General features: G+C 43.6%; 4 protein-coding genes across 11 annotated transcripts; 3 read left to right on the top strand and 1 right to left on the bottom strand.

Moving 5' to 3' along the window:
* Positions 1-5,820: 5,820 nt before the first annotated feature.
* Positions 5,821-14,736, bottom strand: Rmi1 (RecQ mediated genome instability 1). Of its 3 annotated transcripts, none has more exons than XM_075969432.1 (3): positions 14,604-14,736; positions 10,109-10,195; positions 5,821-7,850 (listed from the first exon to the last, which is right to left on the bottom strand). In XM_075969432.1, the coding sequence occupies exon 3, from the start codon at positions 7,820-7,822 to the stop codon at positions 5,966-5,968; it is 1,857 nt and encodes a 618-aa protein (XP_075825547.1). In that variant the 5' UTR covers positions 7,823-7,850; positions 10,109-10,195; positions 14,604-14,736; the 3' UTR covers positions 5,821-5,965. The 3 variants fall into 3 exon arrangements, with proteins under 3 accessions (XP_075825547.1, XP_075825546.1, XP_075825548.1); XM_075969431.1 differs by having other exon boundaries at positions 14,483-14,620; XM_075969433.1 differs by lacking the exon at positions 14,604-14,736 and adding an exon at positions 13,821-13,928.
* Positions 14,733-26,042, top strand: Hnrnpk (heterogeneous nuclear ribonucleoprotein K). Of its 6 annotated transcripts, none has more exons than XM_075969434.1 (16): positions 14,733-14,870; positions 16,824-16,908; positions 17,252-17,349; positions 18,030-18,086; positions 19,445-19,488; positions 20,346-20,418; positions 21,054-21,125; positions 21,625-21,738; positions 22,027-22,155; positions 22,504-22,811; positions 22,909-22,963; positions 23,081-23,164; positions 23,438-23,453; positions 23,532-23,614; positions 23,944-24,113; positions 24,827-26,042. In XM_075969434.1, the coding sequence occupies exons 2-16, from the start codon at positions 16,851-16,853 to the stop codon at positions 24,858-24,860; spliced, it is 1,395 nt and encodes a 464-aa protein (XP_075825549.1). In that variant the 5' UTR covers positions 14,733-14,870; positions 16,824-16,850; the 3' UTR covers positions 24,861-26,042. The 6 variants fall into 6 exon arrangements, with proteins under 6 accessions (XP_075825549.1, XP_075825551.1, XP_075825552.1 ...); XM_075969436.1 differs by having other exon boundaries at positions 24,887-26,042; XM_075969435.1 differs by lacking the exon at positions 14,733-14,870 and adding an exon at positions 15,113-15,222.
* Positions 26,043-30,111: 4,069 nt separating this feature from the next.
* On the top strand, positions 30,112-39,130 carry Qng1 (Q-nucleotide N-glycosylase 1). Its single transcript, XM_075969441.1, has 4 exons — positions 30,112-30,508; positions 31,353-31,612; positions 35,200-35,395; positions 37,535-39,130. Exons 1-4 carry the CDS (start codon positions 30,178-30,180, stop codon positions 37,765-37,767), a joined length of 1,020 nt encoding a protein of 339 aa, XP_075825556.1. The 5' UTR covers positions 30,112-30,177; the 3' UTR covers positions 37,768-39,130.
* Positions 39,131-47,715: 8,585 nt separating this feature from the next.
* Kif27 (kinesin family member 27) lies at positions 47,716-114,271 on the top strand. The gene is made up of 17 exons (XM_075969442.1): positions 47,716-48,062; positions 54,412-54,612; positions 55,490-56,448; positions 59,054-59,197; positions 68,465-68,671; positions 71,508-71,677; positions 72,849-72,952; positions 77,410-77,565; positions 80,753-80,958; positions 85,185-85,382; positions 96,647-96,760; positions 98,474-98,650; positions 100,542-100,757; positions 106,217-106,423; positions 107,869-108,067; positions 109,779-109,943; positions 112,975-114,271. The coding sequence occupies exons 1-17, from the start codon at positions 47,765-47,767 to the stop codon at positions 113,433-113,435; spliced, it is 4,182 nt and encodes a 1,393-aa protein (XP_075825557.1). The 5' UTR covers positions 47,716-47,764; the 3' UTR covers positions 113,436-114,271.
* The last annotated feature ends 14,447 nt before the right edge of the window (positions 114,272-128,718 follow it).

The following is a 128,718-nucleotide window of genomic DNA, read 5'->3' on the forward strand; positions in this document are numbered from 1 at the left end:
CCGCTGAGCCATCTCTCCAGCCCCCCAATAAGTATTTTCTCATCAGCTAACAATATCTTGCGTCTTCATATGCTCCTTCACTGAGTGTACATGTCTTGCCTTGAAATGTCATTTTGTTCCCTAAATCATTTTATCACAGTACCAAGAAAAACAAATAAGACAGGTATTGAGCCGGGGGTAGACTATTGGTCTGATGAAACCATCAGTGCATTTACACAGGCCAATTGCTCAGCCCCACAGCTCAAGCAGCTTATGTCCCAGCAAGCACCAGCACTTAAATGGGGATATTTTCCCTAGGACATACTTAGCAATATCACAACTAGAAGGAAGCTGAGGGTCTTCCTACAGCAGGAGGAACATACCTGTACAGATTTGGACAACTACAAACAATCTGGGGCAAACTCAGGACGGGAACAAAGGGGTAAGTTGATACAAAAAAGGCAGTCAGACTAGATCACTAATTGGGTAAGGAGTTCAGACATTACCTTGTATTTAAGAGGATAGTGAGAGATTGATATTAAAGGTGAAGGAGGAGAAAACAAGTAGAAAACTAGAAAGATAGTTACCAAGTGGCAACCAAAAAGCCATCTTCCAGACAGCAGAGCTGATCATGTATGAACTCACTGAAGACTGTGGCAGCACACACAAGATTTGCACAGGTTCAAACGGTACAATCTCAGCACAAGGAAGGGAAAGTGAACACAAAGTCCCATCTCTAGCCAAGAAGCTATTTACAATTGATACCTGCTGGGAAAGGGAACTGTTTTCTCCAACTGAGCATCAAACACACTGCAGGGTAGGCTCTACGCCCAAAAGTTGTTGGCCAACATGAAATGGACACCATGGGGTTTTTTTACGTTTGTTTGATTTTGGTGTGTATGTTGTTTATCTTTTTGGAGAGAGACAACGGGTAGGTATGGAGGTGGGTAGGATCTGAGGAAATGGGGGCAGAAAAATATTGTCAAATATATTATAAGAAAAAATTAATAGAAGAGATTAGTTGGGTGGTGGTGGCACACACCTTTAATTCCAGCATTTGGGAGGCAGAGGCAGGCAAATCTTTGCAAATTCGAGGCCAGTCTGGTCTATAAAGTGAGTTCCAGGACAGTCAGGGATACACAGAGATACCCTGTCTCAGGAAGGGAAAAAAAGGACACTCTTGCAACCCTACAAAGAATGGTTTGACAACAAAATAAAGACAAACTAATAAACCACTGAACACAATCCAAAACAGTTTAGACTACAAACCAAATCACAGTAATCTTGTTTGCCAAGTGACTGGGTCTAGAAGCAAATAAAAGACACACCTCTGGGCGGGTCTGTAATGGTATTTCCTGGAAGGACTGAGGGAAGCCCCTCCCCCAGACAGAAAGCTTTCCCAAGGCTGCTGCCACCATCCTTAGCTGACGTAGGAACCCATCTTTTGTGACCTTCCAACACAAGACTAGTAGCTCTTCAGGAATTCTTCAGGTTTTTAGCATCAGACAGGGACAGCTGGGGCATCAAGCCTCTTCAAGCCAGACTGACCCTGGTGCCCATTTTCCCTGGTATGCAGATGACCACTAATGGACTACCCTGCCAACATGGTTTAATCCAATTGCATAAATTCTTTGTGTAATATATATTCATTCTATTGGTTCTGATCCTCTAAAGAGCCCCAATTCAAACACCAAAAATGAATATAGAACAATGGACTCGTACTTCTATTCAGTGATGCAATATGAAGATCTATTTTTATGCACCATCCATGTATTAATCAGGGTTCTCTAGAGTACAGAACTCACAGAATGAGTTTCTCTCTATATAAAGGAGGCTTATTGAATCATTTATAGGCTGTACTCCAGCAAATCCAACAATGGCTTTCTGTGAACATTAAGTCCAAAGCTCCAGTAGTTGATCGGTCCATAAGGCTGAATGTTTTGCCTGGCTTTCAGTATAAGCTGGAATCCCAAAGAAGTAGGCTCCAATGCCAGTGAAGAAATGGATGTTAATAAGGCAAAGGCAGCCGGGCGGTGGTGGCGCACGCCTTTAATCCCAGCACTCGGGAGGCAGAGGCAGGCGGATCTCTGTGAGTTCGAGACCAGCCTGGTCTACAAGAGCTAGTTCCAGGACAGGCTCCAAAACCACAGAGAAACCCTGTCTCGAAAAACCAAAAAAAAAAAAAAAAAAAGGCAAGGGCAAATCAACAAAAAGCAAAGGCTTCCTTCTTCCCTGTCCTTATATAGACTTGTAGCAGAAGGCGTGGCCCAGATTAAAGGCGTGTCTTCCCATCTCAAAATCTGGATCAAAGGTCTAAGTATTCCTACCAGACTAGAAGTGGTTTCACCCACTTCAAACTAAGCAAACCATTTCTGGATTGCAGTTCGTTTCAGATGTAGTCAAGTTGACACCCAAGAATAGCCATCACAATCCACAGTTATTTAAAAGAAAATGCCACACACACACACTACTTAGATCTCATAAAGATACTTAAGTATACAGACGAGTACTATGAGAGTATGTATCAACAGTATCTGGTATTCTTGGAACTGGAGAGAAAGCTCAGTGGTTAAGAGTACTTGCTGTTCTTCCAGAGGACCTAAATTCAGTTCCAGGCACCCACACTGGGCAGCTCACAGACACCTACAACTCCAGCTCCAGGTGATTTGATTCCCTTTTCAGGTCTCTGTATGCACATAAACACATGGAAGACACACGTGTTAAAAATACTTACTGTAGCATGATTAATAAAAACCCAAAGACAGATATTGGGGTTCAATCTGAAGGTCAGGAAAGCAAAACAGCCAGCCACTGGCTCTTACCTTTACCTCAGTCTGAAATGGTGATCCTGCCTCCAGGAATCTCAGAATGAGACTGTGAGACCTGTCTCCTCCCATTTTATAATCCTCTCTAGGGCTGGGATTAAAGGCATGCACCACTATTGCCTGGTTTGTAAAGTAAACTAGTGTGGCTACTGGGACTAAAGGTGTATGTTATTGTGGCCTGGTCTGTAAGGCTGACTAGGGCAACTGTTTTACTCTCTGATCCTCAGGCAAACTTTATTAAAATACAAATGAAATATCACAACTTATTATTTGTATTCTTGTGCTTTGAACTGTTTTTTTTTCAATGAAAAACATTTTTACATCTTTTTATTCAATTTTTTTTAGGTAAGTCTCATGTGGTCCAAGCAGGCCTCTATGTAGCCAAGAATAACCAACTTTTGATCCTTGATCCTCTTACTTCGTTTTTCTCAATTATGAAATCAGGCATGGTGGCACACACCTTTAATCCCAGAGGCAGGTGAATCTCCAAGTTTGAGGCCAGCCTAGTCTACAGAGCAAGTTCTAGGATAGCCAGGACTACACAGAGAAATCGTCTCAAAATTTTTTAAAATTATGTGTGTGTATCCACTATGCACACAGCCACACCTGGGGAAGCCAGAATAGAGTGTCAAATCCACTGGAGATGGGTTTACTAGTATTATGCCCAAATCTGCCAAGTCCCAGCAAAAGCCAACAAGGAGACCAAGTCCCCTATGTAAAAGCAAAAAGCCTTTATTTTAATCAAGTTTGCAAGCCGGGCTGTGGTGGTGCATGCCTTTAATCCCAGCTGTGAGTTCGAGACCAGCCTGGTCTACAAGAGCTAGTTCCAGGACAGGCTCCAAAACCACAGAGAAACCCTGTCTCGAAAAAACCAAAAAAAAAAAAAAAAAAGTTTGCAAACTGGGTCTCTCCACATATTCAATGTATTGGAATAAACAGAGAGTCCTGAGCTCAGTTAGAATTGGTTTTTTATAGTAGTCAAGGTGGAAGTGATGGGTTTCTGAGGTTTAGGAAACCTGATTGGCTGACACTTGGTGGGGTGATCCTATCTACAGCAGTTGGAATGCTAAGCATTTACTTTGAATGGTCTGTTCTTGGGTGGAGGTGGGTAATCTCAGTTTATGGTTCCTCCTGCAACCAGGCATAGCCTCAGGGTAAACTACTGAGACTCAGGCCTCCATTTAAATTCATCGATGCCTAGAGGTGATAATGGTTGGAAGTAAAGAACTTCCTTTGGGTGACCTGCCCATACTTAGCTTATGGCTGGCCCCCAAACTAGCAGGTCAGCAGTCCATCTTGGGACCCAAACTTGGGTTTTCTAGAAGGGCAGCAGTCAGTTCTTAACCACTAAGAAATCTCTCCAGCACCCCATTTATAATTTTAAGAGAGAAGATTAAAATAACTTCACCTCCCAAACATAATCTTGTAATAGCAAAGTGAGTGTGGTCTTTTTCAAACAGCCATAATAAAATGAAACAACTTATATGCACAGCTAGTTCAGAGGACTAGAGGCCTCATGAATTTGAGACTACCCTGGGGTACACAGTGAGATGCCATCTCAAAAACCATAGGGCAGTCATATGGTCCAGTAAGAAAGTAGCTGCTGCCAAGCCTGATGACTGTTTCTACAATCTGCATGGCATGAGAAAAGCAGCTCACAGGTTGTCCTCTGAACCATACACAGACAGTGTTATGGTTTTGGTCCCTGTAAGAGACAAGCCACACCCACCCCTCCCCCATCCGCTGAGGCAGGCTGATCTTCAGCTTCCAGCCTGAGCTCACTATCTTTTCCATCTGCCTCTCTCCCCACTTCTCTGTTTTCCCCCTTCTCTTTCTCCTCTCTCTCTCTCTGTCCCCCCCTTCACCCTTCCTCCTCCATAACCCCCTGAATAAACATTCAACCTCACCCTGCATGTCATGGCTATCCATGTTTCTGTCTTCTGCCCGCCCGCCATGTGTCTCCCTGCCTGGGACCAGCCATTGCTCAGGGACCAGCAGCCGTCTCTGCCTGGGGCCCCCTGCCTGCTGCCACATGGCCCGCCACCACCGCTCTGGGATCAGCAGCCATTTCTGCCTGGGACTGGCTGCTCCCAGAGCCTGCTGCCTGCTACCACATGGCCCGCTACCATTTGGGACCTACAGTATTTCTGCTGCCTACTGCCGCAGGGATCTTGCAGCATTTTTTAAAAAAGAATATTAGACAGTAAATATAAAGACTCCTAAATAACAGCACAAACCTTTGAAATATTGAACATATTAGGGGAAAATTACTTTTACAATTTGCAACTTTCAATAATGTATCTCATTGGGGAACTTTTAATTCCTTGTGCGTATGGGGGAGGGGGCGCATGTGGAAATCAGAGGACATCTTGTGGGAGACAGTTCTTTCACCATGTAGGACCAAGAGAAGAATCAGGTCATTAGGCTCAGCAGGAACAGCCTTTACCAAGCCATTTTGTCAGCCCATCACAGTTCTTTACCCATTATCTCATATTCAACAAGTAGAAAGCCAGTTTCTCAGCAAGGATGAGTTGGCAAAGTTCTTCAACACGGGTGACTGGGGATTAGCTCAGTCAGTAGAGCATTGGACTAGCACATACAGTCATGGTTTAAACTAGTGCACCAACTGAAACCGAAGAACCATAATCCAGGCACTTGGGAGATGGAGACAAAGATCAGAAGCTTAAGATCACTCTCAGCTGTACAAGAGGCTTGAGGCCAGCCCGGGAATGTAGATCCTTTCCAGGAAAGGGGGGGGAAATTAAGGGTCTAGAGATTAGGCTTCATGATAGAGGCTTGCTTGCATTACAAGATCCTGACCCATCATTATCAAATCAAGCAAAAATACCCTTCACATTCATTTTGATTAGATATCTTTATTTTTAAATGTGATTTAGTGTATATGTGCTTTTATGTGTGCACAAGCTCTCTGCTGCATGTGTGAAGGACAGACAACAGATTTTGGGAGTTGTTTCTCTCCTTCAGCTACAAGGGACCAAGGGATCAAACTCAGGTCCTCAGTCTTGGCAGAAGCCTGTTTAACCACTCAGCCATCTCACCCATTTTTAAGTTCAAAAGCTTTTCCTTCCTTTACAGTTTCAAAAATAATACGAACAAATATTTGCATGTTTTAAAGTGTACTCCAATAGTATTTTGTCAAATTATTTATGCAGCCGCTTCTTTAGGTTCTCAAGGTGCTCCACACCAACATCTTGTAATTCAAGTACCAAGGCTTTATGTGAAGAAGGATCAAATAAAATAGTCATTAGGCAACACAAATCTATCAGATCTCGCTGACATTTTTGTAACCCTTTTAGGAAGTTTTGATATTTCAGAGGGTCTTTTTTTAATTGCTTCATTTCTGGTACTGAAAAGCCTATCATACTGGTAAGTATTTCATCTATAAAGTCCACATCTAGATAGGCGGTGCCATCAGAAACCTTTGCAGTTACACACCAGCAGCCACCGGAGCTTGAGAGATTCCCAGTCAAAGTGACAATAAATGCTTTGACTGTCACAGTGGTGACTTCCTTTGGCTTCCTGGCCATTAGAACAGACAAATAGATAAAGGGTGGAGAATGTAAGTCCATGTCAATAGAGAGATCAGTATTATTCTCAACTGATCTTGAAGACTGAGCCTGTAAAGGGGAGCCATTTTCATTAGAAACCTCTGAACTCTTTTCTGATAGACAGGTTCCTAGTTTTCTGTTTAACATTTTATTACTGGAGCAATGTTCATCTGAACTGTCAATGTTTTGCTCTGTTGTATTACTGACTTCCAAAGTCTTACTGTCATCTGTAAAATCATGGGCTAAGAGTCTCTTATGGTCTCTCGCAGATGGGCAGCTAAAAAATTTGTCTTTGTAAATTATTTGTTCAGATAATTTTTTTTCATTGCAATTGCTGTTTTCTTGTTTATTAATCAAAGGAGTATGGTTCAGAGTATTAGGTTTATGTGAAAATATCTCTACACATTTATCTGTGTTTTTCTTCAAAGTTAATGGTTGTAATGCGTTTGTTTCCATCTGTTCTTTCTGGACAGTTTCCTCTAAAAGCAAGGCCTCTTCCAGTGAGAAGTCGTCAAACTCTCCACTAGTAAAATGCACAGACTGGTTTGGCTTCTCCTTGTGCTTTGAAGAAATATTACATCCGGGCTCAAAACTAGACTGAATTATGGGAATGGGAGTTGAGGAGCTGCCTGTGCTGAAACAGCTTCCTTCCGTGGGTGATGTATCATTGCTTGTTGCAGGCTCTTCACTTTCATAGAGACTTGCTAAGAGTTCTTCATCTGAAGGTCCTGAAACAGCATCCAACCCCCCTGAAACTCTGGGCAAACTGTGATCAGAATTACTTGGTACAACTGAAACTGTAGGATCAAGTTCACCAATTAATCTTGCAAGTACTTTCTCTTGAGCATATTCTTCTGAAAGACCATCTACCTCACCCCCTAACACCTTCACATTTTCTGGTTTCAACAAGAGAACACCAAGACGGAATGAAATGCGTCCATGAACCAAAATTTTTGTACCTGGAGGAAGACCACCATGGAGAGCTGGAATAGACTGATACTCCATCCCTTGAATTTGAGTGACACCATCCGTGAGCTGTAGCATCAACATCCGGGAAGGCCTTGCTTCCCATGGTTTTGGAGTAATCTGTGTTTCAGCTGAAACTAGATCATTGGTTGTATTCTTTCCTCTCAGCTTTTGTATCTGGGAATACGCGGGCTGACTTACATCAACCAAAGAATTGATCTGTAGAGCATAAAATCCATTCAGTTCTCCCTTTGGAATTTCTAAAATGTTATCAGGTAAGAGAGGATATTCCAAGTCTCTCAGGTCAGTAAGAAGCCATTGCTCCAATACCTGTTTGTTTATTTGTGCTTGGCTCAAATTAACATTATTATTTTCTTCTTGGATCCAATTAACACAAGCTTCCAGCCACAATAGAGGCACTTTAACATGCCATGTTGCCAAAAGCCAGGTTTCAACTCTTAATACATCACTAGCTAAACTCATTTTTTAAAATAGGAGCATACACATCCACCTGAAAACATAGAAAAGAGATTCAATAAACTTAAAGTTACATTTGTTTCTTTTAAACAAGAACATCTATGTCCACTTGATTCCCTAGACTTAAATACAGCACCTCTACCTCTCAAATCCACAGGCAGGCCTAATTACTTACTACTCCCTTTACACCTTTCTCTCCAGCGCTAAAAACTACTTGACTTTCTACCCAGTCAATATGCAAACCTTACAAGTACTAAGAATGAGGAAAAACAAAATGTTTATGAGCTAGCTTTGTCAAGGTAAAGGCTACATGACCTAACGCCAGTACTTTAACTTCTCTGACTCAGTATTTTCATCAGTATCACCAACTGTCTTACACGGTTGTTCAAAGATTGATATGTGAAAGGGTAAATGTCAGATCTTTGAAAGACAGCCATTACTATATCTTATTATCTTCTCAAAATTATAATCAGATTCATTTTTTATCACTCCCTCCTCCCCCTTCCCCCCCCAAGGTCTGATCATTTATTTGTTACCCTTATAGACTTATTTTTGACTGGACTCAGACTTAGAAGTAGAAGCTTTCAGTGAGGACAGCCTTCGCCTCTTGGCAATCTGTTCCTCAATGGCAGCATGGGCCAAGAATTCTTTACGGCCTCAGGTGGCCTCACAGCCTACTCACTCACATCAGGCTGTTCCTCTCCACCCTCACATCTCCAGATCCGCCTCTCTTTACAGTGCTCAAGCTGTTCAGCTTCTTTCTTTCCCATCTCTCCACCCCATATTTGTTTTTTGTTTTTTTTTAGTTTTTCGAGACAGGGTTTCTCTGTAGCTTTGGAGCCTGTCCTGGTACTAGCTCTTGTAGACCAGGCTGGCCTCAAACTCAACAGAGATCCACTTGCCTCTGCCTCCCGAGTGAGGGGATTAAAGGCGTGCGCTACCACCACCCGGCTCCACCCTGTATTTGTACACAGTAGCGGCTTGTGCCACAGGCAAGCCTTGTTGGGTGGGGTCTTTAGGTGTGTTCCTGCCTACTCTGCATGGTGGTGGGTGGAGCCTATGTGTGTCTTCAAGTGTTTGTCCAACCCAAAGCTTCCAAAGAAAATAAATCTCTGGAAAACGTTAGACACAGCACGGCAAAACTGTAATTCAATATAGAGTTGTCCAGTCTCATAGCCGAACCACTACAACCAATGATGAGAAGTCCCAGCAGGACACGTCCAGTCAAATGGGTCTCCATTCTGCAGGCACTTCTCTTCCTCCTGGGCTAGGACATGGCTCTGGGAGTCATGGTAACTCATATGGTGGTCGGTTTTCTCAAGGGAAAACTTGCAGGCCGACTAGTGCTTGTGTCTGTCGCTGACTCTTGTGATGAGCTGTGTATTTCACCATTTCCCAAGGAACAAGCACAGCAACTGCTTTCCACACCTCCTGTGCACCTCACTTGACAGCACACATCTTTTGTGTCTCCGCCATCTATCACTTCCCACCTTGTCTCGGTGCTTTCCAGCATGCAGAATGATCCTAAGTCATGGTGCCTGCCAAGAGCTAGCACTGCTCTCACGCTGTTCCTCGCAGCCAGGTCTCACCTCACCAGGCTGCAAGGGCACCAGAGCTCTCATTCTAGGGAAAAATCAAGGCCCTGGCTGTAGCTTCAGCTGCCTCAGTCACTGCCGAGACCTGGAGCCTGATGCTCAGGTTGCAGTGGTCACTAAGGCCATCATGATTCTCCAAATAATCATACTCTATTAATTTAAATTTTACTTAAATAATGTTCACTAGGTTCTTTTGAAAGCTATAATTAACTGTGTACTTTAACAATTAAAATTTATGTATCTATGGTTGGCCACCTACCTCTCTGGGCAGATATTGAGAAGTCTTGTTTTCCTAAATATTCTCAACTGTGTTGTCAGTGATATTTAAATCTGATTTTCTCAGAGGGGTGGTGGTGGTACATACCCTTAATCCCAGCACTTGGGAGGTAGAGACAGGTGGATCTCTGTGTGTTCAAGGCCAGCCTGGTCTACAGAGTGAGTTCTAGGACAGGCTCCAAAGCCACAAAGAAACCCTGTCCCAAAAAACCAAAACACAACAAACAAAAAATAAACCTCTCAGTATAATACAATAGCAAAGTACTAAAGACAAATCTCTCTCTCTCTCTCTCTCTTTCTCTCTCTCTCTCTCTCTCTCTCCCACACACACACACAGACACACTATCTGTTCCTTCTAGAGATGAAGACACTAAAGAGACAGAACTTATTTAAGGTCTAACATGTCCATAAGAAAACTTACTTCACAGAACAGCATGAACTCTGATGACAGGATTTCAAGCTAGGTGCCCAGTGGAGTACTCAAAGCCTCTATTACAGAGAAAGGACCCTGGAAGGAAAGACAAGCAGCAGTAAGGATTCGAAAACGAATTAAAGACTCATTGTCCTATTTCCATGAATCTAAGAGTATGATTGTATAGTTCTGGGGACTCCTTAACAGTCAAGATAAAATGGAAACAATATAGACTAGAAATGAGCAGAGACTCTCTGTGAGTTCAAGGCCAGCCTGGTCTACAAAGTGAGTTCGAGAACATCCAGGACTCCACTGAGAAACACTGTGTTGCAGGGGGAAGGGAAGGGGAGAATAGGGTGAGATAAACAGAAACAAGCTGTTGAGAGAAAGTTACTCTTTTTAGACCTGTTTCCTCATTTCATTTGTAAACCCAATGGGTCGTGAAAGTACGGCAGAAGAGAATTAATAAAGTAAATTAGTGAAGTGTGTGATGAAGCGGTTCAGAGGAAACTGTAACATACTACCATCACTTGTATGTCTGGAGGGAGCACATCTATACCATGGTACCCATGCAGAAGTTTGCACAACTTGCAGGAGTTGGTTCTCTCCTACCAGGTGGGTCCTGGGGACAAAACTAGGGTTTCAAACTGGGTGGCCAGTGCCCTGATCTGCCGAGCCACCTTGAAGAAGGCAAGCATAGCAGATAGTTTAGCCCAGGACCCCACCTGCTTTTGGTAAGACACACCCCCACTCCTATAGAATTCTATTACCACAGTCACAGCAGGTAACAGCTCAGAAGGAAAGGCTAGCTAGGATGGCACAATTTCCCATTAGCTGATAGACAACAGCCGCAGAGTCTTAAGAACCCCTCAATACAGGAAGAGAAACAACTTTGGAAAAGATGTCTCTTAAACTGAACGTTAACTTGTAACACACATTCTGACTTTCCAAAACCAATATTAAAAGAACAATCAAAGCCAAACATGGTGGCACACGACTTTAATCCCAGTACTCAGAGGCAGAGGCAGGTGGATTTCTGTGTTCCAGAACAGCCAGGGCCATTACACAGAGAAACCCTGTTTCCAAAAACAAACAGGAAAACACACCCAATTAGAAATAAAGATAAAGGCAAGAACAAGATATAGCTAGCTCTGGGACCCTGGGTTCAATCTCTAGGACTTACTAAAGGGGGAAAGGGAAGACTAGAGGAAAAAGAAAAAAGATATGAGAACAATCATGTCAAAGTTCATGTTTTTATATTAGAGGGATTCTGAATGTTATCTAGAAAAAAATTGCATCATGTTCATGAAATAGAAAGTTGTGTAATCTTAGATTTTTAAAAATGTTGAGTATGCCTGGGCATATGCACGAGTGCAGGTGCCAAAGAGGCGAGGTGTCAGATCCCTGGAGTTGAGTAAACTCCAGTCCTCTGGAAGAGCATCAGATACTCTGAACCTCCGAACGCTTTCTTTTCTTTTTTTTAGACAAGGTTCTCTGTATAAGTGCCCTAGCTATTCTGGAACTCACTTTGTAGACCAGGCTGGCCTCAAACCTGGAGATCCATCTGTCTCTGCCTTCCAAATGCTGGAATTAAAGTGTGCGCCACCATACCCAGCTCTGAAGAGGTTTTTAGGGACTACTTAATGACATGAAAATATGTGTTCATGTTTTCTTAGTATAGTAGCCACATACAAAATTACAGAACTTAACCCTCCCTGCTTTTACAGTAAGAAAATATTTGCATTAACTTTTGTGCCTGATAGATTTGTATGTCCGTGCAAATCTTCATTCTAAATCCCAACTACTAGGAATGATCAGAAGAGAATAAAGCAGAAAGGTTCCATTACTTGTCACTAAGGCTTAGGCATAGCTGGCTCAATGATTAATTATCAATCAGCTTCAAATATTTTTAACAGGAAAGCAGCATCCCTAGATGGTATATGTGACTCCCAACCAATAGCTGAGATTCTAAAGCACCAACAAAAATCTACATCCACTTTACAGGTATTATTTAAAAAATAAAAGTTGGGCCAGCAAGATAAAGGTGCCTGCCACTAAGTGTAATGACTGAGCCCATTGCTACTGTCCCACACGGCGGAACAGAGAGCCAACTCCTCCACAAGGCTGCCTTCTGGCTTCCACTTCTAGTCTCTCTCTCTCTCTCTTTCTCTCACAACGTAATTAAAGCATTTACTCTTTTTTTTTTTTTTTTTTGGTTTTTCGAGACAGGGTTTCTCTGTAGCTTTTGGAGCCTGTCCTGGAACTCCCTTTGTAGACCAGGCTGGCCTCGAACTCAGAGATCCGCCTGCCTCTGCCTCCCAAGTGCTGGGATTAAAGGCGTGTGCCACCACCACCCGGCCCAAAGCATTTACTCTTTAAACCCACTTTAACTTGTTAAAGACTTCAAAGAATTTCAGAATTTTGAAAAGGTACTTCAAAAAAAATCAGGGATGAAAAATTGTTTTATTGTCTGGGTAGTGGTGGCGCACGCCTTTAACCCCAGCACTCAAGAGGCAGAGGCAAGTGGATCTCTGTGAGTTCAAGGACAGCCAGGACTTGTTACACAGAAAAACCTTGTCTGGGGTGGGGTGGGGTGCAGGATGTTATATTATGGTTGACATAAAGTAAGAATAGTAAGAGCTGTCTGTGCATCCTCCAAAACCAAATATAAGGAAACATGAAAGAAAATTCCATTTAGGAGTCTACAACCCAGCTGTTATGTGGCCTTGATATGGTTCTCATCCTCAGTACTTTTTACATTGTGTGTGTGTGTGTGTGTACATTCACGTGGAGATTAGAGACAGATTGAGAGTTGGCTCTCTCCTTCTACCACGTGCCTTCTGGTGACAGAATTTACATCATCAAGCAAGGCCTCAGCAGGAGCCACAAGCTCACTGATTCCTCTCATCCCCACCCCTGCCTCCAGGTTTTTAGTGTTTGTTTTGTTTCTTGAGACAGCCCTTAGCTGACCTCGAACTCACAAATCCACCAGTTTCTGCCTCTCAAATGCTAGGATTAAAGACAGGAACACGAAACAAAGATAACCACAATTTACTCAAAGTACTGTAATAGCATTTAACTGCCAGTACAAAGTCTGGCATTCAGTAGAGAACTCGGGATATGGTACCTATAGTATTTTAAATATTATTCCAGCTAGCTCCTGTACAGTTACAATTATATTAAATCCCAGTTAAGTAAGGGCTCTAAAACATTAGCCTATACAATTTAACCATTAACCCCTCATGTAACCGGGTGTCACTAAATGAAGAGGACTGGCACAGTGCCCAAATCCAGGGCCATGCCACCGAGCTGTATATCCAGTCCTGAGCAGGGGTTTTAATAATGAACTGAAAACGTCCAACTTCAAAGAGAAAATGAAAGATGGAGGCGAGGCAAACTTTCAGTTACGCAAAGAGGAAACCTAAAAAGACAAAACCAAATAAGTATAGCTGAGTTTAGAGAAAGTAACTTTCCATTAGCATCTACTCAAGATAGTTCCAGTAATTTCCTTTGGATTCGCACTCATCACTGGTTACAGGTTAGAAAAAAATGGAGCAATAGAAATACTAATTTTAGCTGGATGTTGTGAGCATGCCTTTAATTCCAGCCCTTGGGAGGCAGAGGCAGGAGGATCTTTATGAGTTACAGAGTGAGACCCTGTCTCAAACAAAACAAAACAAAAAACAATTAAAAATTGTGGGTCAGGTGTGGCGGCACACACCTTTAATCTCTTCATCTGAGAGGCAGGAGTATATCTGTGAGTTCGAAGACAGGCTCGTCTACGTAGTAAATTCCGTCGCAGACAGAGCTACATAGGCTATCTCAAAACCTTTCTTACGTCCACCCGCACTTCAAGCCTCACCAAATCCTCAATTCCCAGTTTTCCTCTGCCAAGTAAGTAAAAGATAACGCAACGACCATAAATAGCGATCCTTAGAAGGATGCAGGCATAGATATCCTGAGATCATTCAAGGGTCAGGACACGGGTGGACCAGCAAGGAAGCCTCACTGATTAGCTTCCAGAGACCAACATCTTGCCGTCCCAGCAAGAGTCTGGAGCAGTGGGTGAGAACCGAGGGAACTACCGAAGCCGGCTCTTCCCCAGGTCGGGCGGCCACACCGCCCGCGAGCTTCCTGCGGGGGAAGGAGTGCTGCCCCGACGCGCGGGGGCCTACGTCGTGTTCTAAGCTCGGCATTTTACGGGTCCAAGGCGAAAGTGACTTGGGTCAGTTACAGCGACCTGAAGGCCTCGCCAGGCCGGCGCCCCTCCCGGGCCGTTAGAGCAGCGGGTTTCCCGGGCCCGGCGGAGGGGCGCGCAAATCCGCGGCACTGGGAGCTAGCGAGCCGCGACGGGGAGCTGTGGAACCCCGGCCGATCACCGACCTGGCCATCCCGCCTCGTGTCGCCACAACCGTGGGCTCCCCGGCCCGGCGAGGCACCGCCGCGCGTTCCCTCTCCCGTTCGCGGGCTCTTTCCCCTCCCGCTTCCACTTCCTACCGCCCACCTCGCGGCGCGCGGCCGTCCCTCCTCCAGACCCGCAGCCACCCCTCGGGGCTCGCAAACGCCCAGGCACCGCCCCCTCCGCGGCACACGTGAGCGCCCGTGGCAAATCTCGCGAGAGCGCCGCCCCCCCCCCCTCGCGACAGAGTGCGCGAACGAGAGAGGAGGAGGGCGCTCCGGGCGACAGCGCTGCAGACGCCATTATCCTCTGTGCCTCCGCTGCACGGACGTCGCCGTCGTGCTCGCCTCCCGCTCGCCTGCGGCCCCTCACGTAGGTGTCGGAGGGGACCGGGCCGTGGGGAAGCGGCGGGTCCGGGGAACGGGCGGGCGCCGCGGGACGGCGGGCGGCTCCGGAGGGCTTCCCAGCCCGGGTGGGTTGTCCCAGGCCCCGCGGCCTGCCAGCCCGAAGGGAGTCGCCGGCGGGAGGCGGGGTTCTGGGCGCCGTCATTGACGCGGCCGGAGGCCAATCTCCGCGCGCTCGCGCCACCGCAGACGCCCGGGCAGCCAATGGGGCGCGGCGCCGAGGCGGGAGGGGGTGGGTCCTCGGCCTCTGTCTGGAGCAGGGACCGACCGTCGGAGGCGGTGCGGTGCGGCGGCCGGGAGGCAACGGCGGACTCGGCGCGGTGAGCTCCGGGGGCTGGGCGAGCGGCGCGCGCGGCGGGGAGCGGGGCCGGAGCTGTGGCGCTGCTGTCGGGAAGGGCTCGGGCCGGCGCTCGGTCCCCCGCCCGCCGGGGAACGTTTCCCGGGCTCCCCTCCCCCACGGCCGCCATTTCCCCGAGCGTGCCTCTGCAGTTGGCGTGCGCGCCGCTGCTGCCGCCGCCGAAGACTCTGGGGAGCTCGTGAGCGGAGGCCCGGGGGTCGGAGCCGAGGGGCGCCCGGGGTGGAAGCGGCGCGGGGATGCGGGAATCTCTCCTCAGCCTGGACCCCGATGGAACGGGAGCCGCCGCTTTGTCTCGAGCGGGCGGGCGGTGGGGGGAGGTGCGGGGGCTGAGCTCGCGGGCCCGCGTGCTGGGTGGGTGGGGGAGGGGGTCGCGCGCGCGGCGCCGCCTAGTCGCACGTAGTCGCCATTACGCGGGCCGCCATTTCCTGTCGGATCCGGGTGAGGAGAGAGGGAGGGAGGCGGGCGCTGCTCCGCTAGGCCACCGGCCGAGACCGGGAGGGGAGGGCCGGGGCGGACCGTGGGCAGGGGGACGGCGCGAGCTTCCGCGCGGCCGATCCCGCTCGGTTTTCGCGGACGTGGGCTCGACTCTTATCGGTCGACCCTGCTGTCGTCCGCGCCTGCATCCATTTGCGGTCGTGGCTGCAGAGCGAGCCGAGCGGCGGGTCCCCGAGCCGCCCTTAGCGACGCTAGCAGCCGGCGCTCGGGGTTGGAGGAGGCGTAAGTGGGATTCGGCCTCAGCTTTGTTGTGCTGGCTGTTCGCTTGGTACGGCCACGAGAGGACCGGATCAATTGTGTCGCTTTGGCTGTAGTCTTTAAGAGCTGTATTAGAGGTGAAATTGTTGGGAATTGTAGCCTTTTTAAAGCACCGTTTACAATCGTAGTGAGTGGTGGTGGTTGAAGGCTCCGCTGGCTTTGCTGGAGAATGGCGCTGGTTTGAGTCTGTCTGGTCAGGGCTTTAGATTGCTCCCTGTGGACGTTGAAAAGCAGCTTATATTTGCCGTTATATTTGTAAACTTGGCAAATGGCATTGAAATGGTGTTGACGTTCGCAAACAGCCACAATAATTTCAGTTACTTACTGGTCTTACAATAACACTAATTTTGTGCTACGGTGCAGTCTTTCCCAGAATTAGTTTTGTGAACAAAATCTTAGGGCAGTTGACTTTCCAGTTGTAATGATATGAAGTTGTTGAGGACGCGATTACTGAATTCCTTGGGGGAAATCCTTCATTTCATGGTAGTGAGTTGAGCTGTTGTGTTTCATTGAGACAATCCAAAAGCAATCCACCACACTTGTTCCTCGCCTGAATTTTTTAGAGTAGGAAGGAACAGCCGGTTTCCTCAAATCAGACTTTGCGACCCAATATTAGTATTGAATAATAAAAGGAAAAGCACAGTTGATTTGTGTTGGTTTTTATAGGCTGCTGCAGCTCTGCGGTGTCAGTTCAGCTCTGCAAAGCTGTGTGTTCTGGAAGCACGGTCCCTTTTAAAGATTTTAAGCAAAATAGTGTTTGCTTTTTCCTTCCAATAAGCCAAATGTACTAGCTTCTTTATTTTTCTACAGGTTGGTGTATCCATTTAATTCAAGAAAATGGAGACCGAGCAGCCAGAAGAAACCTTCCCCAACACTGAAACCAATGGTGAATTTGGTGAGAAGATATTTTAATTATAAGCAGTTTATGAATATATTGTTAGTTTCATTATGACAGTAGCTTTCTGTGTGTGCTGTGGTTACCTCTTACTATAAAATTTTGTAGTTTTGAGATTCTGTTAAATCTTGGTTTTAATGAACAAGAAGTAACCCTGTCTTGCACAGGTAACAGGTAACAGCCAGTACAAATTGTTTTCATCCAAATTTTTAATCCTTTGAAGTATTAAGATCTTTGTTGCAAAGGGGAAAAACCAGGAAAACAGGAGGGATTTTATAAAGTGTATTTTAAAATACATTTACTTGAGGATATTTCTAATTCAAAATATGAACTTAATTTCTAGGTAAACGCCCTGCAGAAGATATGGAAGAGGAGCAAGCCTTTAAAAGATCTAGAAATACTGATGAGATGGTTGAACTGCGCATTTTGCTTCAGAGCAAGGTACAAATACAACTTTTTGAATTTTGGGTGTTTAAATTTTGTCCTTAAAATTACAATATTTTATTCTAAGCCCTAATTTGAATCCCAGGAACACTTTTAGAACTTTCCACATTGAATGAAAGTTTGAAAGATTTCATTGGTGAGGCTGGCCTTAGCTCTTTATCCATTTGTCCTCTGCCCTTGATTGCTGGCAGAACAGATGGACACTAACCATGAGTTAGTTGGTTTGGCTCTTTATAAGACTTGTGAACTCTGGGTAGTGCTCGAGTTCTGAAGGTGTGAAAGCCTTATTACAGGGTCGCCACAGATGTCTTTGAAGAATGAGCAGGACTCTGGGCATTGAAAGTTTTATTTCCCCGGGGAACTAGTTTGATTTTGGTTACCTTATAACTTTGCTCAAGTTACAGTATAAAAGTTTGCTGAATAGATTTTGGCCTGGTTTTCACAAGATAGCACTGGTAAAGGTATTCTGCACTTTCTAGGAACTTTACACTCATGTTTGGTGTTATAAATATTCCAGTGATGTATTGTAAAATATCTCATACTCAGTAAATAGAATCTTGGTTTCCCTCACTCTTAAGTAGATTCCCCGTCGTGTGCAGACTTCGTTGTTAAAGTTTAAAAATACAGGTAAGAATACCAATTTTATGGAAATGCACAGTAATTTTTTTGTCTTTCAGAATGCTGGTGCAGTGATTGGGAAAGGAGGCAAGAACATTAAGGCTCTGCGTACAGACGTAAGTATTAAACTACTAAACAAACAAATTCGTTGTCTGTTTCTAGAATTTTAAAGGATCACATCTTAGAAGTCACTGTAGCTACAACCATTTGTAATAATTAATGGTCGTGTAGAGGATTCCTACTCTTTTTTTAAAAGCTCTGATGGTGGAACATATATAATTAAATCTTTTCATTTTATGGGAGGGCCCTTCAAATTAGTTCTCTTCAAATAAGACAAAACATCTTAATTAGAAATAGAGACAATGTGTGAAAACCCTTAATTGCATCATTCCTCTTGTGTGTGTGTGATAGAGAGAGGGAATCTGTATTACTCAATGCCATCATGGATGGCCGATTAAAACAATTTTTATTTTCTTTTAAAAAAAGACTTTATCTGTTCCACAGCTTGCAACATAGAGCTAACGTTAACTGATTTTTAAACATGAATAAATAATAATCTTGCCAGTCGAGCTATCTGCCTATAATTTGAGTCTTCAATAATTTATAGTGGGTTGACTCTTGTGATTAGACACATTAAAAATGTTGGCAGCACCGGAAGTGTGTGTGTATTTCTAGACCTTGATTATATCAAAATTTCCTTACTTAGTAAAATAGAGGCGAATAGCTGTGTGGAGTACCTAACAGTATTTCATTTCTCTCGGTAACGGATCTTCATGTTTCTCTTTATTGCTATAAACTTTAAATTTTGTTTTAATTTTTATAAACCTGCTTTTGAGATACAGGATTGTGTTTGACACCTCATGAAACCAAAACAGTCTTACTAGTTGGGGGTTTGGTGTGGGAATTTTTGTTTTGTCTTTGAACCTCTTTCTCCTCTTAATCCAGATGTTCTGTATAATTATCTGGGTTATTTCCCCCATTTTCCTCAAGAATTTCAGTAAACTTTTGAGTCATGACAGGTTTTGTGTCTACCCTCACGAGCCAGCCTGCTACTGAAACATTTTTTAAAAAAACAAAAACAAAACTAGAACCATCAATTTAAGGTCCTTAAATGTTAAGCCACAGTCAGGTATAGAGAAGTCCATTATTGTGTTAGTCTTCAGAACAACTTAAGCTTGTTTCATTAATTGAGAGTATGAGTATAGTTTGTATTAAATTAAAATTTATTGCTTTTCCCCCTTTTCCCTCTCCTTGTTTTTTTGGCCATATATCTCCGTTGCCCATGTACTGGATCGACTTACCCCTGCGTTGCCCACCATGACGTTGGCCCATCCGCCCCTGAACGCCCATGTGAAAACCCTGGTTGGCTATGCCCAAAAATGTGCTCGTTGCCAAACGGGTACAATACTTGACAACTTCTGATTGAATGCCCATGCCCAATGCCAACATCCACGAACGCCAATGACCAATGCAGTACAATGCCAGTGTTTCAGTCCCAGACAGCAGTGGCCCCGAGCGGTATGTCCCAACAGTTTATGCCTCACTGCCTGATTAGAAAGAGAGAAATGTATTTTATTACCTGCCTTTTATATAATTAAATAGTATCCCCTTTAGACGGTGTATTGTTTTTGAAGTTTCTGTCTTATTTTCCCCATTAAGTCCTTTTGTCACTGAACTTTTACCGTGAGTTGCCCACCCAAACGATCCACTAATTTTATTTCGATGGAAGGAGCACAGCTTCAAGTGTTGCATATTTGCTGCATTGTAAATCAAACTGTTACCCAAATAGTCTCTCGCTCTGTCTTTGTGGCCCACCTTGCTTCCCAACATTGTCTGTTCATAATGTTTTCTGATGAAACGCTAACTGGTTCACTTTCCTTCACTTCTCATTTGTATTGTCTGTTTTGTCTTGGCATTTGTATTTGTTTTCTTGCAGAGCCCATTAGTAGTCTAATTTCTAACTGGTATCCATAACCTTACTCCAGATACAATGTTCACCACTTGCATATTCCCCCACTTTACCCAAGAGAAGGTGTGCCAGTATTACCAATGTAACAGCGAGGGTGTCCTTAACTTGGTGGCGGGGAACATGAGAATTCAACTCTGCTTCAATTCTGGTCGATTATTGCCACTTAATCTGAGCCCTTCCAGCAGCCCATTCTCTCTGTCTTTCTCTTTCGAAGTCTTCTAATAATGTTATGTCTGTATTGGGCATAAAATAAAATGCATGTACAAAATTCATAAATAGGTTACTTTAAATGGGGACTATTAAGTAAATGTGATGTTACTTCTCTAAAAGATGACAAAACTGCTGATGACAAAACTCATTTTTCTTTTCCACCTTTTTGTATTATGTGGTATTTGATATTTGGCAGCATACTGAGTATCAGTGCTGATATTGAAACGATTGGAGAAATTCTGAAGAAAATCATCCCTACCTTGGAAGAGGTAGGTTTCTTTTGTTATAATAAAAAGATGTTGGGGAAAGTTGAGGGTCAGTGTTTAAGTTTTGTTGGAGTGTACACTGAGGGACAGGAGAGAAACTGAACAGTTCTGTAGCAGCAAAATCATTCATAGTATATAACGTTCTCTATTTGTCTTTAAAATTCAGGCTAGCCACTCCTGGAATAGTAAATATCTGTGGTCATGTATTATGACTTAAAGAAAGGCCTTGATTTTAGGGTCTGTTTTCTTAAACTGGCAATGTTGAAAAATAAAGGGCAGATTTGTTGTTGTTTTTTTTTTTTTTCTGTAATTCGGGAGAAAGGGTTTGTGTACAGTTCAGTTGCGGGGTCATAATCCCATCTAAGGAAGTTTCAGTTACAGAAACTTGTCGTGGCTCTTCTGTAGATAGGAAGCAATGAACCCATGGCTATGGCTCATTTTCTATATTAATATTGGCATTAAGGGTCTGAACATTTATTTACTGGGTATACATGGAGAAAAGATTTTACTGTTAAATAAGTTGTTTTCTGGATTAGTAATATATTTTAATATATGTTGTAGTAGCTTTACCAATATATGCGACAATAGCCTGATCACGCTAGACACTTAACCTATTATTCTTATTTTTCTACTTTCAGGGCCTGCAGTTGCCATCACCCACTGCAACCAGCCAGCTCCCGCTCGAATCTGATGCTGTGGAATGCTTAAATGTATGTCATAGTGCCATTGAACCCCACTGAAGTATGGAGCCTGGCCCATAGGATTGATTTATTTTTAACATAGTGTGCTTTTCCCATCTCTATAGAAAAAGGCTTAAAAATATGATATATGAATGGTCTTACAACTCACTGTTGACCCTGCTCCATGCTGCAGTGGGAATTAACTACATTTGCAAAGTGCTTTGCAGTCATTTTTATTATGGTGTTATTTGAATGTTAATAATTTTGTGGTAACAGCGACATGCTAAATGGCTGCAGTGTGGGTATGGTGTTGCAGGACCTGAAAATAAAATAGTTTTTTAAGGTGGTGCAGATTGTCCTTTTTGGGCCTGGCTATTGAGGATAATAAGCACATAACTGGTAAAGTTATTGAGATATAAATTCAGGTTGCTTACTGCAGCAGTGCATTATGTTGTGCTTAAACATAAGCTGATAGTGTGTCGGGAAGAGAGTTATAAGAAAGTAAAATTGTGTATTTCCCCCTCCACAGTACCAACACTATAAAGGAAGTGACTTTGACTGCGAATTGAGACTGTTGATTCATCAAAGTCTGGCAGGAGGAATTATTGGTGTCAAAGGTGCTAAAATTAAAGAACTTCGAGAAGTAAGGCATTATTTTGCTCTGTTTTGTTCCTTGCTGGATTTCATAATTTTCTATGCAGAGTTGGTTCTTTGGGCTATTCCCTATGATAGATAACCCCATCGCTATTTACTTAGGTCTTAAAGTAACAAAACTAAGTTTTGTTCAACTTGTATCATTTCTAGGTCTTGTATGTTTGACCACATTTTTTTATGGGAATCATTGGGTTCATATGTCTGAAGTAGGGAGCCTGGATGTTGTTTAAAGTGTTAACTTCCTCTTAAGAGTTTTCTTTCTGTGAATGTGTTACAGAACACTCAGACAACAATCAAGCTTTTCCAGGAATGCTGCCCTCACTCTACTGACAGAGTTGTTCTTATTGGAGGAAAGCCTGATAGGGTTGTAGAGTGCATCAAGATCATCCTTGACCTTATATCTGAGGTATTGTTGGGAGATTGTGTTTGCATTCAGTTTATCACACTAACAGAAATATGGCAGTATTTAATTTTGGCATTTCCGTGGGAGTTTGTGTTGCCAGCTTTAATACAGAGCCTTTGGTCGTTTATGCAAAGGTCCTTACATATAGTTCTGTATTGCCTGCTTCTTTCAGACATATCTGGGGTAATGGTCTTAGTAATTTTGAAATCCTTTCTGTCATTGCCTCTTCCTATCTCTGCCTCTATTACCTTTTGAGGCTGGTTAATTAATAATTACTAATAACTAATAATTGGAATGGGTTGATAAGACCAAGGCTCTTCAGTCTTTAAAGTGCTTTGTTTCTGTTTTTAGTCTCCCATCAAAGGACGTGCACAGCCTTATGATCCCAACTTTTATGATGAAACCTATGATTATGGTGGTTTTACAATGATGTTTGATGACCGCCGTGGACGTCCTGTGGGATTTCCCATGCGGGGAAGAGGTGGTTTTGACAGAATGCCTCCTGGTCGGGGTGGGCGTCCCATACCTCCCTCTAGAAGAGATTATGATGATATGAGCCCTCGTCGAGGACCTCCACCACCACCTCCTGGACGTGGTGGCCGGGGTGGCAGCAGAGCTCGGAATCTTCCTCTTCCTCCACCACCACCTCCCAGAGGGGGGTAAGTTTTAGCCAAACAGCAACATTAAAAGAGGCTGCGGTAATGGGGTTGTCTTGGTGCGAGGCTAAAATCGTTACAACACATGTTATGCTTGCAGAGATCTAATGGCTTACGACAGAAGAGGAAGGCCTGGAGACCGCTATGATGGCATGGTAAGAATTTTGATTTATAAGGGGGTATGTATGTGTTGTAAGAGACCTTTTAATCAAATATTCTGTGCAAGATTGTACAGCCATCTAAATAGTTTTCTATTTCTGTGTGTAATACAGGTTGGGTTCAGTGCTGATGAAACTTGGGACTCTGCAATTGACACATGGAGTCCATCAGAATGGCAGATGGCTTATGAACCACAGGTTGAGTATTAATAACGTTAATGTAGTTATCAGCAATATAATTTGCCTATTAGAAGTGGTTCGTGTCCCTGCTCCCTGATAATTTCTACCTTCTTAGAAATCTGTGCGTCTAAATCTTTAGTTTGCTTACTGGAATAGCGTGGGTGTGGGTTGATATGGGGGGAGTTATTGTTTTTTTTTTTTTTTCCTAAGCTCTGGGTTTTGTTGGCTTTTTGGGCTTTGTTTTATTTTAGGAATATTGAAATAAGTAATTTTATTTTTCTTTGTTTTTAGGGTGGTTCTGGATATGGTAAGTTTCTTCTTTTTGGAATCAGACATTGTTTTATACTTATTTTTCTAAGAACTTACTGCTCATTATTTAAATCAGATTATTCCTATGCAGGGGGTCGTGGCTCATATGGTGATCTTGGCGGACCTATTATTACCACACAAGTAACTATTCCCAAAGATGTAAGTATTTTTAATTTAGGGAACTTTCATTGTTTTTTTTTTTGTTATGATTGCTGCTCCTGTAAATTTAGCAAAGACTTTCAATTTAAGATTGAAATAATGTTTAGGATTTTTGGGAGTATGTTAAATCTAACAGCAGATGGTGCCATTAATATAGGTGGTTTTGGATTTCTTATTAGTTTGTTAAGGAAATGTTAGATTAAAACAATCTAAAATATAGTTCAGAAGTTTAAGACTGACATTCTATAAAGTTGCTCCTCTTGATCATTGATAAGGGATTAAGTTTTCCTTAAAGTTGTCATTAAGCTTGTATTTAAATATCTTTTCAGTTGGCTGGATCTATTATTGGCAAAGGTGGTCAGCGGATTAAACAAATCCGTCATGAGTCAGGAGCATCGATCAAAATTGATGAGCCTTTGGAAGGATCTGAAGATCGGATTATTACCATCACAGGAACACAGGACCAGATACAGAATGCACAGTATTTGCTGCAGAACAGGTCAGTCTGAGCTCCATTTGTGTTAGCATATGCACACTAAAATCTTTTAAAGAGCTCTTCTTCCCAATTGATTTTTCTTTTAGAAACCATGGTGTTTCCGTCACTTGGGGAATCTAACTTCTTAAACATCTTAATTAATAGCTCTGCCTTGATTTTCTTCTGTTTTCTTACTAAAAATGAAGACATTCAATACTAATCTTGCTGGAAGAAGCCCTAACCAAGCAAACTTCTCATTTCTCTGGTGAAAACTGCTGCCAAAACCACCACTTGTAATAAATTATACAGAGCCTGTAGAAAATGTAGAAGAGTCATTGGATGTTGGCCTAGTTCTGTGTGGAAGACTAGTGATTTTGTTGTTCTTAGCTAACTAAAACGACAACAAATCACAGTCTGCCATATGGCACAGGCCACCTCTGCAGGACATGATGGTGCTGGAAATCGCAGCATTTCACACCTGCCTCGCATGCCTTGTCCTTTCTACCAAGGATTAACAGCTTCTAGTCTCATCTTCTTACTCTGCACTACTTGCACTACTGTCTAACATTCTTTGAGTTAACATTGCTTTAACTTAGAGTTGCTAGTGCTCTTTAAAGTTCTTCTAAATGTAATGGACGTGTTTATCATTTTAATTTAGCATTGAAATTGTCTTAATGTTGATTAAGATGTTTCGAACAAAAATTCTAATTCGTACTTTTTTTTCTTTTCTTTTATAGTGTGAAGCAGTATGCAGATGTTGAAGGATTCTAATGCAAGATATTTTTTCTTTTTTATAGTGTGAAGCAGTATTCTGGAAAGTTTTTCTAAGACTAGTGAAGAACTGAAGGAGTCCTGCATCTTTTTTTTTATCTGCTTCTGTTTAAAAAGCCAACATTCCTCTGCTTCATAGGTGTTCTGCATTTGAGGTGTAGTGTTGACAAGATGTATAATGTTTTAGTTACTTACAGGGTTGGGGGGAGGGCATGCAAAAACAAACATTAAAAATTTGAAACCGCAGCAGAGTGAGTGAATTTAATTTTTCTTTATTGTTGGTGGTTTTAAAAAATTTCCCCCCGTGTAATTATTGTGAACACCTTGCTTTGTGGTCACTGTAACATTGGGGGGGGGTGGGACAGGGAGGAAAGTAATAGTCCACATGTCCCTGGCATTTGTTCAGAGCAGTGTGCAGAATGTAATGCTCTTTTGTAAGAAACGTTTTATGATTTTTAAAATAAATTTAGTGAATCTATTTTTGGTGGTCTTTTTTGTTTTTTTAAGGCAATTTTCAAATGGTGGTTGAACTTTCCAGCCCACCCCTAAACTAAACACTAAGTTTGATTTTCAGCTCCTCTGTTGGATATAAGTGCACGTCTTAGACATAGGCAAAACACATTGGCAATTTCGGTTTGGGTGATTTTCTTAATGGTTGGAAAGATGTGGCTTGATAAATTTCCATCACATATTCATGCTTATAATAAGCTTGGGATTTTGTTTGTTTTTGCAAATGTTTGCCACTACTTTTCAGCAGTTTTCTATGTTAATGGGGAGAACTAAGGTGGGAAACAATATTACAAGAGTTAACCATCCTAAGTATATGCCAGAAGCCTAATGGGCAGTGAGCTTTATTAATCAGAGTAACACTTGGTTATAGAAGTGGCTGACGCTGAGTAAATCCTGGTTATTTTTGTTAGGTAATTTCTCACCTATAGACAAATTGTCAACCGCTTTAGTGTCTTGTTAGTTGAACTTTGTAAAAAATATATATACTTGTTTTTTCCATTGTATGCACAATGAAAGAAAAAGGATGTACCATTTCTCTGTGTGTTGAATTATGTAGGAAATGTTTGTGAACGATTCAAAAAATGGAAAAAGTTCCTGTGGATGTTTTGTGTAGACTTGGCATCTGTATTGGTAGTTCAAAATCCACATCTTAAATAAACTTCCATGATGTTAGTTTTGATGTGTGCCCAATTTGAAAGGGGGTTGACTGATACATACAAAGTTTATTGAAGTGTTCCTCTTGTAAGGGAATACAGTAATCTTAAGTTACATGGGGATTTTTGTGTGTGTGAAATGTTCTAGCACATGGAGACATTGTGCTCAAGGGTGGCACAGGAAAACAAGTTCTTCAAAGAAGCTGCTGATACTAGTTAGACATCAGTACTCGGTAACTGCAGAGAGTAAAGAATAGCTGGCTCTGTCTATCAGAATAATTTGCTTTCAGCTCCAGTAAATTTGAGGTGAAGTCATAGCTTAAGTCTGAAAATGTTGGGATAGAGATGTGAAATGGGCAGGGTCTTTTAGCACACGTTGAGTAGTGTTTGCTTGCCAAAGGCTTTTTAGAGTGAGTTACTAGCTTAGTTTGTGGAAGGGCAAATATATGGTTTTGTTAGGAAACCATTAAATGAATCCTTTTTCAAAACCAGCAAGAAGTAACCTGAGATTTGCATCCTAGGCAAGACCTTGCCTTGGCATTTAAGTGAATTTAAGGTTTGGGATAAAGCAACCCCCCCCACCTCCGGCATGAGGAAAATCGGTACCAAATCGCTAGTCCTACTGGAGGGAAGTAGCCTTCATTTCTATGCTTTTATAACATCAGTAGAGCACATGTTCTTTTAGGTTTGCTTTTTAGCATAATTTAACAAATATATGAATACCTTAATGCCCTTGGAAAGTGACACTGATTTGAATACAGTTCTGGACAGGATAGATGTTTTACCTAGGGATTTAAGGACTAGGATGTCCGCAGGGCTAAGGGGGTGTTTAAGTTGGCGTGCTTGAGGCCTTTGGTTCTATCTTGAGTACCCTGTCAGCTAGGATTGTACATACCTGTAACCCAGGACAAAGGGGTCACAGAAGGGTTAAGCCAGCCAAAGGGTACATACTATATGAAATTGTCAGGAAGCAGTTGTCAACTGCTTTAGTGTCTTGTTAGTTGAACTTTGTAAAATATATACACATATATGAGCACAACTGGTGCATTAGTTTTCTTGAGGTTGGTATGCATGTGTCTCCCTGAAGGGATTACACATGAGGTGGGGACCCGAAGGTTTTCACCAACTCACTTTCTTCCTCCCTAGCATGATTTCCAGGCTCCTGCCTGGCTTTCTGTAGGGTTTTGGGAACCCTAACTCATGGTTGTATAGCAATCATTTTTCACCGACAACTATTTTTACCAGCCAGTCAAGAAGATGCTTTAAAAAAAAAAGATTTATTTATTATGTATACAGTGTTCTGGCATGTATGCCTGCAGGCCAGAAGAGGGCACCAGATCTCAATACAGATGGTTGTGAGCCACCATGTGGTTGCTGGGAATTGAACTCAGGACCTCTAGAAAAGCATCCAGCCCAAGAATATGCTTTTTTGAAAGACTTATGTGCCTGCGAAAATTTGGAAATAAGATTTTCAAAAATTCAGCAATGAAATCCCAAAGTTCTACTATGTTCATCAATTTGTGTGAAGAGGGGGTGTGTTTGTGTGCCGTGCATGTGTGGAGGCCCAAACAATTCAAAAGACTAGATTCCCTAACTGGAACTGGTCAGATTTGGTACCTTTAACCTATGAGCTCAAATCAACTTTTAATGTGTTCTTTTTGTTTGCTTTAAGATGGGCTTGCTGGCAGACCTTCAACCTGTGGTCCTTAAACCTCCTGAATATAGGGATAATGATCTTGTAACACCACACTGAGCCTGGCCCAGCTTCGTGGTACTGCAGAATTCCTGGAAAGCAATATTGTAATGTTTCTCATTGTATTATTAGAACCAACAAAAACACCAAGGGTACCGGTTAATTAAATCCAGGGGGCAACCAGCACTTGTCACATAAGCCTTGCGTCCTGAGTTCAATTTCCAGAGCCACAAAGTTGTCCTTCTATCTCCCCTTGCAGAGAGGTCAGAGTGCCCACCCATGTCAAAATACACAAAAATTTCAAATTGATATTAACAAAAATGTAATTTCAATGACCCATTTAAAAAGTCGGGGGTTGGGGTGGCACATTCCTTTAATCCTATCACTTGGGAAGCAGAGGCTGTGATTTTGAGGCCAGCCTGGTCTACAGAGGGAGTTCCAGAACAACTAATAGCAACAGAAAAACCCAGTCTTGTAAAACAAAGTTTTAATACAAATTCACACAGCACAGGAGAGGTTGGAACAGGAAGGAGTTCAAGACCAGCCATGGCTGCATGAGACCCTGTCAAGACAAGAAGCAAAGCAAATTAATAAGTCATACTAGTCAGCATATTCCTAGGTGTGATGGGGAAGAGTAATCTGGATTGGGTTAACTGAGTCAGGTAAGACTCATCTAAAATGGAGGTGCCATTGTGAGTGGCTAGCTGAACCTCCTGCTGCATGGTAAGACAGTCTTCAAACTTAATTAGAATTACAATCAGCATAAACAATATCAAGCAAGAAACACGATAAATGTTTCAGTAATTATCTTATCCTAATGAGTTTAACTCTTGTATATAAATAACTTGGCCAACTCATGAGAGGAAAGTAACTACAACTATCTAGTCTCCAACCCCAAAGAAGACCCGAGAAGGGAAATAATATTACTTGAGTTGCAAAAAGTGATTGCCTGGGTAGCCAGCTGTCTCTGTCATTTGTTGCACATTTTGGAAGTTGCTTGATTGCACCTCCTGCTTACTCAAGTAATATTATTTCCCTTCTCATGGACAGTGGTAAGACTGGAAGATGGTGCTGCCTAGGTGGGAAAAGTTGGCCACTTTGGGAGGAGTATGAATGCATGTATATATGCCTTCGAACTTGGTTCCTAACTAAAGATGACTTTGGTTATCCTACCTCCACCTCCCGTTAAACTGTTTCTTTTTGTTTTACTTTTTGAGATAAGGTCTCTACATAACCCTGGCTGTCCTGGAGCTCACTGTGTAGACCAGGCTGGCCTTGAAGACACAGACACCCACCTGCCTCTGCCTCCCTAGTTTTGAGAATAAAGGCTTGAGCAGGCACCACACCTGGCTTCTCAACGATTTAAGTTCTTGTCTATCATTACCGAAAATAGTAACCCCAATAGAGAAGGCCACTTACAGTTTATAGTCAATTGAAAGTCTTTATTCCAGCCAGTTGGGACCACCCGGGGAATTCAGGGACCTGGGTGTGGTCCTGAGTGTCTCCGTCGGTCCGTGGTTTTTTCGTTTGTTTTTTTGAGACAGGGTTTCTCTATAGCTTTGGGACCAGTCCTGGAACTTGCTCTGTAGACCAGGCTGGCCTCAAACTCACAGAAATCTGCTTGCCTCTGCCTCCCTAGTGCTGAAGCGTGCGCCACCACCGAGCCCAATCACCAGTTTTTTAAAGGCAGAAACCACGTCCTTTCACCTTGCTCAGCAGTTGTAGGGAAGTTTTGAAGAAGCAAGTAGTTATAACAAAATCTAAGAAAAGCAGTTGACTGGAGGGGCTTCCGCCCAATCAGGCAGTTCTCTGATGTCTGGGTCCTAGAAGAGAGAGTTGGGTAATTGTCTATGGGATTGTCCATCAAGATCAGATTCTAGATAAACCTGAAATTGTCTCAGCAAGAATACACGATAGAGGAACTTTTGCACTGTCTTACCCTATCACAGCCTAAAGGCCAGAATGATTGGCGTCTATGATTGGTTCATACTGTCTATTAAGTCTGATGGGCAAACAAAGGTATAAATTTCAGCCTTCGCTATTGCTTCAGGGTGGGGAACCTCGACATTGAGTGTGCCCCTCCCCTTTATTTGCAAACCGGGGTCACCATCACTCCTGTCACATGCAGGAAATTCAGGGTCGAGCACAAGGCTAGACATGAGGTTTAACAATACTGTTCCCTCATCTACTCCATGTTCTGACTAATCCTGAAGCTTGGGGAAGGAGGCCAGGGGTGTGCAGAAGCGGCCCGGGAGCCGGCTTGCTGGCGGCCGCCGAAGTCTGTCTCCATCTCGCCACCAGGCGGCGCGGGGCAGCAATTTGAGCCCCACGACCTGCGCGATCCCCGGAGGCCAGCCGGAAGTCTCCTGGGCGACTTCCGGACTTCGACCCGGAAGTGGGCCCGAGGGCGTGGCCGCAACCAAGGCTCCCAGCAGCGTTGGGGGGCGAGGGAGCTGGTAGCATGGAGGCTCCGCTGTTGCCGCGCGAGTCCGCGAGGTTCGTGGCCGAGAACAGTCGTGACGTGCTCGTGGACCTCGAGGGCGTGCGCAGGGCGGCCGAGCTGCTGCTGCCCGCGGCCTCGGCGTGGCGTGTGGAGCAGTGGAAGGCCCTGCACGAGCTCAACCCGCGCGGTGCCGACGAGGCGGCGCTGGACTGGGTCTTCGTGGTGGACTCGCTCAACTTCTCCTTCTGGGCGGAGCAGGAGGAGCGCAAGTGTGAGGTGCGCTACGGAGGAACAGCATACACCGGCTACTGGGCCCTGTGCGCCACGGTGAACCGGGCGCTCGACCAAGGTGGGTGTGGCCCTTCGTCGCCTGCTGCCTCGGGCGCGCGTCCGGAGGTGTCCCTCCCTCTGCCTAGAGCAAAAGCCCGACCGCAGCGCTCCGGCCACCAGCAGAGGTGACAAAGCCAGTTTTCTTTAGAAAAAAAAAAGAAGAAAAAGAAAAAGAAAAAACCAACTTTAAGTTGGTTTAAGTTGGGCATAGTGGCTCCTGTCTGCAATCCCAGCACTCCAGGCCACGGCAGGAGCTTCACTATGGTTTCTAGGCCAGCCTGAGCAACGTAGTTTTAGGCCAGTCTCATAGCGAGCAAGACCCTCTCGCAGAAAAACAAATGAAAAATAAACGCCTCCTGAAGAAGAAAAGGACAGATCATAGAACGTTTTATGCAAGGAAAATACACGCGCCACATTGAGTGGTTGAGTAAGCAGACAGCGAGGGGCGGGGTTATTTGTGCGCTTTTGATGCACTTCTGGAGCTCTCATTTGGTTACTTATTCTAGAATTATTTTTCATTTGTATGATTTTTGTTTTGGGGTTTTTTCTTTTTCTGTTTGGTTTTTGTGCACCACGTGCATGCAGTGCCCATGGAGGCCACAGAGGGCGTCGATCCCCTTGGACTGCAGTTACAGAACGCCGTGAACCACTATGTGGGTGCTGGGAATTGAACCCTAGTCCTCCGAAAGACTCACTGAGTAGCCTTGACCGGTGTAGAATTCAGACCACGCTGGCCTTAAACGCTCAGGGATCCCATTTCGAATGCTCAGGTTAGGCCAGCACCACTGCACTCCGTCTTCTTTAACACGAATTTGATTCCATGTTGTTTGCAACTTCTCCATCTCTGAATTCGGTCTTTAAAGGGATACCAGTAACCAGCGCCTCCTACTATGCCACCGTGACTCTTGATCAAGTTCGGGATATATTCCGTTCAGATACCGCCGTGCCCATGCCCTTAATAGAAGAGCGGCATCGGATTCTCAATGAAACTGGGAAGATTCTGCTGGAGAAGTTCGGCGGCTCTTTTCTTAATTGTGTACAAAAAAGTGAAAAGAGTGCACAGAGGTTAATGCACTTGGTCGTTGAACATTTTCCTTCTTACAGAGACGAGGCACAGTTTGAGGTGAGTTTGTAGCTGAGGATTTTAGAATGCGCACTAACTCCGAGTTAATGCTTTTCTTGCCAGAGCTGTTTTTAAGGCTAGCCACTTAAAATTTGAAGCTTGCTCACCTTGGACTAGAAGCAGTAACAAAATTTGCGTTTCACACCTGTCACTTTTTGTTTTCCCATCAGTTTTTAACATGTTTCAATCCTCAAAAGAATGGCATCACCTGAGGCTAAAGAAAGCAGGGTTAGTACTTTAAAAAGCTCACAGAGGGCTGGAGAGATGGCTCAGTGGTTAAGAGCATTGCCTGCTCTTCCAAAGGTCCTGAGTTCAATTCCCAGCAACCACATGGTGGCTCACAACCATCTGTAATGGGGTCTGGTGCCCTCCTCTGGCCTTCAGGCATACACACAGACAGAATATTGTATACATAATAAATAAGTAAATAAATAAATATTTTCAAAAAAAGTTCACAGAGCTGGATGGAAATCAGAGTGGAATGTATAACAGTTTTTCTCCAGGAAAAAAGCATTTCTTGAAAAGCTTGGTATATATTTTCTTTCTTCCACACTGTTCTTTTATGATATTTGTTCTAGGACACGAAACAGTTGAATGGAAGTACTTTTTAAATGATGACCGTTTGTTTTATGCTCCCACTACACACCTAGGTTTCATTTTTGTAAAATTCCTTTGAAATCCTTGCCGCTGAATATCTTTTGTTCTGATTTATTTTATGTGTATGAACTGCGAGCTGTCAGCTTCCTGTGTTGTGTGTGCCACCGGCCAGGCCCCTTGCCCCCAGACTCTCCCTCTGGAGCTCTCAGCCCAGATAAACTCTTCCTTTTCTAAACTGCTTCGGGTCGCGGTGCTTTGTCACAGCCCCAGAAGAGCAATGACATCCCCTCCCCCATCCCGAGTTTCTTCCCGTTTTTAGATATGTCTGATTTGTGTATTAATGCATTCATGTTTTGGCTTCCTGTGCATATGTGCACCGCATGTGCCATGTGTATGCCTTGTGCCTATAAAGTTCAGAAGTGACAGGTTTGGGAACGGCTGTGAGCCACCGTGTGGGTGCAGGGAACCACCTCCTCCCACCGCAAAGTCTAATGAACATTTGTTCATTTCATAAAAATAGGTCAACCTTAAGGTTGGGTAATAGGTTATTTCTCATTGTGAGGGAGTGTTTTGGAGTGTTTTTAGGTATCTTTTTTTGCTGCTTAAAATTTACTTTGGTTTTTATACTTGTGTGTGTGTGCATGTGCACACACCCAAGCCTATGTGTACACTGCATGTGTGCCGAGGCACCCATGTGGATGTCAGAGGACAACTTCTAGGAGTTGGTTTTTTACCACTGTGGCGTTCAGGAGGTTGGACTTGGTGGCAAGCTATCTTCAACAGTCCTTTCAGTGTTTTGTTTTGCTATGTTTTTGTGATATTGGGGTCAAATCAGGGCCTCCAGGATGCAGAGGAAGTCCTCTATCTCTGAGCAACACTCCCAACCCTTGTGGACTTTCTCTATGGGATTTGTCCTTAAATTAATTCCAGAGGGCGTGTGGTGGTGCACATATCCAGCCTCCACTCTTGGAAGGCAGACGAGAGGACTGAGTTCCAGGCTGGCCAGGGCGCTATCGTGTGATCTTGTCACACATAAAACTGTATTTATTTATGGTATTTGCTAATTCAGTTATTCTGAGGTGGTAGTTGTATGTTCTGAGAGCTAGTTATGGATTATTTTCAGTAGATGAGCTGCTTTAAAACACGGAGAGTATAGCCACAGGGATCAGACTAGGAATAGATTTTAATTATCAGTATTTTTTGTAGTCTATTCATTAGAGGCATTTGGGGGAGGGGCTTTATGAGAGGCTTGAGGGTGGAGAGGGGCTGTAGAAATCCAGACCCAGGTGATCTGATGTCCTCACTGGGGCTGACCTTCCTGACTCCAGGCATCATGCATGCTAGACAAGCACTCACCGAGACATAGCGCTGGTCTGTTACGTAGACTCCGTAGAGTTAAGTTATGGCCGCGACCTTATTCTGTGCTTAAATGGAATTGGCACTTTTGTTATGTAGACTCCATACTGATTTTATTAATTGCCCTGGCTGGATCCTGTCAGTTACATCTTCATCTCTAAATTAAGTGTGTGATTAAAAATCAGCGCTGTGCTTTCTGTAGCCTAGAGGTAATAATCTTCTTCACCCTCCATTATTTATATATGGTTAGTGTGAACTGCGCTCCAGTTAGATGAGCATGAGCATTCTCTTTTTTTCTACTGTGCTTGGAAGTGAACTCAGAACCAGTGCTTCACCACTGGGCCACACCCCCAACCACAGATTCACATGTTTTCAAAAACAATGCTGCCTACATATAGGAATACTAACTAGCTGAATTATAGTACACGGGCATATATTTATGAATAATATTGAGAGAGTGCTAGAGACTGGAGAGTTAGCTCAGCGGTCCAGAGCGCTCATTCTTCCAGACCAGCGTTTGGCTCCCAGCACCTATGTTGGGCAGCTCACCAATACCCGTGACTCCAACTCCAGGCTATGTGACACCTCTGGCTTCTGCAGACACCTACACAGGTGTCATATACCACCCCCTACGCATGCACATATGCAAACGATTAAGAATAAAATCTTTTTTAAAAAAGAAAAAATACTAGAATCTAGGGATATAGCTCAGTTGGTGGCTATAGCTCAGTGTGTTTATCAGTTGGTAGCTATAGCTAGTGTGCTTATCAGTTGGTGCCTATAGCTCAGTGTGCTTATCAGTTGGTAGCTATAGCTCAGTGTATTTAGCTTCTGCACATGAAGCCCTGAGTTTGATCCCTCACACTGGAGAGCAAGGGAAGGGAGGGAGAAAAGAAAAGAAAATGAGTACTGAATGCTGAATGGTGTCAAAAGTGAATATTTTGTGTACCTTGTGGTGAGGGGAACAGCCAGGCATAATAGTGCACTTAGGAGGCAGAGGCAGGCAGATCTCTGTGAGTTTGAAGTCAGCCTGGAACTCTACAGAGCAAGTTCCAGGACAGCCAGAATTACATAGTGAGACCCTGTCTCAGAAAACAAAAAGAAGTTTTAGTGAGAGTGTTAATTAGATACTTTAAAATTTTGTTTTGCTTTGATTTGAGATAGGGTCTTCTTACTGTGTAGCCCTTGCTGGTCTGGACGCTGTGTAGACCAGGCTGCCCTAAAACTCAGAGATTTGCCTGCCTCTGCTTCTTAAGCACTGGGATTAAACACGTGTTGCCACACCAGGCGAGAATTTTTCTAAACTACAAGTTTATTATGTGCTCAGGTCACGGTTGTGTGCTGTACTGCACAGTGAGTGTGGAGGTCAGAGGACAACATTTGGAAGTCGGTTTTACCATGTGGGTCCTGGGAATTGAATTCACCTCATCAGGCTTGGCAGTGCAGACCTTAGCTTGCTGAGCCATCTTGTTGTCAGGTCCTTTTATTTTCTGTAAAACGTTTATATTTATAAATCTTTATCAACAGAATAGGATCGTTGTAGACAGTCTCTCTCTGTCTCTGTCGCATGCCCTCTTTAAATAGCATACGGTAAGAATTCAGAAGCTCCAGTGATAAGTATTCTCCAATCACAGGGGAAAAGGATTGCCTTTTACAAGCGAGCCCAGATCCTTGTGGCAGACACATGGAGTGTGCTGGAAGGAAAGGGGGATGGCTGTTTTGAGGACATCTCCAGCATCACCATGTTTGCTGACTACAGACTGCCGCAGATTCTCGTTTACCTTGGAGCCCTGAAATACTCCGACAAGTTGCTGGAGAAGCTTCGCAAAGGTTTGCAGCTTTCTGTCCTTGTTTGCTGCTCTGTGGTTTGTTGCTGAGTCTGTTTGGTTTTTGTTTACAAACAACTCTCCTTTGCTTACAAAACAGAGCACTGGCTTGAGATCTATGTGCTGGGCGGAGTGGTGGCTTCCTGTACTGAGGAGACAGAAGCAAAGGGTGGGGGAGTCCCAGAGCAGCTTGGGCTACAAGGGGAGGGGAGAGAGAGCCTCTGTTCAGTGGGGCAGGGTAGCACACACACCTTTAATCCCAGCACTTAGGAGGCAGAAGCAGGCAGATCTCTGTGAAGTGGAGACCAGCCTAGTCCACAGAGTGAGTTAGTTCTTGGACAGCTAGGGATACACTGAGAAACCGCGTCTCAAAAACAAAACAAATAAACAAACAAAAAACCAAAAAAAAACATGACTAACAGAAAGGAAAGAGAGGAATAAAACATGCAAGGGTAATTGAAATGAAAACAAAATGGCTTTTCTTGTTTACACTGTGGAATGTAGACATTATTGAAAATTGTGTTTACTTGGTCTTATCATTTCAGGCCTTGATAACTGAAATCTAAACTTGTTACATAGAGATGTGTGAAATAGGTACAGTGATTAATGTGTAGTGATTGAGCTGAGTAAATTCCATTGTGATGGAGGTGGGATCAGAGAGAGGTGGCGTGCACAGGATTTAGAGAGAGCTTTCTTTCCCAGGCTTACCTATTGCCATGCTTGGGCACAGTTACAGAAGAGTAAGGCTGGGCATCTTACTCGTTGGAAAAGGCAGGGTACATTGAAAAGTTCACATGAGCGTGACTTCTTTTTATAAGAAAATGCCACTTTCGCTGGGCGGTGGTGGCGCAGCCTTTAATCCCAGCACTCGGGAGGCAGAGGCAGACGGATCTCTGTGAGTTCGAGGCCAGCCTGGTCTACAAGAGCTTGTTCCAGGGCAGGAACCAAAAAACTACAAAGAAACCCTGTCTCAAAAATCAAAAACAAAAAACAAAACAAGAAAATGCCACTTTCATGCCAATTTACCTCTCAGGTAGAGGAGTTTCTGTTACTTTATTTTTAAAACCAAGTTTTTATAATTGAATCATTTTCTCATGTGAAATAAATGTAAACAGAATTATTATCCATCTAAAGTTCACCAGGCTTTGTGCTGCCTGGAGCAGTCCTTTCTGTCTTTGTGCTTTCACTGAAAAGTAACAAGCTGTTAAATTGTAATGCTCACAGCCGATAAGTGCTTGATTATTAGATACCTTAAGTTTTATGACAGAGAAGCATGTGTGTAGGTGTGTGGGCATTCACCTAACTTCAGCTGACCTGTTTTGAGCCAAGGTCTCATGCGTAACCCAGGTGGCCTCAGATTCTCAGCCTTCTGCCACAGCTTCCCAGGTATCCAGGACAGCAGACATGCACCACCATGTCTAGCCCATTCCTGTTTTCAAATGAAGTCATGTGCACAGGTAGCAAAAGGTAGCGCTCCAATGTCGTCTTTCCAGGGAACAGAGTTTTTAACCCATTACTGGATGTCTTGTGTAACACAGGAAGCATTTACTGTCTTGCAGTTTCTGTGGTCTGGGAGTCTGGGTTCTGCATAGCTGGGCTCCTCTGGGCAAAGCTGCAGTCGGTGAGAGCAGCCATCTGATCTAGAGCTCTGCGGAGGTGGTGGCCTCTGCCTTGGGGTTACATTCGTCGTTGACTGGGCAGTTTAACCAAATGAGAGTTAAGTTTGATTAACAGAAAAGAAAGGCTTACATTTTGTGCCAGCATATGAGGCAAAGGAGGTGGAAGAAACCCCATTAGTCTGCATTCTTCCACTGGCCAAGCAACGAGGATGTTGGAGAGAGAGCAGCGTTACTTGATGTTAGAGGTTGGATGCAGCCTGTCAGGCTTCCCATCCCTCAGCTGGCCTCTGGGTACCCTGAATGGTCCTGCCTAGAGCCCAAGACCTGAACAGCACCCAGTGCTATATCTTCACCTAACAAGTTTACTTGAGGAACTAGTGTGTGCAGAGTGTAATAGTTGGTCCTGGAAGGACTGAGACCAGCAAGGCAGACACCCTCTGTCACTGTGAATTTAACTTGTAATCTTGCATTAATGCCGAGGTTTATAAAATGATTTTTTTCTTCCTCTCTTTTAATTATTGCAGGAGAAATGCTCTCAAATGGAGACAAACAAGAGGTGGAAATTAGAGGTTGCTCGATTTGGTGTGTCGAGCTCATCCGGGACTCTCTCCTGGAGCTTCTTGAAGAAAGGGGTGAAAAGCCTCAGGGTGAGATCAACTCCATTCTTCTGGATTATCACTTGTGGGACTATGCCCGCGACCACAGGGACCACATGAGAGCAGTCCCGTTTCACCGTACCCGCTGCATTTATTACTGACCCACGTGTGAACGGATCCAGGGGAAAGACTTGCACTTTTAGATCTTGCGGTCATTTGCACAATTTTGATTTGATAGAAAGACAAAAATTATAGGAATAGGTAATTGACTATCCAGTCTTTGTTTCTGTTTTTTTTTCTTGGCATATCATTGTGTATCCCCATAATCATACTGCATAATCTATAATGATAATATCCATGTCTTTAGTTGGTAGCTTTTCTCAACTTGTAGTCATTTTCTTCCTCTTCCCCTTTTTTGTGTTTTATGGCCCTGGGGATCAAGCCTATGTCTTGTGTATGCCAGGGAAGTGCTCTACCACTGAATCACGCGCCCATCTTGGCTGTTGACTATGTGTTATAGTAATTTAATATTAGATAGAGATAGTCTTTGGTATATGACTATTGCTTTTAATTTTTTTTAAATGTATGCAGCGAGTGTTCTGCCTGCAGGCCAGAAGAGGGTACCAGATCTCATTATAGATGGTTGTGAGCCACCATGTGGTTGGTGGGAATTGAACTCAGAACCTCTGGAAGAGCAGCCAGCCTTCTTAACCACTGAGCCATCTCTCTGGCCCCTAAACTATTGCTTTTTAAAAAATAACTTAGAATTTATATACATGTATTCCCAGTACTCAGAAGGTGAAAGCTGAGTTTTAGGCCATCCTGGATCATCTTAAAAATCAAAAACAAGTGCTAAAGAGACATTTACTTCTCTTGCAGAGGACATGTTTGGTTCCCAGCACCCATCCTGGGCACTAACAAGTACCAATAACTCTAGCCGAGCTCTCCTCACCACTATATTCTTACAGTAACCATGCAAACCAGAGAGAGCTGCTGCGTCAGGCACCTCACTGCCATCTGCTGGACACTTGTGGCAGCGACTGGGTGTGCAAAGGTCTGACCTGAGCAGGACACAGCTTCCACTAAGTAGCTGGTGCCTGTCCCTCCTTGTGTGATCCTATGGGATCGGAGCCTGTGGATCTGACAGGCCAGGCGATCCTGTGCCCACCCAGAGGCAAGTGTGGTAGTTTCAGTGAGTCACTGTCACCCTGTCTCCTCGCTTGTGAATCTTGGTAATGGGGATTGCAACTCTTCAGGAAGGACCCAGGGAAGTCTCTCTTCTTTGAGAGAGGGTCTGTCTGTCAAAGCATGGCAGCTGAGACAGTAGTAGCCTTTGTGTTTATTCTATTCAATGTTGGGAATGGAACCCAGGGCCTCTGGCATTCTGCAGGCAAGCTCGCTACCACAGGGCCACACCCTCCCCTATTGTAGCCAAGTTGAGGACCCAGAGCTCTGTTGTACCTGTGGTACCTGCTCTCTCTGTGAGCTTCATGCTTGAGATTAAAAACCACATTACAGTTTCAATGTTTTTTTCATTTTGTTATTTACTATATGTGTGTACATGCATGTGCTTGCCATGGCACATGTGTGGAATTGAGAACAACTTGCAAATGTTGAGTGTCTCTTAACCACCATGTGTGTCCCGGTGATCCAGCTCTTGTCATCAGGTAGCAGGCCCCTTTACCCGCTGAGCCATCAGGCCGACCCTCAGTTTGCTCTAACTTATACTCAAAGCAGCCTGATAGTTTTCAACTTAATCTTTGTACTCCTGCCCACGTTCTATGCCTCTTCTTCCGAGCCCCTCTCTCTGAGACAGGATCTCATTCAGCCCCGTAGAGAAGGCTGGCTTCAAATTCACAGAGATCCACCTGCCTCTGGCTTCTGAGTGGTGGGATTAAAGGTGTGTGCCATCATACTAGTATAAGTATTTTTTTTTAAATATTTATTTATTTATTTATTTATTATGTATACAATATTCTGTCTGTGTGTATGTCTGCAGGCCAGAAGAGGGCACCAGACCTCATTCCAGATGGTTGTGAGCCACCATGTGGTTGCCAGGAATTGAACTCAGGACCTTTGGAAGAGCAGGCAATGCTCTTAACCACTGAGCCATCTCTCCAGCCCCCTAAGTATTTTTTTTAAAGATTTAACAATTGTATGTGTGTATCGCCGGGCGGTGGTGGCGCACGCCTTTAATCCCAGCACTCGGGAGGCAGAGGCAGTCGGATCTCTGTGAGTTCGAGGCCAGCCTGGTCTAGAAAGAGCTAGTGCCAGGACAGGAACCAAAAGCTACGGAGAAACCCTGTCTCGAAAAAATCAAAAAAAAAAAAAAAAACAAAAAAGAAAAACAATTGTGTGTGTGTGCATGCACATGACTGCATGGGTTTATGTGTGCCACGTGCATGCCTGCAGAGGCCAGAGTTGTCAGACTTCCCTGTAGGTGAAGTTGCAGAGGTTATACGTTTCCTGATGAAGGTGCCCAGAACCAAACCAAGTCCTCTTAAAAAGGAGTAAGCACTCTCAACTGCTCCAGCCCTTTGCAGAAAGTAGTTTTCACTAATGCTACTACCTCTCTCTCTTCCCTCCATAATCCCATACCCTTATACGCTTCCCAGTACCTACTAAATAAGCTCTATACCCAGGCTCTCTGCATGGCGTATCTGTCTGTCTCCCATCCGCAGCGGGTCCTGCTGGGTCTCCTGCACCGCTGTGAATCTTGCATGGCTTTGCCTGCGTAGCACCACTTGCTTCTGATGTTGCTACAGTTTTCAGGCTGCTTTCCGAAACCGTTTTCTCTGTGCTGCAGATGCAGTTGTGCATTTGGAAGCCAGGCCACCGTATGTCACACTTAGGTTTCCACATTTGATATGATAGAGTTCAAAGTCTGTCAGCTGAAGAACATCTCTAGGAAGCCAGGGTGGGTCATGCCTGCAGTCTCGGAATTCTAGAGACAGAGGCAGGGGGGATGGTTGTGAGTTTGAGGCCATTGAATTTTAGTGCAATCCAGCCTGGACCATAATCCAGCCTGGACCCCGTCCAAAGAGTAACAACAAAAATCTCAGTAAGCCTTTGGGGAACAAAAAGTTTCATTTTTTAGATGCTAACTGCCAAGAGTTTCTCCAAGACATAAACTGTTAGTTTGATTTCATAATGTAAAGAACAGCGGTCAGACTTTAGTCTCCTGTTGATGGAGGAAGGTCATTGGCTAATAAAGGAACTGCCTTGGCCCATTTTATTGGTTAGGACATAGGTAGGTGGAGTAAACAGAGCAGAACGCTGGGAGGAAGAGGAAGTGAGGTCAGACTCGACAGCTCTCCTCTCCAGAGCAGACGCCTCAGAGAGACGCCATGCTCCCCGCTCCAGGGAAGATGCACGCTATGAAGCTCCGACCCAGGATGGACTTAGGCTAGAATCTTCCCGGTAAGACCGGTGCTATACAGATGATAAGAAATGGGCTAGTCCAGGTGCGAGAGTTAGCCTAGAAGAGGCTAGGTAGAAATGGGCCAAAGCAGTGTTTAAATGAATGCAGTTTGTGTGTTGTTATTTCGGGGCAAAAGCTAGCCGGGCAGGCGGCTGGGGTGTTGGGGATGCAGCCCCGCCGCCGCTCCCTATTACTACATCCTGTCTTTGTTTAAGTTGTGTAACCTGGGGCCAGGAGCTGAAGAGGTTTAAGGATGCATGTCTATGGAATGCATGAGCCTAAGATGTATATGATTTAGTAAAATCTGTTGAATACCGAGCTCTTCCTTGGGTGTTAGCCCAGCCAACAAGCACTATTCAAGAGGTTCTCCTTAATTAGTCTCCACGTTTGTGGAGTGATTTCTCACTAGGAAGATGTTGCAGGCAGAGGTAGTATAACCAAGGCTCAGTTGGTGTGACAAAAATTGTGTTTTATTATGCTGAGAGTCTTCACACAAGGTCCACACTCTTAAGTTCCTAACTGTGATCCTAAGCCTATTGCCCCATGGCTGCTCACCTGTGTGGCATGTCCTAGCAGGCAGTCAAATCTAGTCTCTAGTTCAAGGGTCAGGATCCCAGGGGACACTCTTCAGCAGCAGGACAGATAAGGTGGCATCTCTAGTCTTTAGCAGTCCTGAAAAGGTAAAGAGTGCTGTATCGCCCTTGGTCTCTGCTGATATGCTCTCGAGTGGGTGTCATTGGGTTTCTGCTCAGAGTTGTATGCCTGGTTACGTTGAGTAACCAGTGGTATCACTGGTTCTGGGTTCTGGTTATTAGGTACAGCATTGGGTGTAGTGGGGGTTCCTGGCAAGGCTATCTCTGTGCCTACTTTCTTTCTTTCTTTCTTTCTTTTTTCTTTCTTTCTTTCTTTTTTTTGGTTTTTCGAGACAGGGTTTCTCTGTAGCTTTGGAGCCTGTCCTGGAACTAGCTCTTGTAGACCAGGCTGGCCTCAAACGCACAGAGATCTGCCTCCCAAGTGCTGGGATTAAAGGTGTGCACCACCACTACCCAGCAGAAGGCATTCTATTTATCAGGGACCATTCTCCCCTTAATTTTATTTATACACTAGACTAGTGGTTCTCAACCTTCCTAATGCTACAACCCCTTTAACACAGTTCCTCATGGTGTGGTGACTCCCAACCATAAAGTTATTTTCATTGCTGCTCCATAACTGTATTTTTGCTACTGCTATAAATTGTAAACATCTGTGTTTTCAGATGGTCTTAGGTGACCCCTGTGAAGGGGCTGTGACCCACAGGTTAAAAACCACTTCTCTAGACAGATCACTGGAGATAGCATGAGCTTCGTGACTCAGCTGAGCCATCCCCAGGATCCAACTCAAGCTGTAAGAAGTCTGTTTTAAGCTGCTAATTTTCAGGGTAATTTGTTGCTCGGCACTAGGGATTAAATGCAATGGATGAGTAATGTATCAGGCATCTCTCTGTTACTAGAGCAAAGCATCTGTGCTTGTTTTATGAGATTGGCACCCACACGCTCATGTAATTGAATACTTCATACCCAATTTGTGGAACTGTTTGAGAAGGATTAGGAGGCGTGGTCTTGTTGGAAGAGGTGTCACTGGTGTGGGCTTTGAGGTTTCCAGGGCCCAAGCCAGGCCTGGAGGGGTCCCTGCAGGGTTTACAGCAAGGGGGGCAGTGATCCTGCAAAGAGACAAGGATGAAACTCGATCTAGACGAGTTTTTATTTTTTTATTTTTATTTTTATTTTTATTTTTTAGACGAGTTTTTAGACACCAGTGCTGGGCCAGGGCTTTTAGACCCTGATACCTGATCATTTACATTAGCCATAGTTAAGCACAGCACAATTTTGGAAAAAAAACTTTTCTGATAACAACTATTCCCAAGTGTACAACAAATTTAAGACATATTTACATTGAGGGTTTTTTTTGTTTTGTTTTTGTTTGTTTGTTTGTTTGTTTTTGAGGCAGGGTTTCTCTGTAGCTTTGGAGCCTGTCCTGAATCTCACTCTGTAGACTAGGCTGGCCTCAAACTCAGAGATCCACCTGCCTCTGCCTTCCAAGCGCTGGGATTCAAGGCATGTACCACCACTGTCTGGCCTCCATTGAGATTCTTCACAAAGTCTATCTGGCTTCTTTCACAAGAATAATGACTGTTGACTCAGACGTAGGGATACTGACTGAGGGTAAACAGAACGCCTGTGGGAGTCAGGATTGGCCTGCCCCAGAATAACATGAAGTTCCTTAGGCTGTTATAAATTACAAGTGACATCACTCATAAGGGTGCGTTTTATGGCCCAGAAGTAAGGTTTTAGGGGCAAGAGTCTGGGATTAGTAAACCATCAATTCTGGAATATACATACAGGGCAGAGCCTGGCTTATCAAACACCAGCTGTAGACTCCATCATTGCTTGTACTCCAGGAGGGGCAGGTTCAGCATCTCCTTCCTTTGAAGGATGCCTGTGATTTTAACCTCCCTGGCTTCTCCAGTGCTTATCTGTGTGCATAAGCACCCTTTGCCCTCCAAGGCCCCATCTCATCCTCTCTGCCTACAGTAGAGAATGATGTGTGCACTCCCAGTTGCTGCTCCGCTGCCTGCCTGCCACGGTGCTCCCTGCCATGACTAACCCTCGGAAACTGTAAGCAAGTCCCCACTTAAATGCTTTCCTCTATATATTGTCTTGGTCTTGGTGTCTGCGCACAGCAGTAGAACAGTGATGAACAAAGACAACACCTAAGATAAACAACTCACACATCCTTGGAACAGAAAGAATTTGGCTCACAGTTTTAGAGGTTTCAGTCCATGACCAATCGGTGCTACCACAGGCAAACAGCATAGCAGTGAGAGCACACTCAAGACCATGAGGCAGGGGCTGGAGAGATGGCTCAGAGGTTAAGAGCATTGCCTGCTCTTCCGAAGGTCCTGAGTTCAATTCCCAGCAACCACATGGTGGCTCACAACCATCTGTAATGGGGTCTGGTGCCCTCTTCTGGCCTTCAGGCATACACACAAGACAGCATATTGTATACATAATAAATAAATATTTTAAAAAAAAGACCATGAGGCAAAGAAGGGAAAGAAAGGGGGCTTCTCATTATTTCTTCAAGGACAGACTCCAGATGATTGAGGAACAACCGTCACTTTCCAGCAGCACATTTAAACCCAAGTGTTCCGGCTCCTTTTAATTCAGTTGGGCACAAGCTAATAGTGCGAGAAGAGGGAGCTCAGTGGAGAAAAGGCCTCCACAGATAGGTTGTAGATGGGCCTGTAGGGCATTTTCTGTGGGAGGGCAGTAAGCAGCGCCCTCCATGGCCTCTGCATCGGCTCCTGCCTCCAGGTTCCTGCTCCATTAGAGTTCTTGCCTTGGCTTCTTCCCTCAGTGGAATGGACTCAGCATATATAAGCCACACAAATGGTTTCCTTTCCTCCCCAAGTTGTCTTGGGTCAGGATGTTTCATCAGAGCAGTGTCAACCCTAGGACACCAAGGTACAGCAGTAGCTGTTATGTAGAAAATATCTTACCCATCTTCAGCTAGAGCTTCACTGAAGACCAAAATACTTTAAACTGCAGGTTGCATTCTGTTACTGAGTTTTGAAATCAGTTGTTTGAGGAAAAAACCATGGTGAATGAACACTGGGCCATGCATGTTATAAATACAAGTTCAATCACTGTACTATGTGCCAATAAAATCAATTTAGGGAGTTGTAGTCAATGTTAAAAGTTACAGGAGCCTGGAGAGATGGCTCAGTGGTTAAGAGCACTGGCTGTTCTTCCCAATCTTCCAGAAGACTTGGGTCCAATTCCCAACACCCACATAGCAGCTCACAATTGCCTATAACTCCACCTGCAGGGGACCCATACTCCACACAGACATCGTTCATATATGGCCCGGCAACGCTTAAGCACGCATGAACAACCCATTTTTGGCAGTTCTCCAGTTTTCCTATCCCAGAAAGTCCTAGGTGGCTGTGTTACTGTCATACCCAGGGTTCCACAGTCTTCCTCTATGCTGTCTGTCCAGCGTTTTTTGGGCCGTCCTTTCCGCCTTATCCCGTGCACTCCTCCAAGCTGTGCTGTCTTCGGGTATCTGCCATCATTCAGTCTCAGCGAGAGACGTAACAACAACAGCAGAATTACATCTGTCTTGAGCTGCCATCTTTCCAACTCTGAAACCTGGACAGTGAAACACTCCTCAGAACAGTGGCTGAATGTGTTCGAGGTGGCATGTCTCAGGAGGATTCTAGGCGTCACACGAAGAGACAGGCTGAGCAACATTGACATTTAGAAACACCATCTGCAGAAGGAAGTAAACTACAGGATATGGCAATGGCGCTTGAGATACTTTGGCTGTGTTATGAGAATGAATGACGGCACACAGACACACATGCAGGCAGAATGCCAATGCACATAAAATTAAAATTTCGAAAAAGTTAGAATCAGAGCAGAACTATTGTTTCATGAAACTTGTTTTCGTTTATGTACTTAAACATGTATTGTCATATGGTAATTTTTTTTCATATTGCCTCAGTATGTTGGGTTCTCAAGTTTATCTCTGTTAATGGGACGGGTCAAAGTTGAAAGCCATTGTTCCACCCTACCTTTTTTTAAAATTCCTGAGAGTCTCATTGTGTAGACCCGGCTGATGCTGAAAGTCTTCTTGCGTAGGTCTTGAGGATACTGGTGTTCTCCACTTACCAGTTTGGATCTACGATCTTGCCTAGCATGGACAAAGCCCTTGGTGTCAGTTCCCTGTACCACATAAGCAGTGTGGTGCCAGGTGCCTGGGGTCCTGCTCCCCAGAAGCAAAGGCAGGAGGTAGCCTGGGCTACAGAAGACCCCAGTCTCAAAAACAAGCTACCCGAGATAGTAGCTGGAGACTGAAACTCAACGCGGAATCCAGTGCATTCATTTTCTTTCTTTTTTCTTTTTTTTTCTTTCTTTTTTTTAATTTTCAAGACAGGGTTTCTCCGTAGCTTTTGGTTCCTGTCCTGGAACTAGCTCTTTTTTTTTTTTAACATTTAAATTTATTTATTAAAGATTTCTGCCTCTTCCCCGCCACCGCCTCCCATTTCCCTCCCCCTCCCCCAACTAAGTTCCCCCCCCCCCCCAGCCCGAAAAGCAATCAGGGTTCCCTGTCCTGTGGGAAGTCCAAGGAACCCCCACCTCCATCCAGGTCTAGACCAGTGCATTCATTTTCAAGCCTGGCTCACATCTGCCTAGTTACTGGGGATTCTCAGAGAAGGCTCCTGGGGCAGAGGCAAGCTGGGGACTCCACGGAGGGCGGGGCCTGTGGGCGGGGCCCTGTGGGCTGCTTTAGCGTGAACCTGGGCCTCCGTAGGCCGGGACACCTTGGGGCGGAGCCAGCGGGGGGCGGGGGCGCGGAGGGGCGCGGGAGGCGTGCTGTACCGTTGCCGTGAGAACTGTTGACAACAAAAGGCGTGGGCGCGGCGGGGCGGAGAAAGGCGGCTCCGTGGGGCGCCGGCCTGCAAACACCCGGGCTGTCCCGAGCCGACGGTGTGCCCGCGGACCCGAGGGGCGCGAAGCCGGCGGTACCGGTCTGCAGCGGCCCCACGGAGAGCGGCGGACGTGGCGGGCGAGCGCAAGCGAGCGGGGTCCCGAGGTAGCCGCGGGGCCGGGGCGCGGGCCGGAGGGCGGCGGGGCGCGCGCGGCTGCGGCGTGAGGCGGGCTGGCGGGCAAGTCTCGGTGCGGTGCCCGACGCCCGCCCGGGGGCTGTTTCCCCACTCACGCCGGGGTCCTTTATGCCGTCGTGAGATGCTGCGAGCTCCGTCATCTGCTGGGAACGCTTCTCTAACTTCTACACTCCCGCCACACTCCCGGAGAAGCCGGTGTTTGAAGACCCCATTCCTGGCCAATGACAAGGCACGGGCCCAGTACTTACCTTGCATTTGATCACGTTTCAAAAGTCCAGTGGGTTGTTTCTAGGTTCTGAGGTGGGCGGTCCTTGGGCTTCCCACAGGTCAGGGAACCCTGATTGCTCTTTGAGCAGATGAGGGAGGGGGACTTGATCGGGGGAGGGGGAGGGAAATGGGAGGCGGTTGCGGGGAGGAGGCAGAAATCCTTAATAAATAAATAAATTTAAAAAAAGTCCAGTGGGTGTGTCCCTAAATATTACCAGCCAGTTAGATTTCCCTGCTGTTGGTTTTTGTTTTTAGTTTATATCTAGCAGTGTATAGGTTTCCGAGGACCAAACTGAATCTGAAGAATAGCTGTTATATACAGGCTTTAAAAAACTTGACTGAATATTGTTTATGAGCCATATATGTATGCATAATTTTTAATGATTACAGTAAGTGAATTTCAACTTCATATGGCCACACTGATTCTGTCAGGATTGTCTTCACAAAAACAAATCAATGAGGTGAAAATTTCTGCATTTATCCCTTAGCTTTATAATTAACCAATTCGTGGTCCCCAGTCCCCTCAACTATTTTGAACCAAGCCTAAATGCTGAATTCTTTAATTATTAAATTAAGCACTTTGCAAGTCAGATAAACTTTGTAATTTAATTTGTACTGGTAAAGAATCTGTTCTAAAGACTTTGCTTTGAAACGTGTGGTTTTGTTTGCATAAATGGAGCCGGTAATTAAATTATATCTTTTATTTTGATATGCAGGAGTCCAGATCTTCCATAAAATGGGTGTTTCTCACATTGTTACTGAACATTAAGTAGATAATCTATTCAGTAAAGTTCAAGCTGCCATGGAAGAAATACCAGTAAAAGTCGCTGTAAGAATTAGACCTCTACTTTGCAAAGAAGTTCTTCATAAACATCAAATTTGTGTGAGGGATGTTCCCAACACCCAACAGATTATCATTGGCAGAGACAGAGTTTTTACTTTTGATTTTGTTTTTGGCAAAAATTCCACTCAGGATGAAGTTTATAATATATGCATAAAGCCCCTAGTGCTGTCACTCATCGAGGGTTATAACGCAACGGTTTTTGCGTATGGACAAACCGGATCTGGGAAGACATACACCATTGGAGGAGGCCATGTTGGTAAGACTCTCAACTCTCACTTCGCCTTTTATAGCGTGTGTGAAGAATTCATTTCGTTTGTGACTGAGCACTGTTTTATTGGGTGTGCTTTGTTTGACTTTGCCCTGCTGATGAGCCTAGGCTCGTCTCCTGTTCTTGATGCTTTAAACGCTGGTGTGTGGCCATCTGTTTGAGTCCATCATAGACCTTAAAGATTCTAAGGTCCTGGAAATAGTGCTTGGTTGCTGTGCTTGCTGGCTAAGCACCAGCTACTGAGCTAGATCCCTAAGCCTCGTTTTTACCTTTTTGGTGCAAGGGAAAGTCACTCAGTTGCCCTTAAGACTTATTCTGTAACACAAGTAGTCTTTGAAATTATGATTCCCTTGCCTCCATCTAGGCTGGTTCCATTTCTTGGCTGTTGTGAATAGTTGAGCAGTAATCAGAGATGTGCAGGTGTTTCCGTGATGTCCTAGAGTCCTTTGGGCATTAGAGTAAGGTAACCAGGGCCAGAAAGATGGCTTGGTGGATTAGAGCACTTGGTTCTGTAAGACGGAACCAGGGTTGAGTCCCAGCACCAACATGTGGCTCACAGCTATCTCAACTCTAGTGCTAGGAAACCCCGGTGCTCTCTTCAGACCTCCTCGGATACCAGGCACACTCATGGTGCACACGCATACATGTTGTCAAAACAGCCACAAATATAACATAAATAATCTAGAAAATAAAAAGCAGCTGAAATTGATACTTAGAAGATACTTAGGAATATTATAACAGCCATATGGAAGTTCTAGTTCTGGGTTTTGGGGAACTTCTGTACTGACTTTCTTTTTTGCAGCACGTCTTTTCTTTTTTTCTTTCATTTTCTAGAGGCAAGGTTTCTCTGTGTAGTCCTGACTGTCCTGGAACTCACTCTGTAGACCAGACCGGCTTCAAACTCACAGAGATCCACCTGCCTCTGCCTCCCAGTGCTGGGATTAAAGTCATGCATCACCACCACCTGGCTTTTTTTCTTTTCTTTTTTTTTTTTTGACTTTTGTTTATTTATTATTTTGTTATATATATAGTGTTCTGTCTGCATGTATCCCTGCAGGCCAGAAGAGGGCACCATATCTCATTATACATGGTTATGAGTCACCATATGGTTGCTGGGAATTGAACTCAGGACCTCTGGAAGAGCAGCCAGTGCTCTTAACCTCTGAGCCACCTCTCCAGCCCTTCTTTTCTTTTTTAATTAAATTTTTTTATTTATTTTACATACCAACCACAGTTTCTCCTCCCTCTTCTCTTCCCTTCCCTCCCCCCACCTCCCATCTATACTTCCTATCTACTCCTCCTCCTTTCAGAAGGGGCAGGCCTCCCATGGGAGTCAACAAAGCATGGCATATTACATTGATGCAGGACCAAGCTCCCAGGCATCTCTGCATAGAGAATAGGGTCCAAAAAGCAAACTTATGGGCCAGAGACAGATCCTGATCCCAGTGCTAGGGGCCCCACAAACAGACTAAGCTACATAACTGTCATCCACGTGCAGAGGGCCTAGGTCTGTCCTATGATGGCTCCCTAGCTGTTTGTCCAGAGTACAGGTCAGCTGCCTCTGTGGGTTCCCCCATCATGATCTTGACCTTCCTCCCCCTCTTGTTCATACAGTCCCTTCTCTCTCTCTCATCAACTGGACTCCAGGAGTTTGGCCCAGTGCTTGGCTGTGGATTTCTGCATCTGCTTCCATCAGTTACTGGATGAAGGCTGTCTGATAACAATTAGGGTAGTCACCAATCTGATTACTGGAGAAGGCCAGTTCAGGCATGCTCCCCGCTATTGCTAGGAGTCTCAGCTGGGGTCATCCTTGTGGATTCCTGGGAGTTTCCCTGGCACCAGGTTTCTCTCTATGTAGTAGGAGCTGCTGGCTGCGTTCCGCCACCCAGCTCCCGCCACTGGCTAGCTTTACCCGAAATAACAACACACAAATTATATTCTTTTAAACACTGCTTGGCCCATTATATCTAGCCTCTTCTCTGCTAACTCTCGCACCTGGGTTAGCCCATTTCTAATAATGTGTGTAGCACTCCAAGGTGCGCTTACCAGGAAGATTCTAGCCTATGTCCATCCTGGGTCAGAGCTTCATTACGTCTGCCCTGGGGAGCAGCGGCAGCGGCATCTGAGCTCACTTCCTCTTCCTCCCAGCATTCTGTTCTGTTTGCTCCTCCCACCTATGTTTTAACCTATGAGGCCAAGCAGTTTCTTTATTACTTAACCAATGTCCTTCCTCCATCATCTCTAACTCCCAAATGGCCCACTCTATCAAGATACCTGTTTCATTACTCTTCCTCTCTGTTTCACCCCCAAGTCGACCAACCCGATCCCTCATATTCACCTTCCCACATCCTCTCCATGTCCCTCACCCCCTGCCCCTAGCTTACCCAGGAGATCTCTTCTATTTCCCCTTCCTAGGGAAATTCATGCGCTCCTCTTAGGGTCCTCTGTGTTACATAGCTTCCCTGGGCTGTGGATTGTTGCCTGGTTATTCTTTGCTTTACAGCTAATAAAGTGGAGCTTATGAGTACATACCGTGTTTGTCCTTCTGAGTCTGGTTTACCTCACTCAGGTTGTTTTTTTCTAGTTCCATCCATCTATCTGCAAATTTCATGATGCCATTGTTTTTGCTGCTGAGTAATACTTCTTTGTGTAAATGTATCACATTTTCTTTATCCATTTTTCATTTGAGGGGCATCTAGGTTGTTTCCAGGTTCTGGATATCAGAAATAATGCTGCTGTGAACACAGCTGAGCAAGTGTTCTTGAGGTATGATCGAGCATCTTTTGGATGTGTGCCCAGGATTCATATAGCTGTGAACACAGCTGAGCAAGTGTTCTTGAGGTATGATTGAGCATCTTTTGGATGTGTGCCCAGGATTCGTATAGCTGTGAACACAGCTGAGCAAGTGTTCTTGTGGTATGATTGAGCATCCTTTGGGTGTGTGCCCAAGATTCGTATAGCTGGGTCTTGAGGTAGGTTTATTCCCAATTTTCTGAAAAACTGCCATACTGAATTCCAAAGTGGCTGTATAAGTTTATCCTCCCACCAGCAGTGGAGGAGTGTTCCCCTTACTCCGCATCCTCTCCAATATAGGCTGTTCTTAGCATTTTTGATCTTAGCCATTTTGACAAGTGTAAGATGGTATCTCAGCATTGTTTTGATTTGCATTTCCCTGATAGCTAAGGATGAACAATTTTTAAGTGTTCCTCGGTCATTTGAGATTCTACTGTTGAGAATTCTCTGTTTAAATCTGTACTCCATTTAAACATTGGATCATTTGTTTTTCTTTTTTAACAATTTATTTAGCTTTATATTGTGTGCATTGGCGTGAAGGTATCAGATCCCCTGAAACTGGGGTTGCAGACAGTTGTAAGCTGCCATGTGGGTGCCGGGAATTGAACCCAACCACTGAGTTACCTCTCCAGCCTGATTATTTGGTATTTTGATGTCTAATTTCTTGAATTCTTTATATATTTTGACGATCAGTTCTCTGCTGCCAGGTGGGGAGTTGGTGAAGATCTTTTCCCATTCCGAAAGCTGCTGTTTTGTCTTATTGACCATGTCCTTTGCCTTACAGAAGCTTTTCAGTTTCAGGAGGTCTCATTTATTGTCTGTGCTGCTGGTGTTCTCTTCAGGGAGTTGTCTCCTGTGCCAATGCATCCAAGGCTACTTCCCACTTTCTCTTCTGTCAGCTTCAGTGTAACTGGGCTTATGTTGAGGTTTTTGATCCACTTGGACTTGAATTTTGTGCAGGGTGATAAATATGGATTTATTTGCCTTCTTCTACATGCTAACATCCAGTTATGCCAGCACCATTTGTTGAAGATGCTTTCTTTTTTTCTTTTTTTTTTCTTTTTTTTTTTTGTTTTTTTTGAGACAGGGTTTCTCTGTGGTTTTGGAGCCTGTCCTGGAACTAGCTCTTGTAGACCAGGCTGGTCTCGAACTCACAAAGATCCGCCTGCCTCTGCCTCCCGAGTGCTGGGATTAAAGGCATGCGCCACCACCGCCCGGCTGCTTTCTTTTTTTTCAATTGTATAATTTTGACTTTGTGAAAAATCAGGTGGTTATAAATATGTGGATTTACATTAGAGTCTTCAGTTCGAGACCATTGATCCACCTGTCTGTTTTTATTACTGTGACTCTGTAGTAGAGCTCTAAGTCAGACATGGCGATGCCTCCAGAAGTTCTTTTATTGTACAGAATTGTTTTAGCTATCCTGTGTTTTTTGTTTTTCCATATGAAGTTGAGTATTGTTCCTTCAAGATCTGTGAAGAAATGTGTTTGAATTTTGATGGGGATTTCATCGAATCTGTAGATCTCTTTTGGTTTTTTGTTTGTTTGTTTGTTTTTCGAGACAGGGTTTCTCTGTGGCTTTGGAGCCTGTCCTAGGACTAGCTCTGTAGACCAGGATGGTCTCGAACTCACAAAGATCCGCCTGCCTCTGCCTCCCGAGTGCTGGGATTAAAGGTGTGCGCCACCACCGCCCGGCTGTAGATCTCTTTTGGTAAGATTGCCATTTTTACTATGTTAATCATAATGATCCACGTGCATGGAAGATCTTTTTATTTTCTGGTGTCTTCTTCAGTTTCTTTCTTCAAAGATTTAAAGTTCTTGTAATATAGGTCTTCTACTTGCTTGGTTAGAGGTACCCCAAGATATTTTATGTTATTTTTGGCTATTGTAAAGAATGTTGTTTCTCTGGTTTCTTTTCTCAGCTCATTTATTATTGTATATGGAGAGCTACTGATTTTTTTTTTGAGTTAATCTTGTATCCAGCCACATTACTTATGGTGTTTATCAGTTGTAGGAGTTCCCTGGTAGAATTTTTGGGGTCACTTATGTGTGCTATCAAATCATCTGCAAATAGTGAAAGCTTGACTTCTTCCTTTCTAATTTGTATCCCCTCGATCTCCTTTTATTGCCTTATTGCTCTATTTAGAATTTCGAGTACTATATTGAATCACTATGGAGAGAGCGGATAGCCCTGTCTCATTCCTGATTTTAGTGGAATCACTTGGAGTTCCTCTATTTAATTTGATGTTGGGTGTCAACTTGCTGTAAATTGCCTTTATTATGTTTAGGAATGTTCCTAGTATCCCTAATTTCTCTAAGACCTTTATCATGAATGGGTGGTGGATTTAGTTGAAGGCTTTTTCAGCATCTAATGAGATGATCATGTGTTTTTGTTTTCCTTTTAGTTTGTTTATGTGGTGGATTATATTGACAGATTTTTGTATGTTGAACCATCCCTACATCCTTGGGATGAAGCCTACTTGATCATGGTGGGTGATTTTTTTTGATGTGTTCTTTGAAGTGTGATATACCATAGGGTCTACATTTCATATACCATAGGGTCTACATTTAATATACCATAGAGTCTACAGTTGGTCTTTGTTGCTACTGCTTCTTTCTTCTCAGGGGAATCCCACAACATTAGAGAATTTTCACTTTGTTGATTGGTTGTTTCCAGGGCCCTAGAATATTGCATGATATGTAGTAGATACAAAATGCATATTTAATAAATGAATAAATTCTGCATGAGGGGTACATGTGAAAATGTTTGCCCTGAATTGTTTTATATAGGTATATGTGCATGGTATGTATACACACATGTTGTATAGTATACAACTCTATTCCCTTGATACAGGGTCTTTCACTGAACCTGGGGTTAGGCTGGTGATCACCAAACTCCAGTGATCCTCCTATCTCTGCCTGCTGGAGTTACAAACACACTTGTGCCATGCCTGACTCTTTACATGAGTGCTGGAGCTCTCAGCTCAGGTGCTTGTGCCTGTGCAGCAAGTGCTCTTATCTGACGAATCATGCCCCCGCCTTTCCCCCTGAATGTTATGGTTGTGTGGTTTAGCCCTGGCAGGCTTTTAACTTTCTATATAGACCAAGCTGTCCTTGTGTTCATTAATTCAATTAATTACTATACATTTTGAGACCGTGTCTTGCTATGTAATCCTGACTGGAACTCTGTATGTAGGCCAGCCAGGCTGTCTCTGCCTCTGGAGTGCTGGGATTAAAGGTGTGAGCCACCATGCCTGCCCAGTTTTTAAATTCTTATAAAAGAAATGTAAGGCCGGGCGTTGGTGGCGCACGCCTTTAATCCCAGCACTCGGGAGGCAGAGACAGGCGGATCTCTGTGAGTTCGAGACCAGCCTGGTCTACAGAGCTAGTTCCAGGACAGGCTCCAAAGCCGCAGAGAAACCCTGTCTCGAAAAACCAAAAAAAAAAAAAAAATGTAAGAAAAAAATATATTAAACATAAATTTTAGATTCTAGTTTTCTTATATTTCAAGTCTCAGCTATGCTTTCTATTTCTGAATTTTTAGCATCAGTTGTGGAGGGTCAAAAGGGCATCATCCCTCGAGCTATCCAGGAGATATTTCAGAGCCTCTCTGAAAACCCTGGCGTGGACTTTAAAGTCAAAGTGTCATACATAGAGGTGTATAAGGAAGACCTAAGAGATCTCCTAGAGCTGGAGACATCCATGAAGGACCTGCACATCCGGGAAGATGACAAGGGAAACACAGGTAACATAGCTCAGTGAAATTATTGAGTTCCTTCAGTGGCATCTAGAAAAACACATCGATATTCCAAGAATCAAGACAATATATGCACAGTGAATTTGCTTTTGCTTTCTTTTTTTTTTTTCTTGGTTTTTCTAGACAGGGTTTCTCTGTGGCTTTGGAGCCTGTCCTGGAACTAGCTCTTGTAGACCAGGCTGGTCTCGAACTCACAGAGATCCGCCTGCCTCTGCCTCCTGAGTGCTGGGATTAAAGGCGTGCGCCACCATCGCCCGGCTGCTTTTGCTTTCTGTTCATGTACTTGCTTTGCTGTGCTGGAAGTTATCCAGCTAGGTCAGTGCTGTGCCACCTTCTGATTTGGGATGGCTTTGAACTTTAATCCTTTTGCCTCAACCTCATGAATAGATGGGGTCACAGGTTTCTGCCACCAGGGATGGCTCATGTTTTCCTGTAATAATTATAATCAAAATATTGAAGCAAAGTGTTCCTTGTCTCTGTTCTTGAAGCCAGGGCCTCATACTTTGCACATTCTCTCCCACTGAGCTGTATTAGTCCAGCTCCAGGGATTTTGATTGCCAGTCATTTTAAACAATTAAGTATGTATTTGTCTAAAAGCAACAACTGGATTTTAACCAATAAAATACGCCTTTGAGAGTTTAAGCATAATACCATTTCTTAAAACTGTTCCTTTTGAAGTTTTGCTGAAATGAATGAAACTGACTGATGCTAGTATTTGAACCACTGGAAACATGCTATTTGAAACATTAGTGCTTTTTTAAAGGGACTGTCTTTTAGGGTTGCTTAGCAAGAGTAACTGTTGTGTGATTGATTTAATTGTACTGGATTTTGATGAAAGCATGGTTTTAAAACTTTCTGTTTGAAGTGATTGTTGGGGCCAAGGAGTGCCAAGTAGAGAGCATGGATGAAGTGATGAGTCTCCTGGAGATGGGGAATGCTGCCAGGCACACGAGCACCACCCAGATGAATGAGCACTCCAGTAGATCCCATGCAATCTTTACCATAAGCATTTGCCAAGTTGAGAAAACTCCAGAGACAGCTGAAGATGGAGAATGGTATTCACATCGGCATATTGTCTCCAAATTCCATTTTGTGGATTTGGCTGGATCAGAAAGAGTGACCAAGACGGGGAACACTGGTGAACGATTCAAAGAGTCAATTCAGATCAACAGTGGGCTGCTTGCTTTAGGGAACGTCATCAGTGCCCTTGGGGACCCACGCAGGAAGAGTGCTCATATTCCATATAGGGATGCTAAAATTACCCGGCTTCTCAAAGACTCCCTGGGAGGCAGTGCCAAGACTGTCATGATCACGTGCGTCAGCCCATCCTCCTCAGATTTTGACGAGTCCTTAAATTCTCTCAAATATGCCAACAGAGCTCGGAACATTCGAAACAAACCTACTTTAAACTTTAGCCCCGAGTCAGACCGAATGGATGAGATGGAATTTGAGATTAAGTTGCTTCGAGAAGCTTTGCAGAGCCATCAGGCCAGTATCAGCCAAACCAGCCAGACCCCATCAGAGGGCATTCCCGACCAAAACCGGCTTCACTCTCTAGAGGGGCAGGTAACCCAGCTCCAGGAGGAGTGTCTGGGCTACCAGGACTGCATAGAGCAAGCATTTGCATTCCTGGTGGACTTAAAAGATGCAGTCAGGCTAAACCAGAAGCAGCAGCACAAACTCCAGGAGTGGTTTAGCAGGACTCAGGAAGTCAGGAAGGCTGTCATCACCCCATTTCCAGGACACCAGGGCGTTGGGGACACGGAGGAAGGACCCCAGCATGTGACAGTTCTCCAGCTGAAGAGAGAACTTAAGAAGTACCAGGTACTTAGACATTACTTTAATTAATGTATTTTTTGAGACAGCGTCTTGCCATGTAACCCTGGCTGGACCTCAGTGTGTACCTGAACTCTTTCCTTTGTTTCTTGTGTTCTGGGATTTTAGGAGTGTGTGTTCCTAGCAGACTAATAGAACGCCCCTCCCCACTCTGATGGTAATGGGGATTGAACACTTTCCTTGCATATGCTAGGAAAGTACTTTCCTTTCTGAGATACAGTCCCAGATCTATTTTATCTTCTTTGAAATAAGGTCTCAATCGATTATCCAGGCTGGTCTTGAGCCCTAGGTAGTGCTCCTGCCTCTGCTTCCTAAGTGCTGGCTATGAGTGTGAGCTCTTACACCTGAATCAGACAGCACTTGTTTAAGGACTGCATTTAGTGGGACAAGTAAATTCCAAAAGTTGCTTTGGAATTTCAGAAGTTAGAAAGTTGACAATGAAGATCAACCGTTACAATTCCATCCCTTATCAACTTGACTTCCATTATTTTTGGTCGTAGCATTCCATCCCTGTTTCTTGGTCTCATTTTCATCTCAATTCAAAATATATTTACTTAATCTCTAAACATCCCCATAGTCTAAAGATTGCTCAGAAGTCTAAAGTATCCTCTGAGACTCAGGTTTCTTAACTTTGGACCTCTACAATTTCAGTGGGCAATGGCACCAAATAAACATATGCATTACAGAAACAGATCCTAGCAAGGAAATGGGACCAAAGCAGGATTGAAACCCAGCAAGGAAAACACCACATCTTGCTACTTCATGTCCAGCATCTGAGGCTTGTGATATATCATCTGGGCCACAAAGGGCTTGGGTCGCCACACCTCTCCAGCTCTGCTGCTTTTGTACAGATAGCCTCTCTCTTAGGCTTGTATTACTGCGTGTCTATAGCTTTTCTTAATCAGTGTCCCATGGCCCTGGCATCTCCAATGTTCTGAGGTTACATAACAGTGTAGGCATTGCCCTCGCAGCTTTACCTGTTGACCCTTAGGGATTCCTTTCAGGCAATTCTACATTGCAGTACATTGGCTAGTCTCAGTGGCTTTCTACAAGCCTCCACGACCTTCCACTTTTGTTTCTGTCATGCCTACAAAGGCCGTTATCTCCTGGATAATGCTGCCAGGTGGTGCTGCAGCTGTGTTCACCTTTGAATGAAATGCTGTCCTAGGCAGCTGTTTCTGGAAGGGAACCCCTTCAACAACAGCAGCAGCTTGGTCTCTTCTATCAGATGAATTTTCATTCTCACAAGGTGGAGCCTTTCTTAGGTAGAATCTTGCCATCAGGGCACATTTCCTCTTGCCCTAGTGCAAAGTACTGGGTTTTTTTTTGTTGTTGTTGTTGTTTTTAACAGTTCTAATTTCATTAACAATTACAGCTGTCTTTTTAGCCACCTTTCTACCTGTTTCTTTCCCTGGCAAGCAGTACATTTTGCCGACAGTGTATGCTCTGCTTGTAGCTTTCTCTTTCGCTGTGTAGATCTAGGTAAGAGCATTGAGTAGTTACTGTGCTGTAACCTGAATGCTTTCTTGTTTGAAGTTTTCTTCACTAAACAAATTAGTCCAGAATGCTTTGAATTCAGCCTCGCTCAAGTTCTCATGGACAGGCTGTGCCAGCCTGTAACAGTTCCCATTAGAGTCCCGGTTTCCCTCTGAAGCCTCATGAACTGAGTCTTCACGCTCCACATTTCTTCTGGTGTTTCGGTCAACCAAACTGCTGCCGGAATGACCCGCTAAGCTCCAAGTGTAGCATTCGAGGGTTTTCTACATTAATTTTCCAAACTTTCATAGTCCTCCGGCAAACCAGGTCATGTGATGAGCTTCATCACAACATTGCCCTACTTCTTAGTAGCAATTTTTTTCTGTCAGTTACTTTTCTTGTTGCTGGGAAAAATCCCTCACAAGAGCAGCCTACAGAGAGGAGGACTCATTTTGGATCACAGTTTTGAGGGTCCAGTCCTTGATGACAGAGCTGCCATGATGGCTGGAGCATAAGGCCCCCACGTCAGGAAGAAGACAGGTAAACGCTGGTATTCCAGCTCATTTTTGTCCCCATGGAATGGTACTATTCACATTTATGGTGCTTTCCCTCAGCCTTTGTACAAGACCTTAAAGGCACACCCACGCTTAATACCTATCAGTCTGCCCGACAGATTCTTTGTGCTTATTTAGTTTAAAAAACTGTTTACTCTGTATCTTAAGTTTATAACGAACCTAACAAAATTAGTCAGAAACAAGAAATAAAGACATTACATTTTATTTCTGGGCTTTAGAATCTGTCTCTTGCTAGTGAATGTATTAAAAATCCACAAGGAAACTATTTAAATGCCCAAATGAGTTTTTATATCTTATAGGTCTTATAGGAAGATGAGAGCTTTGATTATTAAAACCCACATTAAAGTCTCGTGACAAGTTTAGCAAAGTTACAATTGTACTCTAAACCCTAGATAACTAATTTTTATATAGAGGAAAAAATTATCAAGAAAATCATATTTTCATGGTATCACAGTGATGGCCCCTCTATGTATGTCTTTCTCAGATTATATCATCATGTAGTTCTCTGAGTAATTCTGAGCTCTGTCTTCCTTTCCTCCCAGTGTGCCCTGGCTGCTGACCAAGTGCTGCTCACTCAGAAGGAGCTGGAGATGGAGGAGCTAAGGAATCAGGTGCAGCTGATGGCACAGGAGAACAAAGGGCATGCGGTGTCTTTGAAAGAAGCCCAGAAAGTGAATAGATTGCAGGTAGGGCTGCGCTCACAGAGTCTGTAGCACCGCGTCCGGGTGGACGGAGAGCATCTTAAACCATAGACTGGTGCTTTCCCGAGGGGCGTTTCCTGTGGATAGCTGTGGACACTGGCAACTGAATTATTTTTTAAACCCTAAATCTTAAGGGGAAACCATTTTTGTTGTTAACCTGGCATGTGTTTCACAAACAAAGAAAATACCTGTGGATTTGATTTACAAATTATGCATTAATTATAGTTTCTCCAGCCTCTTTCATTCACTTTTGTCAAATTACTAGGCAATGAGTGTTACGGACTGCAAGGCAGGACTGGTGGTGTGGGGCAGTGGTAAACAGCTTACCTGGTATGTGCAAGACCGTGGGCTCAGTCTCTCGTGACATTCTCTCTCTCTGTGTCTTTTCTCAAATCCCAAAGCAATTAGAAGGTAATCATAAAAGTTTAAACTTTTATAATTCACAAGGTTAACCTCTTAAACTACATGAGTGATTTGCTCTTTGATTTTAGTTAAGTCTTTGAAATTCTCTGTCTTGGAATTCATATAAGTAACACAGATATGCCTGTATATTTAAAATTTTTTGTCCAAGGCCAATTGTAGTGGCTCATACCTTTAACCCCAGCATTCAGGAGGCAGAGGCAAATGATTTCTGTGATTTAGAGTCCAGCCTGGTCTACACAGGGAGTTCTAGGCCATCTGGGGTTACATAATGTGACCCTGTCTCAAAAACAAAACACTATTTTGCTCAGACTAGGGTCCTGCAATATTTTTTTTAAAGATTTACTTACTGTGTATACAATGTTCCTCCTGCATGTGCACCTCTATGCCAGAAGAGGGCGTCAGACCTCATCACAGATGGTTGTGAGCCATCATGTGGTTGCTGGGAATTGAACTCAGGACCTCTGGAAGAACAGCCAGTGTTCTTAACCTCTGAGCAATCTCTCCAGCCCAGGTCCTGCAATATTTCTTCTGTTTTTATTTTTCCCTTTTAATTTCAGACCTTGCATTTTGACCCATTTTAAGTTGATTTTTGTATAGAAGACACTAAAGTCCAGTTTCTTTATTCTCTGTATGAATATCCAATTTCTTGAGCACAATTTCTTGAAAATACTGTCTTTTCTCCACTGTATTTTTACTGTATATATAAGTTAGGGTTCTATGGCTGTGACAAAACACCATGACTAAAAAGTAAATTGGGGAGGAGAGGGTTTATTTGGCTTAACATTTTCATATTGCCATTTATCATCAAAGAAGCTGAGACAGAAACTCAAACAGGGCAGGACCCTGGAGGCAGGAGCTGATGCAGAGGCCATGGAGGGGTGCTGCTTACTGGCTTGTTCATCATGGCTTGCTTAGTCTGTTTTCTTATAGAACCCAGGACCACCAGCCTAGAGGTGACACCACCTACAATGGGCAGGCCCTCCTCCATTAATCAAGGTAGCTCTTACATCTTGTTAACCCATTTCTATTAATCTGTGTATCACCAGAAGGCTGTAGTCTACCAGTAAGGTTCCAGTTCTGTCTCCTTCGGCAGCCACATGGCATCTCCTTGACTCTGTCTACTCTCTCTATATATATCTCTATTCAGATTTCGAACCTTACTATATTCTGCCTTGCCGTAGGCCAAAGTAGATTTGCTAACCAATGGTAATAAAATATATTCACAGCATACAGAGGGGAATCCCACATCACCAAAGTGCTGGGGTCTTCTGCTGTAACTGGGTTGCACTTTCACCAGTATCCTCTCATAAGCTTTCTCCCTGCCTCAACTTCTCTGCATGACCCCTTCTGTTCTGGGGTTTCAACTTCCACTGAGGCTACATCATCACCAATGACTTCTCCTGGCCTCTTACAGTGCCAACTCTCAACTTCATTTCTTTAAAACCAGCACTACCTTGGTTATTCTTAATAATACCAAAGTTTGGCTTCCAGTATGAGGTACAACCTTGGTCACCTCTGACACACAGCTTCTGTGTGGTGACTCTGAGGAAATGCTTCTCAGAAAATTTTTGCTCAACAATTGATGCTGGTCTTTTCTGAATCACCACTAATTTCTTAGCTCCAGCTAACCAACATCAGTTGTTACAGTAACGTAAAGGTTCCACTTCAGTTGTGCTGGTCTCTTGTTAATCACAGCTGACCAGAGTGACAGAATTTTAATTCAAAATAGAAAAAGCCCATGATAGAGTATTGACTTTTCCCTCTGAAACTTCATAAGCCAGGTCTCCATTGTCTGCATTGTTCTGACCACTCAATGGCTTTTCTAGCCCAAAGTTCAAAGTCCTTCCACAATCCTCCCCAAAACATGGTCAGGTCTGTCACAGCAACACCCCACTCCTGGTTCTAACTTCTGTCCTAATAGGTTATCTGTTGCTGAAGACAAAACATTATGACCAAAAACCAAATTGGAGAGGAAAAGGTTTATTTGGCTTAATACTTCTATGTTGTTCATCATCAAAGGAAGTTGGTACAGGAACTCAGACAGGCAGGAACCTGGAGGCAGGAGCTGACACAGAGGCCATTGTTCAATTTTACCAATAAAGACTTGGGAACCAGATTCTGGGGTGAAAGCCTGCTAGCTCAGAGAAACAGAGAAAGCACCCAACTGACCTTCCTCTCCCTAAAGCCTCTCCTCTCTCCTGCCATCTCAAACAAGTCTCCTGAAACTCAGTGTCTCTTCCCCTTACTCTATATGTTTTTTTCTTAATCATCCTATGTTCACTTTCTGTCAACTGATTGGTTGCTCTGCCTCTTGACCTATGGTTGACTTTATTTAATCATGTTTATAATATTCAAGCAGAAAGCTCTTGGATTAAAGGTATGTGCTAGGGTTGATTCTACATCAGGCCATGGAGGCTCGCTTCTCATGACTTGCTCAGTTTACCTTCTTATAGAACCCAGGACCACCAACCCAGAGATGGCACCATATACAGTGTTCTGGCCTCTTCTCCATCAATCACTAATTTTTTGTTTATCTTTTGCCTTTGTTTTTTAAGACAAGGAGTTTCTGTGTAGCCCAGCTGTTCCGGAACTCACTCCAGTTCCGGGACAGTAAACCAGGATGGCCTCAAACTCAGAGATCCACCTGCCTCTGCCTCCTAAGAACTGGGATTAAAGGAGTGCACCACCACCACCTGGCTGCTGTCAGTCACTAATTAAGAAAATGACCAGCAGCCCAATGTTATAGGGCATTTTCTCAGTTGAGTTTCCCTCCTGAAAGATAACTCTAGCTTGTGTCAAGCTGACATAGGACTAGTCAGCACACTGTCTTTGTCAAAAATCAGTTGACTGTAAATACTCGGATGTAAGAACTCTGTTTCATTGTTCGGTGTAACATACACACCACATAGTTTAAATAAACAGACATTCTGTGTTTTAATGCATGTGGCATGCTGTTTGGATTTGGTTATATAGTCTTTGTAGTCCTGTACAGGTTTGGGTTGGCCCTTTCTCCAGCCTTCCCTTTCCCCAATCTCTGTACCCTCATCCCATCTCAGTTTTCAACCCCTGATATTGCTCCCTCGACTTCATAGCAGATGGTTTTTGCTCTTCCCACCCACATGAAAACTCACTTTCTTGTCCACCTCTAATGGACTGTTCTTGCTACCTGGGCTGTGCAAGTATTTACTCCAACTGGAACGTGGAAGTCTGGAGGTTTTGAAGTTAGGATCCACATATAAGACTGTCAACAGAGAATTGCCTGTTCCCCCACATTCTTGACACCATTGTTGCCCTTTTATTTTCTTCTACATTTATTTATGCCCCCCTCCCCCTGTACACGCAGTACATTTATGTACATGTGCCACCGTGTACTTCTGGAGGTCAGAGGATAATTTACTGGAGTTGGTTTTCTCCTCCCACCATGTGGGCCATGGGAAGCACATTAGGATTGGCAACAAACATTCTTAATAACCACCTTGCCATCACTTTGGGTTTTCAATAGCCATTGTGACTAGGGTAAGATGTTAGCTAAAAGTAATTTTAGTTTTCCCTTTCTAGATGAGTGATGTGAACCACTTTAAAAGTCTTGACTAGCCATTTGTATTCCTTTGAGAACTCGCTGTTTAGATCCGTGGTTCTGTTTTTAAGGAATGTTTAGCTTTAGCTTCTCTGTGTATTCTGGATATAGTTCTCTGTCAGATATGTAGTTGGCAAAGATTTTCCCCATTTTGTAGACCGCCTCTCCACTTGGTTAACAGTTTCCTTAGCTTTACAGAAGCATTTTAATTTCATGAGAGCCCACTTGCTGATTGTTGTCCTATTTCTTGAGTGGCTGGAGTCTAACTTAGAAACTCCTTATCTGTACTGTGGCTGCAATACGCCTCCCACCTTCTCTTTTGCCAGCGTCAGTGTTTGCGAGTTTTATATTAAGGCCCCTGATCCGTCTGGAGTTGCTTTTTGCGGAGGGTGAGCAGTGAGGATCCAGTTTCATTCTTCTCCATATCGACATCCAGTTTTCCAACATTTGTTGAAGGGGCTGTTTTTTTTTTCAACAGTGGGGTTTGTTGCTGTTGTTTTTTTTGGGGGGGGGGTGTTTGTTTGGCTTTAACATCTCTCTCAAAAGTCAGTTGGATCACTGACTGTGCAGATACTACTTCGTTCTTTGTTACTATGCTCTGTTTTATAACTGAAACCAGGCGTGACACTTAATCATGTATGTGTTCTTTTTGCTCAGAATCTTTGGCTCTCTAGGTCTTTTGTGATTCCATATGAATTTTAGGACTGTTTTCTGGTTCTGTGAAGAAGTAGGATGGACATTTTCCGAATGTTAATTATTCCAGCCCTTGCCCTGAGAAGTTTTGCCATCTTTTAATGTCTTCCTCAGTTATTTCTTTGGATTTTAAAGTTTTCCCTGTAGATGTCATTCACTCCTGGTCTAGGCTCATTCCGAGGTATTTTGTGGAAATAATTAGCGAGATCCACAAGAGCCCTGAAGAAAAGAGAACAAGGTTTTATTTATTTGGGGAAAAAACTCACAATAAGAGTAGAGAGCCTCTGTCCTCTGTGGGCCCTGGAAGTTGTGAACAGAACTCTGACCACAACTCAAGGGAGAGTGAGTGTGCTTTTTGTCTGCACTTATAGTACCTCAGACCACGCTCTGATGGGCTGATACCCAGAAGGCTGTTGGCTGAGTGAATTCCCACCACAGTATTTTACTTTGGTTTCAGGCTGTTGTGAGGAGTGTTTCTTAGTGTACCTGTCATAGGTGGACTGGAGAGCTAGTGTTTTTTCCTGCTGATTGTGCCACTTTGCTGCTTGTCAGCGCTGAGATTTTCTGCTGGAGTCCTTAGACTCATGGAGATCACCAGCCAGTGAGGACACTTAGACTTCTTTGTTTTCCATTATTGTTGTCTTTTGAGACAGGGTCTCATTTTGTAGCCCTGGCAAGCTTAGACCTGGATTTGTAGGACACACTAGCCTCACACTCACAGAGATCTGCCTCCTGAGTCTCGGCTCCTTACATTCATGTTTCTTGTCTCAGTATTCTAACTAAGACTTTAAATAACACTGTAGTGGCATTTCACTTGTATTTTAATAAATAAATCTTGCCTGAAGATCAGAGAGTAAAACAGCTCCACTGGTCAGCCACACAGGCTAGGCAGTGGTGGTGCATGCCTTTAATCCCAGTAGCCACACTAGTTGGCCTTAGAGGGCAGGCACTGGTGGTGCATGCCTTTAATCCCAGCACTGGAGAGGAATATAAAATGGGAAGAGACCTCAACTCAGTTTCCATCTGAGGATTCCTGGAGGCAGGATCGTCATTTCGGACTGAGGTAGAGATTAAGAGCCTCGGCTGGCTGCTTTGCTTTTCTGGTCTTCAGGTTGAGCCCCAATATCTATCTCCGGATTTTTTTTTAATATTTATTTATTTATTATGTATACAATATTCTGTCTGTGTATATGCCTGCAGGCCAGAAGAGGCCACCAGACCCCATTACAGATGGTTGTGAGCCACCATGTGGTTGCTGGGAATTGAACTCATGACCTTTGGAAGAGCAGGCAATGCTCTTAACCTCTGAGCCATCTCTCCAGCCCTATCTCCGGATTTTTATTATTCATGCTGCATAGCATATTGAATAACAGTGGGAAAAGTATACCTGCTCATCTTGTTCTAGTTTTTAGTTGGAGTACTTGAGTTTGTCTCCATTTACCATGGTGTTTGCTGTGAGTTTGTCACATACTGCCTTTATTATACAGAGATGATTCCCCTCATCCCTAGTCTGTCTAGGGTTTTTATCATGAAAGGATCTTTTGGGATGATCATGTGATTTCTGACCTTGAGGCTGTTTATAGTAGGCATTTTTTATAGTTTTTTTTTTTTTAGTTTTATTGCTCTAACCTGTGTTGAACTATCTCTGCATTGCTAGAATGAAGCCAGTGTGATCATGTGGATGTTCCTTTTCTGTGCTCTTGAATTGTTTGTGAACATTTTCTTGCGTGTTTTTGTCTGTGTTTGTGGTAGTTTGAAAGAAAATGCCCCAAAGGGCGTGGCACTATTAGGAGGTGTGGCTTTGCTGGGGTAGGCATGGTCTTGTTGGAGGAAGTGTGTCACTATGGGGGGTGGGCTTTGAGATCTCATATATGCTCAAGCCACACCCAGGATCTGGGACCACTTCTTGTTGCCTGCAGAAGATGTAGAACTCTCTGCTACCTCTCCAACACCAAGTCTGCCTGAAGTCTGCCGCGTCCTGCCCTGACGATAATGGATCTGAATTGTAAGCTACCCAATTGGATGTTTCCTTTATAAGAATTGCGGTGGTCATGGTGTCTCTTCACAGCAGTAGAAACACTAATTAAGATAATAGTCATCAAGGAAATTACTTATAATTTTCATTTCATAAAAGACTCATTTTTATTTACGTATGTGGGAGTTATCTGCCTGCCTCTGTGAACGAAAGTCATGGGCTGCTCTGCCTGCCAAGAATTAACAGCTTTTCATCTATGAACACAGTATATTCTTCCATTTATTTATATTTTGTTTCATCTTTTCCCAATAATTTACTTTGTATAAATATTAGACATATTTTGTTAGTTTTATTCTTGTTTTGTTTAGATGGCTTTTGTTCTTGAGACAGGACCTACTTTACTATGTAGCCCTGGCTGCTCTACAATGTACTGTGTAGACCAGGCTACTTTGGAACTCAGAGGTCTACCTGCCTCTGCCTTCTGAGTGCTGGCGTTACAGATGTGACCCACCACATCTTGCTAGATTTATTAAGTACTTTTTAAAAATGTAGCTTACAAAAATTTCATCTTCCTGATTATTTATTGGTCTGTGGAACTGTGTTGATTGTCATATATTCATATATTCCTGGCAATGTGATCCAGGGCCTCATGAATGCTAGGCCAGCACTCTGTACATTTATGTACAAATCCCCAGCTTCCTCTCTGCCTCTCTCCCTCCCTCTTCTGTGTGTATTTGCATGTGTGTGTTTGTGTTACTGGGAACTGGCTGAACCTAAAGCCTCATACGTGCTAGATAAACACTCTACTACTGAGCTATATTCTTCAATCTTCTTTTTACTTTTTATTTCATTAAATTATGTATTTTCTGTGTAGAGGTGTCTTGTCTGCATGTATGTCTGCATACCAGAAGAGGTCATCAGACCCCAGGAGAGTACAGTTATTTAGACAGTTGTTAGCTGCCATTTGGGCACTGGGGATGGAACGTGGGTCCTCTGAAGAGCAGCCACTGCTCTCCACCGCTGAGCCATCTCTCTAGCCCCTTACTTTTCATTTTGAGCTGTGACTTTTTTCTATCACCAAATGTTGATCTTGAACACTTAGAACCCGTCTCTTGTCTCACCTCCTATACCACCAGATCCAGCCGTCTCTGGTCCTTCCATTGTTTTTGAGACAGAATCTCACTCTGTAGCCATGGCTAACCTGAAACTTGCTGTGTAGACAGGCTGGCCTCTAACTCACAGGGATCTTCCTGCCTTTGCTTCTTAAGTGTTGGGATTAAAACCATGAGCCACCACTCCCAGCCTTAATATTGAGAAGTTCAATGATCCTACAAGGTAATTTTAAAATACGACTGTATCTTATTATTCTATATCAACATAATGAAATCTTAGTCATTTTCTCCCTATTTAAACTTCATAGTATATGTAAAGTTAAGATGAATGACATTTTTTTGTCTGTTTTGCTTTTTGAGACCAGATCACACAGTGTGAGGCTGGCTTTGAACTTGTGATCCTGGTGCTTCCTTTTTTTTCAGACCACAGGCTCCACCACACCTAGCAGGCCGTTGCTTCAGTTGTTCGAGACTGGGTCTCACACTCATTACATAGTCAAGGATGACTCTGAACTTGTGCTTCCACTTCCCATATGTTGGGGTCATAGGTGTGAGCTATGGCACTGGGAGTGAATCCAGGCTTTGTAGGTTCTAGGAAAGTTCTGTCACTGAGCCGCCTCTCCAGCCTTGTCTGATAAGTTGTTGTTTACGTTTTTTGTTGTTGTTTTTGCTTTTAGGATAGGGTCTCATGCAGCTATGGCTGACCTGAAATGTCCTCTGTAGATCAGGCTGTCCTCAGATTCACAGATAGCCAGCTGCCTCTACCTGCAGAGCACAGAGTCTAAAGGCAGGTGGCACCATGGTGCACTTTCTGTGCTTGGGAGACAAATATTGAAGTTAGAACTTTCTGCACTGACCATGCTCCAAACCCAGACTGTCCTCAGACCAGACACACATCCTGTCTATTCTGCCTTGGAGTTTCAAATCCTCTCTCGCCCAGGACTGTCGGGTCACTGTCTCCTGTCTCTAGGTGTTGGACTTCCTTTGTCAGATAAAGTTTCACTTTGCCCAATCCACCATTTTCTGTCTCCTTTGCTGTAATCTTCTGTGCTTTAAAAAAAAAAAAAACTTGTGCTTCTCGGCTTTGTCTGGTACATCTTGTATTTCAGCCAGAAAGTTCAGACTTTTATAAAAATACCCAATTAAGTAGAACGCTTAGAATCACAGGGTCAAATTATCCAATCATAGTTAATGGAACATTATTATACTGTAGTATTTTCATTTTCACCTATTTCTGCATAGTATTCAGTAATTTCTGTGGATGGGGATACAGCTCGATGATAGGGTCCTTGCCTGGTTTGAAGAAGAAAAGATCCTTGGCTCTTAGAACAGTACTAGTTACTGATGGGTCCCAGAGGGAAGTGGTGAGGTGCCATTTAGGCAGTTGTGGCTTGGGCCAGTGTAACTTAGCTCTTATTCATGATTACACATATACTGAAGTTCTCTGCTTCTCAATGATCTCTTCTCCAAAGAAAGAAAAGATAATAGAACAGCAACTTCTTCTGGATCAGCTGGGTGAAGAACTAGCAAAGTTTAACCTGTCAATGACGTCTTCAGTTAAAGAAAATTGTGGCGATGGACCTGATGCCAGGATCTCTGAAAAGAGACCTCACACCGTCCCCTTTGGTAATTACTGGGGACACCGTGTTTACAGCCCTTCACGGCAGGACTCCAAGCAGGTGAGTCACGTGTCAGGTTATTTAGACTCTCTGAGTGTTTGTAGTCTCAGGAGGATTTCTCTGCCTTTGGTTTCATGGACACTTCTCTATGTAATTTTCCTCTTAAGCGCTGCTAAGATTAGAGATCAGTAAACAAGAGCACACCTGTGTAAGTTAGGGTGCTGAGTGACGGCGGCAGCCGTACCTGCTACGCATTTACAGACATGTGTTTTCAGACATGGCTAAGTTTGATAGTGTCACGATACTGTCCCTGTAACCTCTCAGGGTGAAATGAGGGTAGTTTCAGTGGTTTTGCATGTTCATTTGTTTGCTTGCTTGTTTTATCTAATTTGTCTTTGTTTTTAACTTTTGTGTCATTCAACGTTATCAAGTTGACAGTCTGGATTGCAGAAACGTCACATGAAACTTAGTGTTAATGTTTGTAAAGATGTGGGTAGCAAATATACGTCTACATTGAATTGTCTTTTTAAATTTTTTATTTTATGTGTATGGGTTCTGCCCGCTATGCTTGCCTGGTGCTGCGTGGGCTGCAAGAGGGTGTCAGATCCCCTGGGACCAGAGTTGTTGAGCTGGTTGTGAGCTGCTGTGTGGGTGCTGGGAGCCAAATCCGGGTCCTCTGCAAGAGCAGCCCAGTGCCCTTAACCACTGAGCAATCTCTCCAGCCCCAGTGTGGCTTTATCGTGAATAAAGCATCCAAGAATTTACTGTGAAGAAAACGTAATTATTTGAGTTTTTGTTTTTACTACTAATTTTATGGGTGGGAATAATTTGTTTGAGATCTGTATAGTAAGTCAGTCAGTAGGATGAGAAATAGGTGAAACTATAAGATGTACATAGGGATGGACTTTGTCAGGCAGGTGTAGGTGTAACTAAGCCCTTAGGATCTCAAGCTCCTTAGAGTAAGTATGGGGACCTCAGGAGAGGGTACAGAGCTTATTAGAGTGTGGCCCCGATGGCACTGCCGCACTGTGTCCTCACCGTACACCCGTGGATCTGCTCTGTCCCAGGCTCGGGTGACAGGGCCCAGCACAGCACTGCCCTACTGTATCCTCACTCTGTGTCCACAGGGCCTGTTAGTCCCAGGCTTGGTGCTCCAGGGTCAGTAAGACAAAGAAGATCCCTCCCTGTAGCTTTGCAGGGTCAGTAAGACAAAGAAGATCCTTCCCTGTAGCTTTGCAGGTTCAGGCGTTGTAATTACTAATTTCCATTTTGCTTTGGGAAGCTGCTGAGATTTTCTTTATGGTTGGATTTGTGGCTAATTTCCATTGACCGTTATAAAAGAATGTTAGGTTTCTGCACCGCTGTGGACACACAGCTAAGAAAAGCAGCTGAAGAGAGGAAAGCTTTCTTTAGGTTTCAGACTCCAGGGTTAAATCGTCGTTGATTGCTTGGCTTCCTGTTTCCAGGCCCGTTGTGAGCAGAATATCATGGCCTTGGGAGCGTGCGATAGGAAAGCATTATTGCCTCTGTGGTCGGAAACAGAACTGTAGGGAAGGGCCAGGTGCCTTCTCTCTTGTGCCTCAGTCCTCAAAAGAGAGAGGCCACTTAGAAAACTTTACTCTCTGCCCACCTCATTGTTGATAGTCCCCCTAGGGGACCAACCACAGGAACACAAAAGTCAGATGCAAGAGGCCTGGCGCCAAGTACACACTTTGGGAAGAAGGCACACGAGGGCTCTACTGTTAGCTAATTGAATTTTTAAATCTTCATTTATTATTTGAAATTATCATACATGAATATAATAATATCCACCCTTCTCTCCCTCTTCAGCTCCCCACAGGACCCCTGTCACGTCTCCTTCCCAACTGCATGTCCTCCTTTTCTAATTATTCACTTATTTGATCCACTGAGTCCAGTTAGTGCCGCCCATATGTGCATGGATATGGAGTCATCCACTGGGTATGTGGAGCCTATCGGTGGCCACATTCCTCAGGAAAGTGACTCTCTCTTTCCCAGCATCTTCATCTGCCAGGAGCGCCTCGCTACCTGGTGTACGCACATCCTGTATGCATTACAGTTATAATAGTGTACAGTGATTCACACGAACACACTGAGTGTCTCCTTAGGACTTCATTGTTTACTTTCTTTTTGAGAAGTCACCCTGCTGTTTAATTATTGAGAGGTAATGTATAAGGAAGCATTTGGAAACAGAATCTAGAACAAAGTATAAAAGCAGTTTCTACTCCACCATTGTTTTCAGGATCATTTTTGAGCACTTAAAATATGTTTACAGTAGAAATATATTATAATGTTGAATGTTCCTAGCTGGCCCATAGGGTTTGTTGTGTGATGTCCATTAACTGTGTCATTTGGAGCAGCACTGCAGTGGTTTCTCTCCTCTGCATATATCAAGGATCACAAACGTGCGCTGGTTTCCAGGGTTGGAATGCTATCACAGCAGGGGAGTTCATGGATATGAGGTTTGCCCTGTGCTGGAATTGGGGTGCAAGGAGCTGTGTATCCCTGAGCAGCCCCACACGTCCACAGAAGCTCTGAACTGGGGACACTTGAGTTATAAACACTTTTGCTGGGGAGCATGAACTGTGCCAGACAGTGGGATACTATCATGCTGCTCCAGCTTTGTTTTTGAATACTATTCTCCGTAAAACCATCACTGAAAACAGGAGAGAAAGAGCTGTCTAGGGTCTGAAAGGAAGCTGAGTCTGTGACACATAACAGTACTGTGGAATTTGTTTGGATGTTTGCACAGAGTGTATTTTCAGTGACTGGCCCCTCACCAGTTCTTACCTAGATCCCCTTAAAACACTGTGAGTCCTAGGATAAGAGTTGGCTTAAACAATCACCTCTTTTGTTGTTGGGTGGGGTCACTTGCCAGGTCTGTTCCAATCCTCCTATATGCTCTCTGGATCAAGTGTTTGCCGGGTTCCGGACACGAAGCCAGATGCTCGTGGGCCACTTAGAAGATCAAGACGAAGTCATCCACTGCCAGTTTTCTGACAACAGTGATGGAGAGGAGTCGGAGGGCCCCGAGAAGCCTAGAGTGAGGTATGTTACCCCATCAGCAGCCATTGCTGTAGCTGTTGGTGTTTGACTCACTGTGCTGTCTCCTCCATTTATAAAGCAGTGGGGAGTCTCTGCTAAATCAACTGTCTAAGAAATAGTGTTTGCGGGCGGTGGTGGCGCACGCCTTTAATCCCAGCACTTGGGAGGCAGAGGCAGGCAGATCTCTGTGAGTTCGAGACCAGCCTGGTCTATAAGAGCTAGTTCCAGGACAGGCTCCAAAACCACAGAGAAACCCTGTCTCGAAAAACCAAAAAAAAAAAAAATGCTAAAAAAATAAAAAAAAAGAAATAGTGTTTGAACAGGCCAGTTTTTATTTTTAAAAACATATTTACTTTATTGTGTTATGTGCGTTAGTGTTTTGCCTCCATGTATGTCTGTGTACCACCTGCCTGGTGCCCGAGGAGGCCAGAAGAGGGCTTCAGATTCCCTTGGACTGGAATTATAGATGGGTACTAGCAGCTGTGTGGGTGCTGGGATTCAAGCTGGGTCCTCCACAAAAGCAACAAGGGCTCTCAACCTTTGAACCACTAGACTTAGGCATCCAGAAACTTTTTTTTAAAAAATGAAACGATTTTTAAAAAATATTTATTTATTATGTATACAATATTCTGTCTGTGTGTATGCCTGAAGGCCAGAAGAGGGCACCAGACCTCATTACAGATGGTTGTGAGCCACCATGTGATTGCTGGGAATTGAACTTAGGACCTTTGGAAGAGCAGGCAATTCTCTTAACCGCTGAGCCATCTCTCCAGCCTGAAATTTTTCTTTTTTACTTTCTGTATTCTGCTACAATGGCTGCAAACATTGCATCCAAGATGGAGGTGATCTCTCTATTTGAAAGAATATTGGTAAAGTCTGCTTGTTTAGTACAGTTACCTTTTGGAGGAACTATGTTGAAAGCCTAGGTTATGCTATCCAGGAAGTTGCCTTTAATTATAATCTTTTTTTAAATATTTATTTATTATGTTTACAATATTCTGTCTGTATGTATGCCTGTAGGCCAGAAGAGGGCGCCAGACTCCATTACAGATGGTTGTGAGCCACCATGTGGTTGCTGGGAATTGAACTCGGGACTTTTGGAAGAGCAGGCCATGCTCTTAACCTCTGAGCCATCTCTCCAGCCCCATAATCTTTTATAAACGTTCTTTTTCAGATCTAGAAGTCATTCATGGGTCAAAAAGCCAGGCTCTGCTTGCTCTCTTGTTGAGTTAAGTGAGAATCGGGATGAAACACAGAAGTCCTATCTGGGAAATGGAGGTAAGTGTCCTTCCCAGACTGCACAGGTGTGGTGGCGGATTTTAACACGGTCCTTTAGAATTTCCGTGCACTCAGAGCCGGCGAGTAGCAGAACTTCCTGTTAATTCCATATTCTCAGTCGTCCTTTGTCTTTTCAAGATATTTATTCCTTAATAATTTCTTAGGTTTGGTTTTTTGTTTTTGTTTTTTTTTCGAGACAGGGTTTCTCTGTGGTTTTGGAGCCTGTCCTGGAACTAGCTCTTGTAGACCAGGCTGGTCTCGAACCTACAGAGATCCACCTGTTAGGTTTGGTTTTTCGAGACAGGCTTTCTCTAACTCTGGCTGTCTTGGCACTCAGTCTGTAGACCAGGCTGGCCTCGAACTTAGAGGCCTCTGCTTCCAAGTACTGGGATTAAAGGTGTGTGCCACCACACCTGGCTCTCCTTAATTTTTTTAAAACATGGGTGTACTGGTGCACCTGAAGTCTCAGCACTTAGTCCTCTGAGGCAGGAAGATTCAGAGTTTGAAGTAACCCTGGATTACTTAATGAGCCCCATCTCAAAAACAAAAAAGGTTTCTACCAACCACTTCTGGCTCTTCAGAACAGAAGTTTAAGTCTGGACTTGCTCTGATCTGCGTTGTACTGCTGACTACCCTGAAGTCACTGTAGGCAATCTGCTAGGAGTCTGTCCACTTGGCATCCTGCTAGTGATCCACCATGAAGCCTAATTAGTGCTGCAGCAATGCTTTAGAAAAAAGTGATGGAATTTTATACATTTAAAAATCAGTTATGGCCGGGCGGTGGTGGCGCATGCCTTTAATCCCAGCACTTGGGAGGCAGAGGCAGGCGGATCTCTGTGAGTTCGAGACCAGCCTGGTCTACAAGAGCTAGTTCCAGGACAGGCTCCAAAACCACAGAGAAACCCTGTCTCGAAAAAAAACAAAACAAAACAAAACAAAATAAAATAGAATCAGTTATGCCCTGTGTGTGTATATATAAAAACAGTAATAATCAAAGAAAAAGAAACTGAATTTGAGAGGCAGTGACACAGGCATTGAAGGGATTAAAGGAAGGAAGGGGAAGGGGGAATATGTAATTATATTTTAATTAAAGTTTTAAAAATGAGAAATTATGTAGCAAAAGTTCTATTAGGATTTAAAGCCACGTGTGTCTGTGTGTGGGCATGCACACATAAGCACACAGGATTTAAAGCCACGCGTGTCTGTGTGTGGGCATGCACACATAAGCACAAATACCTGTAGAGGTCAGAGTGTCGGATCCTCTGCAGCTGAAGTTACAGCATGAGCTACCCAGGGCGGATGCCGGGAACCGAACCCAGGTCCTCTGCAGGAGCAGCATGTGCTCTTGACTTCTGAGCCATTCTCCAGCTAAGCTATTTTAATTTACCTCTTTATGAACTATAAGTGGGTTAATACACAAAAGTAAGATTATAGAGAATTTAACATGAAAAATGTCAAATTATGAAATGACATCTTTTAAAGAGCCTATGCTTATAATTCCTACCAAAATTAGATATGAATAAAACTAAGAAATAATAAAGATAAGATATGTGCTAGTCAAGTACCCATCCTTGAGTCATTTGTTACTTTCAGTCTGCAGCCACAAAAGAAACTTGGGTAGAATGTACATGAGTGTATGCCTAGTTCCTTTCTTGAAAGGCTGTTTATGAATATGAAGTAACCTGAACAAAAACAGCTTTGTGTTCTGCTCAGGACACTGACTTATTGTACTGGAGCATACTCTTGAAGAGCATTGTAATTTTCTGTCCCTTCTGCCAGCTCCCAAGTCATGACATGGAGGTTTATTATTGATTATGAAAGCTGAGCCAGTAGCTTAGGCTTGTTTGTAACTAGCTCTTATAACTTAAACTAACCCATTTCTATTAATTTACTTTCTGCCTTGTGGCTTTATCACCTTTACCCTGTACTGCCCGTGCTGCTTTCCCACTTTCTCCGTCTCTGGCTGGAGACTCTCTGCATCTCTCCCCTTCTTCTTCCCAGGGTCCTCTCTGCCCTGAAAGTCCTGCCTAGCTCTTGACCACTCAGCTTTTTATTAAACCAATCTGAGTGACAAATCTTCACAGTATATAAAAAGATTATTCAGCAACATTTTCCCCTATTGTCTAGATAAAAAAGAAAGGTTTTAACTCTAACATAAAAACTGTAAACAGTAAGAACAATTATTAGGTAAGAATTACATTTATAATGTCCATTGTATTTGGAATATTTGGAGAAAATACTCAATTATTTATTGTATCTTGATGAGTCTAAAGCAGCTCTGTACATAAATTAACATTTTTGTCATAACTAAGGAAAGCTGCAACTATAAGTACCAAAATTTCAACTCCTTACAAAAACCCAAGAAAGAGGCCAGATGGTGGTGGCACACGTCTTTAATTCCAGCATTCAAGGAGGCAGAGGCAGGTGAATCTCTATGCAGTTGAGGCTAGCCTGGTCTACAGAGTGAGTTCTAGGACAGCCTGAGATACACAGAAAAACTCTGTCTCAAAATAAACAAACAAGAAACCCAAGGATAAAATATTACTTGAGTAAACAGGAAGTACAGCAGCAAGCGACTTCCAAAACTTAAACAAATGACAGAAACAGATGGCTGCCTGGACAGACACTCAAGGTTCCTCTATAATGTTGGAGTATCCATCTTTGGCCTACAGACCTAGAATATCTGACAGACTTCTCTGTGGAGCAGAAATTTTTAAAGGAGTGTCCTACTCTGTCTTGGCAAAGTTTGACAGTCACTTTTCTTTGTGTTCTACTGGTCCAGTTTGGAGAGTATACTGTCAGCAGTTGAGGCAAGAGCACTTTTCTTTGCCTAAATGTCTAGCTTTTATCATAAAAAAGTAAACTCCATATGGAGGTTCTTCGATGCCTATCACCTTTTTTTAAAAAAATATTTATTTATTATGTATACAATATTCTGTCTGTGTTTATGCCTGCAGGCCAGAAGAGTGCACCAGACCCCATTACAGATGGTTGTGAGCCACCATGTGGTTGCTGGGAATTGAACTCAGGACCTTTAGAAGAGCAGGCAATGCTCTTAACCTCTGAGCCATCTCTCCAGCCCCCCATCACCTTTTTTTGAAGTAGATTGATGCCACCAGGAAGAGACATGTCTCATTGTCATATTCTGTAGCTCTTTGAAGTATTTGAAGGTCACCTATCTAAAATATATCTCTGTATGACCTTGAAGACATACCTAACATGGCTATAAGTTTGATAGTTATAGAAGACTATTAACCTGTATTTATTACCCTAAATAGCTTTTAACGACTAAAACTTTACGTAACCTTTTAAAATTACCTGCATAGGTAAAATACGTTAAACAAGAGTAGAAACATATATGCAGTATAACAAAGTAACCTTAAATTTGTATCAATATACAAAAGTCCATACCAGTGTAAAATATTTGAGACTGGTGGCTTTTGAAAAGTAGACTCAACAGTCTACCCTTCAGTCTCATCATTTTATACTATATCCCCTTTTGTTCCTTCAGAAAGAGATCTTGAATCTAACTCCTTTGTCTAGTTTTTCCTGACTATGACCAATAACAACTTATACCAACCCCTTAATGATGTTGAACATCTGTGACTCATTGAATGACCAAAGTTATCAGCTGTTCAGCTTTTTATTAAACCAATCCAAGTGACAAATCTTCACAGTGTACAAAAGATTATTCCACAACAGAGTAAGCTAAAGACTACGTTCTCTGCTTACAACAAAATAGAGGTTCATAGGGAAACACTCACTTTTCACCTGGAGATCTCATCTCTAACTCAAGTGACTTTAGTTAAAGGGAATAAAAACTATTCTTCCAACCTTATGGGACATGATAAAAATATATGCGTGTGTGTGTGTGTGTGTGTGTGTGTGTGTGTGTGTGTGTGTGTGTAAGGGTATATATTTTAAATTAAAAACTTCCTGTAAGACAGAAGCTTAGATCTCAATTGCTGTACATTGTTCCTGTCTTCATTCTCTTCTTGTTTGCCCTTCTGCTACCTCTTTGAGATTATAGAGAATATGAGAATAGCCCCCCCAAGCTTATTTGACCACTTTGTCTCCAGTTGGTGGAACTCTCTGGGAAGGATTAGGAGGTATGACCCTGATGGAGGAGATGTGTTATTGGGGCCAGGTTTTGAGGTTTCAAAAGACTCACATCATTCCCAGTGTGCTCTCTCTGCTTTATCATTGTGGGTCAGAATGTGAGCTCTCAGCTGTTCCTGCCATCATGTCTTTGCTCTGCCATCATGGACTCTAACCCCTGAAACTGTAAGCCAAATAAATGCTATCTTATATAATTTACCTTGGTCATGATTTTTTTTACAGCAATAGAAAAGTAACTAAGACACTCTAAATTGCTTTTGTTCTGTTTTTGTTTTAAAATTCTACTTCAGTTAAAATATTTTAAACACAGGGATTTTTTTGTGTCTTTGATTTTAAAGATTTGAAGATGGAATGTCTACAGGACAGTCAAGAGTTAAATATGCAAAAATTAAGGACTTCAGAACTCATACTTAATAAAGCGAAACAAAAAATGAGAGAACTTACAATTAACATCAGAATGAAAGAAGATCTGATCAAAGAGTTAATAAAAACAGGTAATGGTGTCTTGTGCTTGTGTGAGAAAGAAAAGTACCTGAGGTTGCCCTGATGTGGTGGCATGAAGCTCACAACCGCCCCTGTACTTGGGTGTGTCTCGCCAGCATGTGCACAAGTTTGTGAGGCCAGGACTTGCCTTGGAATTGCTCTCAACAGTGTTAGCTCTATGTAGATGAATTATGACATTTAGTATGTGGATCTAAAAGGAATATATTTATCTCAGCTTTCTTTTCTTCCTGTAGAGCATAGGATTAAGCCCAGGACCTAGCTGAACCTCACCTCTATAATCCTAGCACTTTAGAGGATGAGAAGGATGATTTCTGTGAGTTCGAGGACAATCTGGACCAGCTAGTGAATTCCAGGCCAGTCTGGGCTACAGAGTGACATCACTCTGAACTACAACAACAGTAATAACAAAACCAAAGCAAAGTCAGCTTAGGTGTTTGCATGTGCTGTTCAGTAAGTTGTGCCCTAACAATAATTGTCTCCCTCCCTCCCTCCCTCCCTCCCTTCCTTTCTTTCTTTTTGGTTTTTCAAGACAGAGTTTCTCTGTGTTGTTTGGAGACTGTCCTGGAACTCTGTAGACCAGATTGGCCTTGAACTCACAGAAATCTGCTTGCTTCTGCCTCCGGAGTGTTGGGATTAAAGGCTGTGCCATCACTGCCCAGTTATTTTTTTTCAATAATGATTTTTAACTATTAGTCACCATTGACTTAAATAGTTCACTTTAATTTTTTTCTATATTGGAGATTGAAAGTAGGACTTTGAGCACAGCACACAAGCACTCTCCCAGTGGGCTGTATCCCCAGCCTTATAGTTTATTGGTAACATTAAATATTGTACTTTGGATATTTTGTAATTTTATTTCTCTCAAAGTGTAAAGATTTGGTCTTAAGAGTTATTTTCTTTGATGAGCCAAGCTTTTATCTCTTGTCCTGTGTCTGACTTTTGTCAGGTTGGGGTGGACACACATCGTAAGGCAGGTTAGGTTTGCCTTAAGGGCAACTCGGGCTCTTTGGTCTTTTTCTTCCCAGTAGTCTAAATGGTCAAACCTGACAAATTTGAACTTCAGTGAAGAATTGAAGCTAGGCAGTTTGGATACTCACCTTAGGAGACCTGGATAGAGGTGGGCAGTCCTTGGGCTTCCCACAGGTCAGGGAACCCTGATTGCTCTTCGAGCAGATTAGGGAGGGTGACTTGATCGGGGGAGGGGGAGGGAAATGGGAGGCGGTTGCGGGGAGGAGGCAGAAATCCTTAATAAATAAATAAATAAATAAATAAAAAAAAATGGAAAAAAAAAAAGATGAAAGAGACACCATCTTTTATTTCTAATTCCTATGCAAAATGACTCTGGTCTCATTTAAGGGAACTGAAGAAAATGTTTCCTTGTGTGGGAGTGGGGTGAAGAGCTGTGTGTTAGCTCTGTATTAAAGGATACTTTTAAAAATTAAATTAATTTATCTGTTGTGTGTCTGTACGTACATGCCACAGCATCGATACAGAGTCTATTCTTCTGTCATGGGTTCCCAGGATTGAACTCAGTTTCACAGGCTTGGCAGCAAGCGTCTTTACCTACTGAGCTGTCTTGCTTGCCGTAGATTAAAGGTTTCCTAATAGATATAACAGTCAGCTGTATTGTGAACCTTATGTAGGTCCTGATTAAAATAAACCAATTAAAAAGACATAGTAAAGCTGGAAGTGCGGGTCTGAAGCAGCGGGCACTCATGCTGTGCTGGGATAGAGACTTTGTGGTTTTGTCTGCACTTGACACAGGTAGTTTTCAGGGAATATAAATGGAATGATGTAATATCTGGGATCCAGCTGTGGTGGCGCACACCTTTAATCCTGGCACTCAGGAGGCAGAGACAGGTTGGTCTTTGTGAGTTTGAGACCAACCAGGACTATATAGCAAGATCTAAGCCACCCAGGGCTACATAGTGAGACCTTGTCTCAAAACAACAACAAAATAGTATTTGGGATCCATATTGAGGCAAACTGAAGTGAAAATAGGCTTTACTGAAATAGCTGCTACCAATACTTATCTCTTAAATCTAAGCAACGGGATACCATCTATTAGTCCTTTATTTTTAATGTGTTAAAATATTTCATAATAAAGTTTCCATTTTTCTGGAGACAGGTTCCTGGCTGTACTGGAACTTACTCTGCAGACCAGGCTGGCCTCAAACTTATAGGGATCCACCTGCCTCTGCCTCCCAAATGCTGAGATTGAAGGCATTTGCCATCCCACCTGGCATAATAAAGTTTCTTAAGAAAAATATTTCGCCTGGCAGTGGTGGCATGTGCCTTTAATATTAGCACTTAAGAGGCAGAGGTATGCAGATCACAGTGAGTTCAAGTCCAGCCTGGTCTACAAGACAAGTTCCGGGACAGCCATGGCTGTTTCGCAGAGAAACCCTGCCTCGAAGGAAAAAAAAAAGCCTAACTGTTGTTTAAATTAGCAGAAAGTATTTCATATTGTTTTTAACTTAAGAAGACATCGTGGATAGTAAAAAGCTAAAGTATTCTAACTAAGAAGAAAAGCCCCTCCTAGGAGCTTTTATTCTTTTAATGTGTGTGGATATTTCACCAGCGTGCATGTGTGTACCACATGTGTGCCTGGTACCCACAGAGGCCAGAAGAGGACATTGGATTCCCTGGAACTGGAGCTTGGGTACTATGTGGGTGCTAGGAAATAAACTCAGGTCTTCAGGAAGAGTAGCCAGTCTCTCTAACTGCTGAGCCACTTCTCTGGTCTTCTCATCTCTTAGATAAAGCTCTGCACTAGCAAACCTCAGCTGCAAATTTGGAAGATAGAAACAACTTGCTGAGGCTGAAGAGCCCTGAGTTTGCTTCCCAGCACTCACATGGGGCGGCTCATAAACCATTCCCCACTCCAGCTGCAGACCACTGGACAGCCTCTTCTGGCCCCAGTGGGTACCGCACACATGGACATCTACATATACAAATACACACGTTTGTTCATACATAAAAAATTGATCTCATTAAACATTATAACATTAAAACACAAAGGATAAACTAGTGAAGAGATCAGCTAGAACCGGATGGGGACAGTTCTGAAGAGGGCTTGGAGCTCAAGCTGGGTGTTGAATGTAACTGCGTGTCGTTTTAGAGTAGAGGGCTGGAGCTGTGGTTTGTAATCACTCTTCTTCCTGTGTCTCGGTGAAGGTAACAATGCCAAGTCTGTGAGCAGACAGTATTCTTTGAAGGTAACAAAACTGGAACACGAAGCTGAGCAAGCGAGAGTGGAGCTCACTGAAACCCGAAAGCAGCTGCAGGAGCTGGAGAGCAAAGACCTTTCTGATGCTGCTTTGAAGGTAAAACTGCAGAAAGAGTTCCGTAAGAAGATGGACGCTGCCAAGCTGAGAGTTCAGGTGAGTGGCTGACCTCATACGGCCATCCTTCCTTGGGTTTGCTTGGTTTTGTGGTTTGAAACAGTCTCATGTTAGCCTTGGCTGTCCTGGGACTCACTATGTGGACCAGGCTGGCCTCAAACTCAGAGATCTGTTTACCTGTTTTTCTGAGTGCTAGGATTAAAGGCATGCACCACCATGGCTAGCCAAGCCTTCCTTTCTTAACTCTTGATTTCTACTGGGCTGAGGGTGAAGCTCAGGGGTAGAGTCCTTACTTAGTATGTGGGAGACCCTGATTTTGATCTCCAGCAGCACAGAAAGAAAACAAGTCTCGTCTTAGGAGATTCCTGTGTTGAGAGAAATGGGATCCAGTTTTTAGTTTTAAGTCCTCAGAGCTGTATGACATTTCCTTTTGCCTAGTGTGCCCATTACTTTATTTATTTGCAGTCTGGATAGTCTATTTTTTTATTCTGTAAACATTAAATATTGGCATAAAATTATTTATAGTACGACATCAAGGTAGCAGAAGTTGTATTCTCTTCTGAAGGACAGAATTTTAACAGTTGAGGGCTGCATGTAAAGGGGAGGTACCAGTATGACACTTTGTAGACGGTCTTTAGGACCAGAACCGATTGCTTTAAAAGTAGCCTTGAGTGCTGCAACTCAGGCTTCATTTCCAAGACCTTTGGATTTGGCTACAACTTTAGGAAGCGTTAAAGCTGCTTTTCCGGGGTTAGGGTGTTGCTTGGTGAGTTCAGTTCGGAGGGAACACACACACCTTATTCAGGAAGAATATTCTGTACAGAAAGGTTTTCATGCAAGGGAGCCATTTCCAAGAACTTTGAAGATTCTAGAATGCCTCTTCCAGTTCTTTTTTTATGTAGTTTGTTTGCTTTGTGTTTTTGAGGCAGGATTTTAGTATGTAGCCAAGACTGGCTTCCACACCATTGTCCTGCCTCAGCCTCTTGAGTGCTTGGATTAAAGGGGTATGTTAGCATATCTAGGTTGTTTTTTTTAAATCTACTGTTTCCATATTGTAGAAACATATTTATATTGTCCGCATTTGTAGATAGAGTTGACTTATAATTGGCCTAGTCAGAGCTCTATTACTAGGATGTTTAAGGTAGTACTAGAGACTTCAGAAGGAAGGGCTCCTTTGGTCTGCTCACCTCTGTATCTCAACAGTGGTAAATCCTGACATACCAGAGGGTGGCAGCGGGCATTTATCTTGTTGAAAATAAAAATGACAGTTCCACTCAAAAAAAAAAAAACAAAACAAAAAACCTAATAAAACTCTGAATAGATGGAACTTATTTTGCTTTTCCTGTTTTCTGCTGTATAGTCTTTTTTACTCATGGTACTGAAAAGGAAAAAAAAAGGAGCAACTTGACCTCAGAGAAGCACATCTGTTTAAGGAGGGCTGAAACAGATGTGCCCTTTAGAAGGTCCTGTGCTCTGATGAGTGCAGCCACAGCTGAGGGGTGTGGTGCTGGCTGGTGTTAAGACAAGGCTGTAGTAATCGTCTGCTCACCGTCCTCAACGTGCTGTGCGCACGCCCAAAAGGAATAAGTATCTTTAATCACCGCCCTTGGCGGTGGAGGTTTTTCCATTACTCACAAAGAAAGAAAGTTAAGTGACTCATCTCAAGTTGCAGAATGTAATACTAGTTTTCAGTACGGTAGTGTGCATCTTAGAATATTGAAATATTAGTGTTTTTATTCCAACAAAACAGTTTGTTTCCATTTTAAAACTTAATTTTTAAGGTTGTGAAAATGTTATATTTTCAAAGAGAGCTATATTCTGCATTCATACTATAATGTTGATACAGGTGTACTTCTGAGCCTCTGTGGAATAAATGTGGAATACAGTGACAGCCTTACTTGTTTTTTAAATAAGTTTGTTATGCTGCACACTAATATTTAGTAGTATATTAAAAACACTCAAAATGGTAGCGTTGTTAAGTTTTGTTATTATCGTAGTAAGTGACAGAGCCAGCATAAGATTGCAGTATGCTGGTGGGACCTGTGTCACAGTGTTGGTTCATGATTTGCAATGAAATACAGTCAGTCAGTGCACAACTTCCTTCATCAAGAAATCTTGCATGACCAAGAATGGCAGAAATAGTCTTTTCTAGGGAAGGTCCCCCAATTGGCTGTCCAACACCAGGTGGCCAACTCTAACATCATATACATACAAGTAACATTATACAGACTGAGCAGTTGCATTTATATACTTAGGAATACACACACACACACACACACACACACACACACACACACACAAAACAGCAATTAAAGAAGTAGAGACCATCAGTTTGAGAGAGATCAGGGAGCATGCAGAGAAGGTGAGGGAGGGAAGGGAAAGGAGGAAATGATGTGATTATATTTTAATTTCAAGAACTATATATAAGAAAAAGTCTTTAAGGAGCTGGTAAGATGGCACACTGCTATACTTCCAACATTCAGAGATCTGAGGATTGCAAGTTCAAGCCCAACCTGAACTCTTTTCTGTCTGACATAAACAAGATGTCTTGCATGGAAATAATATTACCTCAGCCTAAAAGCATGCTTTGCAGTGCAAGCCGCAGTCTGACCAGGCTGGTTCATAGACTGACTTGGAATAGCACTGCTGTAAGTTGTACTGTTTCCATGAATATTTAAATCAGAACAAATTGTTTATATTAACAATCTTTTGCTATAATGAAGATAATAATTACTTATGACGTGTATAATTTATTAATGACGTTTATAATTTTGTTTGTTTGTTTGTTTGTGAGATAGTCTCTTGGGTATCCTGGAACTTTCTGTGTAGAACAGGCTGGATTTGAACTTGTGGTCATCTTTTTGTTTTTGCCTTCTGAAGCTAAGATAGCCACCATTCCCTATTCCCGGAGCTTCTCCCAGTGCCATGATACAAGTCTTATATGTGTCGTTTGTTTGACTGGGATTACCTTGTAGCATGCTGGCATTTAATACTGCTATAAACGGTGGAAACCATGAGCATGTTTTAGTGCTGCTAACAGATAACTATAGATGTGGTGGGCTTTCAGGGCAGACGACAGTGCTAGTCAACTTCTTCAAAGATTGAATGATTCAGGCTACAGTTGAATCAGAAAAATAGGAGTGGAATATTGTGTAGTCGTGTACAAAGCAGGAAGTTTTAGAGCTCCAGGAGCTATAGAAAAGACATGCATGTCTCCCTACATCTGATGAACATGCCACAAATAATTTGTCACAGGACAGGACAGGTAGATATAGAGTCTGGGGTAGCATAATTTTATTTATAAACTCAGTTTTGTGTTCTAATTTTTACCACATATGTGATCATCCTGCCTCAGGCTTTACAGTGCTGAGAATATGGGTGTGAGCCCCTGTGCGTGTGTGTGTTAGAGAGAGAGAGAGAGATGTGTGTGTGTGTGTGTGTGTGTGAGAGAGAGAGAGAGAGAGAGAGAGAGAGAGGTGTGTATTAGAGAGAGAGAGAGAGGTGTGTGTGTATTAGAGAGAAAGAAACGTGTGTGTGAGAGAGATGTGTGTGTATTAGAGAGAGAGATGTGTGTGTGTGTGTGTGTGAGAGAGAGAGAGAGAGAGGTGTGTGTGTATTAGAGAGAGAGAGATGTGTGTGTGTGTGTGTGAGAGAGAGAGAGAGAGAGAGAGAGAGAGGTGTGTGTGTATTAGAGAGAGAGAGATGTGTGTGTGTATTAGAGAGAGAGAGATGTGTGTGTGTGTGTGTGAGAGAGCGAGAGGTGTGTGTGTGTGAGAGGGGGGGGGTTGTGTGAGAGAGAGAGGTGTATGTGTATTAGAGAGAGAGAGGTGTGTGTGTGAGAGAGAGAGGTGTGTGTGTGTGAGAGAGGGGGGTTGTGTGAGAGAGAGAGGAAGAGAGAAAGAGAGAGAGAGATACAGTTTACTGAATATACCGCAGAGGTTTGCAGACTATACTAAACAGAATACTTCATGCCATCTATATTTTAAATTAGACTCATCATAAAGCAAAAGAGGTGGTTTCCTCTGATTGTCAACACAGGTTTCAGCTTTCTTTGGATATCTGATGAAAGTACAGGGTTTTCTTCAATTACAGAGTTAGAAGTAAGAGATTCTAACTCAAATGCTTTTAAAAGGAGTGTAGAAAAGTAAGCATGTATTGATGAGCCTGACCAAAATAAATGTAAATCCAAGACAGTGGCCACCCTTACCACTGAGGAAATGAGAGAAATATGCTTTCTTATTCTGGATTATTCCATGTGTTCCCAGGTCTTACAGAAGAAGCAGCAAGATAGTAAGAAGCTAGCCTCACTTTCCATCCAGAATGAGAGGCGCGCCAGCGAGCTGGAGCAGAATGTGGATCACCTGAAATACCAGAAAGTGCAGCTGCAGAGAAGGCTTCATGAGGAGAGCGAGAAAAAGAAGCACCTGGATGCAGAGATTAAGAGAGACCAGCAAAAAATCAAAGTAATACTGTCCATACTTCCTGCTTAGCATTGTATGAGATAGCAAAGGCTCGGGCTGAAGCCCAGGCTCATTCGGCTGCCCTGTGTAGTGTCTCTGGCCTTGCCTGTGTTTCAGTGATGTCCTCTTTCCTGTAAAGCTCTCGGCCACATAGTAAAACCTGTTAATCAACTCTGAGGACTGCCTTGAAGGTTTTGACATCACAAGTTACAATGATAAAAACTCAGATCTTTAAGGATGTCAAAAATGTAAGCTTATAAAGGTCACTTTGTACACGGCACCATTTGTAAAGGACTGCTCATTTTCCAAAGTGCTTTGCCGTACGCTGTTCCTGCTGCTGGGTGGGAGAGTTCAGCTGGAGTGCTAGCATCCCCTTCAGAGTGCGAGTGAGCCAGTCTGCATACCCGGTGTTCTATGGAGTGGATAGCTGGAAAGGAACATGGGCCAGCCTGCAATCTGGAGCCAGGCTGGCATTGTGTTCACCGCCAGCTTTCTCTGCTCCTGCACGAGGTGCATGGAGAAAAGCATTAGACCTCCCTGAGTTTGTTTCTTCTTAACTAAAGTTGCCTTCATCAGACTTAGCTCCAGGACTCTGGAAAAGAAGTGGACAATCCTAAAAATACTTCCTAGCTCTGTGTGCCAGGCTCCGTTCTGTTGAAACAGCAAACAGAACTCAAGGTTGCAGCATAATTAGAAATGCCCTAGGATGTTTTTAAGTGACGACTTATTTCTAGAGTGGTTGTAGAGACTCAGGAAACAAAAGACAATGGCGTCTGTTCCTGCAGCACCCACCTTCCTCCATTGCCAGCATCCCAGATTAGATGTATTTTAACATGGGTTGTAATCTGCCTTCAGACCATTTCAAAGCCAACACAGAACCTAGTTATGGAACTTACGACGTATTTGCCCATCCTAAAATTTTGGGGGTGGAGGGGTCTTTATTATCCCTTTCCGTTTACTTAATATAACCTTTAGAGTTCAATTTGATCTTTTTTTTAAGTTTTTTTAATTGATATTTATTGAGCTCTACATTTTTCTTTGCTCCCCTCCCTGCCTCCCTTTCCCCACTTCAACCCTCCCCCAAGGTCCCCATGCTCCCAATTTACTCAGGAGATTTTGTCTTTTTCTACTTTCTACTTCCCATGTAGATTAGTTCTATGTAAGTCTCTCTTAGTGTCCGCATTGTTGTTTAAGTTCTCTGGGATTGTGGTTTGTAGGCTGGCTTTCTTTGCTTTATTTTTAAAAGCTACCTATGAGTGAGTACATGTGATAATTGTCTTTCTGTGTCTGGGTTACCTCACTCAAAATAATGTTTTCTAACTCCATCCATTTTCCTGCAAAATTCAAGATATTTTCCTGCTGTGTATACTCCATTGTGTAAATGTACCACATTTTCTTTATCCATTCTTCGGTTGAGGGGCATTTAGTTGTTTCCATGTTTTGGCTATGACAAACAAAGCTGCTATGAACATAGTTGAGCATATGTCCTTGTGGCATGATTGATCATCCTTTGGATATATACCCAAAAGTGGTATTACTGGGTCTTGAGGAAGGTTGTTTCCTAATTTTCTGAGAAATCACCACATTGACATCCAAAAGAGTTTGTACCAGCTTGCATTCCTACCAGCAATGCAGAAGTGTTCCCTTTTATTCATAACCTCTCCAGCATAAGTTGTCATAGGTGTTTTTGATCTTGGTCTTTCTTACAGGTATAAGATGGAATCTCAGAGTCATTTTGATTTGCATTTCTCTGATGACTAAGGATGTTAAACATTTCCTTAAGTGTCTTTCAGCCATTTTAGATTCCTCTGTTGAGAGTTCTCTGTTTAGGTCTGTACTCCATTTTTTTTTATTGGATTATGTGTTCTTTTGGTTCCAATTTCTTGAGTTCTTTGTATATTTTGGAGATCAGACCTCTGTCTGATGTGGGGTTAGTGAAGATCTTTTCCCATTCTGTAGGCTGTCGTTTTGTCTTGTTGACCGTGTCCTTTGCTTTACAGAAGCTTCTCAGTTTTAGGAGGTCCCATTTATTAATTGTTTCTCTCAGTGTCTGTGCTGCTGGAGTTATATTTAGGAAGTGGTTTTTTTTTGGTTTTTCGAGACAGGGTTTCTCTGTGGTTTTGGAGCCTGTCCTGGAACTAGCTCTTGTAGACCAGGCTGGTTATGGGCCTATTTTCATTCTTCTACATGTTGATATCCAGTTATGCCAGCACCACTTGTTAAATATACTTTCTTTTTTCCATTTGATATTTTTTGCTTCTTTGTCAAAAATCAAATGTTCGAAGATATATGGATTGATATCTGGGTCTTCTATTCGGTTCCATTGGTCCTCCTGTCTGTTCTTATGCCAATACCAGGCTGTTTTCAGTACTGTAGCTCTGTAGTAGAGTTTGAAGTCAGAGATTGTGATGCCTCCAGGAGTTCTTTTATTGCACAGGACTGTTTTGGCTATCCTGGGTTTTTTGCTTTTCCATATGAAGTTGAGTACCAATTCTTTCGAGGTCTTTGAAGAATTTTGCTGGGATTTTAGTTGGCATTGTATTGAATCTGTCCATGCTAAATTTTTTATTATAATTTTTTGTTGGAATATAATTTCTTCACCATACAATGGGCTTTGATATATTGTTAAATTTTATTTTTATTATAATTTTTAATTTTTCATTCTTGCACTTATTTTTGTGTGTGTGTGGAAGTCAGAGGACAAGGTGCAGGAGTCTGTCCTTTCCTTCCACTCTCCTCACATCTGAGGAGTTTGTGAGTCAAACTCTTGTCGGCAGGCTTGGTGACAAGCGCCTTGCCTACTGAGCCAGCTTGTTAGCCCTGTCAATTTTCATGAAGTATGACAAAATATATATAATATAAAACTTACCATCCAACGCTTATAAATGTTTAATTATGTGGCATTATTATATTCACAGCGAGGTGCAGCCATCATAGTTGTTTTTTAAACATTGTCAAGACTTCAGAGAGAAACTCTGAGTAACTGTTAATAGCAATCCCTGTCCCCTTTCCTCAGCTCCCGATAAGCTCTGATGGATCTTGTCTCTGTGAATCTGCATTTTCATGTATTTCTTGTACATGGGAAGATCCGTCCCTTGGCATTCGTTGGTGCTGTAGGACCTGTCGGAGCCTCACCCCCCTCACTGTGGCACTGGGTGCAGTGTGTGTGTGCCAGCTCCTGAGGATGAGACAGGCTGGCTTGTCATCAGTTTGAAGCCAGCCTGGGCAAACAGCAAGACCATCGCCCCTCTCCCAACAGGGTTTCTCTGTGTAGACCTGGCTGTCCTGGAACTCCCTCCAGAGACCAGGCTGGCCTTGAACTCACAGAGATACGCCTACCTCTGCCTCCCAAGGGCTGGGATTAGAGGCGTGCACCACTGTGTCCGGCCTGTTTATTCGTTTCACTTTTACCCATCAGTGGATGCTGAGGTTGGACTTTCTAGCTGTTGTTCATAAGAACATTGATGTGGTATTGTTGACTTTAAATTTACAAGTGTTTAAGTTCCTTTAGCTTTCTGAGGAACTGCCAGTGGCTGGGTTTCTATAGCAACAGCAGCATCATTTTTGCATTCCTACTAGCAACACAGAGTAGATTTTATTATAACATTTTCTGGCCTCGAACTCACAGAGATCTGCCTGCCTCTCCCTCCCGAGTGCTGGGATTAAAGGTGTGCGCCACCACAACTTGGCTCTTTTTATTTATTCTTATACATCACATCCCTAGTGTAGTTTCTTCTCTCTCCACTTCTTCAGCTTCCTCCCCCCACATACCTCCCTCTCTTCCCCAGATCCACTCCTCCATTTCCCTTCAGAAAAGAGCAGGCCTCTCAAGGATATCAAACAAATCTAGCATAGCAAGTTACAGTAAGACCAGGCACATCCCCTCTCGTTTAGGATTTATGAGGAAAAGGCAGGCAAAAGAGTCAGAGACAGTCCCCACTTCTACTGCTGGGCGTCCCACAAGAACACCAAGCTACACAACCATAATGTATATACAGAGGACTTAGCTCAGACCCATGCAGGCTCCATGTTCTGGTCTCTGTGAGTCCCTGAGAGCCCTGCAGAGTTGAATCTGTGGACCATATTCTTCTGTCCTTGACTCCTCTGGCTCCTGCAGTCTATCCTCTCCCTCTGGTCTGCCTAACGTTTGCTTGCGGATCCCTGCATCTGCTCACATCAGCTGCTGGATAAAGCTGGATAATGACTGGGCTAGGCGCCAGTCCATGAGTATAGCAGGATATCATTAGGAATCATTTTATTGACTTTGTTTAGTCAGCCGTGTTTGGTTCTCTCCCAGGTCTCTCTGGGAGGTCCAGCCTTAGGCTCCTGGCCCTCCAGGGACTCTCAGGCATGGGCTCCCTCTTGTGGTCTGGGCCTCACTTTGGACCTTTATTGGCCTCTTCCATAAGTTTTGCACCACATTTACCCCAGCAGGACAAGCTGTAGGTTGGAGGTTTTGTGGGTGGTAGTCCCACCACCAGAAGCCTTGCCTGGTTACAGAAGATGGCTGGTTTAGGCTCCACATCCCCCATTCCTAGGAGTCTTCACTAGGGTCAGCTTCACAGATTCCAGGGAGTTCCTACTGCTCTAGGTTCTACATTGGTCTCCTAATGCCTCCCCATTTAAAATCATCTCTTCCAGTACTCTCTTCCTGTTCCCATCCCCACCTGCCCTACCCACCCTTGATAGCTTTTCTATTTCCCCTTCCCAGGGAGATCCATGCATCCCCTCTTGAGCCCTCCTTGTTATTTAGCCTCTCTGGGTCTGTCGTATGGATATCCTTTACTTTACAGCTAGTATCCACATATAAGTGAGTGCATGCCATGTCTGTCTTTCTGGTCTGGGTTACTTCACTCAGGATGATCTTTTCTAGTTCCATCCATTTGCTTGCAAATTTTATGTTATCATTTTTTTGGCAGCTAAGCAATACTCCATTGTGTAAATGTACTACATTTTATCTGCTCTTCATTTGAGGGGCATCCAGGTTGTTTCTAGTCTGTGACTCTTATGAATAAAGCTGCTATGAACACACTTGAGTTAGTGTCCCCACTGTAGGATGGAGTGTCCTTTGGGTATACTCCCAAGAGTGGTATAGCTGGGTCTATGAATAGATAGATTCCCAGGATTTTCAGGAACTGCCATACTGATTTTCATAGTGGCTGTACAAGTTTACGCTCCCACCAGCCATGGAGGAGTGTTCCCTTGCTTCACATCCTCGCTAGCATGAGCTGTCACTTGTGTCTTTGATTAACCGTCCTGACAAATGTAAGATGGAATCTCAGAGTTGTTTTGATTTGCATTTCCTTGGTGGCTAAGGATATTGAACATTTCTTTAAGCGGTTCTCAGTCATTTTAGATTCTTCGGTTGAGAATTCTGTTTAAATCTGTACTCCATTATCTGGTTTGTTGATGTCTAGTTTCTTGAGTTCTTTATATATATTGGGTAGTAGCACTCTTTCAGATGTTCGGTTGGTGAATATGACATTTTCCCACATGGACCTACTATATTTGGATGTCTCCTGCTTCCCCCTGCTATCCCTTTACCCCCCTCTCACTCCTGTTAACCCCTTTCTCTTCTAATCCCACTTCGCTCCCCTTCATTTTCCTCTTTTATTTATTTTGCTGTTGCCCACTGCTCACTTGAGTTGTGTACAGGAGCATGTATTCCTTACCAGCAGCTATACCACTGCAGAGAGTGTTCTCCCTCCCCTATTTGAGTTGTGTACAGGAGCATGTATTCCTTACCAGCAGCTATACCACTGCAGAGAGTGTTCTCCCTCCCCTATTTGAGTTGTGCGCAGGAGCATGTATTCCTTACCAGCAGCTATACCACTGCAGAGAGTGTTCTCCCTCCCCTGTCAACTGCTCACAAATCCTTGTTGGGGGGAGGGGGTCATGAGTCCCGCCCCTTTCCATGGCAGGGTGTTGAAAGGCCCAGTCATATGGGGTATAATGCTATTCTGTTTTTCTATTTTGAGGCAAGGTCTCATATAGTTCAGCCTGGCCTCCAACTCACTATATAACCAAAGATGGCCTTGATGAACATCCGATCCTCCTCTCCCTGCGTGCTGGGATTCCAGGCTTGCACAGCCATGCCCTGTTTATGTGGTGCTGGGGACTGAACCCAGGACTTCTGCCTCCTAGACAGGACTTGTACCAGTTGAGCTGCGCCCTCATCACATCCCTGCAATGTTTTTGATGTCAAGTCCAAGGCCATGAAGAACTTAGCCTGTATTTGCTCACAGAAGCTGTATGGTTGTAGCTTATACAGTCAGCTTGTTAATCTGTTTGGTGTTGGTTTTCATATTTGATGCGATGCACAGGCCTGGCTTCATTCATTTGCATGTAGAATTATAGTTGTACCAGCACCCTCTGTTGAGGATGCTATTCTTTCTTCCTGATGGAACTGACAAGGGTGTTGTCAAAACTAAGTTTGGGTTGGGAAATGGGGGACATTGGTTGAAGGATACAGAGCTAGATGGGTGAGTCCAGACTTCTGACGGGCAGATGACTGACGACAGCTAACAAATGGTGTATTTAAAGAAAGCTGGATCTAATGACTCAGGCTTGGAATTCCCACATTCAAGGGGCTGAGGCAGGAGGATTGCAAATTCAAGGTCAAAATAGGCTATATCTTGAGATCCTGCCTCCAAAAAACTTGGCCCCCGGACTAGAGATTGGGAAGAGTAAAGGAACAAGGTAGCCCAGCATCCTCAATCCTGGGTCCCAGGGCTAGGGAGGGGCAGAAGACCGCACTCAGGGTGAGTGTCAGAACAGAGGGGAACCCAGAGGAGAAGTAAAAAGAAGGGATGTGAGTCAGTGACGCAGCTAAAGGTGGGAGGCAGAGGCCAGACACCCAGGATAGCTCAGCAGACGGGGAGGGGAGTGGACAGGGAAAACCCATCTGGTCTGCTGAATGCAGTTAGAGATTAGTCAAGGGGGGCGGTGAGCATGAAGGAGAGAGAATCACTGGCTGTGCTCAGGTGCTGGCCCTGACTGTTGAAGTCTGCATGTGAGCGCGGGTGCTGGGCTTGCTCTGTATGGTCCCTAGTATAGCCTAGCATGGGTGCTGCGCCTGTCTGTGGGCCACTGGGCTCTCTGGCTTAGGTCACATCCCCACCTCATGGACCCTCTTTACTTAGAGGTATTCTCCAGCTCAGGTCTCAGAATACAGCCCTGTGACATTTGTTTTGGATTTTCGGAATGAGACATCCCAGGAGGGACTGTTGCCTCTAACTTGTCCGTGCTGTTTGAGTGCTGAGAAGAGAGGGTTTTCCTGGTTTCCTTCCCTCTGCCAGTGTAGTCTGCTGCAAGCACCTCCTCTCCCTCCCCCCCCTCCCTTCCTTCCCCTCCTTTCTTCCTTCTCCCTCCACACCCTCGGTCCTATAGAACTACCTGTGCAGTTTCTGAGGCTTGCCTTTGTCCTGCTCTGTCATTCTGTAGGCTGCAGTTGTCCTTAACCAGTCAGGGATAGGCCCTCTAGGACAGACTCCCCACTTTTCTCCTCTCTTCTGTTTTCCAAACTTCCCTTTCTTTCTTTGCTGCTGAAAATGGTGTTTGCCATTGCCTACCACCTTGGAGGGCAGTGCCCTCCAGCTGTCCCTGGAGCAAGTTCTAGAGGGCAGCCTGAGAGTGGGTGTTACTGCCATCTTCCGGAATGTCGGTTGCCAGTTTGTAGTGTTTCTAATTCTGTCCCTGTTGTAAGCAACTCAGGGCCTTGGTCTCTGTTCTTCCATCCATATAAGGATCAGGCCTGCCTGTCAGACTGTGCTTTGGGGGTTTCACGTAACACAGGCCAACGCTTACCTCAGACAGAGTGCTGTCTAAATCCATGCTATAACCTGCTGAAATGAAACTCTACCTACAGCTTGAACTTTTACACTCTGCAGTAATTGTTCAGTGTAGGTATTCCAGGAAAAGAAACAGATTGCTCCAAGTGTAGTAAGATTATATTCATTCCTGTAAAACAAAGAACCATGCTCAGTCCAAAAGGAGGTAACTTAGTCTGTCTCTCCACTTCATACTTGTCTAAACCATTTCCAGAGCATAGAATGGCTTGTTCACAGGCTCGCTTCTCTGCTTTGTCTTAGCTGCACTAGACTGGGAACTCAGGGTCTTTTATGGATGAAGCTTGCACTGGCCACCTGAGCCGCATCCCTGTGATGAAGACTTGGCTTTTGCTTGGCTTTGAGACAGAGTGTGTCTCTGTCACTCAGGCTGACCTACAGCATGTGCTCCTGCCCCAGCCTCCAGAGTGCTTTGGTTACAGTCATAGACAGACACCATACTGAGCTTTTGCAAAGAAATATGGGAGAATGTCTAAAATTATGGGTTGTGCTGAGCTTTATTAGTTATACCCACCTGTTTCCTTCTTACATGGAGTTTACAGTAGTCCTGTTTCCGTGCTGTCTCTGCAAGGGACAAATGTAGCAAGCTTTCTTGTTGGACTCTCTTTGGACGGCCAGCCCAAAAGTAACGACATAGAGACTTGGATTTAATTATGAAGGCTTAGTCTTACCTTAGGCTTGCCCCCAATAGCTCTTATAACTTAAACCAATCTGCATTCTACCAAGTGATATCTTTACCTCTTCTCATTTCTGTGTGTTCAACTTGTTCTGTATCTCTTGGTATCTTCTGCATGCCCAGATTCTTCTCAGTTTTCCTCTGCCTGGAAATCCTGTCTATGCCTCTTGCCTAGATACTGGCCATTCAGCTTTGTAGACAAGTTTCTGTCCCACCTGGCCCCACAGCAGTTCAGTCCCAAAGAAACACACAGAGGCTTGTATTAATTATAAACTGTTTGGGGTGTTAGCTCAGGTGGCTCTTAGAACTTAAATTAACCCATAATTCTTGTCTATCTTTAGCCACGTGGCTTGGTACCTTTCTGTAATAAGGCATTCTCATCTTGCTTCTTCTGGGCCTGGGTGGTGACTGACTCTACCTTTCCCCTTCCCAGAACTCTCTTAGTCTGGTTGCCCTGCCTATACTTTCTGCCTGGCTACTGGCCAGTAAGTGTTTTTATTAAACCAGTATGAGTGACAAATCTTTACCATGTACAAGCATTATCCCATGGCATTTCCCCTCTTTTTCTTTTCAAAACAAGAACTCTGAATCTAATCTCCTTAGTTTAGATTTTTTCCTGATCATTATTTATAACAACTTGTAACCAACACACTAAATAAAGACAAACATTCATAATCCATTTTTCTTGGGAATGTGGGCCTAATTTTCTAGGATACTTCCTGTTGACTGGGGGCACTGATAATCTTATGGGGACCCAAAGAAAATTTAGGATTATGTTCAAATCTTGACTGGAGTAGTCTGTGAGGCTGAATCCTCTCAGCCAGCAGTCTTGAAGCTTGTTCTGGTTGTAGAACTCAGAGGAAGCAGCAACACAGTTGCTCTGAGATGTTGGATCATCTGGGACATCTGTTCCTATTGGAGACTTTTCAGGGGTTCTTCCTTGATCAAACCTGATTTTTCTTTATGCAGAATGAATCCACAACCTCTCATTTCCTGTGAAAACAAAAGCAAAACCTTTTTCCCAAAGTAGCATATCTTTTGACTTATATTTTGAAGTCAAGATATTTTTAAAATATATATGTTGGTTTAACCCAGCAGCATTTATAATCAAATGTCTTTGAGCAGCTGTTGCTCCTTCCTCAGAAGTCAAACAATTCAAAGACAACACAATAACATACAGTATCCAGATTCTCTGTGTGTTTTCCATCTTTATGTGGCTTTAAAAAAAAACTCTATTTCTTTTTCTTTTTTGATTATCTGAAACAGGGTTTCTCTGTGTTTCTCTGACTGTCTTGGATCTCACTCTGTAGACCAGGCTGGCCTCTAACTTACAGAGATCCACCTGTCTCTGCCTCCCCAGAGCTGGGATTAAAGGTGTGCACCACCATGCCCAGCCTAGCTCTTACACTTTCAATTAAGCCATACTCCTTATTTAAGCTCTGCCCCGTGGTGGTACCCTTATTAGGATGGCATATTCATCTCCTGCTCTCTGTGTCTGGCAGGCAACTCCTGACCTGCCCTTCTTCCCATCATCCTTAGTTTGGTCGCCCCATCTATACTTTCTGTCTGACTACTGGCCAATCAGCACTTTATTAAACCAATTTAAGTGACAAATCTTTACAGTGTACAAGAGGACTATTTCATAGCAAGCCTCTCAAGTAGTAAGAGTATAGGCGTAAACTATGCTCTGCTAAGCACAAAATTTAACCGATTGAAGTCAGTAGATAAAAAAATTATGAGGTGGACTCGCTGTGAAAGTAACTCACGCTCTCATCCTCTGTACTTCTCCATCGTAGGTCAGTAACAACCTACATGTAACCAAACATCTGCTCAAATTACTCTGAAAGTTTAAATAATCCTTAGTTCTCTTGAGTTAGAAGGCCAGGCCCCTTAGTCTCTTCCTTCCATGTTTCTTTCCCTGAGTTGCTGTCTAGCACATATGAAGCATCTCATCCACGGCCTCCTTCCTGACTCCCGGTATCAGTAGTAGAGGAACACCATGAGCATGGGGCGTCTTGATTCAGTCCTGCAGACGTGGAGGGAAGCTAGTGGAGCTGGGGAGTGCTCTCGACAAGGCTTGAGTCTGTCTGACCTTACAAGGCTTTTCTCAAGCTGTAGGCTCCCATTTTTAACATGCTTACCATTTTTAATTCTGTATATTTGGGTGTGTATGTGCCTGTGAGCACAGGTCCCCCAGAGGTCAGAGACACCTGATCCCCCAGAGCTTGTGGTACAGCGGTGGTGAGCCCCCCAACATGGGTTCTGGGCACTCAGGTCTTCTGTGAGATCAGTACCCACTCTTAACTACCAAGCCGCTGCTCCAGCCCGAGAGTGATTCTGCACTGCAGACTTGCATTCTTACTCCCAACTCAGACACAGCACATCGCAGGTGGCTGTGAGGGCCACAGTCTCGGAAAGGAAGAGAAAACACGCGGAAATCTGTAGCACAAAATGAGAAAGCTTCAGTTTCGTTAGCAAACCCTGACCTTATTGCCTTGGAGCCAAACTAGCCTCACTCTTCATCATATTTTGCTCTTGTAATAGGCGTGTGAATGCTGAGAACCCCTCTAAGACGGTGGGTGTAAACGCAGCAGGGTACATGTGGCATGCATGTGGCTGTGGGATCTGACGAGCATTGGAAGGGATGAGGGAAGCGGAGAGAGCAGAGAAAGAATGCTCATCTGAGTATTAACGAGAGGCGGGGAGTAAAGGTGAGTAAGGCGTTTTAATTTCTCTGTGTGCAGGACCTGCAGTTAAAAACCGGGCAAGGAGAAGGTCTGACCCCAAAGGCTGAGGACCTCGATGGACTTAACTCGAACAGAAGAAAAGGTCCTTTTAGAGGTGTGGACCAAGTCCAGGTTGGTCAGCTCTGTTCAGTATTTCTAATTCTCTTCAATTTGATGAGAGAGAGCCTCAATATAGGTTAAAAAAATAGCAGATTCTGAATAAAATCTTCAAATGTTAGATTTTTTTGTTGCTTGTTTGTAAAATGTCCTGTATTTCTTTCAAAAATGTTACTAAATTATTTGTCATCCAGAAATGTGTTATCATCTTATGTTGGCAGAAATGATTTTTTTAAATATGGTATGAAATCCATGTTCTAGATTATATTTAGTCCCATTAAAGACAGATGTCTTCTCAGACAGGTATATTTTTAAAATCCAGAGCTCTACTTTCAAACAGAACCAAATTATGTATGTACTACAACATATTATCGTATTTTTGTGTTATACTTTAAAATAAAACCAAAACCTGTAAACTAAATTCAAAGGTCAAAAAAATTAAAAATATTTATATAAGAAAAACAGTGTAGTTAAAATTGTAATCATATTCAGAATACAAATGCATCTATTTAAATTTTGAAAATATTTACATTTTACATATTTTAATAGTAACATTTAGAGCATGGCCCTATTCCCATAGATACCATTTACACTCAGAAATATTTTCAACAGTTGTCTTTTTGTCTATTGGAAACTCCACTCACACTTGAGAGATGCTATAAATATTAACTTAATTGTGGATTCCTAAGGCCTTTTCCTGGAGGCTAAACTGAGGTGTTTGAACAGGTACAGTGTGGTGTGGGTTGACAGTGCTTACAGGATCATACTTCATAGGTCTGTTCTGAGATTTGGCTGCCTTTGCATCTTTTTTGCTTCGGCTACATTGCTCCCTTTTCTCCTGCATTTTTATTACCTTGTGGCCTTTGTGCAGTTGCTTTGTGACAGGGTCTCAGGTAAGCCCAGATTACTCTGAAACTTTCCTATGTAGGTAGATGGCCCTGAACTTCTGATCTTCGTGCTTCTGCTCTGGAGTGCAGGCATGGGACCCTGTGTCTGGTTCTCACTGTCTTGGTATAGATTTCTAGTTCTTTCTATGGGGCCCAGGAGAGACCGGAAAACAGTGCTCTGTTGACATCTCTGTTTATTTGTTGTTTTAGTGATTTAAAGACATTTCAATGTGTTTGTGATGGCATGTGTTTTAGTCGTGTTTTATGTATGTCTCTACTTGCTCCTGGTCGTGTCTAACAGAATACTATCACGCTTTGTATGCCCCCCCACCCTTCATTTTGTTTTGTGGCCTTTGAAGTTGACAATCTACAAAGTCAATTTCTTTTCCATGGAGTATTTATTCCATTGATTGATTGAATAAGGCATTTATTTACTTACTCATTTGACCTTGTATCGAGTGCCGTCTGCAGGCCAGGCAGCATAGGGAACTGGCTGTAGGGAGCTGACCAGACCGCCCTTGCAGTCCATCGAGTAGCTGGGGGGTGGCAGGCTGAGAGAGCAACTGCCAGTGGGAGCCTAGTCTCTGCAGCAGTGATCTTAACAGACGTGAAGAAAACCGTGATGCTTTTGTCAGACAGAAATAGCTGGAATGTGCCACTGTGGGCCAATAAATTATAACTCCCTATAAAACAACACAGCAGCATGCTCTCAGAATCACCAGAGCCATGGGAACAGGAACTGCTCTGATAATTGTAGCGTTCATTTTAAGTTTCAGCCTCTTGAAATGGTATAATTTTTGTGGTGGGGGAGTAACAAACCATAGTGTTTCTTTTAATATAGAAATTGGATGAGCAAAAGAAATGGTTAGATGAAGAAGTAGAGAAAGTTTTGAACCAACGCCAAGAACTAGAGATGCTGGAGGAAGACCTGAAGAAACGTGAAGCCATTGTCTCTAAGAAGGAAGCCCTGCTCCAGGAGAAGAGCCAGCTGGAAAATAAGAAGCTGCGATCTAGTCAGGTATCATGCTTGTTAGTTTTCTCTTCTTCTGGGATATGCTCTCTCTAAAAGGGAAATCCGGATCTGGGTAAATGGCTAAGAGACTAAGAGCACTGGCTGCCCCTCCAGGGGTTCGAGGTTTGATCTCAGCACACACATGGAAGCTTAAACCATTTCTATACAACTCATGTCCCAGGGAATCTCTTCTGGCCTCCTTAGGCACCAGGCATACACATGGAACACAACCATACATTCAGACAAAACACCTTTAAAGCATAAAAAATTAGAAAAATTAAAAGGTAAATCACGAACTTATTAAATAATTTGCTTTCCGTGGGCTGGAGAGATGGCTCAGCGGTTAAGAGTACTGCCTGTTCTTCCAAAGGTCCTGAGTTCAATTCCCAGCAACCACATGGTGGCTCACAACCATCTGTAATGAGATCTGGTGTCCTCTTCTGACCTGCAGACATACATGCAGACAGAATACTGAGAATACTGTATACATAATAAACAAATCTTTTTTTATAAAAAAGTAATTTGCTTTCCATCCAAGGGTGAGGACCTGAGTTCAGATCTGAGAACCCACATAAAAGTGGGGGATGGAAACTTTCACTTGTAATTTCTGTGGGATTCCTGGGCCTGGCTAGCCACCCTGGTCAAATCACCAAGCTCCAGGTCCACTGAGAGACCCTGTCTCAAAACATAATGTGAAAAAGCCAGTGAGGAAGACACCTAATGCTGACTTCTGGCCTCGAAACTCATGTTCACATGTGTGCACACACAGATACACATGCACATAAAGATCAACTGTAGTTAAAAGGAAAGTTATTCCCAGTTCTGCTGCTTTATCTAGTGACTGTCACTGGAGCATTGAGACTCTTAAGTAACATGCTCAATGTTCTCCAAGTATGACTTATTATCACGTGATGGTAAAATATATGGGACATAAAATTGACCTCTTGTGTTTGGTTCTTTACCAGTGTTCTCTGAGCCTGGTCTGGCCATGAGCCTCTGCCTCAGGCTGGGGCTAGGATCATAGGACATGCTGTGGTCATGGCCAGCTTACAGTTGACTTTTAAAGTCCAGTTTGTGCGTTCACAGGCATTAATACCTACAGTGCTGTTTAACTGTGGTTTACAGCAGCATCTGAAGTTGGTGGTTTACACACAGGTCAGAATACCAGAAGAACCAATTAAAAGGAATGAAGGAGGATTATTTGGGCACATGGTTCTGCTTATTATTATGATATGTTGAACCTTATGATAGTTTATGTGTATGTTAGAAACCATATGGAAGTATATAATACAATATCTTTACAAATTATTTTAAGTTATAATGGACATATCCACAAATCTGACCAGATTCTTATATTTTCTGACCATAATGAAATAAGAATAAAAAGTATGCGGAAACACACCAAATACTAACATCTTAAGAAACCGTAACAGTCTTACCATGTAATGAGCTAAGGAATAAAATAATAAAAAGAAAAATGCCGCCTCTCAAAACCTTTGATTTTTTTTTAATGAGTCAGTGTTTTGCCTGCATGTATAGTGCACTATATGTGTGCAGTGCCCAAGGAGGCCAGAAGAGGGCGCCGGATTCCCTGGGACTGGTTACATTGTTAACTGTCTTATGAATGCTGGGAACTGAAAGACCATCCTGCCTGAGCAGCCAGTGCTCTTGACTGAGCCACCTCCCTGGCCCCCATAACTTCATACTTCAAACCCATATATCTTTAAAGAACCTTTAAATTTAAGATTTTAGTTAATGGATCCCTTGAGAAAGTTTATGGAAGAAAATAAAAAATAAAAATAGAACCATTCAGTATCTTATTGATGTTTTTTTTTCTGTTTTCTAAGCTATCTGAATTTCTTGTAACTCTCTTTCTACTGGTGGTTGTGTCTTTTAGGACTTAAGCACAGATTGTCTGAAAATATCGGATCGCCTGAGCTCGTTGGAGCAAGAGTTGACGGAGAAAAGTTTGCAACTTGAGAGCTGCACAGCCGAGGAGAAAATAAAGATCTCAGAGCAGGTTCAGGCACTCCAGAAAGAAAAGGATAAGCTCCAGCGACAAAGGGACAGTGTGGATGAGAAGCTTCAGAGTGGCAGAGTGCTGTCCCCCAAAGTAAGTCAGTACTCCTTGGAGCTGGAGCTATCCTATGACGAGTGATGTGGGTCACGTGATCATAAACCTGATAAACCGTTCTGTGTCAGCTAATGAGTTCATCTGGCGTCTGTGTGGTACTGTAAGCCATGCTTGGGGAGACAGATGTCCTCACAGAATGGCATTCCGCATGGACCCTTCTGGACCGCCAGGCACTAGAGAATCCACACGTCCCTTGAGTGTGGCACTAGGGAACCAATACTCAACATCCCTTATGCATGCCTCCTCAGCTGATTCTCACCTGAAATCACAGATCACAGGAAAGCCTCTCCCATTGATCTTTCAAGGAGAGCACATAACCTGCTTTTCCTCTCTCACATTTTGAGGGATGCGCCCATGTGCACAAACCATGGTGTGTTGTGGGGTCAGGACAACGTGGAGCAAACAGCTCTCCCTTCTTACCATGTGGGACTCAAGGGTCAGGCTTGGCCCTCCACTCATCTGTCACCTGGGTAGTTCACTTACATAAAACATGCCTATGACATTGAGAGTTAATTCTTTCTATAAAAACTTGGCTGAAGAAAAGGCTGGTTTTTCAGAGAAAATTCTCCACCATTCAAATGAAAATACAAATTCCAATAAGATACCTTCCAGCTAGAGTTTTCATCTGAGAGGTCATATAGCTCTTCCCATCTGGTTTTGGTTTTGGATTTTTGAGACAGGGTTTCTTTGTGCTGCCCTGGTTATCCTGGAATTAGCCTTGAACTCGAGATCCACCTGCCTCTGCCCGCCAACTGCTAGGATTAAAAGCATGCACCATCACCACCCTTGCTGTTTTCTTTTTTATGTAAGAATTGATTCATTCATTGGCTGTCAATGAATGAATTGACTTGGTCCTTTAGAACATGTTTTATTTCAGTGGGAAATGATCCTAATGTCCTGAAACTTCTCTCCGAATATTTATCGTTATGGCCCATCATTGCCAAAGCAAGGGCAGCTGCCGAAAAAAGGTGAACTTCAGGAGCCTTGTGCCTTATGTGTTAGCCTGGGCAAGAGGGGGCATTAGAGGAGCTCCTGATAAAACAGCGGGAAGGGTACCATGTAAGTCTCCTGTAAATCCAGTGTTGAATGGACTGATGAAGGGAATTCAGCCTACCTTAGACAGCAGTCTGTTAGCTGAAAGGACACATCTGTTCACTACTTTATGACTTAGAGCCCCTAGAGCTCCAAACTTTCAGATAAGCACCTAAACACAGCAAGCTTTAAGGAATTCTGTCTGCCCAGGACCGCTACTAGGAAAACATGTAGAGGAAAACAAAGCAAGCCAACTGCTAGGTTGTGTTTCTCCTGAGAATCCATATTCTCATGGGAAGATGGACATATTAGAAACTGAATCCCTAAAGAACATTAAACAGATGATTATGGGTGCTGTAGTAAAGCTATAGTTACATTATCTACACACAGTAGTGCAGGGGTCATCTGGGAAAGCTGTCTTAGTGCTGCCATGGTTGATTGCAACTCTAAGTTGGATTTTGAAAAACATGGTGAATGTTTTGATAGGGCCATTACGAGGTAGAGCAGCCGGAAGTGAGAAACCTGTTTGCAGAGGGCAGAGCCCCTTGCTAGTAGACAGTGAAACCGTGGTAGTTAGTACATACCCACATCCTAGCATTTGGGAGGCCGGTGCAAGTCAAGGCCAGCGACATGTGAGGTCGCTCTCACAGGAAATGGCTTCTGTTCCCTGTGGAATTCTGTGGCAGAACATTGGCAACACTCCCTGAACAATACCATCCCAGGTGGAACCCAGCAGGGTTCCGCTGAGCCTTGCAAGCTTCTCTGGCTTTCTTTGGCGTAGTGTGGAAGTGCCTCTGCTCTCTCTGCTGTGTTCTAAAGCCAAGGTCAACACTCAATAGGTTGCCAGTGGCGCATTATCAGAAGGAGATTCTAAAGTGACCAGGACGTGAATAGGTATGGGATAGCTTGCAATTTTGATGTTTTTAAATTGCTTCAAATTATTTTCTCTTTTTACAGTCATTATTTTTCTAATTATATTGTTTACAATAAATGATAGACATTAGATCATTTTAGTAGCAGATTGCCCAACAATTCATTGGAAACAAAACACTTCCATTTTTTGTTGAAATACAAAAATTAAAATTTACATATTTGAGACTGGGTGGTGGTGGCACACACCTTTATTCCCAGTACTCAGGAGGCAGAGGCAGGCAGATCTCTGTGAGTTCAAGGCCAGCCTGGTCTACAGAGTGAGTTCCAGGACAGCCAGAGCTTCACAGAGAAACCCTGTCTCAAAAAAACAAAACAAAAAAATAAAAAAAAGGAGGAGGAGCTCAAAGTCTCTTAGGGCTGGAGAGATGGCTCAGTGGTTAAGAGCACTGGCTGCTCGTCCAGAGGACTGGAGTTCCCAGCACCCGTTTCAGGTGGCTTGCTGTCACTTGTAACTCCAGCTCCAGGGGAACTCATGGAACCATCTGTCCTGTGGGAGTACCTGCACACATGTGGCACACACACGCACAGACATGTACATACATATAAATGAAAATGAAAACACGAAGTCCAAAGTCCCTTAACTCTGGGCTGCTGCGGAATAAAATTACACACTTTCCTTCTACATCGTTCTCTAAACTGTGGTCAGGTCCCTCACAGCAGCTTTCCTCTGCTGCCAGTCTCTGTGCTGGCTTCCTTTCTGCCCCTAGTAAAGCCAAGCAGCTCCGGGAAGGAAAGGTTATTCAGCTCACAGGTCGCAACCCTTCACTCAGGGAAGTCGGGACAGGAGCATGAGAAAGAACTTGAAACAGAGAGATGCAGGAGCACTGCTTGCTGGCATGTGTGCAGGCTGGTCCTCTGCTCGCTTTGTAGACAGCCCAGACATGACAGCAGTCAAGACAGTCCCACACAGGTCTATCCCCAGGTCGGCCTTGTCTCAGAAACCCCTGCTTAAGATGACCCTCTCAAGTGACTGGCGGTGTCAGGCTGACAGATCTAACTGGGAACATGAGAACTAGATCTGTTTCGGGGTGCCAGCTAACCTCTCACCATCCTCCCCACTTACAGTTTTGCTGACCGTTGTTCTACTCCCCACTTGTAGGTTGTCAGGTTTTTTTAATCTTGCTCAAGTGTGTTGAAAATGCTTCGTCTTCATTTTTCTGTACGAGGCTTATTTTATTAACGCTTTGTATAGCTACCATGTTGCTGGAGATGACAAGATGAATGCAGACGTTTGCTAATAATTCAGAGCTGTTCTCTAGTAAGTGGTGTACAGGAAGAAAATATAGTAACCTTTATGTCTATTCTGCCTTTTAAATTTCAGTTCCTTCTTTATTGTCTAAACATTCTTTCATCCCAAATGTACATATAACACAATACTCGCATGAAAACGTTTGTTAGTCTTTTGTTTTACTTCTTGATTGAGAGTATTTAATTTAAAGACTACTTCTTTAGGCCCTTGTTCTCGGGGAAGCTATTGGAAAAGTAGGTCCTTAGGACTCACCCTACCTGCTCTCTCAGAATCTTTATCAACATCTTCAGTTCAGATGAGAGTTTAAAAGTGTGTGCTGTGACGGTGTACCGCGGCCACTTACCTTGAGTTAGAGGGACCCACAACTGTGGCTGGTAGTCATTGTATTTTCACCTCTTCACTCTTTAAAGTTTCATGTGGGGTGTGTGTGTGTGCACGTGAACGTATACACTTACACGTTGTTGGTTCTTTACTTTTGTCATGTGGATACCAGAGAACAAGCTTGAGTCAGGCTTGGCAGCAAAAGCCTTTACCCACTGAGCCATGTCATTGGCCTGTGGGCAGCAGGTATTTAGAGTGGTGGCCTCAGGATTCCATAGTTATAATATCTCATGTTTTCTTAGCCATTCCTTAACTTATATCCAAAACTATGAAAACTAAAATTATGCTAAATAGTTCTCAGCACACCTTTAATATTTGTGATAAAATATGAGTATCAATTAAAAAGTCAGACTGTTATCTTTAGATAACTCACTTCTATTTCTAGGTTCCTTTTCTTCATTCATCTAAGAACCTCTCAGGAGTATTTAAGGTAGTTTTCTTTCTTCTGAAAAATGTGATTGTTGGGGCTGAAAAGATGGCTTCAGTGACTAGAACCTGGGTTCAGTTCCCAGCACCCACATGGGACAGCTTGCAGCCGCCTGTAACTCCAGCTCCAGTCCAGCCAGTATCCTCCAGTATCTTCGTCTGGATTCTGCAGGGCACCTGCACTCACGTGCACAGACAGTACACAGATATACCTAATTTCAACGTTGTAAAAATTAATCTCTCAAAATATCATTTTGTTTATTTTGGAACAATTATTATATAATCAAAGGATGGTTAGCCTAGAGAAATGGCAATTGAATGTTTTTCCCCAAATTGTTCTCCCAGAAGATTTAATAAGATGGCCTTTTAAAGTGAGTGCTCGACTTCCTGCTAGATGAGGTCGCTATCTGATTCTCGAGTCACTGAAAAGCCCTCAGGAGAGGTGGAAAAAATAATCAGACATACGAAAATTTTAAATTTTCATTAAGTCCAACAAACAGTTTACACCATGTGATAAATACCATGCTGAGCAGATGTGTGTGTGGACAAAGCCATCTTCCTGGAGAAGCTTGCTCTGGGGACCTCAGTGCAGACACAGGACACAGAGACAGCCACCTCTTGGTCACCAGGGATCCGAGTTCCCCTCCTTCCTTCCGGATAGCCTTAATCTGGACAACTCAAAGGCCGGTTTTTTTGTTCTGACACATGCTGTGTATTATCTGATGCTCTGTTGCCACCATTTAAAATAACATTGCATAGGAGTTTTTTTTTTTCTCAGAAGGGGGTTAAAACAGATCTTGAACTCATGATTCCCCTGCCTCAACCTTCCAAGTGCTGGAGTTTTAGGCAAATGCTTCTACAGTTGGTTCATTTCATAGGAGTCCAGGGAGGTGTCCCAGTCCCAAGTCCTGACTACTCTGTCACCTCTGCTCTTTTTCTTCCAGACTCTGCTGGTTGCTAGTTCTCAGCCGCTGGCTCCCAGTGCAGTGTCCCCTCCTCCTGACCTAGCACTGTCTGCTCTGCCAGGTCTTTGGAGGTACAACACTACCCCCATCATCAGTGGGGATTCTACATTTAAATGGACTTGAGGACTATGGAGGGAGATGTCAGTATTGCAGATTCTGTGAGCTGAGATCATGTTCAGGTGTATCCTCTGGATTAGGTAGTCAATGTTTGCTGCGTAGCCTTGGAACATCATGGAACCCACTTAGCTTTTGTTTCTTCCATTTTGTTATGTAATGTTTGTGGTGGAGATTTGACATCTCTGTTATACACTGACAAGTGACCCATCCTACGGTGAGAGTCAGGGAATAGTTCCTTAGATGGAGAGACTATCACATGGTAAGACCCTAGGTAAGCATATGACAGAGTTCAGGCTATAACTGTTTTTAAGATAAATGCTCTCTGTGGTCCCTAGGAAGAACATCTTCTTTTCCAACTTGAAGAAGGAATAGAAGCTTTGGAAGCCGCAATTGAATTCAAGAACGAAAGCATCCAGAGTCGCCAGAACTCGCTTCGAGCATCGTTCCAGACGCTCTCTCAGAGCGAGGCAGATGTCGTGGGGAAACTAGTTTGCCTGAACCTTACCGAGATCAGAGCTATTCTTTTCAAATATTTTAAAAAGGTATGTGTCCAAGGAACAATACTTTTCTTACAAAAGAGGGCCAGAGACCCTTATTTATTCTGAACTAAAAGTGCCGGGCTGGAAGAGCTGGCGGTTGACTAGCCTTAAGCACCGTTGTTCTTTATGGTGCTGAGCGCGTTCAGAACCGCTGTGAATTATCCAGATACACCTAACTTTGTGAGGTGGTTAAAACTGAAGTCCCCTTGATAGGAGATCTTTCTTAGACAAATTAATTTATATACTTCTTTATTTCTTGCTTCTAAACATAAATGCTATTCATGAGAAGTCTAGGGTCCTGCAGCTTGTCTCTCCTCCATCGCTGTGAATAGGAACCTGGTGTGTTTCCGACCATGATGTCTGAGTTGACTGGAGACGAAGTGGTGCTCCGGTGGCCATGACAGTAGCAGGTTTTATTAATCTGGATTGCTTCATCAGGTTATCTTACAGAGCTGGCAGTTTTCTGATACTGGGATACTTTGTATCACTAAGAACTATATTCTTATTTTCTCTATTATTTTTTCATTTAAAATATGTACCATTTTCCCTAAAAATATATTGAATTAGTGAGAATATCGAACAGTTGATACAAAGTAAGACAAATACTTTTTCAAGGTGTAGTTGTGTAAAATAGAAAGTGAATGCAAAACTCAGCATAGTGGTGCACACCTTTAATTCCAGCACTCAGGAGGCAGAGACAAGTGGATCTGTGAGTTCGAGGCCAGTCTGATCTACAGAGCGAGTCCAGGGCAGCCAGGGATACACAGTGGGACCTTCTCGAAACAGATGAGTGAAAATATTAGTCAGTCTCCTGTTTGAGAGTCCTGTCAGGATCTACTGCACAGACACTGTCCGCGGTGCTCTGTTTCCTATGGCACAGCAGACTACAGCAAACACACGCATGGCCTGAAGGGGAACCGCTGTGCTTCAGGGCAGAATACTCTGTAGCTGGGACAGAGTGGATGCTGCAAGAATAAACGCATCCCCAATATCCATATGGACTAGAGGAACAGAGTTACAGAATTATAGCCAGGCATGCTGGCACGTGACTATATATTCCTAGCATTTAAGAGACAAGTTCAAGGCCAGCGAGGACTATATAGCAAAAACCATGTCTCCAAAAGAAAAAGCAAGCAAGAAAGAGAATTATAAAATTTGAACTCAGAGATCTTATCTAATAAGTTTTAGAAGGGCAACTATTAGTACAATATTATGTTGAAAATGAAAATATTATCAGTTCAGAATTCCAACAAATTCAAAAGGTTGTTAGGCTATTTTCTAGTTATGTTTTAAAACATTTGCCATGTATCCTACACCTTTAAAAGGCATTTAAGATCTTACTGAAGTTAAGTAGCTCCAACTTCATGTAGTCCAAGAAAACTAGACTAATCTATTGTGTCAGACTACGTAAGATACCTTTTTAAAAGGTCAAAAACCATCTTTGATAGGTGATTAATTTGCGAGAAGCTGAACGCAAACAGCAGTTGCAGAATAAGGAGATGAAGATGAAAGTTCTGGAGCAGGACACTCTGATCCACGAGTTAGAGTCTGCCCTGGAGCACCTGCAGCTGCAGTGTGACCGGAGACTGACCCTCCAGCAGAAGGAGCACGAGCAAAAGATACAGTTGTTGTTAAATCACTTCAAAGGCAAGTCTTTGGGGGTCAGCTGGGTTAGGGGTGTGCTGAGGAAGGGAGCCAGGCCCCATATCATCTCCTTTACATGCGTGGCTACCGTGTTTTTTGTCATTTGGTATAAGATGACCCATGCTCCAAGTGTCGCCCCCTTTGCCTGCTCCCGGCACTAAAGAAGGCCTGTCATTCTGGTGGGTGGTTGTTGGTCTGACCTTTCCATGTGCAGACGAAGTGATAGATTCTGTTGTAACTCCCGACTCTATTTCTTGTTACAACTTTAGTTGATTATAAAATTTTATGCATTAAGGTTAGATCATAGATCAAAATTGATGGGTACATATCATAATACTAGTGGCCAGCAGCGGTCCAACAGCAGATTCTGGTGCAGGAGAGCTATCACAGTAGTCTGGCCTCATGTTACCTGAGGAGGGGACTGGTGTCCAAGCAGGCGCTGTGGCAGCACAGACCTTGCTAGCTGAGCCTGCTTCCGCTCTAATTCAGGCTGCTCAGCCCTGACACTCATGATCACAGAGCTGCAATTGGTTGAAGGGATTTGAAAGAAGCAGAAAATTGGAAAACATAAATCTGGGTCTTGAGGAAACGACCGCAGGTTAACTCTACAGTGTTCGTGTCTCTGCACAGTGAACAGGACTTCCCTGGGCCGGTCCCACAACCACTGCACTCAGACACACCCCTCCTTTCTGTAGTCATGTCTAAGAGTGAGAGCGGAATAGAACGCTGTTGTTTTGAGATGACTGGGGTCACACAGCAGTAATTCATAGCTCACTTGGAAGAGTGCTTACAGATCATGCGTGAAGCCTGGGTCCATTACTAGCACCTCTTATTCTCATGATTTTCATGATGCTGTGTCTCAAGAAATCAATAAAAATCAAATTGTTTCTATAGTTATGCATACAGATTATACACAATAGCTATAGTTATAATTATTAGCAATTTGAGAATTTCCTAATTTCAGCTTATTCATATGGGAAATTAAGCTGATAAGGTATATGGCTTTTGGTTGGTTGGCGTTTTTGGTTTTGGTGCTCAAGACTAGACCCTGGGACCTTGCATGTCATGTTTAAAGCTAGATGATGGGTTAAATAAGATATAAGAATAGCAAAAGAAGATGGAAACCAATTTTTTTATATGTACTGTATAAAGGAGGGTGTAAGTCTGGAAGTGTTTTCTGAAGGTCAGAAAACTAGATTTTATCATTGTAGAACAATGGTACACAGCTCACCCCCCATTCTGTAGTGTTTTTTCTTTGTTATTTAACCTTTCTAGACTCATTACTAACAGCTTTTCTGTTTGTGGGTTTTCACTGTGTATTTCTTCGGCCTATAACCCAGGCGTATAACTTTCCATAGAGCCACAGTCTGACGTCAGCCCCAGGCCATATGGGTAGAGGTCTGCATGCTTGAGCTGTTTTCTGGAGGATGCCCATTTCTGTTCTTGATAAGTCGTCTCAGTAGCCAAGGCAAAGGCGCCGAGGCGGGGCAGGAAGTGGCTGGCAGAGAGTAGGTAGAAAAGGGAACGAAGGGATCGATCCTTTGAAGAAAGTTGTATAGCGAGAAGAATCCTTACTATGGCTGCGGAAATCCCTTCAGGCAACAGATCCATATAAATGCTTCTGGCCCTTTAATGTGAGTCTGGAGCTATCTGAGCTATAGTTTTGAGTCATTTGTGTAAGCCAAGGTTAAATGTCAATTTTTGCTTTGTATAGAGCAAGATGGAGAAGGCACTATAGAAACCTTTAGAAAATATGAAGATAAAATCCAGCAGCTGGAAAAAGATCTTTACTTCTATAAGAAAACCAGCAGAGATCTTAAGAAGAAACTGAAGGAGACTACCGGAGGAGCGTCTCCATGGCGGCTCTCACTAGCAGAGCGTAAGGCTTCAGGTGTCACCTGACCTGCTAACCCTGGGGTCACTTCCCAAGTGACAAGTTGTTTAGGGGAGGTACTTCATTTACCTCTGTAGACAAACTGTTTACAGAAGTGCTGGGGAATTGAACGTGTGTGTGTGTGTGTGTGTGTGTGTGTGTGTGTGTAGTAGAGAGTCATAATGTTTCTCTTTTCCTTTTTTGTTTTACTTTGGTTTGGTTTGGTTTTTGAGATAGGGTTTCTTAGTGTAGTCCTAGCTGTCCTGGAACTAGCTCTAGTAGACCAGGCTGGCCTTGAACTCACAGAGATCCTCCTGCCTCTACCTCCCAAGTGCTGTGAGTAAAGTGCACCACCACCGTCCCCAGTGATTGTTTTTTTTTTAAATTATGGGCATGTCTTTATTAATTATGGAAAATATTCAAGTCAAATTTGAAAATGAAAGTATAATATGCCCAAAGCATGGTTTAAAAAATATATTAACTCCAAATAAAGGTTGTTTCAAATAATATGTTATGGTAGTTTAAATACTGCACTTAATTCTTCCTTGTGCAGTGAATTAATGAACTGAACCCCTTGCCTCTTGTCTAGGAGTGTTGCACACTCACACGTGCTCTTGTCTAGGAGTGTTGCACACTCACACGTGCTCTTGTCTAGGAGTGTTGCACACTCACACGTGCTCTTGTCTAGGAGTGTTGCACACTCACACGTGCTCTTGTCTAGGAGTGTTGCACACTCACACGTGCTCTTGTCTAGGAGTGTTGCACACTCACACGTGCTCTTGTCTAGGAGTGTTGCACACTCACACGTGCTCTTGTCTAGGAGTGTTGCACACTCACACGTGCTCTTGTCTAGGAGTGTTGCACACTCACACGTGCTCTTGTCTAGGAGTGTTGCACACTCACACGTGCTCTTGTCTAGGAGTGTTGCACACTCACACGTGCTCTTGTCTAGGAGTGTTGCACCGCACACATACTCGGCAAGTGTATCTTGAGACTTAGGCTCAACTCAAACTTGTGAATCTGCCCTGGAGTTTATCAACATGACAGTAGCTACAGAATTGTTCATTTCACTTCAGTCACTAGTCAGGGTTGTAGCTACAGGTTTGTTAATGTTCTCATTCATTGTTGAGGGATATAGTTGACTTTCAAACATTAAAAATGTGTAAAGCTTAAATAGACAAGCTGTGTTAAAATTACAAACCGTAGGATGATTGCTTTTATTAATTGCCTGCTATGGGGCAATTGCTTTTGCTGTCCTTGGCTCTTAGCCCTTAGGGCAGCCCTAGCATCTGTTACTTTCCTGTGTTATAGAAAAGCAGCCTCTGGTTGCCACCAGCCACTGTAGACAGGAGATGCAGTGGTCAGGAGGACTGGGTGCTCTTGCCATGGACCTGGGACCCACAAGGTGGCTAATGGACACCTGAAACTCCAGTTCTAGAGGCTCTGAAATCCTCTGGCCTCACATAGATGTACACGAAAACACATAATAAAAATAAATAAATCTTTTAAAACAAGATTTTTAACAATATTGTCCAAATGAAAGTAAAACCATGTGTTCCTAAGGTCAGTCCTAAGGCATGCCCTCCACATTTAAAAACATGACCAAACTCAGACATATCCTTGTATAATAATTAAATGTACATATGTAAAATTAGCCCCTTCATAATAGAACAGATACCATGACAGAGTACTCTACAAAAGTCAAAAGTTCCTGGAAGGTTATACATTGTTCCTTTTTATAAGACCTCAAAATAGGGGGGCAATGAATATTTCGGAAATAACTTGACCCTAAATCACAGACTACAGATGGATACAGAATACTGCTATCATGCGAGAGGGCCAACATGACCGGATTTGCATACATGTATGTGATGAGGAAGGCCTGGAGATGAGGCCAGAGCAAGCTTAACTTGGCCAGGACTTGGCATTAACCAGTAACCAGCCAAGCGGAGGACAAAGATAAGAGGGAGGTGGAAGGGATGGAGAGGGGGCTCACTGGCCTTGCAGAGGACCCAGACTTCAGTTCCTAGCGCTCATGTCAGGTGGCTCATAACCACCTGTAAGTCCAGCTTCAGGGACTCTGACACCCTCGCTTGCCTCCTCAGGCACTGCACATGCATGATACCCATACATACATGCAGGCAAAACACTTACATACATAACTCTTCAGACTAGAGAGGTGGCTTAGCAGTTAAAAGTACTGCCTACTCTTTCAGAGAACCCAGGTTTGGTTCCCAGTCCCCACATGGCATCTCGCAGTCATTTCCAGCTCTAGTCCCAAAGGATGCGATACCCTCTTTACTACTCCGCACATGAAGTGTGCAGACACTTGCAGGCAAACATCCGTGTGCACAAAACACTGAATTGCATTAAACTCTAGAAAAAATGAATAGCTATTTCTTTAAAAAGATTTCAGAGAGCCGGGCGGTGGTGGCGTACGCCTTTAATCCCAGCACTCGGGAGGCAGAGGCAGGCGGATCTCTGTGAGTTCGAGACCAGCCTGGTCTACAAGAGCTAGTTCCAGGACAGGCTCCAAAAACACAGAGAAACCCTGTCTCGAAAAACCAAAAAAAAAAAAAAGATATTTCAGAGACACACAAAGTACTCAGTTACTAGAGAGTACCAAAATCAATACATGATTTTTCAATGTCAATGAGTTGAAAAAAAAAACGTTATTCACGCTGGGCGGTGGTGGCGCACACCTTTAATCCCAGTACTCAGGAAGCAGAGGCAGGCGGATCTCTGTGAGTTCTAGGCCAGCCTGGTCTATAAGAGCTACTTCCAGGACAGGCTCCAAAGCTACAGAGAAACCCTGTCTTGAAAAACAAAAACAAACAAAAAAATTTGTTATTCACGTTTCAAGATGTTTATATGTGAGTCAGGATTGGTTCATAGCCACACGTCTATTTGAAGACATCATTAACAAAGTCTGAAAGCGTCGCATCTAACTGTCACAATGATTGTGGTTTGTTAGGCTGTGGTCCCAGAAGTACCTGGCTTTGAGAAGATGTTTGCTTTTTGTGTGGCTCCTCCTTAGAACGTGATGCTGGAGATGGAGTCCTGAGTCCAGAAGAGGCAGCTTCTGAAGAATCAAAATGGGCCTGTAGAACTGAAAAGACAAAATCGAACGGAGGTGAAAGAAAAGGAGACAATTCTTCAAGCGGCTTAGAAACGGAACCGGCGGCGCCCCAGCAGATTCCAGAGGGCAGCCGGGACTTACTTCCAGTCCACAGCTCAGTAACACCCTCCAGTGGCCAACTGCCGAGCAGTGCCGATAAACCAGGGGCCCCTCCCTTCACACAGCTGCAGAGTCTACCGCTGTCCCAGTTCCAGACACTGAGAAGTACCAGGCAGCTTCAGGGTGTCAAGCCTGTCAAACTGTGCCGCAGAGAGTTACGTCAGATTTCTGCCTCGGAGCTGTCATTACGGCGCTCCAGTCTTGGAGCTGGGGTCCGGTCAGTGACTGCCGATTCCCTCGAAGTACCCGAGGAAACCTAGTGCCTTTAAAGCCTAGGCCTGGACAATAAAACTTTTAATTTGGTAGTTATGTGAGAGGCCCCTTCTTCTCACCTACAGGATGAAAGCCCAGGGTCACAGCTTCTTCCCGGGACACAGGAAGGGGGTGGGACTCTTGGGTACTAGAGTGTATTTTCAGGTTTACTGTTCTATAAATGAGTTTTTGAATGCTTGGTACATTGAACTGTTCTACTTATGTAAGTGTACTGAAGTTCTCTTCCAGGCATATTTCCTTTATTTTTTTCAGTACATTTGGAGAACAACTGAGACTAAAACATGCTTCAGATGTGTATCATTCTCTATACTATAAAGGCATATCTTAGAAGTGCATTATAGCCCTCGAGTAGTGGAACGTTTAAGGATACATATGTTGCTTTTTTTTTAAACTCCAGATAAACCCCAACTGTGCCAGAGTTCCCTACCTGCGGTGTTTGTTTGGTAAGATGAAAATGTTTGCCAGAATTCAGCCTGGGGTCCAAGGGTGCATTACAGCTCTTAGGATCCACAGAGGTGGCACGCCAGCCTTAGCTCTAACATGGCATCTTTCATTTTTATAGTTATTTTATTATCTTTGTGTGATGATACAACAGACTGCAAATTTCCACCTTTGTCCTGCCCTGTGCACTTCACATCCCTCGCATATGATGCCAGACCTGTGTGTGGGCCATGTCCACAGCTCCCGGGACAGTAACACGAACATCCCACCATCCTAAGGAAAGACACCGCTGTGAGCAGCGCAGTCTAAACAGCATGCATGGGTAATGCATCTGTCTGATAGGCTAAGAGCTGAGCCTTCACAGGCTCAGGTTTTCAGCTTCGCGGGCTTGACGGCACTGGGTGTCGACACGTCCATGCAAGCTTGTTAGTTTTTCTGGTTCAATTAACTGAGCGATGGTTCTCCCTGCCATATTTGTCTGTGATGGGCAGCATCCCAGTGTAACTCCGTGAAGTATTGTATGTGTAAGCCCAAGGTGGGGTGGTTTGTTTTTTGTCTTTGTTTTGGTTTTTTGGTTTTGGGGTGTTTTGTTTTTTTGACTAATTGAAGCTGTGTGGAGCCATTAGCAACCCTACCTTACACAGGCTTATCAACTCCACTGAATTCTCTTGCCACCTACTTCCCTGCTGGTTCATCTTTAAAGTGTATCTATGTCTGCACACAGACACACACACACAATCATACATTAGTCTTGTGACAAAAGTGAGTGCCTTTGACTAAACAGAAGTTATATATTAAGGGTGTGGTCTACAGTGAGCTCTAGGACAACCAGGACTACATAGAGAGACCCTGTCTCAAGAAACAAAACTTATGGACTAGTAAAAACCTTTTTACTAATGAGGGTACTAATTGTAAATTCCTCTAAGATTAAATAATGTGCTATGCCTTAATAAGTAATCCATACAATTATGTGTTTTGATGCTAGAATCCCTCCTGCCCAGCAATTAAAACATTCTCTTTACCTGTGGAAATATAAAATCTTGTTCTCACTAGCAGAGCAACAGACGTTATATAAAGCTGTAATGATCATATCAGATAATACAGCTGTGAATTGATTGCCAAGTAACAAAGGTATGTTTTTCCCATTTTTGTTAAACATTTAATTTGTATCTTGTATATGCTTTGATTGATTTTATTTATATACTCAAACATATATAAATAATATCCAAAACATGTAATTTAGGTGTGAACAATTCATTCTAGTTAGGTCAGTATGCTTATAGAGTAATCAAAATATAAGATACTTCCTCCCAAGATTCCATCTTCCCATTGGGGGAATGAATGTGCATGCTTTTGCCTGCTCGGATGTGTGTGCTTTTGCCTGCTCAGATGTGTGTGCTTTTGCCTGCTCAGATGTGTGTGCTTTTGCCTGCTCAGATGTGTGTACTTTTGCCTGCTCGCATGTGCATGCTTTTACCTGCTCGGATGTGCGTGCTTTTGCCTGCTCACATGTGCGTGCTTTTGCCTGCTCAGATGTGTGTGCTTTTGCCTGCTCACATGTGTGTGCTTTTACCTGCTTGGATGTGCGTGCTTTTACCTGCTCGGATGTGCGTGCTTTTGCCTGCTCACATGTGCATGCTTTTGCATGCTCACATGTGCATGCTTTTGCTGCTCATGCATATTCACTGTGTTTGTGCCTCTGGGAGCCAGAGAAGGAAGTTGATGACTTTCCTTGTAATTTTTTTGGAAAAGGGTTTCTCACTGAACCTAGTCACTATTCAGACTAAGTTGGCGAGCCAGAAAGACCCCAAGAGCATCGGTTTCTGCCTGCCACCGCAGTGCTGGGGTTATAGTCTCCACTACCACCCCTATCTTTTTTGTGGGTGCTGAGGACCTGAACTCAGATTCTCATGCTTAAGAAGCAAGCACTTCACTCCCGAGCATCTCCCCAGTCTAACTTTCTTAGCATATATATATATATTTTTTTAAGACAGGGCTTCTCAGTATAGCCCTGGCTGTCCTGGAACTTGATCTGTACACCAGGCTGACCTCAAACTCAGAGATCCATCTGCCTCCCTATCTGGGATTAAAGGCATGCACCATCACCTCTCAGCTTATATAAAACAAGATTTTTGTTGTTCATTATATTCTTATATTTCCCAATGCAGCAGAATATTTCAAGGGCAAATGGTTTTTTCCTTCCCTAACTGGAGTGTTACTAGGAGAAGTTGGTACGGCTAGGTTGGACCTTAGTAATGACCGCAGTGATGCACCCAGACTCCAGTGCCGGGGTAGCGCAGGGCTGTGGGCCCGCTAAGCAGTGCTCCGCTGAGCTCACGCTCACTTCATACTGCTTCAGTTTGCTTTCTCTTCTGATGTAATTTTTTGGGTCCCTCAATCCTTATGAGCTTGGAGTTCCAAGAGTCGGGAGAAATAGGGTTTTCAGTGATACAGACTTCCTTTTCGTTAGCGCTTACTCTGTTGGTAACAACCTACAGCAGTCAAGTTCTGCTCGTTTAAGACTGCTTACAATGGAATCGAATCACCAGTAAGGTGCTCATACAGGTGTCCCAGGCGTCCGCTGTGGGATGATCCACAGGGGCCCACGCAGGAGGTCAGTCACTGCAGCACTTCTCGCCTTTGAATTTTGAAAATAGGTGTATTTTAATTTAAAACTGTATCAAGCTATAGGCTGTCTTAATCTTGATATTCAAAACTTACAGAGTGTGAGACTGAGATCCTCTGCAGCGATGTCTCTAGCATGCTGAGTGTGTCCCGGGCCTGTCTGGGTTGTTGTTTATCACAAGGAGGGTAACGCACCTAGTGTACCAGAAGAGCTCATCCACCCAGCAGACAGTGTTGCTGTGGTTGCCACTCTAACAGCTGACTTTCCCAGGGGCTCACCTGTCTCAGTTCTACAGAAATGCATGGCTGACCTGCGTGCAGTGGTGGGGTCACAGGCACCAGATGCTGAAAACGGTATTCATGGTCATGACATCCTTTGAGCTGACCCCAGCATGGGAGTATCAGAACAAGGGAAGTTATAAAGTGGGAAACTTGGTTAAGTCTTGAATGTTTCCACTAGTTTTCTTTTGCCCTCACTCCAGTTTTATTAGACTTTAAGAGAACGCCCCCATGGCAGGCAAGCTGTATTTGTCTTTTTTAATGTTTAAATATTTTTTGTAATGGGGCCCCAGACCTTAGCACAACTGACTCCATGATGGAAGTGCCATTCAGATGGTAAAACTCAACATGTAGATAGCACCTGCAAAATCTTTTCAAAGGCCTAACCCATCCGAGCCCACAGTTGTGGGAAATCTCTAAATGTACTAACCTTGCTTTTTGGCGTCTGTAGTTAGTTGTTCTTCTGACTAACTGTTCTTGTTAACTGAAGTATGACAACCCAGGGTATGGTTATTGTGCTTAAAAGCACATCCTAAGGCCGGGCGGTGGTGCTGCACGCCTTTAATCCCAGCACTCGGGAGGCAGAGGCAGGCGGATCTCTGTGAGATCGAGGCCAGCCTGGTCTACATGAGCTAGTTCCAGGACAGGAACCAAAAGCTACGGAGAAACCCTGTCTCAAAAATTTAAAAAAAAAAAAAGCACACCCTAAGAAAGGCTCCGGGTTGCACGGGGATCCGAAGACTTCAGTGCTCTATTCTCCTGGCTAGTTTCAACACAACGCCCCCTACTGGGTTATTGCAGTGTTGCTTTAAGAGAGACGGAGCCACTTCATAGGGTTCATTCTAACGTGTAGGTGCCTTGATGCTAAAGGACCAAAGCAGTCAGAAAACAGTAAAGTTTAAAAACCTTTTAGAAATACTTATGTCATTAAAGCAGAACAAAGAAAATCACTTCAAAATTATTTATGTTTCAAGCTTGTTACAGTATATACAAAACAAAATACAACTTTTCAAATCCAGATAGGTAAATACTGTTCATTTGACTTGATCTGAGGTATCTGTTTTTCACAGTGCTGGGGATCAAACCCAAAGCCTTGTGTGTGCTACATAAGCACTCAACATTGAGCTTAAAGTGTCTTTTCTTAAAAACGGTTTTAAAATTTTATATGTGGTGTAAGAGAGAGAATATGCACATATTGCAGGGTGTCCAAGTGTCCAGAAGGCGCTGCAGTTACACGTGGCTGTAAGTTGTGTGGTCAGTATGTTGGGAACTGACTGCTGATTGTCGAAAAAGTCTCAAGCCTTTTAACAGCTGAAACAGTTCTACAGCCACAGAAGGACTCAAGCCCTCCCCTGCCCTCTTGTCTCCTCCCCTCTCCTCTATTTCTCTTTCCTCCCCTCACTTTCTCCTTTTTCCTCTCCCCTTCTCTCCTTCCCCTTATGCATTGTTTTAAAAGAATCACCACTTGGCCCCAGTTGTCAGCAGCAAATTATAGGCATGTGGTGCTTTACCCTGGCTCTCCACTGGTGTCCAGGTGAACTAGGAACAGGCGTGGAGGGAACAGTAGAAGGGATCTCAGAAACCAGCAAAGATTTTTTTTTTTAAGAATTTGGGGGAGGATTTGTTTCATTTTTCTGGCAAAATAACTGAGACTTAATGTCAACATCCAGGTGTCTCTAAGACTACAGAAGATTCCTTCAGAGGACCCCTCCTGCAGCAGACACCTATAGACAGAGGACTCTCCTGCGGCAGAAATCTATAGACAGAGGACTCTCCTGCGGCAGAAATCTATAGACAGAGGACTCTCCTGCGGCAGACACCTATAGACAGAGGACTCTCCTGCGGCAGACACCTATAGACAGAGGACTCTCCTGCGGCAGACACCTATAGACAGAGGACTCTCCTGCGGCAGAAATCTATAGACAGAGGACTCTCCTGTGGCAGAAATCTATAGACAGAGGACTCTCCTGCGGCAGAAATCTATAGACAGAGGACTCTCCTGTGGCAGACACCTATAGACAGAGGACTCTCCTGCGGCAGACAGACACAGAGGATTCTCCTGCAGCAGACAGACAGACACAGAGGACTCTCCTGCGGCAGACAGACAGACACAGAGGACTCTCCTGCAGACAGACACAGAGGACTCTCCTGCAGCAAACAGACACAGAGGACTCTCCTGCAGCAGACAGACAGACACAGAGGACTCTCCTGCGGCAGACAGACACAGAGGACTCTCCTGCAGCAAACAGACAGACACAGAGGACTCTCCTGCAGACAGACACAGAGGACTCTCCAGCAGCAGACAGACACAGAGGACTCTCCTGCAGCAGACAGACACAGAGGACTCTCCTGCAGACAGACACAGAGGACTCTCCTGCAGCAAACAGACAGACACAGAGGACTCTCCTGCAGACAGACACAGAGGACTCTCCAGCAGCAGACAGACACAGAGGACTCTCCTGCAGCAGACAGACACAGAGGACTCTCCTGCAGCAGACAGACACAGAGGACTCTCCTGCAGCAGACAGACAGACACAGAGGACTCTCCTGCAGACAGACACAGAGGACTCTCCCGCAGCAGACAGACACAGAGGACTCTCCCGCAGCAGACAGACACAGAGGACTCTCCCGCAGCAGACAGACACAGAGGACTCTCCAGCAGCAGACAGACACAGAGGACTCTCCTGCAGACAGACACAGAGGACTCTCCTGCAGACAGACACAGAGGACTCTCCTGCAGACAGACACAGAGGACTCTCCCGCAGCAGACAGACACAGAGGACTCTCCCGCAGCAGACAGACACAGAGGACTCTCCCGCAGCAGACAGACACAGAGGACTCTCCAGCAGCAGACAGACACAGAGGACTCTCCCGCAGCAGACAGACACAGAGGACTCTCCAGCAGCAGACAGACACAGAGGACTCTCCCGCAGCAGACAGACACAGAGGACTCTCCAGCAGCAGACAGACACAGAGGACTCTCCAGCAGCAGACAGACACAGAGGACTCCCCTGCAGCAGACAGACACAGAGGACTCTCCAGCAGCAGACAGACACAGAGGACTCTCCAGCAGACAGACAGACAGAGGACTCCCCTGCAGCAGACAGACAGACACAGAGGACTCTCCTGCAGCAGACAGACAGACAGAGGACTCCCCTGCAGCAGACAGACAGACACAGAGGACTCTCCTGCAGCAGACAGACACAGAAGACTCTCCTGCAGCAGACAGACACAGAGGACTCTCCAACAGACAGACAGACACAGACAGAGGCCCCTCCTGCAGCAGACACCCTCATTGGATGTGAACACTGAACTTGCCATTTGAAAATATACAGCCCAGTTTTATGCTGGTTTGTTTTCCTGTGGTTACCATTTACTGAGGATTATATAAAAAGCCGGCTAAGGCAGAACTGGGGGAAACAGGAAGCCATTCAACTGACACACAAGAAACAGTCGGTCTATAAACGAATGGAATTAGTTGAGCCTAAAGTGATTTAACAGTGAGGAACCAGGAAGGGTCGAGCAAACATCTAACAGACAAGCTAAGGATTCATTGCTACTGAACAGTATCATCTCAGTTATTTTGCTTAGCTTTTCCTTCATTAAAATATCTATGTGGAGAAAACGTCTTCACTGAGACCTGACTAAAACCAGTGGGTATTTGTCTGCCTTGAGAGGCTGAACGTGTCCACTTTTGTTTGGGGCTTGCAGTGACATTTCCCAACATTTTAGGACCGAGGACTTAGCAGAATTTATTAACTGATAGTTCCAATAATTTGCCAGTTTCAAACTTGTTGGTTTTGTTATTTTTTAACATGATTACATTCTCTAATTGGGAAGAATGGGAAGTTAGGATACCTTTATGCCAAGGCCTGCCCTGTGTTGACAGTGCCATCATCTCAAGGCTGGGCAGTGTCTGAATTGTAAGTTTGAGGCCTTGGTCTACTTGCATCTCCACCCACTGGACAATTCCAGGTGGCTCTGGTGTCACCAGTAACCATGACCCCAGTTAAAATCTTAATAGAGTGCATTCACGTTTCCTAAACCACCAGTAAACCTCTTTAAAAATAGAAGAGCACTTATCATTCCTTTGCTCTTAAATATTTCAAATGCAACATTTAACCACTTTGAGAAATGCTCATTTAAGTTATATATGGCACGGAGTCTGTTGCTTTACCAGAGAAATGTACAACAGCACTTTCTTAAGCACACATTGTGTGTCCAGGATGAGATTATCCATCGATTCCCAAAGTGGGCTATGTACGTAGAATACCTTCCAGCAGACATGGAGCAAAGCATTTGCTAAATGACCCCCAGTTTAGTCTATCTCAGCAACAGAGGCCACCATAGTCTCTGCTATTTTTCTGTGACTTGTGTCAGGAAAGTATTTTAAGAACTTACTGAATCCATTTTTATAGGAATAAGTCATACTTTGTAACTGTCCTTAATTTATGAGTGAAAAACTACATTTTTACTGGGATTTTGACTAGTATTTTTGGCTATTTGTTATTTCTTCCTTTAGCAATAGTTACTTCAGAGCAACTGAACCATAGCTGGAAAGATGACATTTCTTGCAGCTGATCTTATGGATAGGTAGTCCGACCGGCAGACCACCGGCATGTCCTGATCTATGCTACAGATACAGAAGTAGGCAGATCAACTCTGACGTTACCGTGTCAGTCTGTCCCGCGTGGGTTTCCAGAGGGAGCACCTTCCTGCTAGTTTATGTGTAGCTAGAATGTTAAGAAATGTTTCATCTCTAGACAGCAGTATCTGAGGCCTGATCAGGCAAACAGGGAGGACAGGACTTGAGGGAGCAGAACCTACAGTCTGAAGAGTTCTGTGGGATTGTGAACCAATAAGAGGGCAGGAAGACTCCCAGATACTTCTGAGTGGGGGCTGGGACTATCGCTCAGTGCCACAGAGCTCGCCTAGCATGTGGAAGTCTCTAAGTTAAACTCCAAGCATCTAAAAGTAGAAAATTTAGTGTCTGCCATGAACAAGGAGGCTAGATATTAAAGAATTGATTGATTTTAATTGGCCAAGTTACAGCAAACCTGGACTCCTTAAGAATGGAGACAGTCACTTTTTTTCCCATCTTGCTGGTCCAGTTTGAATGGCATACTTTTAGCAATTGGGGCAAGGGCAATTCTTTCCCCAAATTGCCACAAAGAAAGCAAACTCAGCCGGGCAGTGGTGGCGCACGCCTTTAATCCCAGCACTTGGGAGGCAGAGGCAGGCGGATCTCTGTGAGTTCGAGACCAGCCTGGTCTGCAAGAGCTAGTTCCAGGACAGGCTCTAAAACTACAGAGAAACCCTGTCCCTGGAAAAGAAAAAGAAAGAAAGAAAGAAAGAAAGAAAGAAAGAAAGAAAGAAAGAAAGAAAGAAAGAAAGAAAGAAAGAAAGAAAGAAAGAGAAAGAAACCAAACTCTATACAAAGGTTCTTCAATGCCCATCATCTTCACTGAAACAAATTGGTTCTGCCAGAAGCAGACATATTTCACTGTCAAGAAAAGTCTTATGTTATTAAAACCTTTTTTGTTTTTGAGACAGGGTTTCTTTGTATAACAGTTCTGTCTTGAAACTACTTCTTGTAGACCAGGCTGGCCTTGGTCATTAAAACATTTTAAATGCCATAGGTCTTTGAAGTGTATGAAGACTATCTATCTATCTGTAGTGAGCCGGACAGGATCGCCATTACAAGATGGCGCCGACATCCTGTCTTGTTGGAAATAAACAACTCCATATTTGGCTATACCTTTGAGAGCTGCGTGTCCCCGCTTCCTGCATGTGCGGTGGATGAGGATCCTTGAGCCTATCCCGATGCGGTCTGGTGTCAGCTGTTGGTGGCAGCCAATCACAGGGCAACCCGTGTGCCAATTCCCTATTTAAGCAGCTGCCTAAATGCCCCTGCCCCTTCGCTTTATGCTCTCTCTCGCTTTTCCCCTTCGCTCCCTGCCCCTCCGCTTCCTCTCCCTCGTTTTCCTGCCCCCCTTGTTTCCTGCTCCCCATCAATCAAGGGCACTCCAGTAAAGCGTGATCTGAGTAGAATCCTGATGTGGTCGTTCTTCTTCGTCGGTCAAAAAGTCCACCACTATCTATCTATCTATCTATGTAAATATATCTGTTTAGCCTTGAAAACATTCCTAATATGACTACAACTTTGATTATTATAGATGACTACTAACCTGTATTTCTTAATTATACATTATATTTTTAAATGAGCTTTATGAGCACAATACCCCAAACAAGAGTAGAAAATACATAAGTATAAAAAATAACTTTAAATTTATATCAATAAAAAATCCATACCAATGTAAAATATTTTTGAGATTAAGAGGTTTTTTGGATTAAAGAAGGTTCAGTAATCTATGCTTTTTCCATCATTCCTATATCACATCCCCTTTTTTCCTTTAGAAAGTGATCTTTGAATTTAACTCTTCTGTTTAGTCTTTTTTTTTCTTTTTACTAAGACTGATAACAATTTGTAGCCAACCCCCCTTAAATGATAGCAAACATCAATAATCCATCTTTTGGGAATGTGGGTGTCATTCTCCAGACTGCTTCCTGTTGTTTGTGGGCACTGGCATCTTGGGAACCCCGAGAAAATTCAGAATAATTGTTAAGTCTTGACTGGAGTCGCTTGTTAGGCTGAACCATCTCAGCCAGCATCCTTGAAGCTGTTCTGGATGCAGAACTCTGAGAAACTGCAACAGAGGCACTCTGAAATGCTGGATCACCTGGGTCATTCATTTTCATTGGTGTCTGGTCCCTTTGTTCTGAAAATACATAAACTTTTTAAAAAAGATTTATTTAATTATTATGTATATTATGTTCTGCCTGCATATATGCCTGCAGGCCAGAAGAGGGCACCAAATCTCAGTACTAATGGTTGTGAGCTATCATGTGGTTGCTGGGAATTGAACTTAGGACCTCTGGAAGAGAAGTTGGTGCTCTTAACTACTAAGCCATCTCTCCAGTCCCATACATTTCCTTTAATCCCAGCACTCGGGAGGCAGAGGCAGGCGGATCTCTGTGAGTTCGAGACCAGCCTGGTCTACAAGAGCTAGTTCCAGGACAGGCTCCAAAACCACAGAGAAACCCTGTCTCGAAAAACCAAAAAAAAAAAAAAAAAAAAGAAAACATACATTTCTGTATTAGTACAAGTATAGACTGTGTTGTACACAAGTTAGCCAAAGATGACTTGTTTTCTGTTTTAGCAGGTTAAATATATGTTATGTGTTTTGTTGTTTTTTAGGGTTATTTCTTTATACCTTTTCAGGAGGTCTTCCTTAATCAGACCTGATCATCTTTAGATGCCACAGCCTCTAATTTCCTATGGAAATAAAAGAACAACCTCTCTCCCAATGCAACACACTTTTTGACTTCCATTTTGAAATCAAGATATTTTAAAAATATATAGGTTGGTCTAACCTAGCAGTTTCCATAATCCAATGTTTCTTAGCGGTTATCACTCATTCATTAGCACTCAAAAAATTGAAAGACAATACAATAACATTCAGGATCCAGACCCTTTGTGTGCTTCCCAACTTTATCTGGCTTCACTTTTATATTACTTTACTCCATTTAAGGGTTTTATTATTTCAAAACTATATATATATATATATATATATATATATATATATATATATATATATATATATATATTATTTTCTATGACTGTATATTCGTTTTCTTTTCTATCCCAAGCCTTTCTGCATTTTTTAACACACTGTAACCTGTTTAGGTTTTTTTCTGTCTAGATCTGTCTTTACTGAGCAGCTGTAACCTTTTCACTCTGAATAAGCAAAACCCCCAACCCACCATGCAGTACACTGGCAGAGCTCAAGCTGGCACCTCAACCCATAGGCTGCAGACAGGAGACACATGTCTGTACCATAGCCCATGTGAGACTGTAGGAACCCACCATGTGGCTTAGCTAATGGCATGCTGGCAGCCGAGAGGAGATGTGCCTCTGTACTGTGGCTGGCATCAGAGACATGAGACTAGGGAGGCAATGTTTGGCATGGTTTTTGTATGTTTAGAACCTTTTTAAAACTTTCTCAGGTCTTATGTGGATGTAGGTGTTGGACATTTGAGTGCCATTTGTAGAATGAGTTTTTTGTCAGGACCAAAATCAGCTCTGTTCTACCAGCCACTTCCCAAATAACCATTCAGAGACTTATAAATGCTCATCCAATAGCTCAGACTTATTACTAATTAGCTCTTACAACCTAAATTAACCTATTTCTATCTATGGGCTGCTATGAGGCTCATGGCTTTTACCTCTCTTCATGTCCTGCTTCCTTTCTATCTGTCTGGAGACTCATTCCACTCTGCCCTCCTTCCCAGCATTCTCTCTGCCCCCAAAATCCTACCTAGCATTGACCATTCAACTTTTTAGTAACAGTGAAAGAAATAAATATTTACAGTGTACAAAGATTGTTCCATAGCACCCGAATCCTAAAAAATATTTAACCTGGTCAAGTGTACCAATTTAGAAACCTTACCATATTTTATTTTTTAAAATGTTTTCAGATGTTTGCTTACACGTATATCTGTGCACCACATTCATGTCTGGCACCCGTGGAGGCAGGCCAGATCATCTCCTGGGATTGGGGTTAGAGATGTTTGTGAGCCACCATGTGGGTTCTGGGAATCAGACCCAACTAGGTTCTTTGAGAGAATAACAAATCTAGTGATGTTTTGTTTGAATCTAACAAATAAAGCTTGCCTGAAGATCAGAATTCTGAGCTAAGTCACTAGTTAGCCACAGAAGCCAGACAGTGGTGACACACACCTTTAATTCATTCCAGCATTTGGGAGAGAGAGGCAGACAGATCTCTGTTAGTTCAAGGCCACCCTGGACTACACGAGATTGCTTCTGTCTTAAAGAGGAAAAGAGCTTATACAAAGGTGACCCCAGCAATTGGGATGACATGCCTTTAATCCCAGCACTAGGGAAGTGAAGACAGGAGTGATATGGCTGGGAGGAGAGAGGAATATAAAGTGGGAGGAGAGAGGAGATCATTGTAGTCTGAGGGTTCGGTCAGAGGATTCGTGGAGACAGGATCACTCCTTCAGTCTGAGCCCTGGTAGAGGTAAGAACTCTAGTGACTGCTCTGCTTCTCTGATCCTTCAACTTTCACCCCGATAGCTGACTTTGAGTTTTTATTTTTAAACCAATTAGAATTCGCTCCAGCCCCAACCTTACTGTATTTCTAGTGACTCCTCACCCTCTTAACAATGCTTCCTTTGTTTCTACCTTCAAGTACCTTGTCCTTCTTTAATACACTTCCTGTCTTGCTCAGTGCTTGCACATGACTGGAGAAGCATGTATGACTGGCCGGCTAGGCTCACGATAGATTCTTGGTCCTTCCCTGGAGGGTTTAGTGGTGTCTGGGAAGCTCAGTCTGAACCCTTGTCTTCACTCAGACATGCCGAGTTCTAGCCTTCATGAGTCTTAGTTAAGTAGAGGAGGCTCAATGGCTACAGCAAATGGGCCCCAAAGTCCTAAGGCTCCAATTCAACCCAAATCCACACATCATTCGCACATTTGGGTATTCTGGATCAAGAGGTGGAAGCCCTTCTTCATCCAGGCACTTTCTTGTGGCTCTGCGAATTCCATGTACTTGTAGACATCTAGATAACTGAAGCCGAGCTGCTGTGTGCAGGGTCCAGTTGGCAGGAGGAAGAAACACCTGGAGGAAGTACAGCACTCAAGGCTCTGACCTGACTGGCAGGCAAGGTCCTGCTCTAGGCATACTGAGAGAGGCTGAGAAAAGCGGCCTGTGGCAGGGACGTGAACTGTGACAGACAAAAGATGACCTTGCTCCTCACTCTGCAGAGAAAGCAGAAGCAACCATAGAGACTTCTCTTCTCCATCTCTCGGTCCCAAGTGTGCGCATATGGCAAGGACTGTCTCTCGGAATCCCCAGTCAGAAAGTGGGAGTCTCTAAGTTTCCACTGTGATGCTCGTAGATCTCAAGCCATAAACACCGTTGTCCCTCATCCTCCTCACTTGCACAGTTTGTGACACTGACCCCCCACTCCTCTGTGCCCAGCTTTGAGACTGAAGTCTCCCCGCTTTGGTACTCCGGCCCTACTCAGCTGCTGCTCTTCCTCCTGGCTTCTCTCATCTGTGTCCGAGCTTCCCACACGCTGGTGTGGATCACCTCCTGCGGTTTCTTTCAAGCTGAGGATGTTAGTTGGCAGGTCTGCCTTGGGGCTGAGATCCCCATATATCTAACAGACTTGCTGGTGAAAGAGATGTGGCCATACTTGGGGTAGCAAGACCCTAACAATGTATTTGAAAACTGAGTCTACCCTTTCTCTCTGAATAATATACAGGTAGGCTGGGGAGTTTCCAACCTATTTCTTGTGTGTCTGGGGGCGGGTGCTTATGCACAAGCAGGTGGATTGTGTGTACGTGGCGGGGGGAGGCTAGAAGGATAACTTTGTTTATAATCCTCAAGTGCTGTCCACCTTGGTTTTTTGTTTGTTTTTTGAGACAGGTTGCCTAGCAAGACCCAGGGATCCACCTGTCTCTGCCTGCTAATCACTGGGACAAGAGCATGCTACCATGCTGGGAGATGTTGCATTCATTCTGAGAATAGAATTCAAACTATCCACTCAACTATTTCCCCAGCCCCCGGTGTACTTTCCAGTTCAGTTCTTTTGCCTATTTCAGAACTTTCCTTTCCAACTTCTTAGTGACCACATCTATTTGGCTGCCTTCAGCCCCTCCAAAGGTCCAAATATAAACTGTTAGTCTTTTCTTTAAAAGCAGCTGTCTGGGAGCTGGGGAGATGGCTCAGTGGCTGAGAGTATTGTCTGCTCTTCCAGGGTCCCTGGGTTCAAGTCCCAGCACCCACATGGCAGCTCACACCTGTCTGTTCCAGTTCCAGGGCTTCTGACACCTCACACAGACACACATGCAGGCAAAACACCAGCGCACATTTTTAAAAAGTAACTGGAAAAAAAGAAAGAAAAAAATCGGATATTGGTGGTGCATGTTTAATTCCAACACTCAGGAGGCAGAGGCAGATGAAATCTCTGTGAGTTCAAGGCCAGCCTGGTCTACAGAGCAAGTTCCAGGACAGCCAGGGCTACACAGAGAAACCCTGTCTCTGAAAACAACAAACAAACAAAAAACCCAAAACAAAACCAAGTAGCTGACTGCAGGGGCTGTCTCTGACTCTTTTACTGGCTTTTGGGGCCCTACTTTGAATAGTGGGTACCTTGCCCAGCCTTAATATATGGGGTATTCATCATTTTTCCTTTGTATATTAATAAATAAAGCTTGCCTGAAGATCAGAATGCAAAACAGCCACAACTAGTCAGCCATGCAGGCCAGGCAGTGGTGGCTCACACCTTTAATCCCAGCACTAGAGAGGAATATAAGATGGGAAGAGACAGAAACTAGCTCTCTTTCAGTCTGAAGATTTCACAGAGGTAAGAGCTTCAGGTTGAACCCCGATATCTATCTCTGGGTTTTTATTATCCATGCTATACACGGGGAGGTGCATAGTCTTATGGCAACTTGATGCAATGTTTTGTTGATATCCATGGGATATCGTGCCCTTTTTGAACAGAAACAGAGGAGTGCATTGAGGGATGGGAACAGAGGAGGTGGGGGGAGGGACTGAGAGGAGAGGAGGGAGGGGAAACTTCAGCCTGGAAGTTAAATAAATAAATATTTTTAAATAGTAGCTATCTCCTTTCTAAGTATTATTTTCAAGCCCCTATTTCTCTCTCTCTCTAACCCTAACTAATCAAGCTGCAACCTTCGCATCATGTCTCAATCATTTAAAGTTCTTTCTTGTCATCCCCCCTTTGGGTCCCTGATGTGGGATTTCCCTCTGTACGTTGTGATTACCATTGACAAATAAGGGAACTGCTTTGGGCCTATAGCAGAGCCATAGG

This window comes from Microtus pennsylvanicus, chromosome 4, assembly GCF_037038515.1.
Source record: "Microtus pennsylvanicus isolate mMicPen1 chromosome 4, mMicPen1.hap1, whole genome shotgun sequence".
Taxonomy (NCBI): domain Eukaryota; kingdom Metazoa; phylum Chordata; class Mammalia; order Rodentia; family Cricetidae; genus Microtus; species Microtus pennsylvanicus.

What these genes read in the sequence shown, in the direction of transcription:
- Kif27 (XM_075969442.1), top strand. Translation starts at nt 47,765, where the DNA reads ATGGAAGAAATACCAGTAAAAGTCGCTGTAAGAATTAGACCTCTACTT. An exon ending in CCCGAGAAGCCTAGAGTGAG is followed by an intron (nt 71,678 to 72,848) that starts GTATGTTACCCC and finishes GTTCTTTTTCAG; the next exon opens with ATCTAGAAGTCATTCATGGG. An exon ending in GAGGTGTGGACCAAGTCCAG is followed by an intron (nt 96,761 to 98,473) that starts GTTGGTCAGCTC and finishes CTTTTAATATAG; the next exon opens with AAATTGGATGAGCAAAAGAA.
- Hnrnpk (XM_075969434.1), top strand. Translation starts at nt 16,851, where the DNA reads ATGGAGACCGAGCAGCCAGAAGAAACCTTCCCCAACACTGAAACCAAT. An exon ending in GCATTTTGCTTCAGAGCAAG is followed by an intron (nt 17,350 to 18,029) that starts GTACAAATACAA and finishes TTTGTCTTTCAG; the next exon opens with AATGCTGGTGCAGTGATTGG. An exon ending in GACAGCAGTGGCCCCGAGCG is followed by an intron (nt 19,489 to 20,345) that starts GTATGTCCCAAC and finishes GATATTTGGCAG; the next exon opens with CATACTGAGTATCAGTGCTG.
- Qng1 (XM_075969441.1), top strand. Translation starts at nt 30,178, where the DNA reads ATGGAGGCTCCGCTGTTGCCGCGCGAGTCCGCGAGGTTCGTGGCCGAG. An exon ending in GAACCGGGCGCTCGACCAAG is followed by an intron (nt 30,509 to 31,352) that starts GTGGGTGTGGCC and finishes CGGTCTTTAAAG; the next exon opens with GGATACCAGTAACCAGCGCC. An exon ending in GAGACGAGGCACAGTTTGAG is followed by an intron (nt 31,613 to 35,199) that starts GTGAGTTTGTAG and finishes CTCCAATCACAG; the next exon opens with GGGAAAAGGATTGCCTTTTA.
- Rmi1 (XM_075969432.1), bottom strand. Translation starts at nt 7,822, where the DNA reads ATGAGTTTAGCTAGTGATGTATTAAGAGTTGAAACCTGGCTTTTGGCA.